The following is a 126,711-nucleotide window of genomic DNA, read 5'->3' as shown; positions in this document are numbered from 1 at the left end:
TGATGTGTGAACAATGAAAGTTGTGTACCATAGTCAGTAGCTAGTTAGATATGGAAAAAGGGGAATGGTTAAAGAGCCTCCAAATTTAGGGTTAAGAGAGAATTTAGCATAATACCATGGATCTCATATAGGCTTTCTGGCCTTGGCCCGTAAATGGACCTTTATGAGCTTCTATAAGATATTTTAGACCATGACCAATGCCCTGTTGGTCTCCTATACATGTGACCGGCTATCAAGAAAAAAAATGGAATGGAAAGGGATAAATTCTGGTGTGCAATATCGGTCAGCCAAAGACCCTCACTGGATCTAATCCTACACGAAAAGTCAGAAATTCTGCTTTCCATCAATTCAAGGTTAAAAATTAGGTAGCTCCCTTGGCAAAACTGGGATTTGAAACAAAAGATTCCGAGTCAAAATATATTCATGAGGAAGTGGGATCTCTTTTGAATCTACTTCAGCGTTTAGAAATTGGTTAATCCGTAAAGTATAAAGATACATGTTCGTGAACTCGCAGAAAATAGCCAGAAATAGGTGTAGAATCAACTCGCAGAAATTCTCGGGAAAGTACGTAGTGTATTTTATAGCAGACGAGATAGGCTTGGCTTAGAGCCTACACCAATCTATCTGTTCTATCTGTAATAGTTCGATCTGTCTTCCTGAGATGAGAATTTGTTTTGAAATAGCTAGATTAGATTAGAACTGGCCGCCTTGCCTTGGCTTATTGTGTGATTTTTGAGCAGGAGCGAGCTGTCTTTGGCACAATCTGTACTGTAGCCGGGAAAGCAGGAGTCAAGCTGTTCACAAGCAGTGGTTATGAGCCGTATCTCGCATCTAAAGCCAATCCATTTACAAGTGAAATCTTGCCCAACTCCAACTACAAGGAAAGAAAGGGGTGAGGTGCTCATTCTGTATAAATTGGGTCTCTCGGAACCATGGGCGGCGAAAACTAGGAATCATAGGTAAGGGATGACATAACTGGGGAGTAGGAATGGCAGATCCGTTTCTTTCCCAACATTATGAACTCTTCAACTTGTAGTCCACCAAGAGTCCCAATCCTCTCCTGACTTACGTCCCTTGAGTGTAAGATTGGATTCTTACTGAGTGAAATTGCAGCAGTGTTATCACAATAGATTGGAATGTTTCTCTCAAGGATTTGGTAATCCTCTAGCTGATGTTTCATCCAGAGCATCTGAGTGCTACAAATAGTTGTTGAGATATATTCTGCCTCTGCAGTGGATAGTGCAATAGTAGACTGCCTCTTGCTTGCCCATGAGACTAGGTTACTTCCCAGAAATTGACAATTTTCAGAAGTACTCTTTCTTTCAGTTTTATCTCCAGCATAATCAGCGTCACAATAACCTAAAAAAGCTTATACTCTGATGTTTGCTTATACATCAAGCCGAGGTTAGTGGTACCTTTCAGATATCTGAGAATTCTCTTAACAGCAGTTAAGTGAGTTTCTCTAGGATCTGATTGGAGCACATGAATGTACACTAAACAGAATATCTGGCCTAGATGCAGTTAAGTATAGAAGTGAACCTATCATTCCACGATATAGCTTTTGACATACTTTCCCACTGGCATCTTCTTTCTCCAGAATGCAAGTAGGATGCATAGGAGTCTTAGAAATTATTGATTTTGTCATATTGAACTTCTTCAGAAGTTCCTTTGTATACTTGCTCTGATGGATGTAAGTAGCTTCTGGTTTTTGATCAACTTGTATTCCCAGAAAGTACTTGAGTTCTCCCGTCATACTCATTTCAAATTCAGCTTGCATCATCTCAGAAAATTCTTTGCAAAGAGATGGATTAGCTGATCCAAATATAATATCATCAACATAAATTTGCACAATTAAGATATCATCTTTTTAAGTTTTGCAAAAGAGAGTTGTATCTACTTTACCCCTTACAAACTCATTTTCCAGAAGGAATGAGCTGAGTCTCTCATACCATGCTCTGGGAGCTTGCTTCAGACCATAGAGTGATTTCTTCAATTTGAAAACATGGTCAGGGTTCTTCTCATCTTCAAAACCAGGAGGTTGGTGCACATATACTTCCTCTGAGATGTATCCATTCAGGAAGGCACTCTTAACATCCATCTGATGAAGGATTATGTTGTGATTCACTGAGAAGGAGATCAGCAGTCTGATTGCTTCCAATCTTGCTACTGGAGCAAATGTTTCAGTATAATCTATTCCTTCTTGCTGACTATAGCCTTGAGCAACTAGTCTTGCTTTGTTTCTGACTACATCTCCTATTTCATTCAGCTTGTTTCTTGATGTGAGCGCCTTGAGGTTTCTTGACAAGGTTCCAAACATCATTCTTGGAGAATTGATTCAGTTCTTCTTGATGTGAGCACAAAATGAATTTGTCCTGAATCACTTGATTAATCCCTCAAGCTAATCCAGTCCACCTGTTAAGGTGATTTCTTCCTTCTTAGAATGAAGGCAATCCACTAATCAGAGTTTTGTTACAACTGCACTTGCTACCTGCAAAGTGACTAACAATACACTGACTTAGCTATCACTAAGATTCACTCTCTTAGTCTTCTCTAGGATCCGATCAACCTTGATCTCCTAAAGGTAAATCAAACAACTGTTTGAATGTATTGGGTTTACAAATAAGTGCTTCTTCAAAAACTGATAGTAAACACACTTAGTTCTATTTGAAGAAAGATTACTAAGAAGATTTTGAGATATTTCTTGCGCGTGAATAAGTTTCTTAGGCAACATCTTTCAATCTTCAGCCTCTTTATATACTCCAAGGATTAGGGTTTGAACGTTGCATGGAGATGCTACCGTTGGAGGGCAGATCTGGAATTTCCAGGTTATGCTATGGCTGAATCAGTTAGGTAAGGTCGTCAGGAATGGTACAATTTCTTTTGTACTTTGGATAGCGACATGACCTTCAACCTTGTTGACTTCTGATCAGAGTGATGCTTCATCTTGGAACTTGTGAAGCTTGATGATCAGAGTCAGAGGGAAGCTTGGATCCTCTGACCTTTGTACCTTCTGCTTCTGGACTCAGAGGAGAAGTACTTGGTCTTCAGAGCCAGCTTACTCTTGGACTTCAGAGTCTTCACTGCTCAGCTTCCGATGCTTCAGAGCTTCTGATCCTTCAGAGCGTCTGATCCTTCAGAGCGTCTGATCCTTCAGAGCTTCTGATCCTACAGAGCGTCTGATCCTTCAGAACGTCTGATCCTTCAGAGCTTCTAGTGAACTGAATCCATATCAGAGCTTTGTAATCTTCAGATCTTCTGAAGCTTGATCTACTGTTCAGATTGAACATAGTACGTGTGAAAGCGTTGCAGAGGTTACTCTTTGAGCATTGTGCTTCTGATTCTTGTGAGATAGGTCCAAAGTCTTGGCCTGTCATTTGAACACTCAGAAAACAACGTTAGAGTACCATAATTGTTCATACTTAATAGTTAACTTGTAATCATCAAAACATAGAGTTGTACTACTAGATCAAAACTTGATCTTACAATATGTTCATTTTGTAGATGCAAATTGAGATTTTTTTATTTTTATCTACAAAACTAATCAAGATATAATGCCTTCTTTGAAGTTGATGTTGAAGTTGATGGTGTTTCTTTTTGCTATTTTTTGCAGTGATCTCATGGTAATTGCACAAGGGATAGAAAGATCCCAAGAGACAACTAATGTTGAATGCAAAGAAAACACGCAGGAGGTGGGTAAGACACATGAGATAAGAGATGGTAAAGGGTATCATGGTCCAGGATACCAGACTGATTGTTGCAGCTGTAGAAAATGGTGGTGGTGTCCATGCCCGCCTGGTTGTCCTGACATGTTTTGGATGTAATAATATTCTTTAGTTATATGATTAAGAAAAAATTGTTGGTTATTTTAAAATTTCATTTTACCTTTAACATTTTTATACGTATTGTCAATATGTTAGTATACTTGGTTTTCCAGCCAGAATGAGGGGATTTGGAGTCGTTTGGATCGTTGGGTGGTGTCTGATGAGGTCCTGGTAACGTTTTCTAATATTTCTCAATCTTTTTACCATAGAATGTATCTGATCATAGGGCGGTGGGTTTGTTCTTTGGGTTGTCTGACTCGGGACCTAAGCCATTTTATTATTTTAACCATTGGGTTGATGAGGAGGGTTTTAACGACTTAGTAGAGTCTTGTTGGACGTCTGCTGTGTATCAAGGGTGGTCGGGTTATGTGTTGCAACAAAAGCTAAAAGGGTTGAGGGGAAAAATTAGAGAGTGGCGTAGAAAGAAGGGGACGTGGGGTGTAGAAAAAATTGAAAATTTAGAGAAGAGATTATAGGAGGTGATGGGTGAGTTAGAAACTGAGGGGGGTTCAGAGTTCTGAATAAGGAGAGAAGGACGGTTTTAGAAGCTTTGTGGCGGGCATATCGTGAGGAGGAAAGAATATGGTTACAAAAGTCTAGGGTGAGGTGGTTGAAGGAGGGGGATAGAAACACTAAATATTTCCACCGTGTGTGTAAGGCCCGTACAGTAAAGAAAACCATCACGCAGCTAAGGTATGGTGGGCGTCTGTTAACTACCCCAGATGAGATAAAAGAAGCTATGCGAGCTCACTTTATTAATTTTTTCCACAAGGATGGGGGTCCTAGGCCGTGGTTCACAAGCATAAAATTAAACAAAGTGTCGGATGCACAAAAGCACTTTTTGGAAGCAGATTTTATAGTGGAGGAAATATGGGATGTGGTGAAAAATTTTGATGGAAATAGAGCTCCGAGACCATATAGTTTCAGCATGGATTTTTTCAAAAAATTCTGGAATTTAATTAAAGATGATTTGCTATGTTTCTTCAATGATTTTTTCCTTACAGGACGGTTGGTGAGGGGTCTAAATTCTACTTTTATAGCTCTTATTCCTAAAGGGGGTCAACAAGAGCAAATATCAGACTACAGGCCAATCAGCTTAATTGGAAGTATTTATAAATTGCTGTCAAAAGTCCTTTCTGTGCGTCTGAGTTCGATGCTGCCAGTTTTGTTGAGTCAGAATCAATTCGCTTTCACAGAAGGCTGCCAGATTGCAGATTGCTCTTTAATTGCTAATGAAATTGTCCACACCATGGCTTCAAGGCCAGAAGGAGGTCTATTATTTAAAATTGATTTTGCTAAAGCTTATGATAATGTTGAATGGGATTTTATGCTAGAGCTTCTACAGGAAATGGGTTTTGGGGAAAAATGGATTAGTTGGATGCAGGTGTGTGTTTCAACAGCTTCTTTGGCGGTCCTGGTTAATGGCTCGCCTTCTGATTTCTTCAATATTCAGAAGGGACTGCGTCAGGGTGACCCTCTCTCACCTTTACTATTTAATATTGTGGCAAACAGGATGTCTTCCATGCTTAATCAGCTACTAGAAGGGGACGCACGATGTGGAGTGGTATTGGCGTCGGGGTCCCGCATAAATCATTTACAGTTTGCAGATGATTCTTTGCTGTTTTCTGATTGTGATGAGCTTCAGTTCCAGACTTTGGCTATGGCAATTGAAGCTTACTTATACAGTTCAGGTTTGAAAGTAAATTTTAATAAATCAGCGGTGTATGGGGTGAATGTCTATCCATCTTTGGTACAACAAGCTGCATCTTGGTGGAACTTTAAAATAGGTACACTACCTTTCATTTATCTTAGGTCTCCATTGGGTGGTAATCCTAGAAGATTGTCTTTCTGGAATCCGGTGCTGGAAAATATGACTGCAAAATTGGGTTTATGGAGTTCCCGCTTTCTGACTTTAAGAGGGAGACTAGTATTGATCAAATCTGTTCTGAATGCTATTCCATTGTACTATATGGCTCTTTACAAAGCTCCAAAGGGGATAATCCAACGGATAGAGAAGATTATGCGTCGTTTCTTATGGGGAGGCCCTTCCGGTGAAAATAAAATCATGTGGGTAGCATGGGAAGACTTGTGTAAGGGTACCCGGTTTGGAGGTTTAGGAGTGGGTTTCCTTGAATGGAAAAATAAGGTGATGCTTTTGAAGTGGGTGTGGCGGTTTAGTAGGGAGAGAGATGCATTATGGAGGGAGGTGGTTTGTACGAAATATGGTTTACCACTCCAGCTGATATCTTTTAATGTTGATCCTGCTGATGTGAAAAAATTATCTAAGCCTTTAGCATATGTGTATGGTGTTTGGCGTGATAGTGGGCTAGTGGACAATGTTTTTAGGGATGGGATAGCTTGTCAGATAGGGAGGGGGAGGGGTGTTTTTTTCTGGTTGGATCTGTGGGTAGGCATTGCGCCTCTTAGTGAGGCTTTCCCTCGGATGTTTGCTTTGGCGGTGAATAAGAGGGCATTGGTGTGGGAGTGTGGCACGGTTGTAGGTCCTCATTGGGTATGGAATACTGCCTTTGTACGTGATTTACTGGGTTGGGAGAGACAATAGTATCATGAATTGCAGGCACTTCTTCAGACCTTGGTTCCCAAACAGGGGGAGAGGGCGGATACAGATTCGCTCATTTGGAAACATGATAATATGGGACTATACAGTGTTAAGTCTATGCCTGTAGTAGTGGAAGCCCGGTGGTTCACAGAGGAGGGATGGTTTGTCCCTCAATTCTTGAGGCCTGTTTTACCTTCAAAAGTTGCTTTATTTATGTGGCAGGTGCATAAAAACAGAATTGCTTCAAAGGAGAATCTAGAACAAAGGGGGGTGGTCTTAGAGAATGGTGTGTTCTGCAATTTTTGCTTGTCTACAACAGAGACAGCGGCTCATCTTTTTTTGCATTGTCCCCGGATTTGGATGCTTTAGACAGATGTGTTACAGAGGGAGGGCATTACATGGACTGTTTCAGAATCAGTTTCGACTTTGCTGGCTGAATGGAGTCTGTTACGCAAAACTACTTCAAGAATTTTGTGGGATTTGATTCCTTATGCATTATGCTGGGAAATATGCATGGCTCGAAATGATGTGATTTTCCATGATAAACTCTTTGATGCAGAAGCCATTTGGGAGTCTCACGTATTTTTGTTATTTACTTGGATAAGAGCTTGGTGGCAAGATTGTCCTTATGATGCAAATCAGTTTGAAAGGGGTTTCATAAAAATTGATTTACATGCCAAGGGTAGTGTGCGGCCTGTCATACCTTGGAAACCACCTCAAGGGACGACTTTGAAATTCAATGTGGATGGTTCTTTCCAATCAGGAACAGCAGGCATTGGAGGGATTTTGAGGAACAATGCGAGGAAGGTGATTGAGAAATTTTCAAGAAAGGTGGAGGTAAAACGAGCGGATGAGGCGGAGGTTTTGGAAATCTTGTATGCCTTATTATTTTGTCTGCAGTTCATGGTATGTACGGTTGAAATTGAGAGTGACTCAAGTCTTGCTGTGGATTGGGTGAGCGGGACAAAAAACAGACCTTGGAATTTAACTAATGAGTTGAATATGATTGATTATTTATCTCCATTGGTGGCGTGTTGCGGAGTCTCTCATATATTAAGGGAGGGGAACATGGAAGCGGATGAACTTGCAAAGGAGGGATGCTCTCGTGAGGTGCCAATTTGGCACTATGATGGGCAACAAGGATGACATAACATTTTTGGCTTTTGTTTAGTACTTTATGTTTTTTGCAGGGTCGTAAGCTATGAGAGAGTTTTTGAAAATTTCGGCCCAATTTGGAAGCTGTTTTTGTTGGTTGTTTTTTTTCTGTTTGAGCTTGCTGGATGTTGTTTTACTGGTTGCTGTTTGCTGTTTTCTGCTGGTGCAGTTTGCTGTTTTCTGGTGCTGCTGCTGCAGATTTCTGTTGTGCTGTCGTTGCTGATGCTATTGTTGCTTCTGCTGTCTGTTTTACTGAGTGTTGTTGTTGCTGTTGGTCTGGATGCTGTTTCTGGTTGCTGTTTTGTCTGGATGCTGTCTCTGCTTACTGCTTATGTGTTACAGAAAACTTAAAATGTTGTTGTTTTTACTGTAACCGAATTTCAGCTGCTGTTTGGGCTAATTATCATGCTTTCTAGTTGCAGGATGACTTTCCCAAGTTGGTGGTACTCTTTTTCCTTGTTGGGTTTTTTCCCAATGGGTTTTTCTCAGTAAGGTTTTAACGAGGCTCCTTCTTGGGAATACGTTAGTAGCCATCCTGCTGGTTGGTGGTGGGTTTGGTGCACTTTTTGCGCATAGTTTTCTCCGGAACTCTTCTGATTCAGATTGTACCTTGCTCTTGTCTTGAGTTATATTGGCTCAAGCATTTACTTAATAATATTCATTTCGTTTTCAAAAAATAAATAAATAAAACACATACGTAGTAGGGATGCCAAATTAAATCATTGGTTCATGATCATGCAATCAATCGAAATAGATATCCACTTTATCCGTCAATTTATGACTAAAAAGTAAATTAACTTGGAATGAACGAGTTTCGTGTCTTAGTGGAATGACAATTATCCATCTTATTGAGTTTATACCAATTTGACTAGCATTTAAAAAAGTTCAAACGTAAATTAACTTGGAATGAATGAGTTTCGTATCTTAGTGGAATGACAACTATCCGTCTTATTGAGTCTATACCAATTTGACTAGCATTTAAAAAAGTTCAAACGTAGCCCAACACATGAAAAATCACTTACCACCCAAATTGTGTAATTATTTATAATTTCTATCTCATTACTGAAAGCTCTATGAATATTTGTTATATAATGTGAAGATATGAATATTCATTTACTTTTAATTTAAGATCTATTATTTATTTTTTATTCACTTTTATTATTTATAAGATGCAATCACTTCGCTATAAATTATCTATTATATGAAAATTGGATGTTCGTATAAAATTATTCAAATATTTTTTGTATATTCATTTATGTTAAATACAACTTTTATTTATATATATTGTTTTTATCTTAATTTTTCTTCATTGTTCTAATGCATTCATTATTTTTTTGTGATATTCTGTATTTCATGTTTAACTCTTATTTAATTGGCTTAAACGCATTTCATGCCCCTGATGTATTAAGTTTGTGCAAAATTCGTCCCTACTCTTTTTTCGTCTACGTTTGTACCTTTCATGTTTCTAAAAAGTGAAACGAATTCCCCTCCGTCACTTTGACGTTAAAGAATGGACGGCGTCGTCGTTAAATGCCACGCCAGCGTCCTACGTGGCGTGACACGTCATTAACTAAAAATCTGAACTTGAAAAAATAGGTTGGAGGATTCGAACCCAAGACCTTTTACTAGCAAAACACACATCTTAGCCGTTGAGCTACACAATCAATTAGTAATCTTATGAAAATAGTTTTATTTAGATCATGCTTATTTATCAAAATGCAATAAACATGAACTCAGATAATTCTATCTATCTTCATCTTAATCCAAACATCACAGCAAAACCAGAGGGTGGATTCTCTATTCACCCCTTCCTTTGCTAGGCTATCAGAAAAATCATTTGCTTCTCTAAAAGTATGATGGACATCTAAGCAATTAACATACTCTCAAAGGAAGTCAATCTGGTTGAGATGGTGTAGGAGAGAAGAAGGGGACTAGGCGTAAGGGTTGAGATGTTCTCTGTTTTATATTTTAATTGAAGAAAATTATAAAATTATTTTAAAATGTTAAAATGATGTGTATAAAAGATGGAATTCAATTGGATTTTAGTGTAAAGTGGGTTTACACTGACGATGTATATCCATTAAACTCATTTTTATCATCATAATATAAGTAACAAAATAATACTAATTGGGTAGTAGCAAGTAAGAAGGAAAAAATGTCTACTTTTATGCGAGTAAGATCAATATTTTAACAAGTGATAATTTAATTAATTTTTATTTGAAAGAAAAAGAGATGATATATTATTCAAAGTCAAGAAACAAGCCCTCTCGACAACGGACGATACAACGAAAGCACGAAGAAAAAACGAAAGCAAACGAACAACGACAACGAAAAACGAAAGCAACTACCACAACCCAACAACTACCAAAACAACCAAATTATTAAAAAACGAGCCCCCACTGCGAAACCAAACCTCGCCCTGCAAAAAAAAAAAACCTACCCCCCACCATATCTCTCAGGATGAGTCTCCTTAAGATGAGCTACACAAGCCTCAATAGCCTCCTCGTCCGTGCCTGAAAAAACCAGGCCGCAAGATTTACCAATCTTCCAGACATTAACGTCAAAGTGACGGAGGGGCATTCGTTGCACTTTTTAGAAACATGAAGGGTACAAACGTAGACGAAAAAGAGTAGGGACGACTTATGCACAACCTTAATACATCAGGGGGCATGAAATGATTTTAAGCCAATTAAATAAGAGTTAAACATGAAATACAAAATATCACAAAAAAAAATGAATGTCTTAGGGTCAATGAAGAAAAAGAAAGATAAAAACAATATATATATATAAATAAAACTTGTATTTAACATAAATGAATATAAAAAAAATATATGAATAATTTTATATGAACAATCAATTTTCATATAATAAATAATTTTTAGCGAAGTTATTGCATCTTATAAATAATAAAATTGAATAAAAAATAAAGAATATATATTAAATTAAAAGTAAATGAATATCCATATCTTCACATTATATAACAAATATTCGTAGAGCTTTCAGTAATGATATAGAAATTATAAATAATTACACAATTTTGGTGGATTAGTGATTTTTCATGTGTTGGGTTACGTTTGAACTTTTTTAAATGCTAGTCAAATTGATATACACTTAATAAGATGGATAATTGTCATTCCACTAAGATACATAACTCATTCATTCCAAGTTAATTTACTTTTTAGTCATAAATTGACGGATAAAGTGGATATCTATTTCGATTGATTGTATGATGAACCAATGATTTAATTTGGCATCCCTACTACGTATGTGTTTTATTCTTATGCTAAAATATTTACAATACGTATAAAAATGTTAAAGGTAAAATGAAATTTTAAAATAACCAACAATTTTTATTTAATCATATAATTAAAGAATATTATTACACCCAAAACTTGTCAGGACAACCAGGCGGGCATGGACACCACCACCATTTTCTACAGCTGCAGCAATCAGTCTGGTATCCTGGACCATGATACCCTTTACCATCTCCTATCTCATGTGTCTTACCCACCACCTGTGGGTTTTCTTTGCGTTCAACATTAGTTGTGTCTTGGGATCTTTCTATCCCTTGTGCAGTTACCAGTAGATCACTGCACAAAATAGCAAAAAGAAACACCATCAACTTCAACATCAACTTCAAAGAAGGCATTATATCTTGATTAGTTTTGTAGATAAAAATAAAAAAATCTCAATTTGCATCTACAAAATCAACATACACCTATTTATAGGCATAATGAGAGTTTTGTACTCTTCCAAAGGATTAAAAAAGGTGGAACTAAGCAATAAGTTCAATAAGATTATATTTTAATATATAACTATATATTTAATTATATATTAATCATTGTATTACGAATATAACATTTTATAATAACAAGGTAATGTTTCAATGTATAATAATATTATAGTAATATAATACATATACATAATTGGGTAAAATTGACTTGACTTCTCTATATATAGTAAAATTAATTTTTTTAAGTATTATATATTATGCTTACAAATTAATACGTAAATATTGTAAAGTAAAAGGATAAAATACATAAAAGTAATATATTTATATATATATATATATATATATATATATAGAAATACTACTTGACCAAAAATTATTCAGAGAATTATATATGAATTTTTATAGAAAACAAATATTCATTAAATTATCAAACAGAAATATATGTTTATCAAAACTATGATGGTCAAAATTAACTTTGAAAAAATATAATCAATACTAAATATTATTAATAAAACATTTTATAATGATTTGGACTAATAATTTATAGATTTCAAAAATTTAAAATAAAATTAATAATATTGTTATGAAATTATTTAGTTATGAAATAAATTAATATTAAATTACTCCAATATATATTTTTAATAATTTGTACCAAAAAAGAAATACTTATTCACCATAATGAAATATTATAAAATTATAAAATAATAATCTGAATCATTAGGCTTTAACTGTCAATTATTTGACTATTGTATAATTATTAATTAAATCACTACTTGACCAATTGTTATACAACAATTAGAAAATCATCGATGATTTACAAAGTATTGAGCCTATCATTCTATTCCATTACTAAAATAATACCTACACGGATCACACACATTTATAAATTTCACAAGTAGAATTGATAATTAATAAAATCAATAGATTAGTGAAATTAATATTTTACATCAAAACATAAACCCTAAGCCCTAAAAAACAAACAAAACATGCATGCCCTACTCCCACTGTAATTAAATTTACATCAAGCTTTGAACAAGGCAAGTAACCGAGAGTAAAGACGAAAGCATACAACCTACAACACCTAACAAATAGAAACATATTCAACAAAGAATATATTATGCAATGACACCATCAATCCGACATACTCCCTACGATCTCCACATCGGGGAACCGCAGGAAAGCAAAGCACCGGAACCTACCCGAAACCTCAAATATAAATTCCTAAAATCATTATGCAAGCCTTAACCAATAATGGTAAGATCTCTATCCCAAGGCTCTAGCCTTACACCCGACTCTACCCTTCGAGTCTTCCACTGTTCTTCAAGTTCTCATCTCCGACTCGTAAAATGGTTAAGCTTCATCGAAGATTCTCCATCGCCTAATAGCGTTAAGCACCCAAACAACAAGTATAGCAAACAAAAATGGTTAACTCCATACGACTACTTCACATAAAAGAGAAAAACATGTTATTCGAATTCAATACATGTCTGGTAAGTAAGCTACCAATTTAATTCAAGATAGATGACAACATATATCCAACAATATCAAATCAAATCAACTATCAACAAAGTCTAATATAAATGCCCCCTATTCTATACGCTACAAGCAAGATGGGTCGATCAATGACGTCTCGCAAGACGGGACAGTCACGTGGAACGAAAACCACTAATTTGCCACTTGATAACGCCCCTGAAAGATTGGACAATCTTGGTTGGGACCATACCCACCTCATTGTCACTTCGGGTAATTCAAAACATTCCAATAGATAAGCTAACAATATAATCCAAGATAGATATCAACAAAATCAACAATATATAATTTAATCAGATGTAAACAGAATCAACAACATATAATTAAATCATATATAAACAAAATCAACAACGTAGAATTAAATCAGATATAAAAAAAATTAAGAACATAGAATTAAATCAGGTATCAACATAATCAAATGTTAGTGCCCTATAATGCAATTATATGTTGCTACCAAGATGAATCAGTCAATAACATCTCGCAAGACGTGACAGTCATGTGGAACGAAAACCACTGATTTGCCACTTAATAACGCCCCTGAAATACGGGACAGTCATGTGGAACGAAAACCACTACACTGCCACTTAAGTTTCAGCCTTATATGTCAAAGTCAGTCAACAACTTCCAATCCAATAGTCAAGTCAGAGTAACCACATGTTATTCATATTTCCAACAAGCATAAGTCAATTCAATTATGCATACTAGCTCATCAAGTAAAATCATTAAGCAATGAACAACGGCCTAAGCCTTGAGGTTTAACAATGTCCGATGCCTCAGAAAACATTTGGCAAAAGCCTCAGAAACAGTCCACATAAGCAAGTATATATCACAGTAAAACATGTCAAATTCGCAATCAAACCAAACACCTTCATCTCAAACGCAAGCAGTGCAATTAAAGCATGCAAGACTCAAAGGACTCTTCTATACTGAGTTACCCTTACCTTTTATTTCTCCATCAAAGCTCGACATCACAGTTCGATCCAAAAAACAGTTCCCGAACTCAGCAAGTTCCCTGGGGTGTCCTCCTCCGTCGTGACATCTCACAGCGTGCTCCAAAACCTCTTTCCTCAGCTCAACTCGTTCCAAACCTTCAGCAAAGTATCATTGCTTAGTCACTAAGAACAATACAACTAATAACACTAATCAAAACCGGAGAAAGCTTTCAAAGCTTCAGAGTTCAACATATAAGCATGAATGGAAGGGTTTCCCGAATGAGTGAGTTTTGACTCGATACAAGTTGTGTACAAAACACTTTGATCAACAAACTGCAAAACTGTGTAGTCACTTGGGCGAGATTTTAGACATAGGAAACCAACCCGGAAATTCTAATATTTTTACTAAATGATCAACAACAAGCCTCCTAAACTCCAGAAAAATTTCAAGTCCAAAGTTAAATTAAATAATTCAGAACAATTCATACAAGGACTGAAGGTCACACGCACGGGCAGCAAGACCTTTGTTCGCTAAAACGCACATAACTCGAGCTACAGAACTGGGAACGACACGAAACCAAAGCCAAAATTTCGACAACTTAAAGGGCTACAATAAACATCAGGCCATGCTTTCACAAAATTTATTTCATGCCCCTCTAAAAGCCCAACAAGTCTCGGCTATAGCCAAAAATAGGGCTTCCCGAACTTTTTCTTTGATCTAATTTAATTCCTAGGTAATCTCAGGTCATATCTAGGGTAAACAAACTCTCGGAAGAATTATAGGATTTGAAATGCACTTAGGGGAAATTTGGTCAAGATTTTAGGCTCAAAAACTCAAAGTTGAAATTTTCAAAAAGTAAACCGATAGAGTTGTAGACAAGGCATTTACTAACAACAAATCCTACAGGTGCTGAGCAAGATCGAGACTTTAAGCGTCACCTTTCCTTTCTAAGTTACTTAAAAGCCTATGTTGGTTTTGTAATTGTTGTTAAGCTTTCTCTTGGCTTTATGGAGATGAAAATGGTTTTGTAAAATGTTGAGATTTTGGTGTTAGTACATTTTGAAGTTGGGCTTTGAGGAAAGTGTTTTTGTATAAGTTGTAGCCTATGAAAAGAGCTTTCAAACCATGTATTTAGTTTTCAAAAAGTTTGATTCTTGGTTTTGAAGAGTTAACAAAGTTGGGGTTTTTGGAGTTTAACCTTTGATGATGTTGTTGTTGGACTCAAGAACTCTCTTAAACCATGTATTTATTGAACGATAGTAAATTCCAGATGGCAACTACATAGAACGATGTGACAGTGAACGATTTCCATAAATTTCTTGTTGATAGAAATGCTGAACGATGCATAATTTCCATTGATCGTTTGACTTAGAGAACGATATCTGCAAAATAGAGAAACTACATTTTCGTACCTTCAATATGCAGATTGTATATTAATTAATCTTCTTCTCAAATCAGCAAATCTGCTTTCCAATAATGGCCTTGTGAGAATATCAACAAGTTGATCTTCAGTGTGCACATGAGATATGTCAATATGTCCTTTTGCCACAAGATCTCTAATGAAGTGATGCTTGATTTCAATATGCTTTGTTCTTGAATGTTGAACAAGATTCTTAGCTATGTTGATGGCACTTGTGTTGTCACAGAGTAGAGGTATACTACTTTCATGGATATTATAATCTTCAAGTTGATGCTTTATCCATAGAAGTTGTGTACAGCACGAGCTAGCTGCTACGTATTCAGCTTCAGCAGCAGATAAGGATATTGTGCTTTGCCTTTTGCTTGACCAAGAGACTAAACAGTTTCCTAGAAAATGACATCCTCCATTGGTGCTCCTTCGTTCAACTCTATCTCCAGCATAGTCAGCGTCTCAAAATCCTTTTTACCTGAAATCACTACCTTTCTCGTACAAAAGACCAAGATTAGCAGTGCCTATTAAATATGTAAATATTCGCTTAACAACCCTAAGGTGTGATTGTTGGGGATTTACCTGGAATCTTGCACATAAGAAAACACTGAACATTATGTTTGGTATGCTGGATGTTAGATACAAAAGTGATCCTATCATTCCTCTGTACGATGTTGGATCAACTGGTGAACTTTCATCATTCTTGTCCAGAACAGTGTTTGGATACATTGGTGTGCTCATATCATTTGATTTGTGCATATTGTACTTCTTGAGCATATCTTTGATGTATTTGGTCTGATGAATATAGATCTTGTCTTTTTCTTGCTTGATTTGTAGACCGAGAAAGAATTTCAGTTCTCCCATCATACTCATCTCAAATTCACTTTGCATGAGTGTAGAGAAATATTTGCACAGTTTGTCACTTGTCGCACTAAAGATGATGTCATCAACGTATAGTTGCACAAGGATGTAATCATCTTTGAGATGTTTCCTGAAAAATGAGTTGTCGATCTTTCCTCTTGAAAAACCGTTCTTCATAAGAAAGCTGCTTAGACGATCGTACCATGCTCTTGGAGCTTGTTTTAAACTGTAGAGAGCTTTTCTGAGTTTGAATACATGTTCCGAGGCAGACGATTCTTCGAATCATGGAGGTTGCTTCACATAAACCTCTTTTTCAATTACTCCATTCAGAAATGCACTTTTGATGTCCATCTGATACAGTTTGATGGAGTGTTGGCATGCAAATGCTAGAAGAATGCGAATGGCTTCAATTCTTGCTACGGGAGCAAATGTTTCTGTGTAGTCAATTCCTTCTTGTTGATTGTACCCTTGAGCTACTAGTCTTTCCTTGTTTCTTGTAACTTTTCCATTTTCGTCCATCTTGTTTCTGAATACCCATTTAGTACCAATGATTGATTTTCCTTTGGGTTTTGGTACAAGTGTCCAGATTTTACTTCTTTCAAACTGATTTAGTTCTTCTTACAAGGCTAGAATCCATCCTTCATCTTGTAGAGCTTCGTCCACAGATTTAGGTTCAATTTCTGAAATGAATGCGTTGTTGGGTTCTTCTCTAAATGCTGATCTAGTTCTTACTTTTTCTGATACACTTCCAATGATCTGCTCCGGTGGATTATCCGACTTGTATTTCCACTCCTTGGGAAGAGAGATACCACTTGATGTTATTACTTGATCAGATTGTTCTGGAGTAGCTGGTTGAGATGAAGTGGACAGTTCTTCAGGTGTGATCTGAGATGGTTGAACTTCCTTAGAGATCTCGTCTTCTTCTCGATCAGATAGATCAAGATTTAAAAAGTCTTTTTCTAGACGATCTGTAGATTCAGTTGAGTGATCATCAAACTTGACGTTGATGAATTCCTCGACTGCTTTAGTCCTAGAGTTGAAAACTCTATAAGCTTTGGAATGAGTGGAGTATCCAAGAAGAATGCCTTGATCAGATTTGTTATCGAATTTCCCAACGTTATCCTTTGTGTTGAGGATGAAACATTTACAACCAAAGGGATGGAAGTACGAAACGGTTGGACGTCTTCCTCGCCATAGTTCATAAGGAGTCTTCTTTAGCATGGGTCTCATGAATATTCTGTTTTGAATGTAGCATGCAGTTTCAATAGCTTCAGCCCAAAAGTACTTTGGGAGTGAAGTTTCACTTAATTAGCATCGTTCTTGCCATTTCTTGAAGTGACATATTCTTCCGTTCAGCAACACCTTTTTGCTGAGCAGTTTTAGGAGCAGAGAACTGATGAGTAATGCCTTCTTGTTCATAGAATTTCTCGAATTCTTCATTCACAAATTCTCCTCCTCTGTCACTGCGGATGGTTGTGATGCAGTAGCCTTTCTCGTTCTGAACTTTCTTGCTGAACACTTTGAAAGCTTGGAAGGTTTCGTCTTTGCTTGTTATGAAGTGAACCCAACAAAATCTCGTGTAGTCATCGATTATGACAAAACAATATCTTCTTCTAGAGATACTAGCTACTCTAGTAGGTCCAAACAAATCCATATGTAAAAGGTCTAGAGGTTTGCTAGTGCTAACAAAGTTTTTAGCACGACAGGAGGTATGATGTTGTTTGATTTGATCACAAGCAGAACATGTAACATCAGATTTGATAGTTAGTTTTGGCAGACCACGTACTAAGTCATTACTTATGATTTTAGTGATGGTCCTTAAGGAGGCATGCCCTAGCTTTCTATGCCAAAGCCTAGTATTGTCCTCTGATGATACTAGACAAGTTACATTTTGATTTGCCATGTTTTCCAAGTTCGTCTTATATAGATTTCCTTGTCTCTAAGCTTCAAAGATGATTTTTCATCGGTATCAGTGACACTCCACTTCACTTTTTTAAAGGAAACCGTGAACCCACTATCACATAATTGACTTATGCTAAGTAGATTGTGTTTTAGTCCTTTAACTAGCAAGACATTATTAATCACAGGAAGCGGTTCCTTACCTACATTACCTTCTCCAACAATAAGTCCTTTTTGGTTCCCTCCAAAGGTAACTGATCCACCATCCTTTTTAGTTTGGATCTTTGGGAACATAGACTTTTCTCCCGTCATGTGTCGCGAGCATCCACTGTCCAGGTACCATTGTTGGCGTTTCCTTCGTTCTGTTAAATAAGTCTGCAACAGAGATGATTAACTTTTTAGGTACCCAGGTTTTCTTGGGTCCTGAAGGGTTAGTCGCATACTTAGGAGGAACCTTCTTTTCATAAGTGGTTTTCCTTTCATCTCGCTCAATTATACAGTTCACAACAAACTTGGTTTGACTAGAATCAGTTGATGTAAAAGATATGTCAGACATGGTTTCACTAGACGAGGTTGATTCACTATCAAAACCTAACCCACTTTTATCATACAGTTCGCGACTGTTACCACATAACTTTAACTCTTTTCTTTAAAGCAACTACTTCCTTAGTAGAATCTTGTTTCTTCAAAACATTATTTTCTTGAACGATATTGTCCTTTTCTGTTAAAACCTTTTCATGTTCTAGTTGTAGCTTAGCAAACTGTTTCTTTAAGGCTTTGTATTTTTCAGATAAAGCATAAGAATGTTCAAGCAATTCATTGAATTCTTCTTTAAGGTTTTCAGGTTATACCTCATCGTCCTCATCATCGTCTTAACTGTTCACAGATGCCATGAGTGCAAAGTGTGCAACTTCATCATCGTCTTCATCATCTTCTTCTGAACCGTCCTCAGAGTCATCCCATCCAGCTGCTAAGGCTTTCTTTTTCTTGTAGTATGACTTCTTGGTAGACTTTTTGGCTAGTCTTGGACAGTCCGGCTTGATGTGGCCTGGCTTCTTGCATTCAAAGTAGGTAATGTTGCTTTTGTCTGCACTAGAGCCGCTTTCTCCTTTGTGTATGAAGGGTTTCTTTTTCAGACTTGATTCTCGTTTGTGGTCTTTCTTTAATGAGTCTTTTCCTCTTTATTGTTTGATCCACATCCTCTTGAACTTTCTGTTGAAGAGAGCTTGTTCATCCTCTGATAGTTCTTCTGAGAATTCTTCTTCTTCAGATTGTTCTTTCACTTGAACAGCTTTAGAACTATTAGCTTTGAACGCAATGTTCTTCTGCTTCTTTAGTCCTTCATCATGGGCAAGTTCTATTTCATGCTTTCATAGATCCGAGGAGATCTTCAAGTTTCAATGTGCTAAGATCCTTAGCTTCTTGAATAGCAGTAACTTTGGGTCTCCATCGCCTAGGAAGGAATCTTAGAATCTTTGTGATTTGATCAACGTTCTCATATTTGCGATCAAGATTCCTAAGACCATTAACAACGGTTTGGAATCTTCCAAATATTTCTTCAATGCTTTCATTCTCTTTCATCTTTAAGGTCTCATATTCAGCCACAAGTAAACTCACTTTGACTTGTCTGACAATCGATGTACCTTCATAGGCCAGTCCTAGAGCTTCCCATAATTATTTGGCTATTGCTAGCCCATCAACTTTGTCCAGCTGAGATTTACTCAGTGCACATAGAAGGAACAACTTTGCTTTTGCGTTAAGTTGATAGTCTTTGCGTTGTGCTTCTGTCAGTTGATCTTTCTTGATAGGTTCTCCAACGTCATCTTTGTGAAGGATGTTGCCATTTTCAATGATGTCCCACAGCTTGTAGTTTGAGGACTCAATGAATAGCTGCATGTGAGTCTTCCAGTAGGGATATTCAGTTCCATCAAAGAATGGAGGCTTGTTGGTGGATGAGCCTGTAGCTATAGCTAGATCTTTTGCCATGGATCTTTACTCTACACCTGTTTAAGATGTTAGTTCTAGAGACTAAACTCTGATGCCAATTGAGATGCAAATAAGTAACACAAGAAATGGGGGTTTGAATTGTGTACTTGAAATTTACTTATTAAAACTTTGATTTATGAAAAGAATATTAGTTCTTTTAAGAAAATGTTAAGTATGACTTTTCGTAAACGGTTTAGTGCAGCGGAAATATAAGTTAGCAAGGCAGAACGATCAACACACAGAGATTTATACTGGTTCACCCTAAACGATTGGGTTACGTCCAGTACTTGGCCACCACCAAGATTTTCACTAGCAAGTAGCAAGGACTTCTCCAATACAAGTATTCAACAGGACTTCTCCCACAAGTATTTTCACGGACTTCTCCAACAAGTATTATCACGGACTTCTCCAAGTATTCTACAGGACTCCTCCTACAAGTATTGTTCAGGACTTCTCCAACAATCTTAAAAAGATTATGTCACTCTACAGAATTTCTCTTCGTTCAAGAGTAGTGGTAGAAAATTTATGGCACTGGAACTCTAAGTGTTTGGGTTCAGATCTGACTTTGGATCACTTAAGATTTCTAAAACAAGGTGAGAAGAGAATAAAGAGATTTGACTCTTTTAAGGTATAAGGTTCTCTCTTTCACTTGCAGAAGTAAAGGCTTGTGTTTGACTCTTAGAAACTTTCTGCTTGAGCTTTGAATGCTTTTTAGAAGATTGTAATGAATGCTTGAGTTCTTGTTCTTTCAAAATTAATGCTCCTCTTCTTCAATCTTCAAGTGTGCCTTATATACTTGCTTGCTAGTGTTGTAGCCGTTGTGAGCTTTAATCTGACTGTTACTTTTAGCCGTTGTGAGATGAGATCAAACCGTTGATTCAAATGACCTTGGTTGGTAGCTTCATTGAATGCGAGCTCAAAGGCAAGTCTATCCTTTAGCCGAAAAGATGATGTTTGTAAGCTAGTAGGTGGTGATAGACTTGGGCTACTTTTCAGACATGAGACAATTGGGAAATATGATGTTGACGGCTTGTACTTTTCCCTTGTTGGTCAGCGTGCCTTTAGCTGAAGTAAACTAGTCTTCACGTGATTTGATTTGAATATAAGTCAATTGGTTGCCTTTTGATTAGAATGTTGGGCAACTGGTTGCAATCAAACTTTAACTTTGGCGCTCAAAATTTTTCTTCAATAAATCTGACTGATGATGTGGCATTAGACGGGTAGAGAGTTGGATCTTGAGTGAGAGTCAGTTTGCTTCCCAAACTATTTTGTTGCTTCTGAAGCTTTTCTTTTTGTGATGATAGAACATTGAAGCATATACCATTTACTTGAGTTTCTCCTGAAATTCAAATGATATGGTGAGTTTAATTTTCAATGAAACTTCTATAAAATTGTTATAATCAAAATAAGATTTTAAAAACGTTATGATGCGTTTGAACTTAACAGGTTCCTTCCTTATTTCCTTATTCCTTCTCCAAGCTGCTATAGCACCACCATGCCATCACCTCCTCTTTCATGAACCAGCGACCATGGCATCACCCAAAGCCAGCCACCGCCGGCCACACCACCACCATGGCCCCTTTGTTCCATCGACTAGAGCCGCGAGCAAGCCATCACTATCGCGAACTTGTTTCCGACGAGCAAATGGAGTGGAAGGCAGAGAGATGGAGCCCCCATGAAAACCTAAAACCGCCACCTTCTCGTCCCGATTTCGGCGCCGTCCGACCTCCAATTACAAAACCAACACCACGGTTAGACTCCCCTCGAAGCCAGCTTCAAAACCCCTCAACCAATTTGACGATCGGCCACCGTTGACTCCAGCGACCACCGCCACCACTGTCGTAGTCCCCGGTGAGTTCCGTTATGAAAAAGGAAAGCAGATTCTCGAAGCTCTCGACCTCCTCTTCTCGAATCCAAAGCCGAATCATTGTTATAAGGTGATTTCCCTTGTCAATTTTGGATTTCCCTTTTGAAACCCTAACCCTCTCAACTTGAGTTATGTGTTTTGAGTTGTAATCTCTTGTTTTCCAGCCACCATGAAGGTCCTGCCAGCAACGAGAACGCACGGATGATGTTTGTATTCTTCTATTTCATGGATAATGTGAAATTTAATAAACTGCGTTTTGTTGATTTGTCAAATTCGTATTCTTCGTGTTTGTTTTTTCCACTGTCCTCTGAAGGTATGAAAAACGGTAGAAAGGGGGGGTTTGAATAACGTTTTCAGTATAAAACTTCCACCTTAAAGATTTTGACAAATCTTTCGAGAACTTAAGTGCTAAAGATAAGAGATAGAAAAGCACACAAGGATTTTATCCTTGTTCACTTGATAAATCACTCAAGCTACTCCAGTCCACCCGTTAAGGTGATTTCTTCCTTCTTAGAATGAAGGCAATCCACTAATCAGGTAAGAGTTACAACTGCACTTGAAACCTACAAGTGACTAACAATTACACTGACTTAGCTCACACTAAGATTCACTCTCTTAGTCTTCTCTAGGATCCGATCAACCTTGATCTCCTAAAGGAACTAAACAAACTGTTTATCAAAGAATTGTTTACAAGAGATTTGCTTCTAAAAAGCTAATAGTAAACTCAATGAATTTCAGATGAAAGAAAGCTTAGAAGAATTTAAGTTTGTCTTGCGCGTATGTGAATGCTTCTAGCCGTTTCTTTCAGTCTTCAGCCTCTTTATATACTCCAAGGATTAGGGTTGAGCGTTGCATGGGAAATGCTACCGTTGGAGGGCAGTTCTGGAAAATCCAGCTTCTGCTGTGTCTGAGACTGTTAGGTAGGTCGTCAGGAAGGTACAGTTGCTTTTGTACTTGGATAGCGACTTGACCTTTAAACCTAGGAGACTTCTGATCAGGGGAATACTTCATATTGGAACTTGTGAAGCCGGTTGATCAGAGTCAGAGGGAAAGCCCAGATCCTCTGACCATTGTTTCTTCTGATTCTGAACTCAGAGGGAAGAACATGGTCTTCAGAGTATCTTGCTTCTGGACAACAGAATTTCACTAATCAGCTTCTGGATCTTCAGAGTCTTCTACACCATCAGAATATCTGAGCCTTCAGTGTTTCTTCGTTATCAGACTTTCTGGATCTTCAGAGCTTCTAGTGACTGAGTCCACATCAGAGTTTGTATAACTTCAGAACTTCTGAAGCTTTTCCACTGTTCATACTGAACATGGTGAATGCGAAAGCGTTGCTTGGGTGGCTCTTTATACACAGTGCTTCTGATTTGTGTGAGATTGAGTTGAGGTCAGAGCCTGTAAATAGCACACTCAGAAAAACACGTTAGAGTACCACAATTGTTCATATCAAAGGTTAACTTGTAATCATCAAAACATAGAGTTGTACTACTAGATCAAAACTTGATCTTACAATCTCCCCCTTTTTGATGATGACAAAACTAAGATTTTTGATGAACAATTCTTAAACATTAAACTGAATTCACTCATAGTTTTAGGGATATAGAATAAGACTTATCCTGATGTGAATAGTTTATCTTGCTCATTCTGAATTCAAGTCATTGCTTGATTCTGAGCTTAGCTCCCCCTGAATCTAATACTTGATGAAAACGTTAGTAAAGTCTAGATTCTGAGCTAAATGATATAAGAGTTCAGAGTGAAAAACTTATGACATAGATGAAAATCGAGTAATCAGAGCGCATAAGTAATCAGAGTCACGGACAAGGTATCAGAGTCTTGGGTATCAGAGTCAACTTGGAATCACTTCAGAAGAAGTGAAATGTATTCCTTGTATTTGCCCAGTGACACATCTATGGTCATGAAGGTGGAACTCTTAAATTCTCCAAAAAAAATAAATCACACTAACACATCTTACACATCAAAAACTGGGTTTACTCCCCCTTTTTGTCATAAGCAAAAAGCTTGGGGTGTGAAAAACTTAGCTTGAAGTACAAGGTACTCCCCCTTAGAGAAGGTCTAAGTTTAAAGAAAATGAAAACGATGCAAGAATCAGAGTTAGGCGAAATGAATAGAAGAGTTAATGCAAGAGAAGAACGTTTACCACCGGTCAAGGGAGTAAAGAGAAGGGTCAGTTACCAAGAACTTAACCTCGAGAAACTGTAGGAGCATTAACTTTCAGAGAGAAAGTGAAGCCTATATAAAGAGTGGGAGAGAGAGGTAAGCTTCACAACTCGAACAATTTGCAGTAAGGAAAAAATGGCATCATACATCGTAGCACTAGAAGAGCTGAGGAAGAAGGCCTTCGAGGAGGACTTGTTCCTGAACATCAGACATCTAGAGGGTACAACGACCATCTCGGAGCTGACACGGACACTGCTGGAGGAGGACCTGCGTCCAGAGTTGAAGAGAGACTTGAGGGAATTTCTTGCCTTCGTGGAGGAGGTGCAAGAACTCAGCCGGCTTGAACTCAAGCTGCTGGAAGAAAAAGAGAGTTTGGAAGAGAAGCTCAAGACTGCAGAAGAGATTCTGGAGAGGGATGAGCTAAAGGACAGGCTCAACAACATCCAGCATGCACTGGAGCGTCTGGAGAAGGATATGTCAGAGCAGCGCCAGGAGTGCAGAAGAATGAGGAGGGATCCTCCATTCTAGACTTTAGGGAAAGAATGTATGATGTAAACATAAAGAGATTATGAATAAAAAGATTTTTGCAAACACATGTGACAAAAATATATATAGATATGCATAGATAATCACAAACGCAAAGTAGAATAATTAAATAAAAAGAAACAGAAGTTAACAAAAATAAAACAACGTTAAAGAAAAAGAAAAGCGAAGAGATCCTAAAACTAGGGTTTATCAGTTCGACGCAGAAGTTCCATCATCATGTGCTTCATTTCAATTAGCATGGATTCATGAGTGTCAAGACGCTGTTCCATGATGTCGAGTCTGGACGAGCTTGACTGAGTAGAACCGGAAGGAACATTCTGAGCAGATTGAGGAGCTGGAATGGAAGCAGAAGCAGCAGAAGTAAACACTACTGGTGCACGTGCTTGGCATCTAAGAGCTTCAGCCTCAGCTTCAATTCGTTCTGCCTCTAATCTGGCTTGATCAGCTTGAGCTGCTGCTTGACGTGCAGCTTCTTCTGCTTGAGCTTTCTTTCTCTTAGCTTCTTCAATAGCTTCAAGAAGCTTATGTCTCTGTTCTTGTTCATGAAGAGCCACCCTTCGAGCAAACCTTTGCTTTGCAGCCTCGATCCTCTGATTTCCTTCTGCATGCAGGAGCTGCATCATAATTGGAACTTGAGCCACTAGCCAAGTGCCCAGATTGTTCCACTCATCAGCCACACGTTCAGCATTTTCACTTAGGTCAGTCTGACCGTGCACATTGCGTAGCATCAAAGAGGCTTCATGATAGAAAATATTGATGCACTCAGAGAGAGATGTGGGTCGGAGGTGAGTGTAAGGAATTATGGAGAGGTTGGTTTCAGGAGAGGCTGGGTGATTGCTGCTGTGAGCTTCAGAGGCACCTTGTGGAGAGCCAATGTTAAACATTTGAGCATTGGGTTCAGAGGTTCCAAGGTGAGGTTCTGAAGTTTCAACCAGAGGATGGGGTGATCTAACCGAGGATTGGTTAGACACAGATTGTTCTGGTTCAGGTTCTGGTTGAATAGGCTCTTGTTGGTCTGGGGCAGGGTGAGCTTGTTGAGCCAAAGGGTCTGCCTCATGTAAAGGATTGGCCAAGATAGGTTCATCTGGGTCAACTAGACGTTCAGGTCTAGGGCCAGGATATCTCCTAGGGCTTGGACAAGTGAGATAATACTCTTCTAAGGTAGACACTTTTTCTTTTCTGACCTCCATGAATTTTCTAATGGATTCAGAGTTATTGGAGGGAGAAGAGTCAGCAACATTGGTTGGGAAGGATACAGGTGTAAGGGTTGTGGAAGAGTCTGTATCCGTGGGTCTGAGAGCCAGACGTTCTGATGCTCTTGGGACAGAGTGATCAGAGGTTCTGGGTCCAGGTTCTGTGTGGGTAGGCTCTGGTTGTTCATGAATGATGGGTTCAGAAGTTAATGGGTTGTACGGAATGGTAATGGGAGAGGTTGGTTCTTCTGACCTAGAGGGTTGGTTCTGGAGCAAATTCCAGAGAGGTGCTTCAGTAGGGGAAGGTTGAAAGAACGAAGACCTTGGGGAATGTGGTGGAGAGGTGGTTTGTGCAGCTGGTTGGGATTCAGGAATAGGAGTGAGGGGATTTGAAGAGTGTTTGAGCATGGCAGATATGGGGAGTGCATCAAATAAATTCAAATCATCATCAGAAGCAATTGCAGACTTACTTGAATGTGCTGATGATCTTGTCACTCTGGCAGGAGTTTCAATCCGTCTGATCACTTCAGCAGCTGGTTCCACCCGAGTAGGCTTCACCACAATTCTGACCTGCTTCTTCTTCTTCTTAGGAGGACCATCCTCATTATCACCATCATCACCATCATCACCATCATCAGGCTTGCTGGTTTCATCTTGCTTTCTCTTGGATTGACCAGCCTTCTTCTTTTTGATCAGAGGGACATCTGATTCCTCAGAAGATTCTTCTAGGATCATCTTCCTCTGAACTTTCTTCTTGGGAGGAGAAGGAAACTCAGGAGCTGGCGGCAGTCTGCTGAAGAAGTCATCGAGATCAATTTCGAATCCTTGAGCCCTTAGGTCTTCAACATAGCACCTAATGGCGTCAGGATTGTCTGCCTGTGTCCACAGAGGGTAGTCATTCAGAGGCATCCTTCTACTTCTGATCTCAGAAGATGTGTCTTCATGGGCAGGAGCAATCTTCTTCTTGATTAGGCCCATCTTCTTTAGAGAATTTGCCGTGAAGACATCACTGACAATGGTGGTCAGATCCTCTGTGCATCCAGCATTTATCAGATCTTGAATGAGGCCACTCTCAATGAAGAGATCAGACAAAAGTCTCCCGAAGGGAATATACTTGATCGCTGACTTGATGGAGGCAGTGGTACGAGACTTCCGGATACATTCCTTCAAGTAGGAGAACAGGAAGTAGGGAAGGCAGATCTTCTTCTGGTCTTGGATGAAGAACAACATCGCCTTCTGGTTGAAGTTGATGTAGTCTGGGGAACTGCCCTTTGGTCTCTGGTTTATGCAGTGGAGCAAGATCTTGTGCCAGATCCTGAGCTTGGGATGAAGGTCCATTACCTTGTAATTCGTCTTGCCCGGTTTGTAATTGGTGTACAGGGCCTTGTTGATCTCATCCTTCGTCTTGGGTTTCAGCTTCGATTCCGTGAATTGGAAACGATACCCAAAAGCAGTTTCTGCACCCAGCAAGTTCACGAAGGACTTCTCTGTGATGATGATCTTTCTTCCAAGAATGTGAGATACCACCTGAGTATCATCGCAGTCGGCGTGCTTCCAGAATTCCTTGATCAGTTTATCATACACCGGTCCTCGAAGCCTGTTGAAGTAATTTCCCCAACCTTGAACTTGGACTTCAGGACGAAGATTATACCCATTTGTAGCAAGGTTGTCGAGGTCGAATCTCCATTCTGCCAGTACTTGAAGTTCCTCAGGAGCATAAACGTAATGAACGGCACAGCCCCGTTCTGCAATTGGAATAATCTGCTCTTGAGCTTGACCTTGATCTTAAGTCGGATTCTCAGGGCCCCTTTGACCCGTTGCTAGACCAACTACCATGTGAGGGAACTGGGTTGCATCTGCAGTAGCTCTTCTGGTTTGACTCACCATTTTTGAAGCGGTTGAAGGTTTGAGGTAGAAGATGAAGGTTGAAAGATGAAGAGAGATCGAGAGAGAAAACGAGGATAAGCGGTTTTGAAATAGCAGAGAGAGAGAGAGTAAAAACCGGAAGTGAAAGAGATCGTGTGTGTATAGTGGGTTTTGACAAATAACCGTTGTTGATTCAAAAAGCAATTTAAAATCAACGGTTGAAAATTAAAGATAGATAGTAACAGTAAATACACACATCACACATAGGAGAGAAGCACATCTACACGCAATCATAACAGACTGTCACACGGGCACAAGGAACTATGCATCAGAAATACTGACACACGTGTTGCTGTCTCAGCTTCAGAGTTAGTACCAATGGGTACACACACTCTGATTGAGTTACCTTCTGGACTAGACATCTTCTGATCAAGAAGTATCATAGTCAGAGGTTCTGATCCATCATCACTCTGGACAAAAATCCATGTTCAGATTTTTCAGAATAAAATTAAATCTATCCTCTGCTAAGGGCTTTGTAAAGATATCTGCCCATTGATGGTCAGTATCAACAAACTTCAGAAGAAGTACGCCCTTCTGTACATAATCTCTAATAAAGTGATACCTTACCTCAATGTGCTTTGCCCTTGAATGCAAGATAGGATTCTTACTCAATGAGATTGCAGCAGTGTTATCACAATAGATTGGGATATTGCTCTCAAGGATCTGATAATCCTCCAGCTGATGTTTCATCCAGAGCATCTGAGTGCTGCATATTGCTGCTGAGATATATTCTGCCTCTGCAGTTGATAGTGCAATGGTTGATTGCCTCTTGCTTGCCCATGAGACTAGATTGCTTCCCAGAAATTGACAATTTCCAGAAGTACTTTTTCTCTCTGTTCTATCTCCAGCATAATCAGCATCACAATAACCTGAAAGCTTATACTCTGATGTTTTCTTATACATCAAGCCAAGGTTAGTGGTGCCTTTCAAATACCTTAGGATCCTCTTAACAGCCGTTAAGTGGGTTTCCCTTGGATCTGATTGGAACCGAGCACATAAATGAACACTAAATAATATGTCTGGCCTAGATGCAGTTAAGTATAGAAGTGAACCTATCATGCCACGATAGAGCTTCTGACATACTTTACCACTTTTATCTTCTTTCTCCATAATGCATGTAGGATGCATTGGAGTCTTGGCCACTGTAGATTCCAGCATATTGAACTTCTTCAGAAGTTCTTTAGTGTACTTGCTCTGATGGATATATGTTCCTTCTGGTGTCTGATCAACTTGTATTCCCAGAAAGTACTTTAATTCTCCCATCATACTCATCTCAAATTCAGCCTGCATCATCTCAGAAAATTCTTTGCATAGAGATTGATTAGCAGAACCAAATATAATATCATCAACATAAATTTGCACAATTAAGATATCATCTTTATAAGTCTTGCAGAAAAGAGTTGTATCTACTTTACCCCTTACAAACTCATTCTCCAGAAGGAATGAGCTGAGTCTCTCATACCACGCTCTGGGAGCTTGCTTCAGACCATAGAGTGATTTCTTCAATTTGAACACATGGTCTGGTTTCTTCTCATCTTCAAAACCTGGGGGTTGATGAACATAGACTTCCTCTGAGATATAACCATTTAGGAAGGCACTCTTCACGTCCATCTGATGTAGAACTATGTTGTGATTTACTGAGAAAGAGATCAACAGTCTGATTGCCTCCAGTCTTGCTACTGGAGCAAATGTTTCAGTGTAGTCTATTCCTTCCTGCTGACTATAGCCTTGAGCAACTAGCCTTGCCTTGTTTCGGACTACATCTCCTTTCTCATTCAGCTTGTTTCTGAATACCCATTTTGTTCCAATTACATGGACACTCTCAGGCTTCTTCACTAAGCTCCAAACATCGTTCTTGGAGAATTGATTCAGTTCTTCTTCCATAGCCAGAATCCAATCCTTGTCCTGAAGAGCTTCATCTATGGACTTGGGTTCAATTAAGGACACCAATCCTTTCAGACTGAGCAGGGTCTCTTCAGAGGGTCTGAAGGCAGATCTGGTTCTGACTGGTTCGTCTTTGTTGCCCAAAATCAATTCCTTAGGGTGAGCTGCAGTGATTCTGCTCTTCTTCAGAGTTTGTGAGTTAGAGGGACCAGCTTCTTCCTCTGGTTCATCTTCCTCTGGCTCAACTTCCTCTGGAGCTTTGCCTTTGTCAGAAACATTAATGCTTAAATCTGCAAGCTTTTCAACTAGCTTTGACTGGTCAGAGTCAAGCTTATCGTCAAATCTAACATGAATAGATTCTTCAATAGTCTTAGCATCAGTATTATAAAATCTAAAACCTTTAGATCTCTCAGAGTAACCGAGTAATAGACACTTAGAAGACTTAGCATCAAATTTATGCAATCTATCCTTAGTATTGAGAACATAACAAACACAGCCAAAAGGATGAAAATAAGAAATGTTGGGTTTTATGTTCTTCCACAATACATAAGGAGTCTTATTCAGAATTGGTCTCACAGAGATTCTGTTCTGAATGTAACATGCTGTATTTACTGCCTCTGCCCAAAAGTGCTTAGCCATGCCAGTTTCTTGGAGCATGGTTCTAGCCATCTCCTGAAGAGTTCTGTTCTTCCTCTCAACAACACCATTTTGTTGAGGAGTTCTGGGACAAGAGAAATCATGTGCAATTCCATAGGAATCAAACAGACTCTCAAATTTGTCATTCTCAAACTCTCCACCATGGTCACTTCTGACACGCACAATCCTACAAGCCTTCTCGTTTTGCACTTGAGCAATGAAGGTAGAGAGAACACAGCATGAGACTCATCCTTGCGGGTTAGAAACTTTACCCATGTCCAGCGGCTATAGTCATCAACGATAACCATCCCATATCTCTTGCCACCTATAGACTCAGTTTTCACTGGTCCAAAAAGGTCGATATGCAGAAGTTCTAACGGCCTTGAGGTTGAGACAACATTCTTTGCCTTGAAAGGGACTTTTGTGAATTTGCCTTTCTGACATGCTTCACAAAGAGCGTGTGAAGCGAACTTCAGATTGGGTAAGCCCCTGACAATGTTTAGCTTGCTCAGCTGAGAAATCTTTCTCATACTGGCATGCCCTAACCGTCTATGCCATACCCACTGCTCTTCATTAACAGACAGAAGGCACTTCACATTCTGAGCCTCCAACTCAGATAATCTGATCTTATAAATGTTGTTCTTCCTCTTGCTGTTAAACAGAACAGAGCCATCGATTTGACTTACAGCCCGGCAGGACTTTTGATTGAATATAACATCATAACCCTTGTCAGCTAATTGACTTATAGACAATAAGTTATGTGTTAAGCCGTCTACCAATAACACATTATCAATGCATGGACTACTATCTACACAAATAGTACCAGTACCAACAATTTTACCCTTTTCATTTCCTCCAAAGCCAACTTCGCCTCCAGGCTTAAGTTTCAGCTCTCGGAACATACACCTTTCTCCCGTCATGTGACGCGAGCATCCACTGTCCAGATACCATGATTGGTGTTTCAGTGGAGCTATCAAGGATATCTGCAACATAGATAATCTTGTCCTTAGGTACCCACTTTCTGGGTCCTCTCTTGTTAGTTACCCCAGAGGTTCTGATCACCTTGGGTGTCTCAACATGATATTTTAAAGGAATATTTGCATGATATTTAGTCATAGAGAAGGATCCCTTTTTAAGAGGGTTTTTAGCAACTTTAGCAGGTACAGGATCAGGCAATATGGTACCAGAGGGAACAAAGCATTCATACAAGGATTTAGCTTTAGACACAGAGGGCTCATTTCTAATTGGTTTAGAATAGCCAATGCCATGCATTCCATTTCTGCTTACGCCATAGATCATTGAAGCCATTAAGCTTCTATCCACGCTTTTAGCTAGAAATCTTTGAAAAGACTTTTCATACTTAGATTCATTTCTACAATCAGAGGCATCACAGGCAACAATTTCTTCTAACTTAGCAATCTGGTTTTTAAGCACAGAGTTAGAATTGATCAAGGCATGATTATCATTTTTCAAATCAGAAATAATTTTCTCATGTTCAGAAGGAGTCTTGGAAACAGCAGATAAGTTCTTTTTCAGCTTCTTATGCTTAGACAATAAGGAGTTATACTTATCCATAATATCAGACAATGCATGTTTCAGTTCAGAGGTAGAGAAAGAAGCGAATACCTCATTTTCATCGTCTGAGTTAGGATTTCCTTCTGATTCTGAGTCAGAGTCAACAGCTCCCTTTGACTCTGCTTCCTTGTCTTTGACAATAGCCATGAGTCCTTGGACTTCACCATCAGAGTCAACATCCTCTGACTCTGATTCATCAAATGTCACCATCAGACTCTTCTTTGTCTTGAAGTGCTTCTTTGGCTTCTTGTCCTTCTTCAATTTTGGACAGTCACTTTTGTAGTGCCCTGATTCTTTGCACTCAAAGCATGTGACTTCCTTAAGTGAGGACTTCTTCTGACCTGAGGATTCAGACTTTCCTTTTGCCTTTCCAGAGCCTTTGTATTTGCTCTGCCTGTGCTTCCAGATGCGATTGAGTCTCTTGGAGATCAGAGTCAGCTCATCTTCATCAGAATCTTCTGATGCTTCTTCAGATTCCTCTTCTTCAGCTTGAAGAGCTTTTGACTTCTCAACCTTAGCCTTTTCAGATTTAGATTTCAAGGCTATGGACTTTTTCCTCAGATCTTGCATCTCTGAGCGCTTCAGCTCATGGCATTTCAAAATGCTGATGAGTTCTTCTAAACTCATATTCTCAACGTCTCTCGTGAGCTCTATTGAAGTCACTAAAGGCATCCAACTTTCAGGAAGACACCTGATGACCATTATGACATGATCTTTTGTTGTGTAGCTTGTTGAGAGGTCGTATGCCAGCTACAAGCAACTGAAATCTGGAGAACATTTCTTCAATGGACTCATTTGGCTCCATGATGAAGGATTCATACTTTTGGATCAAAGACAATGCCTTTGATTCTTTGACTTTCTTGTTTCCTTCATGAGACATCTTCAGAGATTCGAAAATGCCTTTCGCAAACTCACGATCTGTAATCTTCTGGTACTCTTCATAGGAAATAGCACTTAGAAGAATTGCTCTTGCTTTGTGATGTTGTGAGTACAGCTTCTTTTGATCTGCAGTCATCTCTGACCTTGGGATCTTCTTGCCATCTGCATCAACTGGACGCTCGTAGCCATCCACAATAATATCCCAGAGATCTGCATCGAAACCCAGAAAGAAACTTTCCAGTCTATCTTTCTAATATTCGAACCTTTGACCGTCGAACATAGGAGGCTTTGCATTGTAACCATCTCTTTGAGTTTCACTGGTGGTGGCAGCCATTGTTTTTCACACCGGCCCGGATCACTGAACACTGTTAGGTGTGGTAATCAGAACTTGCACTCTGATACCAATTGAAGGTATGAAAAACGGTAGAAAGGGGGGGTTTGAATAACGTTTTCAGTATAAAACTTCCACCTTAAAGATTTTGACAAATCTTTCGAGAACTTTAGTGCTAAAGATAAGAGATAGAAAAGCACACAAGGATTTTATCCTGGTTCACTTGATAAATCACTCAAGCTACTCCAGTCCACCCGTTAAGGTGATTTCTTCCTTCTTAGAATGAAGGCAATCCACTAATCAGGTAAGAGTTACAACTGCACTTGAAACCTACAAGTGACTAACAATTACACTGACTTAGCTCACACTAAGATTCACTCTCTTAGTCTTCTCTAGGATCCGATCAACCTTGATCTCCTAAAGGAACTAAACAAACTGTTTATCAAAGAATTGTTTACAAGAGATTTGCTTCTAAAAAGCTAATAGTAAACTCAATGAATTTCAGATGAAAGAAAGCTTAGAAGAATTTAAGTTTGTCTTGCGCGTATGTGAATGCTTCTAGCCGTTTCTTTCAGTCTTCAGCCTCTTTATATACTCCAAGGATTAGGGTTGAGCGTTGCATGGGAAATGCTACCGTTGGAGGGCAGTTCTGGAAAATCCAGCTTCTGCTGTGTCTGAGACTGTTAGGTAGGTCGTCAGGAAGGTACAGTTGCTTTTGTACTTGGATAGCGACTTGACCTTTAAACCTAGGAGACTTCTGATCAGGGGAATACTTCATATTGGAACTTGTGAAGCCGGTTGATCAGAGTCAGAGGGAAAGCCCAGATCCTCTGACCATTGTTTCTTCTAATTCTGAACTCAGAGGGAAGAACATGGTCTTCAGAGTATCTTGCTTCTGGACAACAGAATTTCACTAATCAGCTTCTGGATCTTCAGAGTCTTCTACACCATCAGAATATCTGAGCCTTCAGTGTTTCTTGGTTATCAGACTTTCTGGATCTTCAGAGCTTCTAGTGACTGAGTCCACATCAGAGTTTGTATAACTTCAGAACTTCTGAAGCTTTTCCACTGTTCATACTGAACATGGTGAATGCGAAAGCGTTGCTTGGGTTGCTCTTTATACACAGTGCTTCTGATTTGTGTGAGATTGAGTTGAGGTCAGAGCCTGTAAATAGCACACTCAGAAAAACACGTTAGAGTACCACAATTGTTCATATCAAAGGTTAACTTGTAATCATCAAAACATAGAGTTGTACTACTAGATCAAAACTTGATCTTACATCCTCTTCATATGAATTGTAGCCCTTTTTGTTAGAAAACTTTTGTCGCTGGTTTCATGTCGTTCCGACGTCTGTAGCAAGTTATACGCTTTTCAGTGAGCATGGGTTAAGTTGTCCCGTTTCTCACGAACTACTGTAAGTATTTTATTTTTCCTGACTTTTGTACTTCGAATTTAGACTTGAAAATTCATAGGGATTTTTACAAAACCTGTAGAAGAAACCATGATAAAAATATTAGATTTTTTGAGTGCATTTGACGTATTTAAAAATTCGCCAAAGTTGTTGTACAGTTTATGATCGTTTTGACAAAATTCCAATTTGAGTACAAAGGTTGTTTTTTTAGCAAAAGATGAGAAAACCTCTAATTTTAAAATGACATTTTAATGCTTTGGAGTAGAAAAACCTCTTTTGAACTTTACTTACTTATGTTGTTTATTCGTTTATGAAAATGAAGAACGTTTGAGTTTTACGCACTTTTATTCATTAAAAAGCGATTGCGAAAGGTTTTGAAAACTCTAAAAAGTTTTTGGAGTGTTAGGGAATAAGAGCTTTGATATTATCTCTTTAGTTGATGGATGTTTTATGGATAACATAATTGGTTAGAGATAAAGAAGTTAGGTTTAGATTCTCGAGTGAGGAATTAGACTTTGAAATGGATTAGTTGGAATTGATTAAGTCGTGATGACAATCTTGACGTTGGAGATGTGACTTAGGATTGAACGTTGAATTTTAAGAAGTTATGAGTTTCACTATAAATATTTGATTTTAGAAGGTTAAGGTTTGAATCTTTAGAAGTTCGATGACTCATATGATTAAGTGATTAATCGAGGACTAATGGTTCATTCGTAAAGGTTTATGGTTTCCGTGATAAGTGTTAGTGAGCTTGATCTATGAGACGTAAGGTTTGTGGTATTAGGTTGAGTAGTTGTACCACTTGATTAAAGGTTGTGGTCGAGGATAAGTGTATAAGATTGGATAGTGATATAATGTGTGACTTGAGGATTAGATTGTGAGAGTGGCGTTGAGGCATTAAGTTGTGGTGAGTGATTTAATAAGTAAGCACAGGGGATAAAGAGAATTAGGGAATTGAAAGAGGAAAGAGATTACTTAAGGATGATGATAAGAGGATGTTATTTTGAGACGTTATGTGTTAATTGTTTTAATGAAGAGTTTGGTGTGCGTAGTATTGCGAAAAATACCTCAATAAGTACCCTAATAGAGGCGAGGAACTCTAAGGAATACGAGAGGAGTAAGTGTTCTTTATTTTCTCTTTCTATTTTAACTAAGATGTGAGTATTTGGTTTTAAAATCGTTTCAGTGAGTCAAAAACTTTTGAAGCATCGTTACTTGTTGTTATTGTTTGTTGTCATTATGACGACTTGTCTCGACTTCCTAGTCCGATCCTAATGATTTATGACCATTACGGAGATTAAGTTTAACTTTTGTTTTCTTCGAGTCAATTGCCTGAGGTCGTAGCCTTAGACTTGTAAAGTAGGTAGCTCAAGTAGTAATTACGTTATGTGTACTTATGAAGGGTACGAATAACGAGAGCGCTTTGTGACAAAGCCAAAGAATAAAAGGAAGCGAGCCGACAGAGGAAAGCAACAATGTGATTGGGTTGGAGTTGCATCTTAGGAAGGAAAACACCTAAGGTAAGGGTAACTCGGTTTAGAGTGTGTTTGAGTCTTGCATGCTTTAATCGCACTGCTTGCGTTTGAGATGAAGGTGTTTAATTTGATTGGCGTTTGATTGAAAATTGGTATGCTTGCAATGTTGTATACTTGCTTATGTTGAATGTTTTATGAGGCTTGTGCCAAATTTTTTTCTGAGGCTTCGGCCATTGTTAAACAATAGAGACGTGCGTCTCTGTTTTTTTGGGCTTCAGCCATTGGTTATTGTTGATACTCTAACTGTTGTTATGTTGAAATATTGAACTGAGTTAGTATGCATTGAGTTGACTTATACTTGTTGAAATTATGAATACCATGTGGTTACTTTGGCTTGATTATTGGACTTGAAATTGTTGATTGAGTGATTACTGAGGTTGAGGATTGTTGTTGATTAACTTGGCATATAGGGTTGGAACTTAAGTGGCGATGAGGTGGTTGTGTCCCTCGTGATCATCCCATCTTTTGAGATGTTCCTAAGGGGCAATGAGGTGGTTGTGTCCCACATGATTGTCCCGTCTTTAAGGCGTTATAAAGTGGCGATGAGGTGGTTGTGTCCCACAGGATCGTCCCATATTTCGAGATGTCCTAAAGAAGCAATGAGGTGGTAGTTTCCCGCACGATTGTCTCGTCCGTTGTGGTGTTAAGTGGCATTGAGGTGGTTATGTCCGACGTGATTGTCCCGTCTTGTGAGACGTGATCGATCGATCCATTTTGGTAGGATCATATAGTCGCATTATAGGGCACTACCATTTGATTATATTGATATCTAGTTTAAATATATTGTTGAATTGTTGATGTCTGATTTAATTCCATGTTGTCGATTATGTTGATATCTGATTTGATTCTATGTGTTGATATCTATCTTGGATTGTATTGTTAGCTTATCTATTTGAATGTTGTGAATTACCTGAAGTGGCAATGAGGTGGTTGTGTCCCACGTGATTGTCCCGTCTTTCGAGGCGTTATAAAGTGGCGATGAGGTGGTTGTGTCCCACGTGATCGTCCCATCTTCTGAGAGGTCCTAAAGTGGAAATGAGGTGGTTGTGTCTCACGCAATTGTCCTGTCTTACGAGACGTTATTGATTGACTCATATTGTTGGTTTTATTGATATCTGAGTCGATCTATATTGTTGAGGTTATTGTCATATGATTTGATTCTATGTTGTGAAGTTGTTGATATCTGAGTTAAATCTATATCATTGATCTTGCTGATATATGATTTGATTTCATGTTGTGGGTTATATGTTGTCATTTATCTTGAATTAAGTTGCTAGCTCATGTGCCATGTTATGCACTTAAATTTGAATAGCATGCTTTATCATTTTATATGTGGTAATTGTATGGAGTTAACCCTTTCTGTTTGCTACTTGTTGTTTGAGCGCTTAACGCTATTAGGTGATGGAGAATCCTCGATGGAGTTTAACCTTTGTGCGAGTTGGAGATAAGGACTTGAAGAACTGTGGAAGACTCGAAGAATAGAGTCGGGTGTAGGGCTAGAGCCTTGGGATAGAGAGCTTACAATTATTGGTCAAAGCTTGCATAATGTTTTTAGGAAGTTATATTTGAGGTCTTCGGGTAGGTTCCGGTGCTTTCCTTTCATGCGGTTCCCCGATGCGGAGATCGTAGGGAGTATGTCGGATTTATGGTGTCATTGCACAATAGATTCTTTGCTGAATCTGTTTCTACTTGTTAGGTTCTGTAGGTTGTGTGCTTTCGTCTTTACCCTCGAGTACTTGCCTTGTTCAAGGCTTGATGTAAATCTATTTGTAGTTGGGAGTATGCATTACATGTTTTGGAGATACTTTGAAAAGACGAAAAAAAATATACTCGTGTTTATAAATCCTTTTGAAAATCATTGCATATTTCTTTATCAAGTTACTATGGTGACCCCTAAAAGTCGGGACGTTACATATGAGACTATTGATTGAATGTGTGATTGTTGTGAAGGTGAAGAACACCTTGTTGATTTCGTTACGAGGAGGTAAAGCTTGGAAGGAAAGCGATCGAGGTAAGGGCACTTCGGGTCTTGGACTTTAGCGTGCAAAATTGTTTGCTAGAATTGTATGAAACTTGTATGATGAATGATGAGCATGCTAATGCCATGAGAAACTAATGTAGATGGATTTAGTATGATTTATGAACCTTATAATCATGTAAAGGGACTAAAATGTTAAGACTTGGGCTAAAATTCAAGTTAATAGTGAGAAAAAGTATGAAAAGGGACAGAACTACGACGTATGTGCGTGGGTGAGTGGTGCACATGCGTGGAAGACTTGCCCCTCTGGCGCATGTGCATGAGGAAGGTGGCACACATGCGTGGATGTGCTGCCCCTTCAGCACCAAGTGACGTTTTTGCTACTTTTGAGCTGTTTTGTAGGCACCCCATGGTTAAGGGTTGTATCATTGAATGTTACACATGATATGCATGAAGTTTATGAGTTAAGAATGCATGATTAACATGAGAAATTGATTATGAACATGATGAGTTAAGAGTTGCTTAGATGCCTTGATGTTTGAGAACATGAATACTTGTTGAGAACATGATTAATTGTTGAATATAAAATGATGAACTCTTATGCTATCCATGATGAATATATGTCGTTTATTATGTTCATATGATGCATGATGAAGTATGCTTGATATTTACCGAAATGAATGCGACGATGTATGATTAGAGTATATGCCTTGAAGCTATGGATAACATGATACTTGATGAAGTGCGGCATGCTTAAGTCTTATGATACGTTTGGTTGATTGTTTACTCTTGCGACATGGATCACATAATGAATGTCGAGCGAGAAGTGTTATTTATTGAATGAACATGATGCACCCTTAAGTTGTATGTTGTGGAATATATCTATTGACCGCGATCGACGTACGAGGCCGAAATGATGATGAGCTGTCATTGCCACGAGTAGATGTTGATGTGTATGAGTTGGCGATCCCGACCACTCATGAGGTGAAGGTGCGGTGAAGTCGTCATCGAACGACATGGTGATTATAACTTCGTTGTTTGACTAATTCATGGAGCATATCATTGTATGGTGAAAAATCCAGGATTGGTCGTGATGGATCGGCCCGGCTCCCTGGTGGATCGAGGATCCTTCGGGTTCCCATTATTCAATCCCTAATGAATCATACGGGGTTCATTTGAAGTGGCAATTGACCGAATCAGGTCTTGTCCCGCCTACCTATTATTGGTGCTGGCGTATGTTGAGTGGCAATCGACTGGATGTGGTCTTGTCCTTGGCGTATGATATCCGGATCATGGTGTGCATTGATCATTTTGCATATGCTAACAATATAGAGACACATAGGTCCCCTTGAATGTCGCCGACGTTAGAGTATTGGTTGTTGACTTGTGACTTGTGATTGACAAAATAACTACCCTATAAGGTACGACGAGTGATATATGGGCCTTGTTTGATGGAGTGCTGCCCTATCCTAGAAACCCTCATGAACGTAGGAGAATGTTATGTTGTGAGAATCTTTCTAGGTGCTTATATATGTGAATATGCATGCTTTCACCTGATTGTATGTGTGCATGTCCTAATTATGGCATTGTGGTATAAGAAGTTGACCCTTGCACTTTTTCTCTCTTATAAATGTTCGACGACGCAGCTCTAAAGGATGAGCAAGAGACCGATAGATGCATGAGAGGAGACGTTGCCGAGAGATGGTGTGACGACGAGCTATTAATTCAGAGATTAGTCAGGTGGAGATTGCGAGGAGCTCGAGCGGCATAGGAGACACTCTTATATTTCTTTTGGAGTCTATGTTGCGATTATATTCATTGATGTAAGGATATTTATTATTGGGTAATTATTATGCATTGTTAAAGCATGATTTAGAAAGTATTAAAATGTATTATGTTTTCAATAGAAAAATATATATACGTGTATCTTTATGATTTCGAAAGTTCATTAGCATGTTTAATTTACTTTTGAATCACTAAGTAACTCTTGAAAATCGGGGCGTTACATTGTTCCTGAGTCCGGAGATTTTTTGTTTCATTGCTTCGCTATCAAAAAAAATAATTCACATCCATGATTTTGGGCAATTGACAATATTGCCCACAGAGGAGAAACACTCATCATCAATCACGGCCACGGGCTTTTCTATACTCTTTTGAAATAAGCTTTTCTATACTCGTTAATTATAGTTTGTACTTAACAGCTCGAAGGGCAATACAGTCTTTGACCTCTCCCGTGAAAATCAGCTACTATTTGAGAGTCGACGAAAGCGATAGAACCTTGGCGGCTTTCGAAGGTGAAAACAACAGGAATGAATACCCACGGCCACATATTCTTTTCCCTTCTTCTCTCCCTCCTTTTCATAAATAGTTCATTCAAAACAGAATGATTTTTACATATTGAAAACGGACGAATCTTCAAGTTAGTGGTCCCATCCCATGTATATAATGCACGTCTTCACAACTTTGTTCACAAAATACTAAAACTAAATAAAATACACCTCTATTATTCAATTGTTGAATTGGGTTCTTCTCTTCTGATTCTAGTTCTCTTGAATCTCCGCATGAGCATCTCTATTTCAGATCCGAGAAAGGTGAGTCATCGGTCTGTAAATGTCAGAGTTCACGTGATTGTTTCCGTTGTTTGTTGTATTTGTATTAGTAAATTGCTTCTCTTACTCTTAGTGTTTCTTCACAAAGATTTTAGAATTTCAAGCTTTGTAATGCTATATGATTCTGATTTGTGCCAATGAGTTATGGTCATTGCAGGCAATAATTACTTTATTGCTGACATTTCAGGTTTTGTGATGTCAAGACATCTTGGTGAACTAGAAAAGCTTGGTTTGTAGTGTTGGGGTTTGCTATGGCAAGAGACCTGTTAGAATTATTCTCCATGAAAAATTGGAGATGCTCATGGTCTCTTGCCGCGACAATTGCGTCTGTTGTGGCATTGGCTTCTGTAGTGCATCTGTTCTTGTTCCCTTTGACACCTTCTTTCAATTATTTCAAATTAGCTCAGGACTCCTGCATCGCGGCTAATGGGTCAGCTGGGTTACTAAACAACTACGAGGAACCGACGATAGATCTGAAGCATCGGTTCCCAGCTGACTTGCACGGGGGAGTTGCTTATCGCGGTGCACCGTGGAAGGCTGAGATTGGCCAATGGCTTGCAGGCTGCAATTCTGTTACACAGGAAGTCAACATTTCTGAGGTGCAAGTCTCTTAGCTTGTATTGCCTTCATTTGGAATTTGTGTGGTTGTTATTGGCATTGACTTGATCTCTGCTTATAGAATTAATTTTGGCTTCTTAATATGGTTGGTTAACAGATAATAGGCGGCAATAACTGCAAAAATGACTGCAGTGGCCTGGGTGTTTGTAATCGAGAATTGGGACAGTGTCGATGTTTTCATGGTTATGCTGGTTAGTTCAGTTTCCTCCTTTTTTCATTTAATGGGCCTGATACATGATTCTTAATGAGAAGCAGAAAATACTAGAAGATAACTCATTTTGACCAATTCGAGCATTCTCAGTCACATCATTTATCAACTCTCTTAATATAGTGGTGATCCAAATTGTAGAGTTTATTGGGACAATAATATTCATAAACATTTTTCCATGACTGGTAAGTATGATAGGATTACTGTATCAGAGACCTACTGAGTATTTTAAACCTAGTGCACCTCAAGTCATTGTTCTTATATACAAGAGAACAGAGATAATTTTATTTCTCTTCTAATCACTTGGAATGATGCATGTACATATTTATTACAGAAGTGGTCTAGAATAGCAAACCAATCTGCTTCAAATAAGGACAGAAAATGAACATAATCAATCAACATCAACCAGCCTATTTTCTATAATCTGATTCTAAATCAGATTTTTTTACAATCTAATCTTTATTCAGATTTTATAACAATATCCCCAAAACATCAAAACAACATTAATTATACTACTCTTGACACCGCCGTCAAGTTGGTGTATTAATACCTCTCACGCCCATCTAACTTGCATGAAATTCAAAGTTAGATCAGAATAGGCCCCTGGTCAGAATATCTACTATTTGTTGTGAATTTGGAACAAGTACCTTGCAAATAGTTTAATTGTCTAACTTCTTCTTAATGAAATGTTTGTCAATTTCCCCATGTTTAGTCCTATCATTTTGTACTGGATTCTGGGCAATACCATTCTAGCCTTGTCATGATATAAGCTCATTGGTCGATTGGTAAGCATTCCCAAATTTTCAAGAACCCCTTTTAACCATATCATCTCACAAATTCCTTGTGCCATAGCTCTAAATTCTGCTTCGACACTACTCCTTGCAAGTTGCAACCACAATTTTTTTTCTGCTTTGTCATATAACTAGGTTATCCCATATGAAGGAATCCTGAGGTAGATATCTTGTCTGTGACAAGCCTGCCCTATCAGCATCCCCGTAAGCGTCAATGGACTGGTACATAGTATTTTTGAAAAATGGCCGTAGGTCCTGTAGGTTGCCTTAAGATGTTCTTCGGAAGGTGAGTGCATAAATGACTTACAAGGCTTACTGAAAATGCAATATTAGGCCTTATTTGAGACAAATAAATCATCTTCCGTACTAGTCTCTGGAAGGGGGAAGTTTCGACAGGATCGTCTTTCTCGCAATCTTTTAAGTTTTTTATTCTGTTATGTGGGAGTGTGTCATTCGGTCAACCACTCATGCTAGTTACCTTGAGAAGATCAAGATGTATTTTCTTTGAGAGAGAACAATTCCTTCTCTTGACCTAGCAACCTCGGTCCTAAGGAAGTATCTTAAGGACCCCAAATCTTTTATCCCAAATTCTGGAGTTCTTCAATCAATTCATTTGTTATTGTATAATCTCTGGTAAGAATGATGCCATCTATATAAACAATTCATATAGCAACCTTTCCTTCTGCGGAATGCTTCACAAACATGGTGTGATCTGTTTCTCCTTGAGTATATTTCATGTTAGTAATTGTTAAAAGTATACTATAAAACCATTCATGTGTCTTCATGCAACAGCTTAAGCTTTTGGTTAGTTGGTTCATGACAGAGCTTCTATGACCAACTGGTTAAGAGTTCGACCCTTGATGACCCCAATTATTCTAATAAAAAGTTAAATTTCAGCACAAGGTAGGTGGGCTTGTGCGTTGTCCACGCTTCAAGCTCAATGGGATCTTGCGTGAGGGGGCGTGTTAGAAGTATAATCTAAAACAACTCATGTGTCTTCACCCAACAACTTAAGCTTTTGGGATAATTGGCTCATGACAGTAATAAACTGAGTAAATCTCTCAAACCAATCTCTTGGTGACTACTTTAGTCCACAAATAGATTTCTTCAACTTGCATACTTTCGGGTAATACGCGTGCCTAAAACTAGATGATGCATCCATATATACTTCTTCAAACTTCCACTAAGGATGTTACTCATAAACAGAGTAAATCTCTCAAATCAATCTTTTGGTGACTACTTTAGTCCATGAAGAGATTTCTTCAACTTGCATACTTTCAGGTAATACGTGTGTCTAAAACTAGATGATGCTTCCATATATACTTCTACAAATTTCCATTGAGGATGTTAGTAATAAACTGAGGAAATCTCTCAAACCAATCTCTTGGTGTCTACTGACTACTTTAGTGCATGAAGATATTTTTTCAACTTGCATACTTTCGGTAGATGATGCATCCATCCAAATTTCCATTGAGGAATGCATTCTTCATATCTAGTTGCTATAGGGCCAATCACGATTTGCAAAAAGGGATATAAGGACTTTGATAGTGTTGAGCTTTGCTACTAGTACAGATGTCTGAGTAGTCAGTGGCTCAGTGCCATAAGTTTGAGTGTGACTTTTGGCAACTAATCGAGCTTTGTATCTTTGAAGTGTGCCATTTGAGTTGTATTTGATTGTAAACACCCATTCTTGCCCCATTATTGTCTTGTCTTGGCAGTTTTACTTTGACCACTTCCCATGTCCGATTCTACCTTGTCCTCAAGGTCAGAGATAGGGGATGCTTCTTGAATGTTTTTGGTAGGGTGCCCTGAAGTGTGCTGCCAGTTTGGTAATTGCTTCTATTAAATCAGCTACCCTAAACCTAAGTCCATCACACTTCTGATGGCTGTACTTGAAATTCAGGTTCTGCTGATAATGGGGGAACCGCCTGTGATAGCTGAGAACAAAATGCCACCCACATCCCACTGTTTGAAACATGATGTCTATGATCTTAATGAAAAACAGTGATGTCCATCCCCAGTATCCCATTATAAGAAATCAGTCAATGACCCTTAGTATTTTTTTTAACGCTTTAAGCCTTGACTGAACATCTTCCACAGAAACAATTCTAGCCTTCCATTAAACTTGTAACCAGGGATGCTCCAGCACTTCTAAGACAGTTAATGGAAACTTAGGAACTGATTCTATTGATGCACCAACAAGACTAGTAACATCTTTAAAAACATTGGGCTGAAGCTGACCTATAGAAACCATCATCCTTTGAAGAAGGGCCCATTCAACTCCCTCTTAAACCTGTAAGTTTGGAGTATGATAAAGTTGGGCAACAGCTTATGTTACCATATGTCCATACCCATTCCAGAGTCCCAACGTAGCTGGAATGGTAGCCTGTCAGTAGTTTCAGAAGAAGTAGAAACTGATTTTATTCAAGAATAGAAATGAGACTACGTGGCTACTAGTATTTGAGAGACCAGCTCTCTCCTGAAATGACCTTGCTTACAATCCAAATTCCCTACCTATTCCCCCTCCCTCATATTTATAGCTCTCCTGTCTCATTATCTAACCCACTCTATTCAACTATCTATTATACTAAACTAACTAACCATAACAACTATCCAGTCGTTCGTTAGAATAACAGCCTCTCCTTAGAAGATCTATTCCTATCAAGGTATTTATGAATGTGCCTTAGAGTTCAGCATTTTTTGTTAAGATATATCTCTTTCATCATTTGTTCTACCTGCTAATGGGTGACGTCTTACCTTTTGTTTGGGGCATATACCATTATTTTTGTGCTCTATATTGAAACCCTGACACGTTAAGATGTAAGATTTCTTTATTATTAAATAAGTGGGAATGCTTTCTAAGTTTGGCTCTGTATATCCATAGCAAAATTCTACAAAAGAATGAATGAACAAGAGATGTTTACTTTGGAAATGAAATGCTCTTAACTTATTTTAGTATATTAGACGTTTCTGTTTTGATCCTTTTGAATTCTCTGAATTTTTTAAATGTGGATAACATTTTCTTTACACAAACATTCTTCACCAAGGGTAAATGAAGCTATTCATGGGGAGGGAGGGGGAAGAGTTGATTCATTTGTGGTATAACTACTGGGATTATGGCATACCTGGGTGCATTCGAAAGTGTGATACATGCTAACTTTTTTGGGAGAAGTGATATCAAATTTATTTCCATAGTTCGTCATTTCTTATGGAGATTGTAATTGGGTTCCAGTTGATTACTATATTTGTCATCATGTGCGAGTTGTTGGCTTCTCATTTAGCACCTGAAAGAAAAATCAATTTTGCACAGCATCACTTTCTTAAAAATCTAATCTTTTCCTCTCCAGACCTACTCCCTTAGTTCTTCCCTGCATGTTTCTAACGTTTCATAATAAGTTGGGCTGTAGCTCTTTCTAGTTACTTATATGTTCTAACTAGTATTTCTTTTTTATATTTATTATATTAAGTGCAATATTTTGTACTAACATTCTCCGGTTAGCTTAAAAAAGGACAGAGATGGAAACTCTAATTATATAACTCATTACTATCATTTTCTTTATATGTTTGATTATTGCACAAATACATATTTAATTCATTATTAGATCTTAAAAATCACACTATTTTCTGATGTGACAGGAGATGGATGCACTGACAGATTGGAATTGGAATGCAACTTCCCAGGATCACCTGATCAGCCATTTGGGCGATGGGTTGTTTCAATTTGCGCAGCCAACTGTGACAAAACAAGAGCAATGTGCTTCTGTGGTGAAGGAACAAAATATCCAGATCGACCACTAGCAGAGACATGTGGGTTTCAATTTAAGTATGTAAAATCAAATTCCTGGTATTGAGTTTCATTGGCTAGTTTTTCTCAATGTACCATTCAAGTCACGCACATTACATCTGTTTCAGTCCACCTTCTGAACCTGGTGGTTTCAAAACAGTGAATTGGTCTAAAGTTGATCAAGATGTGTTCAAAACTAATGGTAGCATACCAGGTTGGTGTAATGTAGACCCAGCTGAAGCATATGCTGGCAAGATGAAAATAAAAGAGGACTGTGATTGCAAATATGATGGTCTCTGGGGCCGGTTATGTGAAGTTCCAGTTCAATCTGTTTGCATTAATCAGTGCTCTGAACATGGCCACTGTCGTGGTGGATTTTGTCAGGTGACTCTTTTGTTTAATAAAGCGGCACCTATCTTTTGTGTTTTACTTGTTTACTAGAATAAAAACTTTGTCAATCATATCTTGTTTTCCTTATCAGCCATGGGGATAGGCTGGTGGTAAATCAGTCACCACTAAAACTTGTTAGATGATGAAATTTTAAAAAGAACATTTAGTTCAGTATAAAAAAGGTCTTATCCCTTGAAAAGATGCTGCTGACTACAAATCTGTATTTAGCAATCAAATAACTTGAAGCTGGAGCAGAATAAACCTGGACTAAAGTTTCTGAAAAAAATTAGCACAGGCATATAACTAAGGAAACCTTCTTTAGAAATGCTGTTTTAATATTTGCGAATGAATGCTTTTTGTTGTCAGTTGACAGTGTTGAGAGTCTGTAGAACTAAGAAGCCTGTAATGTGAAGCTAATTGATGTTGCATAGCAATTACAAAAGGGAAATATCTTTAAAATACCAAATGCCAATTACTACCTATCCAAAATAATGTCTAGTTCATTCTTTTAAATCACACTGATAAGTTTATCACGGATAACATCAGTAAAATAAAATGATACTCTCTCACAGTCTAACATTTTGCCTTATCAAAAGACAAAAAATAAAAAGAACGAAGAGTTAAACTGAAACCACTCACATTTTTTGCTATATATATTCTATTAATTTCCATTCAAAGTCTTTGGAATTTGGATAACCTGGATGTTTATTTTTAGTGTGAAAATGCTCGTTTCCATTGAATGTCAATTGATAAACTGAATATAGTGTATGTTCAGTGTGAAAATGGCTGGTATGGAGCAGATTGCAGCACTCCCTCTGTGATATCTTCTATAAGAGACTGGCCTAGTTGGCTTCGTCCTGCTAGGGTTGATGTTCCTGACAATATTCATGTCAGTGAAAAATTTATCAATCTTAATGCTGTGGTGCCAAAGAAAAGGCCTCTTATATATGTTTATGATTTGCCCGCCGACTTCAACAGCCTGTTATTGGAGGTACGGATAATCTGAGTGTCACTCTTGTTTACATCCTAACCGGATGTTTTGATGTATTTCTATTTTAATATTACTTTTCCTTTTGGTTATTGTAGGGACGCCATTTTAAGTTAGAGTGTGTGAACAGAATTTATGATGGCAGTAATGCAACTATATGGACAGAACACTTATATGGTGCCCAGGTATTGCCTGAATGTTAGATAGGAGCATCTCCGTTGGTCAAATTTAAAATTTGTTGCAATATATGTATCATGTGCTGGTGCTTGTCTGCAGATGGCACTTTATGAGAGTTTGTTAGCTAGCTCTCATCGAACTCTAAATGGTGAAGAGGCAGATTTTTTCTTTGTTCCTGTTCTTGATTCATGCATCATAACTCGTGCAGATGATGCTCCTCACTTGAGTATGGAGGTATGTTTTTATTAACTGCTATTCTTACTGGAATGTATCTGTAGATTTATATTACCGCATGTAGCATGTGTATAAGATAGACTGCGTCAGTCATTTTGAGTTTTATGCCTGTGCATGTTATTTCAGAACTTTCCAGCATATGTGATTAATTGGATGATAATCCCTGTTAAATATGAATAATCAACATTTTCTGTGTATTCCAATCATAACTTGTGTACACTATTTATATACAAAGTTGATAAAATCAATCTTTAAAGTTTATGGATTGAGATAGGATAACTAAGGAAACTAGGATAACATCAAATCTCAATAAAACCAGAATAATATCTCAACACTCCCCCAAGGGCACCAGCCTGGTTGAGAAACAATGAAAAACTGCAGCATGACACAAAAAATACTCGAATCTAGGAGCGCCCTGACAGAAGTTGGTGAAAACTCGCACGCGAGGGGTCTGCTCTGGATGAAGCTTGCACAACTGGACTCGGAGAAAAGAGGCGACTCACAGTTAGGCCAGACTGTCACACGCTGCAGAGATGCTTGCCGATAAAGAAAATCATGCCTAGAAGAAGCGGCTCGTGGTGGCACGTCTCTTAGTGGATAGGGTCGAAACTTAGGAAGAAAATAGATTGGCTCCAATGGATTCAATTTGTGGTGGTTTCGAATGGAAAGGTTGTGCTCAGTAGATAGGCAGAACTGCAAACGCTGAACTAAATGCATGGCGATATCTGACCACCAGATTACTATACACACTGAGCCATCACTAAATGCAGCTGAAACCCTAGCCAGAATTAAAAAAAAGAGGACTGGCTACCAGAAAGCTCTGGTACCATGTTAAATATGAATAAGCAACATTTTCTGTGTATTTCAATCATAACTTGTATACACTGCTAATATACAAAGTTGATACAATCAATCCCTAAGTTTAGGGATTGAGATCTGCTAATTAAGGAAGCTAGGTTAAAATCAAATATCAATAAAATCAGAGTAATATTTCAAGACTACTGACATTGATGTTGAGATGTACATTGGTTTGCTTTTGGTTGATGTACCTGAGGAGTATTTTCAAAATAGAAACAGCGGTTGCATCTTCCTTTCCCCTTTTAGGATGGAATTATAGAAATACCTTCAGTTATTTTGTCACTTGTTTGTTCTTCCTATCATCAAAGCTAAGATTATGATACTCTTGGATTGTAGCTCTGTGTTAGCTATCGATTTCATGTTTCACACTATTATTTCTCTCTTTTTCCTAAATTATCTTGTATAAGTTCAGGAGCATAAGGGGTTGAGGAGCTCTCTCACTTTGGAATATTATAAAAATGCATACCATCACATTGTTGAGCAGTATCCTTATTGGAATCGTTTATCAGGAAGAGACCACATCTGGGTATGTGCAAGGGGAATTGTTTTTCCTGTGTTGGACATTTAGGAATGAAGTAATGTTTACCGTATTTGCTTGTAAGAAGTCAGTGCTAATAGTTTCACTTTTGTTTCTGAAGGCAGTTTTTTTCATGGGATGAAGGTGCTTGCTATGCCCCTAAGGAAATATGGAACAGTATGATGTTAGTTCACTGGGGAAATACTAATGCAAAACATAACCATTCAACCACAGCCTATTGGGCTGATAACTGGGATAACATTTCTTCTGATAGAAGAGGCATTCATCCATGCTTTGACCCTGAAAAAGATCTCGTCCTTCCTGCATGGAAAGTTCCTGATGCTAATGTGTTGACTTCAAAGTTTTGGACATGGTATCAGAGGATTTAATTGTTACCTCCGTACTTGCTTTGTTTTTCCTGGTCATGCTCAAATGTTGTTTTCTATTTATCTATGTTCTTGAAATCAAATAATGCACAACCATGATATGATTTGTTTACAGGCCCCATGAAAAGCGAAAGACTCTGTTCTACTTCAATGGGAATTTAGGACCAGCTTACCCTCATGGAAGACCGGAAGATTCGTAAGTTTACTAGAAATTTGTTTTTCTGTTTTCAGAGGGAAGCTGTAGTGTGGCGCACATTGTGTTTCAAAGCTTGTTAGTAACCTTGACATCCTGTTTTCTTATGGACAAACATTATTGGATATATTATTGGCCACCTGAGGCTGCTTCAAGTTAGGATATATATTAATGTTGTAGAAGATCCGGTTTCAAGTTTTCAGAAATGATTCAGGTATAGTATGGGTATCAGACAGAAGCTGGCAGAAGAGTTTGGATCAAGCCCAGACAAGGCTGGAAGACTTGGGAAACAGCATGCTGAAGATGTCATTGTGACCCCAGTGCGTTCTGAAAACTATCACGCAGATATTGCAGGCTCTGTTTTCTGCGGAGTATTTCCTGGAGATGGTTGGAGTGGACGCATGGAAGACAGTGTTTTACAAGGATGCATTCCTGTGGTCATTCAGGTAACAAGATGTGCTTTTCTCCCCTCTCATTATTCTATGTATTCCGACAAAAACATTTCAAAAATTGCTTTGCTAAGCTTGTGAATTTCAAGTTGCTAATGCAAGCTAGCATTTTGATCTTGTGAACTAGCTTTGTCACTGCTAAGGAAGTTTAAGTCACTTGGTCAGTTGATATACCTTATGCTTGGTTCCATGCATTTAAAACTCAATAAACAAGTGGATTTTAACAGAATGATGATTCATAATGTGTATATATTACTTGAATGAAATATTCTGATTGATCATACTTTGAAACATAGTACAATAATTTTTATTTTTTTGAAAGATAAAAGGTTTTATCATCAACAAAAGCTGAGGTTAACTCCTCAGGAAAGATCAAGCAACAAAACCCAAGAGGGGGGAAACCAGAACCTCCAAAAGGAAAAATCATAGTACAACATACAAGAGCAATCTTGTAAGTTACGCGATAGCAATCACCTAAAATAAGGAAAAAAATGAAAGATTCATTTGATCCTAATTAAGGTAATAAAAGATACAATTTGCAAAATATATTTACGCTCTATTTACTCTATTTACGATATATCTCAACATTATTTTCACAAGGTATATATATATTTGAAATAATTTGTGGTTCATCTTCAGAATGTTTTCATGACTTAAACTTTCCATTAGTTCTCTAGAATGATTCATGGCTATTGATCAAGTGATAAAAGTAGCCTACGGAAGCTATCTTCATGTTGATTGTCTGTTATGTCTTTGAAAATATGAAATTACTTAAATTATCAATGATTGTACCTATTATGTCTTTTGTCTTTCAAAATACCAAATGACTGAAATTATCAATGATTTTTTACCTGTATGCCTTATGTTTGCTTGTTCTGTAGGATGGAATTTTCCTACCATATGAGAATGTGCTCAATTATGACAGCTTTGCTGTTCGATTACCTGAAGACGAAATTCCGAACTTGATAAAGATTCTTCGGGTATTTATTTTTGTTTTTTATTCCATTGTGCATTACATGAAATACAATTTAAATCCAGACATTTTTGCGTAAAATTATCAACCTAGAGTCCTAGACAAGATTGTCTGAGTAGTAAGTGATCTGCTTCTTCTTGCAGGGATTCAATGAGACAGAAATCAAATTGAAGCTGGAAAATGTTCAGAAAATCTGGCAAAGATTCTTGTATCGTGATTCTATTATGCTTGAAGCTGAAAGGCAAAAAAATGCTTTTGGACGTGTTGATGATTGGGCAGTTGAAGTCTTAAAACTACTAGAGGATGATGTCCTCACCACTCTAATACAGGTATGTATCTTCCTTTGTCAAAACTTATCTAGAATAGATTGTACACTTCTTCTAGGTGTTAGCAACTAGATATCATGATACTCAAACCTCGACATGGAGAGAGAGAGAGAGAGAGAGCAAAGTTGGAAACAAACAAAAATTTCTCAGAATGTGATAGCACACCCCCTTCTCACAAGCACTGAAAAAGGAGAAACATGCTAGCTTGTTAATGTTCATTTTCATTTTTCAAGAGAGTGAGAGCTCCTTCTCCTTTGAAATACCTTGTACCACAAGAAACATTACTTTCCAGTTGGAAAAACAAAACAAACAGGTTATAAATCAAAATTGTAATGTTGAAACAGCTATTATGACTTCAGCTAACAGAACCTTAACCAACTATGCTTTTCAATAGCTTCTCTGTGCTATGGATGAATAGATGCTGTATCATTAACATTATGTGCAAAATGGAAGACCGAATACTTTACTTAATTATGCTCTTTATTGGTATATTTGTCGGTATTTTATATTAGAGTGAATAGGAAGGTTAGGGATATGAAAATATCGCCTATGTGTACTTGTGTTTGTGCCAGCTGGAATGTCAGCTGGACACACTAGTCTTTTCTGTTATTCTGTTATGTTAGCTGTCAATTCTGTTATGCCAGCTGTCAATTCAGTTAGGAGTAGTTATAGCAGTTAGGTTGTTAGCTTAACTTGCTGAACAAGCTTCTACAATCCTATATAAGGATTCATCTTCTCTGTATCAGTTTAACCAATTCATAATAGAAGTTTTCAGATGCATTTCTTTTTCTCTCTTTCTGTTTTCTCTAACATGGTATCAAGAGCTTAAGATCCATGGCTATGGAGTCTTCACCTTCTTCTCTGCCTACTCCTTCTTCTACGAATTCTCTTTCTCAAGCATTCTCTCACAAATTGAGCATCAAGCTTGATGATTCCAACTTTTACTCATGGAAGCAACAAGTAGAAGGTGTCATCAGATCTCACAAGCTGCAGAAATTCGTTCAAGATCCTCCTCAAATTCCTGTGAAATTCTTGACTGAGGAAGATCGAATCATGGAGAATGTGAATCCTGAGTTTTCAGATTGGGAGCAACAGGATTCATTCCTCTTCACCTGGCTTCTTTCTACGCTTTCGCCTTCGATTCTTCCCAATGTGATCCAGTGTGTGCACTCTTGGCAGATCTGGGAAGAGATTCACTCGTTTTTCAATGCCAAATCGCGTGCTCAGTCAACACAATTGAGGAATGAGTTGAAGAACATCACAAAAGGTACCAAAACTGCTTCTGAATTTCTGCAAAGGATCAAAACGATTGTGAATACGCTTGATTCAATTGGAGAACCTGTGACTTTCCGTGATCATCTGGAAGCTATTTTCGATGGTCTCTCTGAAGAGTACAGTGCTTTGATGACGGTTATCTACAACCAAACAACCTACTACTCGATTTCTGAGGTGGAAGCTATGGTGATTTCGCATGAAGCACGATTTGATAGGATGCGAAAGAAACAACAAGCTGAAACCACTCCTGCAGTGTTCCTTGCACAGGCGCAAAATCCGCCTTCATCTTCTACTGCACCGGCGCCGCCGCCACAAGCTCTGTGGACTCAGCCTACTCCGGCGCCGCCATCGCCAGCGCCGCAACCTCCTGCAACCAGTGTCGCTTCTTCCCAGCCACTCGATGGTACTGTTGCTTCTGGCTATGAGAGTCGCGATGAACAAAATCGCAATTTTGGTGGCTATGGCAGAGGACGCGGGCGCGGGAGAGGACGCAATGTCCAGTGCACATACTGCAACAAATGGGGTCATGACACAGCTTCTTGCTGGTCACGCCCTTCAGGAGTTGCTCCTGGTACTAATCCTCATGGTAATTCTGGACAATCTGGAAATTCTGGTCAATTTGGGAATGTTAGTCCCAATTTAGGGTTTTCTCCAATGCAATTTGGGGGTTTTCCTTCTATGGCTAATTTTGGGATTACACCTTATGCATCCTACAATCCCATGTATCCACAGTATGGTTCTAATGCTAATTCAGGTCCTGGTATGCCTACTTGGCCTCCTTGGTGTGTTCCACCTATCTCTGGCATGCAATTTCCTCAACCAACTGGAATGCATTTTCCTCCAGCTGCTGGAATGCAATTTCCACAAGCTGCTGGTATGCAATTTGCAAGACCTTGGGCTCCTCAGCCAACCACTTTTCCAAGGTCTCCACAACATCCAGCTCCCACTGGTGTTGCTCCTCAGGCCATGTTGACTACTGCTCCTGCATCTTCTACACAATTCACTGCTGCACCTCAAGTGAATTGGTGTCCTGACTCTGGGGCCACACATCATGTGACAAACAATCCTGGCATTTTTGTGGATAATGTGCCTCTAGCAACACAAGATCAACTTCTGGTGGGCAATGGTCAAGGATTACCAATTCAGTCCATAGGTTCAGCCACTCTTCCCTCTCTTTTTAATCCTAAAGCTATTTTAATTCTTAATAAGTTGCTCCTTGTTCCTTCTATTACAAAGAATCTAGTTAGTGTTAGTCGTTTTGCTAAAGATAATAATGTTTACTTCACTTTTCATGCCAATTTTTGTGCTGTTCGTCATCAGGACACCTCTGAACTTCTTCTCACTGGAAGTGTTGGTGATGATGGTCTTTATTACTTTGATGGACCACCCTCACAAGCTGTGTCTCACTCTCCTGTTAAAGCTTCTTTGTTTCAGTCTTCTTTGCATTCTCAGCCACTGGCACAGGCTGGCTTAGCTTCTCAGCCTGTAGGAAACAAAGCATCTTCTGCTATTGATTTGCCTTCTTCATTAGTGAATTCTAGTGTTTCAAGTTCTGCACCTTGTAATAGTAGTAGTAATATTTCCATTTATGAGTTGTGGCATAATAGAATGGGTCATCCCCATCATGATGTTCTCAAGCAAACTTTGTCTTTGTGTAATGTTCCAGTTTCAAGCAATAAAAGTGTGTTTTCTTTTTGTAAAGCTTGTTGTTTGAGCAAAATACATCGCTTGCCTTCTTCTTCTTCAACCACAGTTTACACAAAACCCTTTGAATTGGTGTTTGCTGATTTGTGGGGACCATCTTCTATGGAATCCTCTTGTGGTTTCTTCTATTTTCTAACATGTGTTGATGCATTCACAAGATATACATGGATTTTTCCCTTAAAGAAGAAATCTGATACCTACACTACCTTTGTCAATTTTCACACCATGATTGAATTGCAATTTGGCCACAAGCTTAAGAGTGTCCAAACAGATGGGGGAGGGGAATTTAAACCTTTAACTGGTCATTTTCAGGCCCTAGGAGTTGTCCACAGGGTCACTTGTCCCCATACTCATCATCAAAATGGGAGTGTTGAAAGGAAACATAGGCACATAGTAGAAACAGGTTTAGCTTTGTTATCTCATGCTTCTATGCCCTTGCATTTTTGGGATCATGCTTTCCTCACAGCCACTTATCTCATAAATCGTATGTCTACTACTACTCTACAAGGTGCTAGTCCTTACTTCAAATTGTATGGTAATCATCCTGATTTTAAAAGCCTCAAAATATTTGGTTCAGCTTGTTTTCCATTTCTCAGGCCTTATAATTCCAACAAATTGTCTTTGCACTCAAAAGAGTGTGTGTTCTTGGGTTATTCTTCCAGTCATAAGGGTTACAAATGTCTTGATCAATCTGGTAGAATATATGTTTCCAAGGATGTTCTATTTCATGAACATAGATTCCCCTATACTACTCTCTTTCCTTCTGAACCTTTTTCACCACCAACCTCTTCAGCAGAGTATTTTCCTCTTTCTACTGTTCCTATCATATCTAGGAGCATGCCTCAGCCCTCTCCAGCTCCAATCTCTACTGAATTGGCTAATCCTGGGCCACTTTCTCCACAATCCGAAGCATCAGACCTGCAGTCACAACCTTCTCCAATTCCTACTGGTTCTGGTTTAGTTTCAACATCTCAGCCAGCTGAGCATGCATCCTCAGAATCAGCACATCAAGAAATGGCTACATCCTCAGGGGTACATGCTGCAAGTTCAGCTTCTACTGTTGCAGTACCTGTGAATGCTCATCCTATGCAAACTAGATCTAAATCAGGCATTATCAAACCAAGACTTAATCCTACTCTATTGTTGACACACATGGAACCAACCACTGTTAAACAAGCTATGAGGGATGACAAATGGTTACAAGCTATGAAGGAAGAGTATAATGCTCTTATGAGCAATGGTACTTGGTCTCTTGTCCCTCTCCCTTCCAACCGAAAAGCAGTGGGATGCAAGTGGATTTATAGAGTCAAGGAGAATCCTGATGGCTCCATCAACAAATACAAAGCCAGATTGGTAGCTAAGGGCTATAGTCAAGTTCAAGGCTTTGACTACTCTGAGACCTTTTCTCCAGTAGTCAAACCAATCACAGTGAGACTCATCTTGTCCCTTGCTATTTCCAGAGGATGGCCATTACAGCAAATAGATGTTAATAATGCTTTTCTAAATGGTGTCTTGGAGGAGGAAGTGTTTATGACTCAACCTCCTGGGTTTGAGCATAAGGACAAGACATTGGTGTGCAAGTTGCACAAGGCTCTCTATGGCCTCAAACAAGCCCCAAGGGCTTGGTTTCATCGGCTTAAAGAAGTGTTGCTTCAGTTTGGGTTCAAAGCTAGTAAATGTGATCCCTCACTTTTCACCTACAACTCTCCTCTTGGCTGCATCTATATGTTGATATATGTTGATGATATAATTCTTACTGGTGATTCTATGGTCCTTATTCAGCAGCTCACTGCCAAGCTTCATTCTATTTTTGCTCTAAAGCAACTAGGACAGCTTGATTATTTTTTGGGTGTTCAAGTCACACACCTGGCCAATGGCAGTCTTCTTCTCAATCAAACAAAATACATCAATGATCTTCTAACAAAGGTGAATATGGCAGATGCTGCACCTATCTCTACACCTATGCAGTTTGGGGCAAAGCTTACCAAGCATGGAGGGACTAGCTTGCATGATCCCACTGAATATAGAAGTGTAGTTGGGGCTCTTCAATATGCAACAATAACTAGACCTGAAATATCTTATGCAGTGAACAAGGTCTGTCAATTTTTGTCTGATCCTCATGAGGAGCATTGGAAGGCAGTAAAGCAAATTTTGAGGTATCTCAAAGGTACTATCACTCATGGAGTGCTCTTGCAGCCTTGTTCAATGACACAGCCTCTTCCTTTGTTGGCTTTTTGTGATGCTGACTGGGGATCAGATCCAGATGATAGAAGGTCTACATCTGGGTCTTGTGTCTTTTTGGGGCCAAATCTTATTTCTTGGACTGCAAAGAAGCAAACACTAGTGGCCAGGTCTAGCACAGAGGCTGAGTATAGAAGCCTTGCTAACACAACAGCAGAATTACTATGGGTGGAATCACTTCTCACAGAGTTGAAGATTGCTTTTACTGTTCCTACTGTCTTATGTGATAATATGAGTACTGTTTTGTTAACTCATAATCCAATTTTACACACAAGGACAAAGCACATGGAAATGGATCTATTTTTTGTCAAGGAAAAAGTGCAAGCCAAGAGCCTAGTTGTTCAGCATGTGCCCTCAGAACATCAAAGAGCTGACATCTTCACAAAGGCCCTATCTCCAACCAGATTTCTACTTATGAGAGACAAACTGAATGTAGTTGACAAACATCTTATGTTGTCACCTACTTCAGTTTGAGGGGGTGTATTAGAGTGAATAGGAAGGTTAGGGATATGAAAATATCGCCTATGTGTACTTGTGTTTGTGCCAGCTGGAATGTCAGCTGGACACACTAGTCTTTTCTGTTATTCTGTTATGTTAGCTGTCAATTCTGTTATGCCAGCTGTCAATTCAGTTAGGAGTAGTTATAGCAGTTAAGTTGTTAGCTTAACTTGCTGAACAAGCTTCTACAATCCTATATAAGGATTCATCTTCTCTGTATCAGTTTAACCAATTCATAATAGAAGTTTTCAGATGCATTTCTTTTTCTCTCTTTCTGTTTTCTCTAACATTTTACCTTTTGACCCATAATTTTTGTGTTAAATAAGGTTTTGCATTACAAGTTACATCATGACCCTTGGAGGAAACAAGTTCGCCTCCAGAAGAAGTTTGGATTACCTAACCGGTGTCTGGGAAGCACAAATTGAGGAGCTTGGTTAATGTGAAGGTTGTTTAGAAGAGTACTTGGCCAAGATACTTCAGAGGAGCAGGCAAATGGATCACCATTTTGCTACATATGAGGGGAGATTGCATTTTGCATCTCTTTGAAATTTGCACACCACAACCTTTTTTTATTCCAAAGAGATGATTGTGGGATGTGCAAAGAGTAAAAATGGTGTGTAGAAAGTAATTCCCCATCTCACAAGTGATGATGTGGAAAACAAGGCGTTCCAGTTCGTAATAGATGTTACAATCTTCATTGCAGTAAATGATTCAACCAGGGTCGACCTACATGATTCTTTTCCCCTCTTACATAAAATGTGTGCATGTCAAGTACATTTATGGTAATTTTTTCAGAGCTTTCGTCTCAGGCATCCATGCCATGGAATTGTAAAATAACTAGTGTGTTTCTTGTTCATTGCATGAATTTTATTTTAATTTATTTTATACTATAAAAAATTATCTAAAGAAAAGTTAGCTTCGAAAGAATATTTATTCTTTTGAAGTTGTTTAATTGAAAATGTGATCCTTTTAGATAGAATAATGTGAAATCACATAAAACGATGGAGTCTTAAAATAAGTAATATTGTAAGTTTGTAACATATAACACAACGTAATTTTACTTGACAAAAAAGTATATACGGTTCATATGATACTATGCATGTCAACACTTAATCCATAATCCATAATATATAGAAATAGGAATTGTTCAGGGTCCCACTATTCCAAGTGGCATTTCAATAGCTATTATTCCCCCTAATCCACGTGGCAGATCTTCAACATTTCTTCTTTCAATCTCTCATTCACTTAAACTACGTCGTTTCTACTCTCAACTACTTTCCCTTTCTATGCGTTACTCACTCTGTATTCTCTCTCCCTAAACCCTCACACCGTTCAACTCCTTTCTTCCCTCACCGATGTCGTTCTTGCGTTCCGCGATCGACCTCCTCTCAGGCTGTGCCGCGACCTCACCGACGTCGTTCCGCTGTTTCTTCCCTACTCGAAGCCGTTTTCCATCTTTCTCAGGCAAGGTAACATCAACAACCTAATCTATTGTGTATTCCGTTTGGTTTATTGTCCTTCAAAGGAGTTGATGACTTGATTTTTCACCTTTTTCATTCCTTTACTTTGCTGAGTTTGGTTGGTTAGTTTGGGTTTTGTAAGGGTTCCGTTTCAAGGGCAGAGAGGAAAAGATGAAATAATAAGGTATTATACAGCTGGAAAATGTTTGTTTTTCTCTACATTGTCCTCTTTAAGAGAATAGAGACCCTGGGAGTAGAGAGAGATTAGATTTCAAGTTTAGAACAAAAAATTCATCAAATGGTTATATCCTTTTATATGTTTACTTGTATTTAACAACACAATATGCCATCTTCTTCATCAACAATTACTCTGATTCTCTTTTAAAAAAATAATTACTCTTATTCTTAACAATTTCATGAATCCAAACCACTCAACGCTCATGACTCAACCATTCCTCATTCCCCACAAGTACGAATTCTGCAAGAGTTCAGTAGCGTTTGGTGACGGAACGGAACAGGACAGAACAGTACTGAACGGGACAGACCAGGATGGAACAGGACAATAATGTTCTGTGTGTTGTGTTTGGTAACTCCAAGTCAATAGAACAGAACCATGATTTTAATTACATATATAACCCTGCATGTTTAATATTTTATTGCTTACTTCATGAAATAATCACTTATTTCTTTAAAATAATTACTTATATATTGTTTAAGTTGTTTCAGTATGCTATTGAAAAAAGCATAAACCTAATTATCTATTTAAGTTATTTTAAGTGGGTTTGTTTAGGTTAAACAATATTGATTTTTAACAATAATTTTTTTTTATTTGAAGAGATTTTGAGAAAAGTATAACTTATTTTTTTATCTCCTCTTATCTATCATCATATATTTTCATTATAAGCTAAAGTAACTGTTTCAAATAATCTAGGAAATTTCATTACTTGATTGGCGGACCAAGGGAACCTAGGCGACCAACTAAAGCCTGCAGCCCAGATACGTGGTGCGAGTATCATCGGGCGACAGGCCATGTTACAGAGGAATGCAACGCCCTGAAGCGTGAGATTGGAAAGGTGGTGGCGGCAAGGCATCCAGTGAGGAGGACCACAAATACGCAGGGCGGCAGGAATTTTACGTCTAACGAAGTTGGCACGATAGCTGGAGCCTGGAGGCTTCGGAGGAGGTGGTGTCACGAATGCGGCGAGGAAACGACATGCCAGGGCGGTAAACGCGGTCACAGAGGTCCCATTTGGTTTTCACCACCCTGACATCATAATTTCATCTGCTGACTTTTTTGGAATTAAGCCTCATCTTGATGACCCGATTTTCCTGCTCCGTGTTAACCAACTCAATGTACAACACGTGCTTCTAGATCGGGGAAGCTCGGAAGATATCATTTACGGCGATGCGTTTGATCAGCTTGGTTTTGACGATGGGGACTTAACTCCCTACTCAGGATCTCTTGTGGGGTTTACGGGCGAGTAAGTGTGGGTGAGGGGCGTCCTTGACCTTGACACCACATTTGGCGAGCGCGAGAGCGCTAAGGTGTTGAAAGTGAGATATTTAGTTCGGCAGGCGGTGGGGTCTTACAACATGATAATCGGCCGTAACACCTTGAATCGGTTATGTGCCGTGATTTTGACAGCACATTTGGCGGTCAAATACCCGCTGCCAATGTTACAGCGATCGATCGGTACGGGCGAAAGAATACCCCGATAGGACACCGATGCAATGAGGTTGATGTGCCAGAGGAGAACCTTGATCCAAGAGGCGAAGGGCGCATGAATAGGCCCACACCGATTGAGGAAACCAAGGAACTGAAATTTGGAGACAGAATCTTGAAAATCGGGACTAGGCTGACTAAGGGCCAGGAACAGAGGTTGGCAAAGGTATTGGGCGAGAATTTGGATCTTTTCGCATGGAGTCACAAGGACATGCTGGGAATAGACCCAAACTTCATTTGCCATAGGCTGGCTTTGAACCCCGGAATCAAGCCAGTAACTCAGACGCGCCGGCGCATGGGCAACGAAAAGGAGAAGGCAATTCAACAAGAGGTAAACAAATCACTGGCAGCAGAATTTATTCGTGAGATCAAGTATCCCACATGGCTGGCGAATGTGGCGACATATCAACGGCTGATGGATAGGGTCTTCACTGACCAGGTGGGGAGAAACATGAAAGTTTACGTAGACGACATGATCGTAAAGTCCACTTTAGGAGCGAACCACCATGAAGATTTGTCGGAAGCCTTTGGCAGACTCCGGAAGCACAACATGAGACTCAATCCAGAAAAGTGTTCTTTCGGGATACAGGGAGGAAAGTTTTTAGGTTTCATGATAACATCGAGAGGGATTGAGATAAACCCGGACAAGTGCAAAGCGATATAGGAGATAAGAGTCCAAGCAATGTAAAAGAAGTGCAACGTTTGACGGGGCAGATCGCGGCCCTTTCGAGATTCCTCCCTCACTAGGGTGACAAGTCAGCTCCGTTCTTCAAATGCCTCAAGAAAAACGCGGCTTTCCAGTGGAGTTCAGAGTGGGAGGAAGCTTTCAGTCGCCTTAAGGAACTGCTATCCGCACCGTCCGTCCTATCGAAACCTGTCCAAGGCCTTCCCTTGCATTTGTATTTCTCTGTCGGCGACCACGTGATCAGCTCGGTAATTCTCCAAGAGGTGGATGGTGAGCAAAAATTAGTCTACTTTGTAAGCCATACACTTCAGGGGGCGGAGACCAGGTATCAAAAGATAGAAAAGGCAGCGCTCGCCGTACTCATAACCGCCAGACGCCTAAGGCCGTACTTCTAGAGTTTTCAGGTAAAGGTAAGAACTGATTTACCTTTGAGGCAGGTGTTGTGTGACACCCCCTTCCTGTTAAGTTCAAACGTGTTACAACGTGTTTCAATCTTATTTTGATCCTAACAATTTTTATAAATACCTTTCTATACTAAAATCTAATTCCAGATGTTAATGACATTTTTCAGGAAATATATATTATAAGGTCGCATGCTTCAACGAATATGTCTAAGCCTTATAAGGAAAAAGAAGTTTACGCAAGATATGACGCATCGTCCAGTAAACAAGGAAGACACTTATTCTGTATCGTTTTATGCCACGTCATACCTCAGAATTTCAGAAGAAGTCTTTGAGCGGGAAAGTCAAAATTGTATCTCAACTATTTGCCCCATGCTTTAGTCAGAAGGAAACTAATCTGGTCACGTGCAAACTGATTTATCTTTGAAGAGAGAAGTCTCGATGACCAATGAAGAGGAAAAAGGACAACACGTCAACATCACTTTTCCAAAATGTCTCTCTTCTGCAAAGTAGCCCAAAGCTATCACCACCTACTAGCTGACAAAGTACACCTTTTTGGCTAAAGGATAGTTTTGAACAGTAGCATGCATTTAATGAAGCTACCAACCGGAGATTTGAATCAATGGTTAGATGACACTCACAACGGCTACAAACAACGGCCAGATTTTGTGTCTCAATGGCTACACAACTAGCAAGATCATATATAAAGGACATATCTGAAGATTGAAGGATAAGAAGAGAAAAATTTATTGCAAGAAAAGAAAGAACTCAGAGCAATTAATCAAAACATTCTTCAAAGCATTAAAAGCTCACAGCAGATTTCCTAAGAGTCAAATCCGATCTCATACCTCTGCTAAATCAAGAGAGAATACCAAACCTTAAAAGAGTCAAACCTCTTCTCTTACTTCTCTCTTAGATTCTGAACTCTTGTGTGTTCCAACGTCCTTTCAGAACCCAAAACACTTGAGAGTTCCAGTGCCATAAATTGTCTACACCAACTCTTTTGAGAAGAGATTTCTTGTAGAGCTAAACAATCTTGTTGATTGTAGGAGGAGTCCTGTACAATACTTGGAGAAGTCCGTGATAATACTAGGAGGAGTCCTGTACAATACTTGGAGAAGTCCGTGATAATACTTGGAGAAGTCCTGTCTAATACTTGTATTGGAGAAGTCCTTGATACTTGCTAGTGAAAATCTTGGTGGTGGCCAAGTACTGGACGTAGCCCAATCGTTTAGGGTGAACCAGTATAAATTCCTGTGTGCTGATCGTTCTGCTTTATTTACTTACTTCCGCTGCACTAAACAGTTTTTGAAAAGTCACCAGAACAATTTTCTTAAGAACTTATCTTTTTTTCATAAACTAAAGTTTTAACAAGTAATTTTTAAGAACACAATTCAAACCCCCCCTTTCTTGTGTTACTTATTTACATATCAATTGGCATCAGAGCTTAGGCTCTAGAACTAACATCTTAACAGGTGTAGAGTAAAGATCCATGGCAGAAGATCAAGCTATCGCTACGGGCTCATCCACCAACAAGCCTCCTTTCTTTGATGGAACCGAATATCCCTACTGGAAGACGCACATGCAACTTTTCATAGAATCCTCAAACTACAAGTTGTGGGATATCATTGAAAATGGCAACATCGTCTATAAAGATGACGCTGGTGAACCCATCAAGAAAGATCAGCTGACAGAAGCTCAACGCAAAGACTATCAACTCAATTCAAAGGCAAAACTATTTCTCTTATGTGCCTTAAGCAAAGCTCAGTTGGACAAAGTTGATGGACTCGCAACTGCCAAAGAAGTATGGGAAGCTCTAGGGCTTGCCTATGAAGGTACAGCAAATGTACGTCAAGCCAAAGTAAGTTTACTAGTGGCTGAATATGAAACCTTCAAAATGAAGGAAAATGAAACCATTGATGAAATGTTCGCAAGATTTCAAACCATTATCAATGGTCTTCGAAATCTCGATCGCACATACGCACACATTGATCAAATCACAAAAATACTGAGGTGCCTTCCTAAAAGATGGAGACCCAAAGTTACTGCTATCCAAGAAGCAAGAGATCTTAGCACACTAAAACTTGAAGATCTCCTGGGATCTCTGAAGGTTCATGAGATTGAACTTTCTCAAGATGAAAGCCTAAAGAAGCAGAAAAGCATCGCCTTCAAAGCTAACATCTCCAAAAACAGTCAGACGAAAGAAATGTCTGATGAAGAAGATTCCTCAGAAGAACTGTCCGATGATGAGCAAGCACTGTTCAACAGAAAGTTCAAAAAGATGTGGATCAAACAACAAAGAGGAAAAGGCCTGAAGAAGGACAACAAAAGAGAATCAAGTCAGAAAAAGAAATCCTTTCCACACAAAGGTGAAAGCACCTCAACTGCAGACAAAAGCAACATTACATGTTTCGAATGCAAAAAGCCAGGTCACATCAAACCAGACTGTCCTAGACTAGCTAAAAAGCCTGTCAGGAAACCATTCTACAAGAAGAAGAAAGCTCTAGTAACTGGCTGGGATGATTCTGAAAACAACTCTGAAGATGACGAGGAAGAAGAAGATAAAGAATCTCTATTCGCTCTCATGGCTTCAGTAGATGGATCAGATGATGATGAAGATGATGAGGTAAGATCTGAAAATCTTGAAGAAGAGTTTAATGAACTGCTTGAACATTCTTACACTTTATCTGAAAAATACAAGAACCTAAAGAAACAGTTTTCCAAGTTGCAAAAAGAACATGAGAAAGTTTTAAAAGAAAAAGATTCCATTATTCATGAAAATGAGTTTTTAAAGAAACAAGACTCCACAATGGAAGTATCTGCTTTAAAGAAAAGAATCAAAGTTTTGATTGATGATTTATCTACTTTCACAATAGGGCATGACAACTTAGTTAAACTATGTGGAAACAGTAAAGACCTATATGATAAAAGTGGTCTGGGTTTTGACAGCAGTGAACCGTCTAATGAAACTATGTCTGATATATCGTTTACTTCTTCTATTGATAGTGAATCTAAATTTGTTGTGAACTGTTCAATAGAAAGGGAAGGAAAGAAAATCTTCTATGAGAAGAAGATTCCTCCCAAGCGTGCAACTAACCCTATAGGACCCAAGAAAATCTGGGTACCTAAGAAATCAATAATTCCTGTTGCAGATTTACTTAACAGAACGAAGGAAACGCCAACAATGGTACCTGGACAGTGGATGCTCGCGTCATATGACGGGAGAAAAGTCTATGTTCCCCAAGATTCAAGTTAGATCTGATGGTGGATTTGTAACCTTTGGTGGAAATCAAAAAGGATTCATTGTTGGAGAAGGTACTGTTGGTAAGGAACCTCTTCCAGTAATTAATAATGTCTTATTAGTTGAAGGGTTAAAACATAATCTACTTAGCATAAGTCAATTATGTGATAGTGGATTCACTGTTTCCTTTAATAAAGTGAAGTGTAGTGTTACTGATTCCGATGACAAAATCATCTTTGAAGCTCAGAGACAAGGGAATCTATATAAGACGAACTTGGAAAACCTAGCAAATCAAAATGTAACTTGTCTAGTATCATCAGAGGATAATACATGGCTTTGGCATAGGAAGCTAGGGCATGCATCCTTAAGGACCATTACTAAAATCATAAGTAATGACTTAGTACGTGGTTTGCCAAAACTATCTATTAAATCTGATGCTACATGTTCTGCATGTACTCAAAGCAAACAGCATCGTACCTCCTGTCGTGCTAAAAACTTTGTCAGTACTAGCAAACCTCTGGACCTTTTACATATGGATTTGTTTGGTCCCACTAGGGTAGCTAGTGTTTCTGGAAAAAGATTTTGTTTTGTCATTATCGATGACTACACAAGATTCTGTTGGGTCTACTTCCTAAGAAGCAAGGATGAAACATTCCAAGCATTCAAGATCTTCAGCAAAAGAGTTCAAAATGAAAAGGGCTACTGCATCACAGCCATTCGCAGTGACAGAGGAGGAGAGTTTGTGAATGAAGATTTTGAAAAATTATGTGCACAAGAAGGTATCAGCCATCAGTTCTCAGCTCCAAGGACACCACAGCAAAACGGTGTAGCTGAACGGAAGAACAGATCACTTCAAGAAATGGCAAGGACAATGCTCAGTGAAACTTCCCTACCAAAGTATTTCTGGGCTGAAGCTATTGAAACTGCATGCTACATCAGAATAGAATATCTATGCGACCCATGTTGAAAAAGACTCCATATGAACTATGGAAAGATAGAAAGCCAACTGTATCGTACTTTCATCCATTTGGATGCAAGTGTTACATTCTCAACACCAAGGACAACATCGGAAAATTTGACAATAAGTCTGATCAAGGAATTCTCCTTGGATATTCTTCTCACTCCAAAGCCTATAGAGTTTACAACTCAAGAACAAAAGTTGTTGAAGAATCTATCAATGTCAAGTTCGATGATAGTTCAATCAAGGCCGTTGATCGTTTAGAAAGAGATTTTCTCAATCTAGACCTATCAGATCATGATGAAGCAGATGACGACACAACGAGAGCTCAACCATCAGAATCAGTTCATGAAGATCAATCTCCGTCACCTCCTGGTACTATTCCTGAACAGTCTGACCAAGTCATGACTTCAAGCGGAATCTCACTTCCAAAGGAGTGGAAGTACAAAAGTGATCATCCACCAGAGCAAATCATTGGAAGTGTATCAGAAAGAGTAAAGACCAGATCAGCATTCAGAGAAGAATCAAACAGTGCATTCATCTCAGAGATTGAACCAAAGAACGTTGAAGAGGCTCTACAAGATGAAGGATGAATTCTGGCTATGCAAGAAGAACTAAATCAATTTGAAAGAAGTCAAGTATGGACCCTAGTTCCAAGACCAACTGGAAAATCTATCATTGGTACTAAATGGGTCTTCAGAAACAAGATGGATGAAAATGGGAAAGTCACTAGAAACAAAGCGAGACTAGTAGCACAAGGTTACAACCAACAAGAAGGAATTGACTACACTGAAACGTTCGCACCAGTTGCAAGAATTGAAGCAATAAGGATACTCCTAGCTTTTGCATGTCAACATTCCATCAAGCTATATCAAATGGATGTCAAAAGCGCCTTTCTGAACGGAGTAATTGAAGAGGAAGTCTATGTGAAGCAACCTCCAGGCTTTGAAGAACCATCCACTCCAGACTACGTGTACAGGTTGAAGAAAGCTCTGTACGGTTTAAAACAAGCCCCAAGGGCTTGGTATGATCGTCTAAGCAACTTTCTCATGAAGAATGGTTTTTCAAGAGGAAAGATTGACAACACCCTCTTCAGGAAGCAATTGAAGGACAACTACATCCTTGTACAATTGTATGTTGATGATATCATCTTCGGTGCAACTAGCGATAAACTGTGTAAAGAATTTTCTACTCTCATGCAAAGTGAATTTGAAATGAGTATGATGGGAGAACTGAAATTCTTTCTGGGACTTCAAATCAAGCAAGAGAAAGACAAGATCTTCATACATCAGTCCAAGTACATAAAGGATATGCTCAAGAAATACAACATGCACAAGTCAAATGAGATGAGTACTCCTATGTATCCCAACACTGTTCTGGACAAAAGTGATGAAAGCTCACCAGTTGATCCAACATCGTACAGAGGGATGATTGGTTCACTTCTTTATTTAACGTCCAGCAGACCAGACATAATGTTTAGTGTTTGTCTATGTGCAAGGTTTCAGGTAAACCCACAGCAATCTCATCTTAGTGCTGTTAAGCGAATCTTTAGATATTTAATTGGTACTGCTAATCTTGGTCTATTATATGAGAAAGGTGAAGATTTCAGGTTGAAAGGATTTTGTGATGCGGATTATGCTGGTGATCGAGTTAAACGGAAAAGCACTAGTGGAGGATGTCGCTTTCTGGGAAACTGTTTAGTATCCTGGACAAGTAAACGTCAAAGCACTATTTCCTTATCCACTGCTGAAGCTGAATATGTGGCAGCAAGTTCTTGTTGTACACAACTCCTATGGATAAAGCATCAACTTGAGGATTACAACATTCATGAAAACAAGATACCTCTTTTATGTGATAACACAAGTGCCATCAATATTGCCAAGAATCCAGTTCAGCATTCAAGAACAAAGCACATTGAGATCAAACATCATTTCATTAGAGACCTTGTGGCAAAGGGAAACATTGATATATCTCATATACACACAGAAGATCAACTTGCTGACATACTCACGAAACCTCTTTTAGAAGGCAGATTCTCAGATCTAAGAACAAGGATAAATATGCTCTCTGCTCAATAAAAGGTATGGAAACAAAGGTTTCTATTTTGCAGGTTTCGTTCTTCGAAGAACATCCGCACTGTTCTGTCTCCTCACTGTTCAACCAGTAGATCAAATCGTTCAACAACTCTCCGTTCAATGAAGTTGCTCTCAGGAAATCTATATCGTTTGGTTAACAGCTGGCAAAGACATTGTTTAGTTCAATGCATCATTACTCTTGCACGTGCTACAACAGTGAACTTTGAAAGGTCCCATCACATTAAATGCGAAGCAGTTATCTCTCTTACTTTTAACGCGCGTGGTCTCAACTGCTCAATTGTTTAATAGTTTCTCTCTCATGAAAAGAAAACCGCCATCTGCACACCACCCAAAACTGCCATTCCTTATTCCAAATCAAATATATCCAAAAGATTTCCTTCTCTCTCTTTCACCTCTCTTCATTTGACACTTACTCTCTCTCTCTTCCAAGTAAAGAAACCCTAAGCCTTCTCTGAAACTTCCTCTCATTCCCAAATGGCCGGAGTTCTTGCTACCTCTTCCAAAGCCCCTTCCAAATCTAAGGCCCAATCCAAGAAAGGTGGTAAAACACCTTACTCTGCTGAAGAAATGGAGATCATCCAGAGGAGATCAGAGAGGATCAACCGCCAACGCTCTGTTCAACTCAAGGAGGTTGGAGCCGTGAAAACTGAGAAACTGGGTGACAACTCTCTTGTGTCCCCAAGGTACTTTGATCTGAAGGTGTTTGCCTTCGTGAAGATGGCTGGGCTTGCAGACTTACTTCATCAGGACTGGGAGACCGTGTACACCATGGCTCAGCGCGAAGTGTATGTGCCTTTGGTAAAGGAATTTTATGACTGTGCCGTTGTGATAAATCACAGACAAGTCATTAAGTCCAAAGTAAATGACAAGATCATCTTAGTGACTCTCAACGACATGGCTGAAGCACTGAATGTGAAGTTGGAAGTTGGTGAAAAATATTCCCCAAATTGGTTTGCGAAAGTTGATGACTGGAAGTGCATTTGGAAGAACCAAGAGGAACCACTGACTGTGGAAGTGGGCAATCTCATTGATGATGTCAAGTTCAACAATGCTGTGATTAGCAAGGTTGTCTTACCAAAGGATGGTGCAAGAAATTATGTAAATGCGCATGCAAGGTACGCATTGTACAAGATCTTGAAAAGAGTGAAAATTAACCCTGCACACTTGATGTGGAACTACTTGATCAACTATCTGGAGAAAAGTCAAGGATACCTTCCTTTTGGCTCGCTGCTGACCGTTATTCTCGAAAAGAAAAGTGCTATCAAAGAGTTTCTGGAATCAGAGGATCGCTTGAATGAAGATGTGATCTTTCCTTCACCGATCAGACTGGGAGATGTGAGCAAAATGCACATTCCCTTTGATGCCTCTGATGTTCCTGAAGAATACTTGCCCAGAACAAGGAAAAACACCAGAGGAAAAGAAAAGGTATCTGATGAACAGACTGTCCAGACAAGGAAGAAAAATCTGACAGAACTGTCCGATGTGTCAAAGAAGGAACCGTCCAAGAGAACTGTTCCTGCAGCTCTCCGCATTGCACCGTTCCCTGAGGTCGAGGAAGAACAGTCTGTTCGAATCAAGATTGTGAAGAGTGGTGAACCATTGCAGTCTCAATCCAACCCCATCGCTTCGAGAACCAGATCAGGAAAAGGTTCTCCGACTGTCAAGAATGCTGAACCCAAAAAGCTAAAGAGATTGAGGAAGCAATTTGAAGAATCTCATGTTACTGTTGAACCACAACCTGCATATCAGAAAAGGAAGATTCTCTCTGCTGAACCTGAGGAGCCCTTCCTTGATGAGGACTTTGTCCTTCACACAAGGTTAGCAAACTCTCTCTTACCTTATCAAGAAATTCCTTCTGAAATGTCCAACAAAGAATTTCTGGATTCACTGTTTGTTGACAATACTCAAACACCACACTCCTCTCCAACACACTCACAACACCACACTGAACCATTGCCAAAACTCCCACCAAACACAAACCTCAATGAACCCTTGACTGAAACAACAAATGAACCACTCACATCTCAACCAAACCCTACCATGAACACTGCTTTCATCACTGACCAAACTGTCGTTGCACAAGAGAATGCCTCTGCATTCCAACTTGTTCAATCTTTACCTAAGTCATTGATTGCCGATGAGCATATGACTTCTACTCTCAAACCGTTCACGAAAGCAAGCACTAAGAAGGCAAGCAGATCCGGTACTGTTCACTATTTTTCTCAAGCAAGAAAGAGGCGTCTTCAGACGCTAGTGTCCTCTGCTATCCAACGCAGACGCACCTTGAGGACTACCAAGGGATCGTTCAAAAGCTACCTGAACCTTCTGGCAAGAAAGATTGACAAGTCTTCAAGCAATCAGCTCACCGCTACATGGAAACGACAAGAGGGTGACAACTACTTGTTCCAACTTCACGCTTGCAAAGTTCCTGATCCAGAGTTCTGGAAATTGAGTGTCTCTGAGGGATATGTTGGTACTCTGCCATATTCTCTCATGAATCGGACCTCCGCGCTCTCACTGAAATTTGGAACTTGGGTGTTTGTACTCCTACCCACTCACATTCCTGAAGTTGTTTCTCATTCTGAGAAAGCCAACACTGACAAAGGAAAGGGGAAGATGCTTGAAGAGGCAGATGATACAGAGTCACAACTGAACAGTTCTGCTGATGGAAAAGAAGAAGATGAATCTGAGGGACTTCAAGCTGATTTCAAGACTGAAGGTGGAAGCTCAAGTGCTCAAGTCTTGGCGACTCAATTTGTCACCAGAGAAGACTTTGAAGACCACCGTGACCACATCAACCAGCAGTTCATGACTCTTGCTCAGAAAATCGATCAGCTGCTGACACGCTTTGGCTAATGGCCAACTCTCTATCCTGAACAATTCGCTTTTACTTTTATGTTTTCAGACAATTGTTCACTGATTATGCATATTTTATCGTTCCATCATGCTTATCGTTTTATAACTAACGTTTGCCATGTTTACTATGCATATTATACCTTTCTACTAAATTCTTTTCCCTTTCTTTTTAATAATGCCAAAGGGGGAGAAAATAGGAATTAGGAATTATAGAAAAGTTTAAGATCAAGTTCAAGGTTGTTTCCTTAACCTAACACCAAAGTTTTATACAACTCAGGGGGAGTAATATGATTTGAATAAGTTTTTTTTAAAACTTTTATTTTACCCAATTTAGGGGGAGCATAAATTCTTTTTACTCTTGATCATTATCCTTTTCAATAAAAATTGTCATTATCAAAAAGGGGGAGATTGTTAAGTTCAAACGTGTTACAACGTGTTTCAATCTTATTTTGATCCTAACAATTTTTATAAATACCTTTCTATACTAAAATCTAATTCCAGATGTTAATGACATTTTTCAGGAAATATATATTATAAGGTCGCATGCTTCAACGAATATGTCTAAGCCTTATAAGGAAAAAGAAGTTTACGCAAGATATGACCGCATCGTCCAGTAAACAAGGAAGACACTTATTCTGTATCGTTTTATGCCACGTCATACCTCAGAATTTCAGAAGAAGTCTTTGAGCGGGAAAGTCAAAATTGTATCTCAACTATTTGCCCCATGCTTTAGTCAGAAGGAAACTAATCTGGTCACGTGCAAACTGATTTATCTTTGAAGAGAGAAGTCTCGATGACCAATGAAGAGGAAAAAGGACAACACGTCAACATCACTTTTCCAAAATGTCTCTCTTTTGCAAAGTAGCCCAAAGCTATCACCACCTACTAGCTGACAAAGTACACCTTTTTGGCTAAAGGATAGTTTTGAACAACAGCATGCATTTAATGAAGCTACCAACCGGAGATTTGAATCAATGGTTAGATGACACTCACAACGGCTACAAACAACGGCCAGATTTTGTGTCTCAACGGCTACACAACTAGCAAGATCATATATAAAGGACATATCTGAAGATTGAAGGATAAGAAGAGAAAAATTTATTGCAAGAAAAGAAAGAACTCAGAGCAATTAATCAAAACATTCTTCAAAGCATTAAAAGCTCACAGCAGATTTCCTAAGAGTCAAATCCGATCTCATACCTCTGCTAAATCAAGAGAGAATACCAAACCTTAAAAGAGTCAAACCTCTTCTCTTACTTCTCTCTTAGATTCTGAACTCTTGTGTGTTCCAACGTCCTTTCAGAACCCAAAACACTTGAGAGTTCCAGTGCCATAAATTGTCTACACCAACTCTTTTGAGAAGAGATTTCTTGTAGAGCCAAACAATCTTGTTGATTGTAGGAGGAGTCCTGTACAATACTTGGAGAAGTCCGTGATAATACTAGGAGGAGTCCTGTACAATACTTGGAGAAGTCCGTGATAATACTTGGAGAAGTCCTGTCTAATACTTGTATTGGAGAAGTCCTTGATACTTGCTAGTGAAAATCTTGGTGGTGGCCAAGTACTGGACGTAGCCCAATCGTTTAGGGTGAACCAGTATAAATTCCTGTGTGCTGATCGTTCTGCTTTATTTACTTACTTCCGCTGCACTAAACAGTTTTTGAAAAGTCACCAGAACAATTTTCTTAAGAACTTATCTTCTTTTCATAAACTAAAGTTTTAACAAGTAATTTTTAAGAACACAATTCAAACCCCCCCTTTCTTGTGTTACTTATTTACATATCACTTCCCCCTTCTTGAGTGACGTCAACTCAAAGAGTGGAAAGAAGACGATACAGTTTTTTGATTTCCAAGCAAGTAATTTAGTGGACATGTTTCCATTATATGATTAGGAATTGTTCAGGGTCCCACTATTCCAAGTGGCATTTCAATAGCTATTATTCCCCCTAATCCACGTGGCAGATCTTCAACATTTCTTCTTTCAATCTCTCATTCACTTAAACTACGTCGTTTCTACTCTCAACTACTTTCCCTTTCTATGCGTTACTCACTATGTATTCTCTCTCCCTAAACCCTCACACCGTTCAACTCCTTTCTTCCCTCACCGATGTCGTTCCTGCGTTCCGCGATCGACCTCCTCTCAGGCTGTGCCGCGACCTCTCCGACGTCGTTCCGCTGTTTCTTCCCTACTCGAAGCCGTTTTCCATCTTTCTCAGGCAAGGTAACATCAACAACCTAATCTATTGTGTATTCCGTTTGGTTTATTGTCCTTCAAAGGAGTTGATGACTTGATTTTTCACCTTTTTCATTCCTTTACTTTGCTGAGTTTGGTTGGTTAGTTTGGGTTTTGTAAGGGTTCCGTTTCAAGGGCAGAGAGGAAAAGATGAAATAATAAGGTATTATACAGCTGGAAAATGTTTGTTTTTCTCTACATTGTCCTCTTTAAGAGAATAGAGACCCTGGGAGTAGAGAGAGATTAGATTTCAAGTTTAGAACAAAAAATTCATCAAATGGATTTCCAAGCAAGTAATTTAGTGGACATGTTTCCATTATATGATTTGATGATTTGTGACTGAACATTTCCTTTCTTGCTGGTACTGATAAATTGTATGTGAGAGGTTTTAACCAAACACTTCAACTTGTGCAGGTACTGATAAATTGTAGAAATAACAACAAGCTTTTTCACCGTGGTTTGATTTCTTCTCTCTTCTCTCACTGCTTCGATGCTTTTTTTTTCTCTCTCTATGATCACTCTAAACCCCCTTTTGTTATATTTTGATTTTTCAGATGCTTGCTTCAATTTTAGTCTTCACACCAATGCACTGCTGGATTCAAGTGTCACTTTTTTGGACAATTTACAGCATGAACTATCAATAATGATGTTAGTGGCAAGGTAGTTATTTAACCTTTCAATTTAGAATTTTTCATAGCTTTGGATCCTTTGATTTTTCCACATCTGAATGTTTATAGGTTAGTTTTAGTTTGGATTTGCTGAAAAAATTTCTGTCTATGGATCCTTGGATTTTTCCACATCTGAATGTTTATAGGTCTGTTTTCCAATACACAATTTGGTCGAATAATGGAAGGATATGTGGAAAAATTTCTGTCTATGGATTCATCTTGGTTTTCTTATTCTGCATATCAACTTGGTTTTCCTTATTATATGGACTTTTCTCATCCAGCATATCAAATTGGTTCTTATAATGTTGAAGATGAATGTGATTATTGAAGGTTTAATCATTGATTCTTCTTTACTGAGTGGTGTGGTACAAATTTTTACCCTTTAGAGAATAGATTTAAATTGGCATTAGTCCCATACATATCAATTGCTGATTTTTATGAGTCTTCTAGGAAACTTGCAATTTTAAGTAGTTTTGCAGTTTGACTTATGTCTATACTCAGTGACCTGATCACTGTACGGAGAAGAAATTTTCTCCATTTTTGTATTTACCAAAGTCCTTGAATACAACTAATCAAGGTTTTTTCTTCTTAACTCCTATCAACGTAGGGTAAGACATAAAAATTAGTATATATTTGTCCAATTATTATCTATCAAGCTGCTTTGTATTATCAAAATATAATTGCTATCTTTCTATCTTGGTTTGTACTTCTGTCCAAATCAGTTAAATGATGGGCTGTTACTTATCTTATTTATTTGTGTGTTGATCAAATACAGATTGATTTAGCAATGCTTAATGGATAGCTTTTGTGCCAGGTATAATTAATTTGTTTATAACTGTTTTCTTTTCTTTTTTTTTTTGGTCCTTTGGACTGTTTTCTTTTCTAACATGAGGGCCAGAATACATATATAACTTTGCTTTGAATTTTCTGTAGCCAGATGCATTTCTTTGCTCTGTTAGTGACATGTAAGCCAGCAACACAGGGAGACAAAGGGGGAAAAATGTTATTGCTGGTCCTGAGGTGAGATATTTCGAATTATAGCACATGATTTCGATGTTTCTGATTTTTTCCTTATGATTCTACACAAAATCACTGTAAAATTTGTTATAACCACTTCCCTATCAAAATTTGAATTTCAAAACTCCTTCGAATTAGGAATTTCAAACCTTGCCTATTTTAACCACTTCCCTGCTCCATCTCAGCCTCAGGAATCTTATTAAATATGTTTTAGGTCCCTCTAAAATAGGGGTCCTTTGGTTAAGGCCCCTACAATTTTTTTTGGGTGGAATAAGCCCCTAATGTGAAAATAATATATAGTGATAAGCTCATGCCGTGAGGTTCTGTTTAATTTCTGATGATTCTGCAAACGGAGCAGACGTGGATTTTATTTTGAAAAAAATTATTCAATTAAAAAGGGTGTCACGTAAGTAAATTAGGGTTGAAAAAATTAAAAATAAGATATAAACCAAAGTAAAAAACCAAGTACGTTTGAGGATTTTACTTGGGTTTTTTACTTTGGGTTTTTATTTTTTTTATTTTTTGAACCCTAATTTACTTACGTGGCACCCTAATAATTTTCACAAAATATAATCCACGCCAGCGCCGTTTGTAGAATCATCAAAAATTAAAAAGGAACCTCACGACAGAGGCTTATCACTATATATTATTTTCACATTAGGGGCTTATTCCACCAAAAAAAATTTGTAGGGGCCTTAACCAAAGGACCCCTATTTTAGAGGGACCTCCAACATATTTAAGCCTTTGATAAACTATCTGAGTTAATTGTCACTTTATTATTTTGATAAAATTACGTTTGACTAAATCACTAATAATTTAAATTTCCCTCTAATTCCTACGAAAATCAAACCTTGCCTATTTTAAGTGAGAAATTTAAATTTAAATTTCGAGTTATTAGTATCAATTAGTAAATTACAGTAACTAATTGTTCATAAAATAAGTCCGGAATTTCAAACCTTGCCTATTTTAACCACTTCCCTGCTCCATCTCAAGAATCTTATTTGATAAACTATCTGAGTTGATTGTCATTTATTATTTTGATAAAATTACGTTTGACTAAATCACTAATAATTTAAATTTCCCTCTAATTCCTACGAAAATCAAACCTTGCCTATTTTAATCAAACATTTGACTACTGTACTTGATACAATAAAATTTCTTGCACTCTATACAGGTTTTATTTCATCTTCTCCTTCTTATGATTGCTGGAAATTTGGTCCACATGGTTCTCTCCTGCATTGCAATGACGTATTTAATTTACATTACAGGTGGGGCATTTAGCATGATGAAAAACAATGGACTTGGATGGCTGCAGCTTAAATTGATTGGTAACAACAAAGATCTCCATGTGCCTACTCTTCTGTCTTACAACATGTTGTGAGTTTCTTATCTTTTACTTGGGTTCTAATTATTATAACATTCTAATTTCATTGTTACTTTCTTACCACCCATGCATTTAGTGATTATTACGCAGCAAGCCATCTTATTGTTATCTAGCATTATAATTGTTCATATCAGAGCTTAGCCTAAATAGAATTCATAAATTAAATCATGATTCCAAATAGGTGATGATAGACTTCAAGCTCGCTCTAGCAATACCATAGTGGACTTATTTAAATGCATTTAGTGATTATTGAGATTAAAAGGGTCTTTTTACAAGACATTTGTGGTTCTATTTTCTTAGCAGAAAAATAAAACAAAAGAATGGTTAAGTTCTGGGATATTAACAACTCTTCAGCAATTTAATGTTTATAGAATATCCTTTATCATTGATTAAGTTCTGGGATATTCACAGCTCTTCAGCAATTGGCATATAAGATATGGCATTGCAAGCAAAAATCATACTCTTAAAATATTAATTGCCTATTCTGTTTCATCTTCATGTCATAGCGGTGTCAACTTAGTGAAGAATGAACTTTGCAAGTGCATGGCTGAGGATATCCAAGATTAATAATACACATGGAAACATGATATTTCTCATTTATCAGTCCAAGAACAAGAGTTTTAATTGGGGGGACAAAATTAACCATGTAGTCATAAATTAAAAACACAAATGATCACCTCAAGTTTGGCAAAAACATTAAACAACGAGAAGAACTAAACAAATAACACTGCATATATTATTTTAAATTAAGTGTAATGTGAGTTATTATATATTGAAAAGAAATGCAAGAGGAATTCATAATGTCCTAATTAGAACAGTCATCTTCCATCATCAGATGCGTTCTAGACAGAAGAAATGCTGATTTAAAAACTTCAATCAGATCCATTCCAATAACTTAACCAGTTTAATATGCATTTTCTGGTTTTCTAACTTACCTCAAGTATTCAGTAACCTCATCCTAAGTGAACTGATAGGTTTATGACATGTATTGTTAATTGAGCATCTTGGATCATTGTTTGTACTTCATACTCAACCTGGAATATGATCTTTTTGTAAATATAGATAAAGTCACAATGAAGTTTTGTTGTCACGAGCTGTGGTTGAGCTTGGTTGCCCCGACTCTATGACACGGGCAGGTCATCATGTTATTTTGTGATGAAATTGATGGTTCTGAAATTTTCAGGGAGAAGAAGTTGCCTGCTGTAGCTATTGACGCTAAATTATTAATCTTATACTACATAATAAAGACACAACATGGAAACTCTCTCTTACACAATCATTCTCTTATATATTTTTTCTTTATTTTCAGGGATTTCCAATCTATTATAGAGATGTGTAGCAAGGATGAACCGGCCACTGTCCAGTGATCATGTCAAACAATGTGAAATTCACAATGATGATGCTTTTGAAACATGTAGCAGAATGACCCTTTTTCTTTTAATTCATTATCCGACTATGAAAGCAAACATGGTTTTTTTCTTGCTTATAAATGTGCATTGGTTTCAATATGATGACATATTTGGAATTAAACTTTGGAACGTGACAATGTACTTAAATGGACCTATTATGGTGTCTTCTAATTTAAAGATCTTTAGATAATCCACGTGTCACATTTTATAGTATGTTTACAAAACAAGTCTTTCAAAGAGGATACTCATGTTTTAATGTACAAGAAATAGTCCATTAACCTTAACTTTTAATTTTAAAGACAAAATGTCTGATTAATACTAAAAGCTTAGATGTTGATAAGTGTATAATAACGTTTCCACTATTTCAGTTAAACTTGCATTGTTTTTTTTTTGAATAGTCATTGTTATCTACACTTAACTCCATTTACTTTATAATTTTTAAACCATATCAAAATAATACTAATATATACCAAATTTCACCCGTGAATGCACGGGTATAAAACTAGTTTTAACTGAAACGGAAATAAAATCTCTACTCAAACAAGCTCTAAGTCTTATTCAGTTTCAAAAAATCAATGAAGTGATTCATATAATGAGTAATGTGCCATCGTATTTGTTCAAATTTATTAAAGGATCATTCTTTAATTTAATCCATACGATACTCACTTGGAGACACATCACTACTGTCCATGTGAAAATAAAAATATATTTTTTAACAAACTTCCCACCAAATGTCCAAATTACATGCCTGAAATATTTTAAACAAAAGAACAAAATCAAATCATTTATTAATAGCAAGACAATGGGTTAAATGTGTTTTTGGTCCTTATAAAATTTTGATCCCTCGAAAATATTTTCTTTGAAATACATCCCTAATTTTTTAAAATACACATGTTTGAGTAATTGGAAGACCGATGCCTAAAGAAAAATAATTTTAAAGAATTATTTTCCTAATAATTTTCAGTCCTCAAAATTGTATTTTCATAATTTTGGTTTTAGTGCCTCCCACTAATTCAAACATGTGTATTTCCAAAAAATTGGGTATATTTCAAAGAACTTTTTTTAGGGATCAAGATCATTTATTCACAATTTTGTAGGGATTAAAAACATGTTTAACCCTAAGATAATTGAAGATTTTATTTTGATAGGGAGCAATTGAAGCATCCAAAATGTTTGTTTTTATTTCTTATTCAGTTGATATGCTTTTACTAGAAACAAAAATCACCCTTTCACTTAGTTTTCTATTTTATAGAATTTACAAAAGAAATAGTGGAAACAACAAATATTTTTTTCACCATTTCTTTTTTAAGTTTTTGAATAAAGGAAACAAATAAAACCAAAGTGATATTTTCTCAATTATAAAAATTAAAAAAACATATCAACCGAAAGGAAAACAAAAAAATTAAGGGTCTATCTCCTGTCTGTAATTTTTTTCCACAAACATCATTGTATTCTGCAAAATTAGGAAAAAAACTATTTTAATTAAAATTTAAAATAAATGTAATTATACCTCCTACGCAGCAGTCAGTTACTTTTTTTGATAAGCCCTACGCAGCAGTCAGTGATTAGTTGTTAGTGTAAAGAGCATTGCTAGATGGCTCAAAGAATTTTCCAAACGAAATCAACGAACCAGTTATTTGGCCTATAATTTCTATTTATTAAATACATGAGTTGGTGCCATTATTTAATCAATCAATTAATAACAGTATGGGAAGCACACGGACGAAATTCGTGTCGTACCACCGAGCATTTCCCTAGTGTAAAACTACCTCCCAATTCAATAAATGTGGACACAGGATGAACAACAACATAGCTTGTTGTATGTACACACTATTATTTGTCTGTAACTTTCAACTTTCGAGCAGTAAGATGAAAATGGGGAACAATGGCAGATTGATTTGACCAAATCTTGTGAGTCTGACTTAAGAAGAAGCCTTCTATTTCTGTTTTGAGTGAGCTTTGCACATGTTCTTCCATTTATCTTTCAGGTCTTGTGGCATACGACGCTTACCATCCTGCTCAAACACATGAGAACCGAATGCCCAAATTTTCTTCCATGGGATGTTTTGGTCATTGCAGCCAAACTTCTGCACTCCCTCCTTCACAGGCAATTATGACAACAGTTGAAAACTCATATATAACGATGAGATATTAAATAATCAAACCATATAGCTGAATGTGGAAGAGCACATCTGAGGATAAAAATCATTTAACTTTCCAATGCAGCTTACTAAAAGGTTCAAAACCAAAAAAGAAATCTATTTCTCAAGAATAATGTTAATGTTGACCCATAAGCATAATGAAGTTAGCTGTTTATATACTCATCAGTCATAACATACTCCTTCCAAGAAGTGAAGGAAAAAAAAATACCTGTATCAGCTCTTCCTCCTCAGCAGTCCATGGAATTTTCTTTCGTCTTGACTGAGGGGTTGCTTGGGATTTGCTGCTGTAAATCAAAATACACAATCAAATTAGGATGAAAGCAGTAGTTCAAGACTTCAAAATTAAATATTATTTACGGCCTAGAAGACATTCTCTATGGGCTGGACCCAAGCAAACAATTGATATCATACACATATTTGTGAGAAAATGTATACACATATACAGTAAAAAATTGACAAAAAATTATGTATACACAGTAAAAAATAAGATGCATTGTGTGGGTGTGTGCTGTTAATAAGATGATAGAACAAAATTAGGTGAAAATAAAAAATATAAATATATGTGGTGTTGTAAGACCAGAGGAATAGTGCTAAGAACTCAAAGTTAAGAAGTCATGGTTGGAGCGAAATCTACATCAGTTGCTTAGAGTTTGGGCCCACGTAGTGCTAAGAACCAAAAGTTAAGATTTTAGGGATAGAGATGCTCTTCTGGAATATTAAGAATATACAACTGTCTCAAACTAAAGGGAAGATTATGAGGAGAAGTTTATAACATTCCCATGAACTGTCAAAATCAACCAAATATAGATTTGATAGATTCCTATGAATATCATTCCTTCACACATACCATCCCCATGTCTCAGGAATGAAAAACCCACCTTGAGTCAAATACCCCTAAAGAAACTTATTCAGGCCAATAAAATCAAAATAAGTCCATCTTCTGGAATTTATTAAGAAAATAAACCAACTTCCAAAATCCAAAAGTGAACAGCATAAGAAAATAAGGAATACATCCTGAAGACAATATTGTCAGCAAAAAGCTTTTAAACACTGGAGTTTATCAGATAAAGCATAGCTCATAACAGCTCAATTAATAAGCAGTGCAGTAATCACACATGGTAGGAATAGTTTAGGAACTTACAACTGTACTTCTTGTTTATGGAAACTCGTGGAGTCTCTAGAAATGCTATGCTTCTCGCATTCACCTTCAGAAATTTCTGCTTTTCCAGTATCATGTGCACAATCTGGCTCTACCATTGCACCCATATTATGTTGTTTTGTCATATTTTTTGGAACTTGTTCTCCAGCACAGCTCTGATTACCAGGGACAATATTTGGTCGTTTACAAGAAAAACAACCACCCTCGTGTTTATCTATGTGGTCACTTGGCCCTTCTTTTCCTTCAACTTTGCCACCAGTTAAGCTCTTTGCATTTGGCATTTTGCCACCATCCTCTTCTCTTGTTACATCATCTGCTAGTCCATTATTTACATTTTCCTTTACTCTGCATGATGAGTGGACACGTGATTTAGAGGCTTGTTGCTGACTTCTTTCAAAATGAAGATTGTTAACTTCATTTGTACGCTCACCAACATGATATCCTCTATTTTCACAAGACCTTGTTAATGGATCACTTCCGTTGTTTTTGATATGAATATGCTCACACTTACGACTCTTTCTTGAAAGACTACGTTCATGCCTAGAAAATTCATGAACGCGCTCTGCAGGCTGGTTACTTATACCCCTACTTATGAAGAAAGCTAATTCTTTTCTTGCCAAAGATGCTTTTTTTTTGGCTTCAAGATATTCTGAAATAGTGTGAGAATATGCACAAAAAGGGCAGAAAACATTGCCATTTGCATCCAACTGACAAGATGCACCCAGACAGTTTTTATGCATCATCAATTGACACGTAGTTGTTTTACAAACCATTAATTTGCCACCTTCATTACACTTCATGCAAAGATTTTGTTCAGTCGACTCAGTCATTGCTGGCAAATCACGACCAAGTGTGTACCGGGAGCATAGGTATTCATACTTTTTGGCTGCACAACCATTAACAGTGCCAATTACAGTTTTATTACTGGCAACTGGCTGCTGAGAAGTATGCAAAGATTTAACACTTGGTTCCTTCTGCTCAGGTTGGGATTCATCAATCATAAGCTGAATATTATTTGCATTATTGTCAATAGTTGGAATGGGCTCAACGTGTACAGTATCATCAATTTCATCCATAGATGTATTTTGGCAAGATTCAACTCTAGATACATGCTGCGGACAAACGTTTAGTGTCGAATCAAGGCAACTTTGAGGAGCCACTGATGGGACAGTAGTTGCTTCACAAACTAGTAATTGACTGCCTTTCTTACGCTTCATATCAGAAAAATTCTCTTCATGCTTTTTCTTCATGAGATTATTCTTGTCACCTTCAGACACAAATCTATCACTTGATATCTCTATCCCACAACCATTGCTAATATCATCTTGAAATTTGTCACTAGCAACTGTCTGCTGAGAGTCATTTGAATCTGTGTCATGTTTAGACCAGGTTTGACATTCAGAAATCTTATGATACATCATACCATCTGGGAATACAACATTTTTAGGAATCGCCTCAACCGGCTGTTGCGGGGAATTTTTACCTCCAGATTCATGTAGAGGAATCACAGTAGCATTACAAGGAATGTTTGATTCATCATGAAAGACTTCATTGTGACAGTTTACCGTGCACAAGTTTGAAGCAGTGTACCGATTGTGATTATCCTCTAAGGATCTATTGCACAGAGTTTCCCTGTTATTCTTTTCTGTTTGATGACTTCTTTTCTCAGTTGAATTTTTTGACACTTCCTTTCCAAGTTGAGAAACTAACTTTTCTTTCATGGACAAGACACTTGTAGATCCATGACATTTAGTCCTCTTTGTATTTCTTAAATAGTCATCACATTCATTTCCACCAACTTGTTTTTCAGTCAAATGTTCATCAGCTGAATAAAATCTATTCCTTTTAGAGGGTAAGAAATTATTATCAACTATTTGTTCTGCAGGAGATTTATTCCCATTCTCTAAAATTAAGGGCACTGAGTTCTCTTCTGCCTCCCTGTTTTCAGCATCTGTGGGGTTCCCATCATCCCTTTCTAAATGGTCATTGCATTCGCGATCATTTTCATGCACTGTATAGCCCCTATTACTTTGGAATAATCCACTCCTTTCTTTCAAGTAATCGGTAAGTGGCAGAGTACCTTCCAAGATTGATTCTTTTAGCTATTCAGCAGGGGCAGAAGCCATAGGCCAAACAAGAGTAGTAAATGAAACTGTATAAATTTCATAAGGGAAAGGGGAAGCATATATTTTAATTTTATTTCCTTAAAAGAAAAAAGACACTTCCTTACCTGCTCTAACTGACATTTAACAGTGCTAGCTCTTTTATGCATGATAAATGGGGGAATATTCGATTTCAAAACCATTTCTCCAGCCATTTCCAGATCTGATAATTGTATCTGAATTATATTAAAAGACACCCATCATCAAACATCTCAAAAGAATTACTTTATAGTACAAATTACCAAATTTGTTCAATTAGCTTCTAACATACCAAGTAGAATTTGTTGGAAAAATCGAAGATGATTGAAAATTATAAACTGCTTAACTTTTACCTCATGAAATATTTCTCGGAGGACATCTTCACAACTACGCGAAAAATCAAATCCAGCTCTGAAATCCAAGGTAGAAGAAGCATCAAGGTGGTTAACCCCTTGAACAGAAGCAGCAGAAAGTTCCTCCAAACACCTCAATGCAACCAATTCCCTTGTACTCTCACCCAAATCATCAGGCCCTACTGGGGCTAAATCAATCAAACCTGCAACAGAGAAATGTAAGCCATAAAACTAATCATGAATTATTAATCTGAACATGAAAAGAAAGAAAAAAATGCTAAAAAAAAGAAAAAAAAAAAAAAGGGTTTGTTAAGTTTGATTTTCACTTCAAGCAAGACTTGCCTACCCTGTAAAGCAGATATACTGATTCCCTTGAAGCCTGCTAGGGCTTCAATGACCCAAAGCCATGGCAGTGATGAGGAAGATTCAGATGGGTCAGAATCACTCATGGGGACCAAAATCGTATTCAACTTCAACAAAAATCCAAATTTTCGACCTAAATGGTTATGGGTAAGAGGCGTTGTTGGAGAATTTTCAGGGATTTTTCAATGCAAGGAGAAGTGAGCGAAGGATTGAAATTCATAGGAGGGGAAACGCGATTTTGGAATCAGGAATCAGTGTTTCACAACCGCAAGCACGGAGTGAAGACAGAAACCCTCGAAAATCCTGCAACATTGATACGAAATCAGTGAGAATATTCAAATTAGAATCATAAGTGTGATAAAATAGGACTTGATTTACTATAGATAAACAGAAAAAATTAGTTTCTGAAAAAATGGAAGCAAAATAAAGATCAAAGTTATCTGAAAAGGAAAACACCCTTACAATGAAGATTTTGTTGCAACAGAAGAAGGGAATCTTCAATGAAAAAACTGGAATGCCTGGGATGCAAGGGCGTGTTGCAGAAGGTTTGAAACAATAAATATGAGGAAGAAGAAGAAAGCAGTAAATTTTTTGAAATGAAGTAAAGAAAGTGAAAGGGCAAATTTCACCGGTTTATCATTATTGCACTAATCTCTTTTATGTTTATTTCTTCATTTTTTAAGGGAAACGAGTAATTCACGCCGTTTTCCAACGTTTGTCCAAAGTAAGGCAAACGGTCTCCAAGCACACCCCTCTGAATCCCAAGTCAATAGCCAACTTCATACTCCACCTCAATCCACAAGCCTCTGCAAGCAGCGGAGAAAGCGTTGGCACCGGAAAAGAAGTTGCAGAAGCCATGACCTCGCCCCTATTGTTCCTGGCCACCATCCCCAGACCAGCCACGTTCCCGTGCCCGACCGACACATCAAAGTTGATTTTCACCACCCTATCCCGCGGCATCCGCCACACAGCTGGAAAACTCTGACCTCGCACTCCTTGCATTGGACTCGGTGGTTTGAGAAGCTCCACCGCACGGTACAGAACTCAAGCCACGACCAGCGGTTGGTTACTGAACAACGCCTTGTTCCTCGCCTCCCATATCTGATAAATAAAACTCTGTACCAGCTCAATAACCTCTAGTTCTCCCCTTGTAATACAACCACCCAGAAATCCAAGAAAGAAGGATAATTTGCCACACGAACCGTAAGAGGAGAAGCGTACCACACCGTCATAGAAGTTGGACATCTCATGAACAAATGCTCCACACGTTATTAGCAATTAAGGACAAAACATCCGCTCAATCCACACGTTATTAAGATTAGAATAGGTTAACTTAAACATGAAATTAGCATTTTTTGCCTCAGCATTAGAAAGAGGAGCCATGCAAAATAGAATTAGTTTTAAAAAGAAAAAAGTTCTCTCTGCTAGGGTTACAAACTTGCAGCGCCTTTTCTCCCCTTGGGAGCTCCTCCTCCATTAGGGAGGTTCCTTTCCTGCTTGTTAGGTGTTTTTCCCTCCCACGATAGGTGGATTTCTTCTACATTAGGTCGATCTACTACCCAAATAAGTGAGTTTCCTTTTGTTTATGGTATGGTTTCCCTCTTTTAAGGCCACCAAATCATCCGCTCTCATCACCTTCGCCTCCACCTTGGTCGTTTTCGTCGCCTCCATCAACCTTTGTGAGTTGGGTCGCAGATCTAGTGTTGAGACGATGCATCCTTTGTCTCGCCGGCATCGCTACTGTGTAAGCCCCTGCAACCCGAGTCAGAGGCCTTCTTCCTAGTCTCAAGCAAGTCCTGGGTTGAAGTAGGAGGGCTTTAGTTTTCTGATCTGTTGGTAGCCTCGTCGCGCCGCCGAGCCAGCGTCGTCGCCGTATCTTAGCCGCGATCTGCCCTGCTCCGGCCACCACCATTCCTTTTCCCTTTGCTTTGGTTGTCTCTGGGTTGATATGCAGGTTCCCCTCTTTCCTTGGTGTCAGTGCCACCGCCTTGACTCTTCTTGTTGCCGTTGAAGCCATAATGTGTGCTTCCTTGAAGTCTATAGTGATCGCAACTCCGGCTGAATCAGATGGATTGCAAAATGAAGCATTTGTTTAAAAAGGAAAGATATACTACTGCTTGGTAAGCCAAGGTGATTCACTGGTTTCTTAGATTTAGGGTGCTTGAATAGTTTTTCTTTGTTAGTTGATTACTTGTATCAACATGAGTGAGCATGTTTTGTCCTTAATTGCTTATCTGGTTATGCATTGCAGAATCATTGCTTGGAATTTTAGTCCCACTGATGTGAGTTTCACTGTTGTAAGTGTCGTTGGACGATCTTTGAATATCAATTTAAGATCTGTTGACCAGAAAAAAAAAACATGAAATAAAAAAAAAAGTGCTACCAAGAACCTACAATCTTCAACCATGGTGTAAAAGTATGATCGGAGGAGCAATGTCTATTCTAAGCCTTGGATAAAAGCAGATAATCTATTTCAAACGCTACCCTTGCGAAACCAAGATCAATACATAATCGCATAACCCATCGAAGGCATAAAGAAACATTAACATCAGCCCATCGTTGTTTTGTGGTGGAAAATCTGTGAGGCCGAAGTGTCTAGATGATGGTTGAGCCTCACCACTCGATGTAATTGAACCGAGCTTCGCGTCTCAAAGTATTGTGTCTGTATGTGTAAAGTGGAAACTTGGTGAAACCAAATACGATTTTGTGAAACCAACTCTTTTTTTGTAGGCGATTGTGGACGTCAGAAAATTCGTATGCCGAAGAAAGAAAGAAACCGCCAAGCCCGAAGGCCAGAATCGTACTCTAATTTGGCAAGCTCACAAAAACATAAGCGTAAATAGAGCCAACGGAGTACCAAAAAATAGAGTGTTTCTCGAGAGAAATGTCAAGCCTTGCAAAAAAAAAAAGGATATGGATCCTCTCAAGCAAATCTTCTCTCCAACCCCTCTCCCGCACAGATTTCAACCGTTGGATTTATCCAATGGCTTTAAAAAGCTGGGCGTTCAATTTTCTCATGCTACTCTTCCACTTTTCTCGTGCTGCAGAGTCTGTGTCAGTAGTGGGCCACAGCTGGCTTGTTTACAACATTGAAAATGTTACTTTATTTTCTAAAATACTCGTAAGACATAAAAGTATAAAACAATATAAAAGTATAAAACAGTAAGGTATTAAAATAGAAGATTTGTTCATTTTACACAGTATTTTTGTTCATCCTACCCAATTAACTATTTTCTGTGTATTCATTTTCATTTTAAAGATATTTGTGAAAATAAGAAAAGTTAAAATTTTGTAGATTTTACATTTTTTTTGAAAGTTAGATTTTACATAAATATACTTTTACCTTGTAAATGTTAATTATATTTTTTATGAAAGACAGAAAATAATTTAAAAGCTGAGATTTTTTGTCAAAATATGGAAATAACGAATGAGATTTTTTACATTCAAAGTGAAAGAAAAATAAAAATAAGTGCTTAAATATTTATAAAAGTTAGGTTATCTAAACTACCCTATGAAGTTTGGGTTAAATCACTATAGTTTTAGGTGGACAAATCGAGACAAGTGAGAGGGGTTAGTCCAATTTCATATTATTAATCCACTTGTGACCGAGGTTATTAATGTCTCATCAAATCAATGTATACACCTATCACTACTTCCTTTCTCTTTAATACTAATTTGGGCTTAGACATTTGATTGGAGTGCCTAAGAATGGACAAATAATTCTTTTCTCATCAAGATTCACATTGCAGACATCTACAGTGACTGATAGTGAAGTTCCTTAGACCCTTGTGATTCAGATGTTGCTGCAATTATACCTGCCTATGATTTAAATTGGGATCTGAGCCAGGTTTAGAAAATTCAGAAAAAAATTCATCTATGATGAGATCTATGACATTGTCTAATTGTCCAAAGAATCTTGAATTATTTCCAAATTAATATCAAAGCCATCTTTCATATAATAGTAGTGGTAAGAAGATGGCAACACCGAACTTTCACAAATCAACTAAACTCATTCATCACTAATCAGTCACTCTGCAATTAACCACATGTTATGGATTTGACCATTAAATTAAGCAATTCCAGTAATCACGCATCTGTCCCGACATGACTGACCCCAAGAAACCATCTTTGATCCCATGAAACCGCTTGAATTTGCAAACAGAGGGAAGAAAGTATGAGAACATCGAAGTGGCACGCGCAGAATTCTATTATTTTGTCATACATGCTACATGAGATGGTACTACTTGTTGGTACATGTTGTCTTGCATTTTGTCAAAACAACCGATTGTCGAGGCAGATGCCGTGACATCTGAATCTGTGTAGCTAGGGCATCAGTCCTTAACTTGAGTTTTTGTTGTGGGCCCTCTGAAGATTTACTGAAGATATGTTTTTTAGTTACTTGAGGAGCAAGTAGCTATTCCAGAAGGGTTTTAATTATGGGTTGTTATTTGTTGAAACAATCTTTGTTAAAAGATTGATTTCTATCTTTACTTGTGTAATAAGTAAACCGAATCTATCAAGATTGCGTTTTGAATTGCTGTTGCTGCAATCTGTTTCTTCAGCCCATGCTAACCCTAGAGCCCATGCTACCGCTGCTGAAGTCTATAAAAGGATGAAGACCTAAAATCTTGAAGATTACGGAAGCTAAAAGAGAGAGAGACCAAGTGTTTTAGGATTTGTGTTTGTGCTTTGTCCTTTGTTAGTTGTGAATCCTCTTTGCTCACTGATTCTATAAAGCAAAGAAGGGTTCTGTGTGAGACCCAAGTTTTTAAGCTTAGAATAAATTGGTAAAATTCATACTCACGATTAAGTTCGATGTAACGTGAAGGAAGAAAACTGAACAAGAGTTCATCAAATGGAATAAATTTATGGAGGTGATAGTTCAGGAAAAGGTTAAGGATAATATTAGAATCGATGTAACTTGTGACGCAAGAATCATTCGCTTATACCTAGGACAAGAGCATTAGTAAACGACTAATCTACCCTTAAAAGCGCGATAGAAACTAATTCCAAAAATCTTCAAAGGAATGTTAGAATTTCTCTTAATCCTTTCCATGACAAGCGTTTCGATACGAAACCCTGGGATATACGAACGTCCGATTCCAATTCTCGGAGGTTTGCCGAAACTAAATCCCTAATAGCTCAAGAACCTTAAAATAAATCGACGATGAAGAATTTTTCTATTCAGAGCTTCAAATAAAGATTTCACACGCGTACACCTATTTCTTTCGATGTTTCTAATCTTTCTTCAGAAGGAAGATTTCTCATCCGACATCAACTGCAAAAAGTAGTTTTTCGGGTTAAATAGATTTACACCGACTATGGATCGTTTTCCTTAATTCCAAGAAACCTATTATGAGTTTTGGAATTCTGTCGCAAGAACCTATCTTAGAATTCACAGAGGAAGGCACGGGAAAAATCGGAATCGCGAAATTTTCATTTTTCCGCATTTTCCATTAACTATAAATAGCTTGGAAAAAATCAAAATCTTCCAACACCACCATAGCCAAACCCGCGAGCTTGAGAGGAGAAGGGGAGGAAGAGATTTTCGCCATTTCTTGCCTGATCGCTGCACCGTTCGTTGCTACTCGAAGACCTCGAGGTATAGATGCTATTTCTTACTTCTGATCGTTAATTCTGTTGTTTTTCTCTATGTCTTTCTGGGCTCAAAGTTTTGAGCTTTTTGTAAAACTGTCCAAATAACTCGATTTCTCTGTCTAAACTTATTCCCTGCGTGCCCAAGAGCATGTTTAGAGGATTACTTTTTGCCGAATCTCGCCGAATTGCCTCCGAGTTTCAATTCTGCTCGAAAAACCCATTTTTTGCCAAAGTTTCGTCCTTTGGACTTAAAACTCTCGACTGAGCTTAGCGCCAGTAGGATTAGTTGTCATAAACGTCGTTGGTGACGTCCCCATCTAATTTGTTTTTTGAAATTCCGACTTTGAGTTTTCGGGCTAAAAACACTTACCAAAATACCCCTGTGTTAGCTTTCGACCCGATAATTTTTCTGAGAGTTTCCCTGGCCTAGATATCGCCTAAGAATACCTAGGAATTAAATTAGATCGAAGAAAAAGTTCGGGAAACCCTATTTTGATAGTGGCCGAAACTTATTTGCTATGGTACCGTGTCCAAAAATAATTTTTTGGTCTGTATGACCTGAGTTATAGTGTAGATCTCTCCGTTGTCGAAATTTTGGCTTTGGTTTCGTGTCATTCTGAGTTCTGTAGCTCGAGTTATGGACGTTTTAGCGAATAAAGTGTTTTTGTACAAAACTTGAATCGAGTCAAATCTCATCCATTCGGGGAAAGCCTTCCATTCGTGCCTAAATGTAACACCCCGATTTCGGTGGCGTCACTTTAGTAACCAAAAGAAAATACTTTAAGCGGAAAATCGTGAATTATTTTTTTTTCGACAATATAACTAAAGACAGAAAGCAATAAAACTCCCCAACAAAAGATAAAAGGAACTACTATACAACTATATATACATGCCTCGTGTCGGGTGACAGAAAAGAGTAACGCCCGAAGGCAATATGTACAGTCCAAAATAAAGATGCTGTGTCCGCAACACTAACCTACAAAAACTGAGAGCAAGTTGGCCCAGCGGCCTAAGAAAAGACCCCCCTAAATCCAACCAGCTCTCTGCGATCTCCATAGGAAACCACACAAAAGCTACCGGTAGGAAAACTACCCGATCCCCAAAAACGGAAGCATGACGGTCAGAGCATCGACACAACTCCTACACTATCCCTACCCGAGGAGCCCACACTAGCACTCGATCCTACATGCTAGCGCGGTCGTCATCCGAATCTGCATCCGGGACGACTAGGTCGACGTACTCAACACTGCCCTCTCTGTCCACCCTAATGCGCTCCCGCACTGGACTCTCGGGCTCGGGGCCCGGAACGAGATCCGCAACGACAGCAGCAGCAGTAGACGGACTAGACTCCGTCGAAGCCCCACCTACTGGCAACTCCTCAGAAGGGTCCTCATCATCTGAAGGAGATGGTGGCGGTGGAGGTACTCCCAAGCCGGGTCCACAGTGTACTCCTGGAGGCAGGTTGAAGCTCACTATGTGCCTCCTGATCACTCCCTCCGTCAAGCGTCCGAATCGATCGACACGGTCCTCCATGATCCGACCGGTGTAGGTCGCACGGTGGCCCTCGGGATCGACCACCCATGCACCTGGGTCGTCTTGGTCAAGCATCTCGTACCTGGTCCCCCCTGACGGGCTGACCATGGTAAACCAATCCCCCATACTCATCTGACAAATGGCGTAGTCCGCCCAAACACACACAGCAGACGCGAGGGTCAACTCCAAAGAATTATATAATTAATAAAACCAGATATAATTATAGGATAATAAATACTAGCCTCTCAGGCTTATAAGTTTTGGGATAGCTTCCTAGGGTTGCATGTATCACAATAAATATAAAGAGCCATAAAAACAAGTAGCATGCCTCAAAAATAGGATAAACAGTTACCAATCACACTCAGCAACTAAGTTAGCATGTATGTTGCATGAAATGCAATGCTGGGTAACAAAATGCATTCCGGAAGAAGGATGGACATCAACGAGACGGCCCTAACACCAGCCACGGTGGGTACCTTCCTGCTCGCGTGTCTCTTACACCACACAAAAGTAGTCAGATCAGCAGTGAACCCGTAGGTCTGCCATTCCGTCTGCTACTGAGGACCACCGTAGTGTCCTAAATATGGAAATCCGGGTCTTATGACCATTTTGGAATCCACCGAGGTCCGGTATCACGCCGTGTATTAACCTCAAAATGAGTGCATGAATGCAAGTGATTAGCCAAACAACGTCTCCGACCTCACCCGACACGTCGCCACGTGTTCTAGATTAACTTAAAGTCTCTAAAAGAATACCCTAAGGTAAATGTCGATTCTGCGACAAAATACAATTAATCATAAACAAAAGAGTGCAGCCACTCACGACAACTCTTCGAGTCATCAATGCTCTCACGAAGTCTCACGCTTCTGTGGAGTCTCACACATTCACAAAGTCTCACGCTTCAGTGAAGTTTTATGCTTTCACAAGGTCTCACGCCTCAGTGAATTTACACACTTGCACGAAGTCTCACGCTTCAATGAAGTTTCATGCTGTTCACGAGGTCTCACGCCTCAGTGAAGATCCATGCTTTCCACAAGGTCTCACGCCTCAGTGGAGTATCACGCATTCACAAGGTCTCACACCTCCGTGAAGCTTCTCGGCTCATCCCTTGGATGGCTAAACAAACTGCTCCCAGAGCGAATGAGTATCAACATACCCAAAACTCGAAATCTTCCCAACACTTGGATCCGACGACACTTCTCATTTTCCAAAACTAAACTTCAATCCAAAGCTTGCATCCGAGATTGTTATCTTTATTTAAAGGTTTAGAGGTTGTTTAATATCTTATGAATTTCTTTATAAAAATAGCTCTTTTTAGTCTTATCGTATTCCCTATGAGTTCAAAGTTCCCATAAACCCAAGTAATTCCCTGAGAAGGTCTCGATCCATTGGAGCATGACAAGGTCCGAACTCCGTTCGTCCTTTTTAAAACTCTCTCAAAACCTCATAAAAATTCGGCATGACCTGCCCGCAATCCTCACTTTTCAGAATCTCAGGTACAAGTGTAATAGCATCATTGAAACAGCTCAACCAAAAGACATAAACAGCATATTCCAACACATCCTAAGTTAACCATGTAGCACATAGCATGTGAATCATTTAGCACACAATATCATGGCATCAAGTACTCAACAAGTTCGGCCGAAGCCTCAGAAATCATTTCAGACATTTAGCAATTAGGTGCATAACACATAAATCAAGTCGAATTTCATCGACACCTAAAGCATTATCTAGTAATTCAGAGAGTAGCCCTCACCGGTGGGTCTTCCAGCTTCCTCCTCCAAATGTTCTTCAAGCTCTTCTCCTTGGTTTCTTGGAATCTCCTCAAACGAACCTTAAGCAAAAATCACAGAAATCAACACCAAGAGTCAGAAACTCAGCAATCAAAGAGTCCTAGGGTTACACAGTACACTACTACCTCCGTGGTACGACAATCTAACGCGTTAAGACAAGTTTTCGAAAAATCGGATTCTCCTCCCCCCTTGATATAGCTCTCGGCCACTTTCCTTAATTGGGAGGGTCGATTTTTCTTCGATCAAACTTGGTTCCTAGGTTAACATAAGCCGTAACTAAGACGGTTCTAGGCTCGGAAAAATTTTCGGATCGAAAACTGATATAGGGGTAGTTTGGTCATTATTTTTAGCCCAGAATTTCAAAATTGGATTTTTGAAAAACAAATTGGATGGGGACGTCCACAACGACGTTTATGACGACAAATCCTACTAGCACTAAGCCAAGTCGATAGGTTAGAGCGTAAAGGTTGCGACTTTGGCGAAAAATGGGTATTTAGGGTAGAAATTGATCCCGGCGGCATTTCGCCGACATTTGACAAAATCTAATCCGCAGAACACGCTCAGGAGCATGCAGGGAAGAAGTTTAGACGCTGAAATCAACTGATTTGAACAGTTTTTCAAAAACCTCAAAATTTTGAACTCAGAAAGTCGCAGGAGAAATGGACAGAAACGACGATTCGAAGGAGAGTATAGATTACCTACCTCGAGGTCTTCGATTAGTGACGAACGGTGAAGCAAACGGGCAAGAAACGACGAAGATCCGGATCTCTCTCTCTCTCTAGAAACTCGCGGCTTGGAGGGGTGGGGAAAATGGGTTTTGTGAAAAAAAAATCTAATTTTTCAACTATTTATAGGTTTTGGAAAAAACGGAAAAATGATTTTTTTGCGATTCCGATTTTTCCTGCGCGTTCCTCTGCGCATTCTAAGATAGGTTCTGGCGACAGAATTCCAGAACTCAAAATAGAATTCTTGGAATTAAACCAAAAGATCCAAAATCGGCATAGGTCGGTGTAAGTCGGTTTATCCCGAAAAACTACTTTTTGCAGTGATCGTCGGATGAGAAAACTTCCTTCTGAAGAAAGATTAGGAATGATGAGAGAAGTAGGAGAACGCGGGTGGAATCTTCATTTGAGTTTCCGGATAGAAAAAGTCTTCATCGTCTGTCGATCTTAGGTTTTTCGAACTATCAGGGATTCCGTTTCGGCAAACTTCCGAGAATTGGAATTTGACGTTCGTACTTTCCAGGATTTCGCATCGAAATGGTTGTTTAAGGACGGAAAAGAGAAGTTCTAACATTTCTCTGAGGATTTTTGGAATTAGTTTCCATCGTGTCCTAAAGCGTAAATTAACTATTCACTAATACCTTCGACCTAGGATTAAGCGTATGTTAGTCGTGCTATAACTCTTTCGGTTTTTCGATACATTCTTGGACTTTTCCTGAACCTCTTTCCTTCCCAAATTTATCTTAATCAAATAACTTATTTATTTTATTCACTTATCCAAAACGTTAAAACTTGGGCCTTACATTACTACCCTCCAAAAAGAAAGTTTCGACCTCGAAACTTAAGGGTCAGTAAAAAGTTCTGGATACTGTTCCTTGATCTTTTCCTTCAGCTCCCACGTTGCATCACCGGTGTCCTTGTTCCAAATAACCTTCACTAACTCGATCTCTTTACCCCTCAACTGCTTTACCCTTGTGTCACCAATGCTGATTGGCGGTGTCTCGAAAGACAAGTTATCCTTCAACTCAATGTCATCCAGCTCGATGACGTGCGTCGGATCAGCAATATACTTCCGCAGTTGTGACACATGGAATACATCGTGAACGTTTGATAGAAAAGGCGGTAGTGCGATCTGGTAAGCTACCGGTCCTACACGACGAGTAATCTGATAAGGTCCAATGAACTTTGGCGTCAGCTTTCTTGACTTGATTGCTCGACCAACTCCTGTAGTCTGGGTAACTCGCAGGAACACATGATCTCCTTCTTCGAATTCCAGGGTTCTGCGCCTTTGATCTGCATAGCTCTTCTGTCTACTCTGAGAAGCCTTCATCTTTTCCCTGATCTGTTTAATCTTCTCAGTTGTCTGTTGCAGAAGTTCCGGTCCTACTAACAAATTCTCTCCATCCTGATACCAACATAAAGGTGTTCTACACTTGCGGCCATACAATGCCTCATACGGTGCCATACCTATGGTCGTATGGAAACTGTTGTTATATGTGAATTCAACCAGTGGCAATAGGGTGTCCCAACTGCCCTTATTGTCTAACACGCAAGCTCGTAGCAAATCCTCCAATGTTTGGATAGTTCTCTCAGTTTGCCCATCAGTCTGTGGATGATAAGCAGAGCTTAATCTCAGCCTCGTTCCCAAAGCCTCATGAAGAGCTCCCCACAGATGTGAAGTAAACTTCGGGTCTCTATCGGAAACGATACTTGTTGGCACTCCATGAAGTCGCACAATCTCAGCTATATAAATCTCTGATAGCTTATCCACATTGTACGTAGTTCTCACCGGTATGAAATGAGCCGACTTAGTCAGTCGATCCACGATTACCCAAATCGAGTCATATCCTCTTTGAGTTCTTGGTAACGCCACGACAAAATCCATCGATATGCTATCCCATTTCCATTGAGGTACATCCAAGCTTTGTAGCATACCCGCAGATTTCTGATGTTCCACCTTCGCCTTTTGACAGGTCAAACATGCAGCTACGTATTCTGCCACTTGTCTTTTCATTCCTGGCCACCAAAAATTCACCTTCAAGTCCTGGTGCATCTTTTTCATTCCAGGGTGAATACTCAGCTTACTTTTGTGACCTTCGTCCAGTATCAACCTCCTTAGGTCAGGGTTGTTGGGTACGCAAACTCTACCCTTACACCGTAGGATATTGTCACTTCCTACCTTAAATTCCGGGTCCTTACCCTGAATTACCAAATTCCTTTTTCCGAGTAAAAATTCATCTTGTAACTGTTGGTCTCGGATTTCTTCCATCAATCCATTGGTAATCCTGATCATCCCGAACCTCAGTTCTCCCTCGGATACTCTTACGTCCAAACTCAAATCTCGGAATTGTTCCAGCAGTTGTAGCTCCGTCACCATCATTGACGAGATATGCATTTTCCTGCTCAATGCATCAGCAACAACATTAGCTTTTCCAGGATGGTACTGTAAGGTAAAATCGTAATCCTTGAGAAACTCCATCCAACGTCGTTGTCTCATGTTCAACTCCTTCTGGTCAAACAAGTACTTCAAGCTCTTGTGATCGCTAAATATGGTGAAATTGCATCCATATAAGTGATGTCTCCAGATCTTCAACGAAAACACAATGGCAGCAAGTTCCAAGTCATGAGTCGGATAGTTCTTCTCATGAGTCTTCAGTTGTCGTGAAGCATAAGCCACCACTTTCCGATGCTGCATCAGCACACATCCCAAACCTTGATGCGAAGCATCACAGTACACTTCATACGGTTCCTCTGGTTGCGGTAAGACGAGTACAGGTGACGTCGTCAAACGTTCCTTCATTGTCTGAAAGCTAGTTTCGCACGCTTCGGTCCATGCAAAAGGTTGATCCTTTCTCGTAAGTTGAGTCAAGGGTCCAACGATCTTGGCGAAATTCTCAATGAAGCGACGATAGTACCCCGCCAAACCGACAAAACTCCTGATCTCAGTCACGGTCTTTGGCCGTTCCCATGACAACACCGTCTCTACCTTTGCTGGATCCACAGCTATACCTTCTTTAGAGATCACATGGCCCAAGAATTTTACCTCTTCGAGCCAAAATTCACACTTAGAAGGGTTGGCGTACAACTTTGTCTCTCTCAACACTTGTAAAACCTGACGCAAGTGCCCTTCATGATCTTCAGCGTTCTTTGAGTAGATCAGAATGTCGTCGATAAACACCACGACGAATCGATCCAAGAACGGATGGAATGTCCTGTTCATGTAATCCATGAAGATAGCGGGTGCGTTTGTCACCCCAAATGGCATCACTAGATACTCATAGTGTCCATAACGAGTCCGGAATGCCGTCTTCTGGATATCCTCAGTCTTTACTCTAATTTGATGGTAACCCGACTTCAGGTCTATCTTTGAGAATATCGCAGCTCCTCGTAGTTGATCCATCAAATCATCAATTCTGGGTAGCGGATACCTATTCTTGACGGTTACTTTGTTCAGTTGTCGATAGTCGACACAAAGTCTAGATTTCCCATCCTTCTTCTTCACCAATAAGACGGGTGCTCCCCAAGGTGAAACGCTTGGTCGGATGAATCCTTTCGACAGAAGATCCTCAAGTTGAGACTTCAACTCCACCAATTCCGCAGGTGCCATCCGATATGGTGCAATCGAAATCGGTCCTGTTCCCGGTACGATGTCAATAGCAAACTCAATGTCGCGTACAGGCGGCAAACCAGGTACATCGACAGGAAAAACATCCGCGAAGTCCCTCACAACTGGAATATTACTCACTTCCGAATTTCCTTTACTCTCCAAGCTCAACAAAACTGAATACTCTTGAGATCCTTCATTCAGAGAGACATTAATATGATTGGCGGATAGATACTCGGAAAGGTCCGAGTCAGGAAATACCACTCTCTTTCGGCTCCAGTCCAGAAGACAATGGTAGTGAGACAACCAGTTAGTGCTCATCATAAGATAGCATCCAAAATAACTATACAATATGATTAAGCAATAACTTCAAACAATTCTAAGCGGAAAATCGCTTGGCAGACAATCAATTTTTACTCTTCGCAGAGTCACACAACCTAGCACAGAAGACCTATTCCCCAAAGACTCCCGAAAGACTCGACTAAGCTCTGATACCACAAATGTAACACCCCGATTTCGGTGGCGTCACTTTAGTAACCAAAAGAAAATACTTTAAGCGGAAAATCGTGAATTATTTTTTTTTCGACAATATAACTAAAGACAGAAAGCAATAAAACTCCCCAACAAAAGATAAAAGGAACTACTATACAACTATATATACATGCCTCGTGTCGGGTGACAGAAAAGAGTAACGCCCGAAGGCAATATGTACAGTCCAAAATAAAGATGCTGTGTCCGCAACACTAACCTACAAAAACTGAGAGCAAGTTGGCCCAGCGGCCTAAGAAAAGACCCCCCTAAATCCAACCAGCTCTCTGCGATCTCCATAGGAAACCACACAAAAACTACCGGTAGGAAAACTACCCGATCCCCAAAAACGGAAGCATGACGGTCAGAGCATCGACACAACTCCTACACTATCCCTACCCGAGGAGCCCACACTAGCACTCGATCCTACATGCTAGCGCGGTCGTCATCCGAATCTGCATCCGGGACGACTAGGTCGACGTACTCAACACTGCCCTCTCTGTCCACCCTAATGCGCTCCCGCACTGGACTCTCGGGCTCGGGGCCCGGAACGAGATCCGCAACGACAGCAGCAGCAGTAGACGGACTAGACTCCGTCGAAGCCCCACCTACTGGCAACTCCTCAGAAGGGTCCTCATCATCTGAAGGAGATGGTGGCGGTGGAGGTACTCCCAAGCCGGGTCCACAGTGTACTCCTGGAGGCAGGTTGAAGCTCACTATGTGCCTCCTGATCACTCCCTCCGTCAAGCGTCCGAATCGATCGACACGGTCCTCCATGATCCGACCGGTGTAGCTCGCACGGTGGCCCTCGGGATCGACCACCCATGCACCTGGGTCGTCTTGGTCAAGCATCTCGTACCTGGTCCCCCCTGACGGGCTGACCATGGTAAACCAATCCCCCATACTCATCTGACAAATGGCGTAGTCCGCCCAAACACACACAGCAGACGCGAGGGTCAACTCCAAAGAATTATATAATTAATAAAACCAGATATAATTATAGGATAATAAATACTAGCCTCTCAGGCTTATAAGTTTTGGGATAGCTTCCTAGGGTTGCATGTATCACAATAAATATAAAGAGCCATAAAAACAAGTAGCATGCCTCAAAAATAGGATAAACAGTTACCAATCACACTCAGCAACTAAGTTAGCATGTATGTTGCATGAAATGCAATGCTGGGTAACAAAATGCATTCCGGAAGAAGGATGGACATCAACGAGACGGCCCTAACACCAGCCACGGTGGGTACCTTCCTGCTCGCGTGTCTCTTACACCACACAAAAGTAGTCAGATCAGCAGTGAACGCGTAGGTCTGCCATTCCGTCTGCTACTGAGGACCACCGTAGTGTCCTAAATATGGAAATCCGGGTCTTATGACCATTTTGGAATCCACCGAGGTCCGGTATCACGCCGTGTATTAACCTCAAAATGAGTGCATGAATGCAAGTGATTAGCCAAACAACGTCTCCGACCTCACCCGACACGTCGCCACGTGTTCTAGATTAACTTAAAGTCTCTAAAAGAATACCCTAAGGTAAATGTCGATTCTGCGACAAAATACAATTAATCATAAACAAAAGAGTGCAGCCACTCACGACAACTCTTCGAGTCATCAATGCTCTCACGAAGTCTCACGCTTCTGTGGAGTCTCACACATTCACAAAGTCTCACGCTTCAGTGAAGTTTTATGCTTTCACAAGGTCTCACGCCTCAGTGAATTTACACACTTGCACGAAGTCTCACGCTTCAATGAAGTTTCATGCTGTTCACGAGGTCTCACGCCTCAGTGAAGATCCATGCTTTCCACAAGGTCTCACGCCTCAGTGGAGTATCACGCATTCACAAGGTCTCACACCTCCGTGAAGCTTCTCGGCTCATCCCTTGGATGGCTAAACAAACTGCTCCCAGAGCGAATGAGTATCAACATACCCAAAACTCGAAATCTTCCCAACACTTGGATCCGACGACACTTCTCATTTTCCAAAACTAAACTTCAATCCAAAGCTTGCATCCGAGATTGTTATCTTTATTTAAAGGTTTAGAGGTTGTTTAATATCTTATGAATTTCTTTATAAAAATAGCTCTTTTTAGTCTTATCGTATTCCCTATGAGTTCAAAGTTCCCATAAACCCAAGTAATTCCCTGAGAAGGTCTCGATCCATTGGAGCATGACAAGGTCCGAACTCCGTTCGTCCTTTTTAAAACTCTCTCAAAACCTCATAAAAATTCGGCATGACCTGCCCGCAATCCTCACTTTTCAGAATCTCAGGTACAAGTGTAATAGCATCATTGAAACAGCTCAACCAAAAGACATAAACAGCATATTCCAACACATCCTAAGTTAACCATGTAGCACATAGCATGTGAATCATTTAGCACACAATATCATGGCATCAAGTACTCAACAAGTTCGGCCGAAGCCTCAGAAATCATTTCAGACATTTAGCAATTAGGTGCATAACACATAAATCAAGTCGAATTTCATCGACACCTAAAGCATTATCTAGTAATTCAGAGAGTAGCCCTCACCGGTGGGTCTTCCAGCTTCCTCCTCCAAATGTTCTTCAAGCTCTTCTCCTTGGTTTCTTGGAATCTCCTCAAACGAACCTTAAGCAAAAATCACAGAAATCAACACCAAGAGTCAGAAACTCAGCAATCAAAGAGTCCTAGGGTTACACAGTACACTACTACCTCCGTGGTACGACAATCTAACGCGTTAAGACAAGTTTTCGAAAAATCGGATTCTCCTCCCCCCTTGATATAGCTCTCGGCCACTTTCCTTAATTGGGAGGGTCGATTTTTCTTCGATCAAACTTGGTTCCTAGGTTAACATAAGCCGTAACTAAGACGGTTCTAGGCTCGGAAAAATTTTCGGATCGAAAACTGATATAGGGGTAGTTTGGTCATTATTTTTAGCCCAGAATTTCAAAATTGGATTTTTGAAAAACAAATTGGATGGGGACGTCCACAACGACGTTTATGACGACAAATCCTACTAGCACTAAGCCAAGTCGATAGGTTAGAGCGTAAAGGTTGCGACTTTGGCGAAAAATGGGTATTTAGGGTAGAAATTGATCCCGGCGGCATTTCGCCGACATTTGACAAAATCTAATCCGCAGAACACGCTCAGGAGCATGCAGGGAAGAAGTTTAGACGCTGAAATCAACTGATTTGAACAGTTTTTCAAAAACCTCAAAATTTTGAACTCAGAAAGTCGCAGGAGAAATGGACAGAAACGACGATTCGAAGGAGAGTATAGATTACCTACCTCGAGGTCTTCGATTAGTGACGAACGGTGAAGCAAACGGGCAAGAAACGACGAAGATCCGGATCTCTCTCTCTCTCTAGAAACTCGCGGCTTGGAGGGGTGGGGAAAATGGGTTTTGTGAAAAAAAAATCTAATTTTTCAACTATTTATAGGTTTTGGAAAAAACGGAAAAATGATTTTTTTGCGATTCCGATTTTTCCTGCGCGTTCCTCTGCGCATTCTAAGATAGGTTCTGGCGACAGAATTCCAGAACTCAAAATAGAATTCTTGGAATTAAACCAAAAGATCCAAAATCGGCATAGGTCGGTGTAAGTCGGTTTATCCCGAAAAACTACTTTTTGCAGTGATCGTCGGATGAGAAAACTTCCTTCTGAAGAAAGATTAGGAATGATGAGAGAAGTAGGAGAACGCGGGTGGAATCTTCATTTGAGTTTCCGGATAGAAAAAGTCTTCATCGTCTGTCGATCTTAGGTTTTTCGAACTATCAGGGATTCCGTTTCGGCAAACTTCCGAGAATTGGAATTTGACGTTCGTACTTTCCAGGATTTCGCATCGAAATGGTTGTTTAAGGACGGAAAAGAGAAGTTCTAACATTTCTCTGAGGATTTTTGGAATTAGTTTCCATCGTGTCCTAAAGCGTAAATTAACTATTCACTAATACCTTCGACCTAGGATTAAGCGTATGTTAGTCGTGCTATAACTCTTTCGGTTTTTCGATACATTCTTGGACTTTTCCTGAACCTCTTTCCTTCCCAAATTTATCTTAATCAAATAACTTATTTATTTTATTCACTTATCCAAAACGTTAAAACTTGGGCCTTACACTAAATGTTGTACTCTGAAGCTTCTTGAGCTTTGTCGAACATTAGTTAGGATTGTTTCGACTGTATCGACTTGTTTTGATTCATTATTGCTTTGTTTGCTCAAAGGTTCAATTGTGGAAACTTTGGGGTTGACTGAACAACCTTGTGAGGGAGACCTGCACCGCGAGACTGGAACAACTCGAGGTGGGGGCAACTTACTTACTAGCTATTGGTATTGTAGGCGTCGATAACTTCGACTTGAATACTGCTTGATATTGAAGATTGCATTGAATGTTGTTTATCGCTTTGAACTGGAAAATGTTTTCTGGAGGCTTCAGCCGAGTGAACTTATATGAGACGTGTGTCTCCGTTTTCTGAGAGGCTTCGGCCGTTTACTGGTTTCCGTCTTATGATTTCCGCACTGAATTATTGTTATATTGATATTGTTATTGAACTGAGCTATATGCCATTATTTCTGCTGAGTTTATGATGTTTTGCATATGCTCTATTGAATTGTACTGATTTGAGATAGTACTTGATTATATGATTTCGGAGTGTGGGGAAAACGTGACATTATGCCAAGCTAATGACGAGGTTTGGGAAATGTTGGACAGGCTCTAACCTGAGGTCTAAGCCATTGCCATTTTAGGATCGAGACCTTCTCGGGAATTATTTGGGTTTATTGGGATCTTTCGACTTATAGAGTTTTGAACCAAATGAAACCAGAACTTGATTTGTAAATGAAATTCATAATACACTAATCAAAGATAGAACACTTTTAAATAATGATGATAACCTCTTGGAAAAGACTTAGGATGTGAAAATGGTTTGGAAAACGGGAAGGGTCGACAATCTAAGTGTAAGGAAAACCTTGAGTGCGATAACACCTTTTGCTTCTTTAGCGGTTTATCTAGCCATCCAAAGGATGAGCCAGGGATGATTGGAAAGTCCCCAAGTGCGAGTGCACCATCTTTGCTCATTGAGCAGCCTTTCGGCCATCGAGCTGATGAGCTTGAGTAAATTGAAAAGTCACTGAGTGCGAGCAACATTCTCCTTGTTCGTTGAACAGCCCCTTTGGCCATCGAGCTGGTGAGCCAAAATAACTTGAAAAGTCACTGAGTGCCAGATGTATTCTTTTGCTCGTTGAGCAGTTTGGTTGGCCATCGAGACGGTGAGCCAAAGTGACTAGGAAAGTTACCAAGTGCGACTAGCACTTCCTTGTTTACCTTAGGGTATTGTAGAGAAAATGTACTCTAGCTAGACACGCGTACCTTGGTGAGGACGTTTCTTTGTTTGGCTAACCATATTGCATCCATGCATACATTTCTTGGAAAGTGTGCTGCTTTCCGAAGGACGATCTCAGATCGGACTTCACAGGAGCGTGCTGCTTCATAAAAGCGAGGTGCTTTAGCGGAGCTAGATGCTTGGCTTGTCCCATCCATCGAGATGGTGACATTTTATCCGGATCATTTTTTGAGCATGACATTGCATTGGCACGCCATGCACCTAACTATATTTGTTGATGTGTTGAAGATCCAATTGTCATTTGTGATTTGATGTTGATAAACATCGTTATATATCTTGATGATTTGATGTTGATAAATATGCTATGTATATACCCTAGGGTAGGCAATACATAAGTTATATGTATATATACAACATATATATATACCCCCTTATTCTTCACATGTTGTTTGTATTATCTATTATATTCTGTGAGTTGACCCTCGCGCCTTGGCTTTGCGTGTATGTTTGTGTTTGGGCGGTCAGCCTGCTGCCAGACGCTCAACAGCTGTTTTGTGATGCTTTGTCATTCGGGGAGGACCCGGAGCGAAATGACTACTACTGAGCCTTCGACGTGGACTCGGACTGAATGCATGACCGGATGAGGGTCGATGATGGAAGTATAGGGTATGGGTGTTTAGAGCCTACTAAGGTTGGGTGTTAGTGTCATAGCTCTGATGGGCATTTCTTATTTTGGGTTAAGGTAGGTCCCCGACTATTAGCTTTTTGTGTGATTCCCTTCCATGAGGATCACAGGGAGTTGTCGGACGTAGGAAGTCTTTTGGAGGCCTTTTTGGGCTGACTTACTTTCTTGGAGGACTGTATTTATAAAACTTATGACTCTAACTATGGGTCGCACTTATTTTCCTGCGGGCATTATGTAACACCCCGATTTCGGTGGCGTCACTTTAGTAACCAAAAAGAAATTAATGCGGAAAAACGTGAATATATTTTTTTCGTCGATAATATAAACAAGACTGAAATAAATAGAACGCAAATGCGAAAGACACCAGAACTAATATACAATATAAATTACAGCCCCCGCTGTAAGTAGCAACCTCGTCACGAGTAACCTCCAGTGACGGAAAGAAGAAAAGAGTAACGCCCGTAGGCAATATGTACAGACCAACGTAAAGGTGAAGTGTCCGCAACACAAACCTAAAAAATGAGAGTAAGATGACCCATCGGCCTAAGACAAGACCTCCTAAGTCCAACCAACTCTCTGTGATTCCCGTAAAGAAACCACACAAAAAGCTATAGGCGGGAAACTACCCTGTTCCCAAAAGAAAACATAACGGTCAGAGCTAAGACTCTAACTCCTACACTAATCCCATCTCGAGGAGCTCACACCAGCACTAAAACCTACATACTAGCATGATCGTCGTCCGAATTCGAAATCCAGAACGACCTAGTCTATGTACACCATCCGTCCTCCTCTCGCGACCGCGATGCGCTCCTGTTCCAGCATCTCAACCCTAGTTCCCCTCGAAGGGTGAACCATCGTGATCCAGTCCGCCATGGACATCTGACAAAGGGCGTAGTCCGCCAAAGCACACACAGAAGACGCGAGGGTCAACTCCAAAGAATTATGTAAATAATAAATCCAATAGGTAAAGATAAGGAGTAGCCACTTAGGCTTATAGCTAGGGATAACATCCTAGGGTTGCATATTCCACAATGAATGTAACGATAGTAATAACAAATAGCATGCATCAAATAGAATTAACAATTATCAATCACACTCAGCAACCAAGTCAGTATGCATGTTGCATGAAATGCAGATGACGGTTAACCCAGTTAACCAAATGCATTCCGGAAACGGATGGACATCAACGGATCAATCCTAGCACCAGCAACGGTGGGACCATTTATGCCCGCGTGCCTCTTACACCACACAAAGGTAGCCAGATCAGCAGTGAACCCGAAGGTCTGCCATTTCGGTCTGCTACTAAGAGTCGCCTAATAGCGCTCTTACGCGGAAATCCGGGTCTTATGCCCATTTTGGAATCCACCGAGGTCCGGTATCACGCCGTGTATTAACCTCCTATGTGTGCATGAATGCAATGTGATTAGCCAAACAACGTCTCCGACCTCACTCGACACGTCGCCACGTGTTCTAGCTAACTTAATGTCTCTATAAAGAATACCCTAAGGTAAAAGTCGATTCTGCGACAAAATACAATTAATCGTAAAATGAGTGCAACCACTCACGATAACTCTTCGAGTCATCAATGCTCTCACGAAGTCTCACGCTTCAGTGGAGTCTCACACATTCACAAAGTCTCACGCTTCAGTGAAGTTTTATGCTCTCACGAGGTCTCACGCCTCAGTGAATTTACACACTTGCACGAAGTCTTACGCTTCAGTGAAGTTTCATGCTGTTCACGAGGTCTCACGCCTCAGTGAAGATCCATGCTTTCCACAAGGTCTCACGCCTTAGTGAAGTATCACGCATTCACAAGGTCTCACGCCTAAGTGAAGCTTCATGCTGTTCACGAGGTCTCACACCTCAGTGAAGATCCATGCTTTCCACAAGGTCTCACGCCTCAGGGAAGATTCTCGCTTTCACAAGGTCTCACGCCTCAGTGAAGCTTCTCGGCTCATCCCTTGGATGACTAAACAAACTGCTCAAAGAGCGAAGAGTATCACATACTCGGAAACTACCTGTTTCCCGGACTTATCCCCCGGATAGCCCAACAACTCAACTGCTCCCAGAGCACAAGAGTATCAACATACTCAGAACTTACCAATCTCCTCAACACTTGGATCCGACGACACTTCTCGCTTTCCCAAAACTAAGATTTGCATCCTAAGCTTCCTTTCGAGTTTATTATCATTATTTGAAGATTTAGAGTTTGTTTAATGTCTTATGAGTTTTCTTTACAAAATAATATCCTTTTAGTCTTATCGCAAAACTTATGAGTTTAAGGATCTCCTAATCCCAAATAACTTTCAGAGAATGTCTCGATCCACTAAAACAATAACAAGGCCCGAAACTCATTCGTCCTATCAAACTTTCCCCAAAATCTCAAAATAAAATCGGCATGACCTGCCCGCTATTCTCACTACTCAGAATCACAGATTCATTGAAAAGGCATAATTAAATCAGCACAATCAACCAACATGTCATATATCAACATATTCTAAAATAACCACGTAGCACTTAGCATATAAAGCATGCATCACACATCCTAGATTACCCACTTAGCACGTACCATGTAATTCAATCTCAAAAACATTCAGTAGATGAATCATCTACATTGTCAGCCGAAGCCTCAGAAAACATTTTTTCAATCAAACACAAACAAGTGCATAAACAGTAAATCAATGTCGAAAGCATCGACCCTAAGCATTAACTAAGGATTTCGTGAGAAGCCCTCACCTGTAGATTCTCCAGGATTCTCCTCGAATGCTCCCACACAATCATCTCCTTGATCTTCAGGAAATTCTTCAAAAGAACCTTTAGAGTAAAACCACAGAATTCCATCAAAAACTATCAGAAACTCAGTAATCAATACTCACTAAGGTTACACGAAGTAGTACATACTCCGAGGTACGATAATCTAGCGCGAAAGGACAAGTTTTTGAAAAAAGAATTTTCCTCCTCCTCCTCTATAGCTCTCGGCCACTGTAGGTAATTAGGTGGCTCGATTTTTCTTCGATCAAACTTGGTTCCTATGCTATCATTAGTCCTAACTAAGGGTATTCTAAACTCGGAAAAATTATCGGATCAAAAACTGTCGCAGGGGTATTTTGGTCATTATTTTAGCTCAGAATTTCAAAACTGAAATTTTGAAAAGCAAATTGGATGGGGACGTCACCAACGACGTTTATGACAACTAATCCTACTAGCACTAAGCTAAGGCGATAGTTTTCAGCCCAAAGGACGAAGCTTTACCCCAAAATGGGTATTTTAAGCAGAATTGAAACTCGACGGTAGTTTTTCGAGAATCGGCGCAGTATTATTAGATAAACATGCTCTTGGGCACATAAGGAAGATGTTTAGAATCAAAAATGAAGTATTCAGGATAGTTTTGCAAAAACCTCAAAACTATGAGCACAGAAAGACATAGAGAAAAGCTATGGAAAAGACGATCAGAGGTAAGGATTAGCGACTATACCTCGAAACCTTCAAGTAGCAACTGTTGGATCAACGATCAAGCAAGAAATGAAGAAAAACTCTTCCTCCTTCCTCTTTGGTGAAGCTCGCGGGTTTGGAGAGAAAATGGGGAAGTTTTTGCCATTTTTTCTCCTTTCTTGGCTATATATAGAGGTTGGAAAAACGCGGGAAAATGAAGTTTCGCGAATCTGATTTTTCCGGCTTCATTCTCCGTGAATTCTAAGATAGGTTTTGGCAACATAAATCCAAAACTCAAAAGAGGTTTCCTGGTATTTTAGGTGACTAATGCAAAGTCGGTGTAAAACTATTTTACCCGATAAGTTACTTTTTGCATCGAATGTCGGAATAGAAGACTTCCTTCTGAAGAAAGATTGAAATCATCAAGAGAAATGGGTGTGCGCGTGTGGAATCTTCATTTGAAGCTCTGAATAGAAAAAGTCTTCATTGTCGGTTGATTCTAGGGTTTTGAACTATCAGGGTTTTAGTTTCGGCAAACTTCCGAGGATTGGAATCGGACGTTCGTATATTCTAGAGTTTCGCCTCGAAACGATTGTCGTATAAGGAATAAGAGAAGTTCTAATATTTCTCTGAAGATTTTTGGAATAAATTCCTACAGTGTTCCAAGGGTGGAACTTAGTCTTTTCCTAAGGTTCTTGTCCTAGGCTTAAGCGAATCGATCGTGCTATACCTTTTATCGATGTCGATGAAATCCTTAGACTTTTCCTGAACTTTCTCCTTCATAAATTTATTTCATTTGGTAAACTCTAGTTCAGGTTTCCCTTCACGATACATCAACCTTAATCGTGAATAGGATTCTATTTACTTGGCATAAGTTTAAAAACTTGGGTCTTACACATTACTTTCAGTTACTTGGTGTTACTTTCCGTCACTTGAGGACACTCGTGACGATGTTTTTAGTTACAACGAGGACTGTACTTATATCGTATATTAGTCGTTGTTAATCGCGATTGGATTGAGTCTTTATTTCGACAAGTCATTTTATTTATTTTTTTTATTTAAGCAAATCAAAAAGAAAAAAAAAATATTCACGTTTTTCCGCTTTATTTTCTTTTTGGTTACTAAAGTGACGCCACCGAAATCGGGGTGTTACATTGTGGTATCAGAGCTTGCCAAGTCTTTCGGGAGTCTTTGGGGAATAGGTCTTCTGTGCTAGGTTGTGTGACTCTGCAAAGAGTGAAAATTGATTGTCTGCAAGCAATTTTTCGCTTAGAATTGATTGAAGTTATTGCTTAATCATATTGTATAGTTATGCCAGATACTATCTTGTGATGAGTACTAACTGTTTGTTTGACTTAACAGAACATGGTAAATTCTAACCAACTAGCTGAGATGATGGCCACTATGGCCCAAGCTGTGACTGCACATGCTAATGATAATGCTATGAGACGTGCGGCTGAGGAAGCACGTGACCAACATCAGCGTCAGAGAGAAGTAACTCTGGACCAGAACAAGGGACTGAATGACTTTAGGAGACATGATCCTCCTAAGTTCACTGGTGGAACTGACCCTGATAAAGCAGACCTTTGGATCCAAGAGATTGAGAAGATTTTCGGTGTACTGCAGATTGCTGAAGGTGCCAAGGTTGGCATGGAAACTTATCTGCTACTTGGTGATGCTGAGTACTGGTGGAGAGGCACTAGGGGAATTATGGAAGCCAATAATGAGGAGATCAACTGGAACTCTTTTCGAACCGCATTTCTGGAAAAGTATTTTCCAACTAGTACTCGGGATGAGCGGGAGGCACAGTTTCTGACACTCTGTCAGGGGAGTATGTCTGTACCTGAATTTGCTTCTAAGTTGGAGTCTCTGGAGAAACACTTTCAATTCTTCAATGATCATGTTGATGAGCTCTACATGTGTAAGTGTTCGTCAATGGACTGAGGCCAGATATCGAGGACTCTGTGAGACCATTGGGAATTATGCGTTTCCAATCATTGGTTGAGAAGGCCATAGAGATTGAGCTGATGAAGAACAAGAGGTTGAATCGTGCTGGAACTGGAGGACCAGTAAGGTCAGGTCCTCAGAACTACCAAGGAAGAGGTAAATTCCAATAGAGGAGGCCGTATCAGCATCCGGAGGGGAGAAGTTTTACCCCAAGATCTTATAAGCCTTCGACTACTGCCACTCCAGGGGCAGGAAGCCAATCAGCACACCCAGAGGTGACATGTTTCAGGTGTGGAAAGAATGGACACTATGCTAATGCATGTCTGAACCAAGGGCCTCGATTTTTCAATTGCAACCAGCCAGGGCATTTGGCCGTCGATTGTAGACCACCCAAGGTGGAGCCAACTATTAATGCTGTGAAAGGAAAGCATTCAGCTACAAGGGGGAGAGTTTACATCATGAACGGTGAAGGAGCTGAGGGGTTAGCTGGGGGTGAGCGCAAGAACGATGGTAACCTTCTAAATATTCCTTTTGATTTCTAGTATAGTATACCCTTCATTACTCTAGTAGTGTGTGCAACACACCTAACTTGCTCTTACTGTCGAACTTTGACCTTATAGTTATTACACCTACTAAGAATTTATTTGATTGTTGCTCGTGTTTTAACTATAAAAGTTACACGAGGTTTAGAATAACACACTAAGCCTAGAAAGTAGTATTGCACCGATGCGATTATAAGGAAGCCAGAAGCTGAAGAAGGAATCTTAGAGAGATTCCTGTTGGGTAGTATACGTATTATGTCGAGGGTGTGTGGTTCCGTATCAGAATCGTTGAGGATGTAATATCAGGATATTTGTGACTACTGGATGATAGGAACTCATTGACTGTTCCAGTGGGTTTTTCTAAATTTCCACCTTGGATGTATTAGGCCTGATCAACTTAATATTGAGGGGGTGATATTCGGAATCATAGTTGGCTTTGGACTTTGATAGAGGATTGGTAAGATTAACCTGATTGGACCGAGGATTAGTCGAGTTGGAAGGAAAAGATCGCGTTAAGTATTAGTTTTCTTGCGAAGGAGTTATAGTTTTAAGAAATGGATATTCATTTAAGAAGTATTGAAGAACTAAAGGACATTAGAGGTCCAAACATGGTGAAAGTTTAGGTTTTAAGTCTATAAATTCTTGTCTTAAGTGTGTAGGACTCAAAGTTTGTCAGGTTTTGAACGAGAGACTAAGTATTGGATTGAACGGAGGATGATCTAGTTACAGAAATAAAGTGTTAGTATTAAGATGAATACTTGAGGTTGTTATATGTGGAAAAATTTCTTAGAGTTTAAGAGTGAATGAACCTTTAATATGAATTTCGGTAAAACGTGCTAAGGTTAGCAAGTGAATTTTACTAAGATGAATGAGAATCCTAGGGTTAAGATTGACCTTGTGCGTTAAAAATCAGGTACGAATAAGAGATTTAGTGGTGTTACCGGTTACGATAGCAGTTAAATCTCAGAAGGTTAAAGGATCGGATGATAAAATGACTAGTTAAGTCCTTTGAGGTATAGTTATGATTTGACCTTCTAGGGGATGAGTCCTGATTTGTGCGAAGTGTTAAGGATTTCAGTAAGTGTAAATTGGTTTGAGTAAGGAAAGTTTTAAGGAAGGAAATGACAATGAAGGATTGTTAGATAATAAGATGATGATTAGCTTATCAGTTGTTTGTGAATTGATGTTAAGGGGAATAAGTCTAGCGATAAACAAGGTGTTAAGACTCAAGTCAAGTTTTAATTTGAATGGTGATTAAGTAGAAGATTGATTTCAGGGTACGAATGAGGATAGTTACGAAGTTCGAAGTGACGTTTAACGATTAGTAGATTCCAAGGAAATAGTTCGTTTAGGAGTTATCAAGCGATCGAGTTGAGTTTTGGATCATGAGTGAACATCACGAGGACAAGTTGAGCATTCACTCCGGAACATAGAGATGTACCGAGTTTCTAAGCAGAATTTTGGACGAACAAAAGCAAAGGAGCAAGTGGTTAAGGTTGTGCGATTGCACGGAATGACAACAAATATTATTTCCAACGTAGACTAAATGCAAGTGGTCAAGCTGGACAACATAGAGCTGAAAGATGATCTGTCTTTCGAGACGCTGCCAATTAGCATTGGTGACACAAGGATAAAACAGTTGAGGGAAAAAGAGATTGTGTTGGTGCAAGTCATTTGGAGCAAGGATACGGGTGATGCTACAAGGGAACTTAAGGAAAAGATCAAGGAACAATATCCGGAGCTTTTTACCGAACCGTAAGTTTCGAGGTCGAAACTTTCTTTTTGGAGGGTAGTAATGTGAGACCCAAGTTTTTAAGCTTAGAATAAATTGGTAAAATTCCTACTCACGATTAAGTTCGATGTAACGTGAAGGAAGAAAACTGAACAAGAGTTCATCAAATGGAATAAATTTATGAAGGTGATAGTTCAAGAAAAGGTTAAGGATAATATTAGAATCGATGTAACTTGTGACGCAAGAATCATTCGCTTATACCTAGGACAAGAGCATTAGTAAACGACTAATCTACCCTTAAAAGCGCGATAGAAACTAATTCCAAAAATCTTCAGAGGAATGTTAGAATTTATCTTAATCCTTTCCATGACAAGCGTTTCGATACGAAACCCTGGGATATACGAACGTCCGATTCCAATTCTCGGAGGTTTGCCGAAACTAAATCCCTGATAGCTCAAGAACCTTAAAATAAACCGACGATGAAGACTTTTTCTATTCGGAGCTTCAAATATGTTGGAACATGTTGCCATGCATTTTGTTAAAACAACCGATTGACAAAGCAGATGTCGTGGCATCTGTCCTCGTGAAGCTAGGGCATCAGTCCTCAGCTTGTGTTTCTGTTGTGGGCCCTCTGAAGATTTACTGAAGATATGTTTTTGAGTTACTTGAGGAGCAAGTAGCTATTCCAGAAAAGTTTATTTGTTGGGTTGTTATTTGTAGAAACAATCTTTGTTAAAAGATTGGTTTCTATCTTTACTTGTGCAATAAGAAACCGAATCTATCAAGATTGCGTTTTTGAATTGCTGTTACTGCAATCTGTTTCTTCAGCCCGTGCCAACCCTAAAGCCCATGCTACCGCTGCTGAAGTCTATAAAAGGATGAAGACCTAAAACATGAAGATGACGGAAGCTAATAGAGAGAGATCAAGTGTTTTAGGATTTGTGTTTGTGCTTTGTCCTTTGTTAATTGTGAATCTGTCTTTGCTCACTGATTCTATAAAGCAAAGAGAGATTATGTGTGTTTTATTGCGTTCAAACTCTACTTGTTCATTGTGTTCACCAATCACTGTGGCAGTGATTGAGAGAAAGTGAGAGGGGCTCTCATACTTAGGTTGAGATTCTAAGTAGAAATACACTGGGTAGATTAGGAAGTGAACTATGAACTGAGTTGTTCATGAGTGTCTGTAATTCCTGAATCTTGAGATAGTGGATTTCCTTTCTTTGGGTGCAAACCCTCCAGACGTAGGTGAAAGTTTTCACTGAACTGGGTTAACAATTACTGTGTGTTATTGTTTCTGTTGTTAAGTTCTGTTTTATTGTTAAGCGGTTGTCGAACCTCTCGTCCCAGCATCGTGCAGGACAATCTTATCAGAGGGAACCTGAATTACAATTGGCATCAGAGCAGGCACCCTGTTCTGGTTGGGTGAGCTCCAGGGAGTTTTATTCAAGTTCTCATGGATAACAAGGAGGGAGGATCAGTCAATAGGCCACCCATTCTGGATGGTACTAACTATGACTACTAGAAGGTTCGCATGACAGCCTTTCTCAAATCAATTGACAACAAGACTTGGAAAGCTATTGTCAAGGGTTGGAAGCACCCCACTAAGGCTGAGGTTGAAGGCACCTCTACTACTGTTGTGGAAAAACCTGAAGAAGAATGGACCAGTGTTGAAGATGAAGCTGCTCTTGGAAATTCAAAGGCTCTAAATGCTATCTTTAATGGAGTTGACAAGAACATGTTTAGGCTGATTAATACGTGTACTGTGGCAAAGGATGCTTGGGAAATTCTGAAAACTGCACATGAAGGAACTACTCGAGTAAGGATGTCAAGGCTTCAGATGCTGAAACTGAGTGGAAAATCTGAGAAGAAGAATAAGAGTATTGCTTTTGTGTCAAACACTGATGAAGGTGATGATGAAGATTGTGAGGGTGAAAATCTTTCTGAGGCTCTGGCCATGCTAGCAAGAAAATTCAACAGAGCATTGAGAAAGATTGACAAAAGAACCAGGCCTAATGTCCAGGACATGAAGTTCGATAACAAACCCAAGTTTTCTAATTCGCAGAGGAAGACCAAAGAAGAAGAAAGATCTGGTAAGAATAAAGGAGCATGAATGTGAAGGATATGGCCATATCAGGTCTGAATGCGCCACCTATCTAAAGAAGCAGAAGAAAGGACTTCAAGAGGAAGTGGCAACTCTGACAAGAAAACTTGAAGCCACTCACAAATCTGTTAGAATGTTGAATAGTGGTTCTGATATGCTTGATGAAATTCTGAAAGAAACTAGCAAGCAAGGAGGGAGTTTGAAGGGAATTGGCTTTGACTATAGAACAACAAACAAAGAAAATCAGAAAGGTTCAAAGAAATTTGTGTCTGCTGCAAAACAAACTGAATTCAAGAAGCCCAGAAATTATCAGTTGTCAGATTCATTGCCTCGACATGTACCTCTGCATGTGAAACCCCAGCTTAAGCTTGACAAAACTGTACCTTGGAAGTGTCACTACTGTGGTAAGAATGGTCATATAAAGCCCTACTGTTACAGGTTATATGGTTATCCTCAGATGCACGATAAAAAGCCAGTTCAGATGAGGAAGCAATGGAAGCCCAAGGGTGAAGTCAGATGTCAGGTAGCCTACACGTCTTTCAGAGCATCATCAAAGGAAGATTGGTATTTTGACAGTGGCTGCTCAAAGCACATGACAGGAAACAAGAGCTTCTTGCAAGACATCAGAAGTCACTCCACCAACTATGTTACTTTTGGAGATGGAGCTAAAGGAAAGATCAAGGGAGTAGGAAAACTTGTTAGCACAGAATCTCCTAACTTGAACAATGTGTTACTTGTAAATGGTTTAACAGCCAACCTAATCAGCATAAGTCAACTGTGTGATCAAGGATATGATGTGAAGTTCAATAAGATAGAATGTGTTGTGACCACTGATGATGAGAGAGTTGTGATGAGAGGAGTCAGATCAAAAGACAACTGTTATATGTGGACATCTGAAGAAAAAGCTCATGTTTGTAGATGTTTGTTAACCAAAGAAGATGAGGTGAATGTATGGCATCAAAGACTAGGACATCTCAACTACAGGAGCATGCAAAAGGTTATTGCTGATGAAGCAATAAGAGGATTGCTCAGTTTGAGCTTGGGAGAAGGAAAGCTATGTGGAGAATGTCAGATTGGTAAGCAAACGAAAGTGCCACACAAGATGCTCCAGCATCAGACCACGACAAAGGTTCTGGAATTGCTTCACATGGATCTCATGGGTCCTATGCAGGTTGAAAGCTTGGGAGGAAAAATGTATGTGTTTGTCTGTGTAGATGACTTTTCAAGGTATACATGGGTTGAATTTATGAGAGAAAAATCAGAGACTTTTGAAATATTCAAGAACCTATGTTTGAGACTTCAGAATGAGAAGGACTGTGTGATTGTGAGAATCAGAAGTGATCATGGAAGAGAGTTTGAGAATTCAAAATTCTTGGAGTTCTGTGGAACAGAAGGTATTAGCCATGAGTTTTCTGCCCCCATCACTCCACATCAGAATAGAATTGTTGAAAGAAAAAATAGAACTCTCCAGGAATCAACTAGAGTAATGTTACATGCTAAGAAGATTCCACACCAGTTCTGGGCTGAAGCTATGAGTACTTCCTGTTACATACATAATAGAGTCACCATCAGGGCAGGGACATCCTCCACACAGTATGAGCTATGGAAAGGTAGAAAACCGTTTGTAAAATACTTTCACATATTTGGAAATAAATGTTATATCCTTGTAGATCGTGATCCTAAGAGGAAGCTTGATCCTAGAAGTGATGAAGGAATTTTCATGGGATATTCTATGAACAGCAAAGCTTATAGAGTTTTTAACTCTCGCACAAGGACCATGATGGAATCTGTGAATGTGACTGTGGATGATGAACCAAGCAAGAAGGAAGAAGCAGTTTTGAATGAAGATGATGATGGTGCTGATGTTCCAGCCGATGCTCCAGCAACCGCCCTCGATAATGAGTCAGAAACAAGTGCTGATGAAAAGGAAGACAAAGATATCACATCAAACAAAGCTCCATCAATCAGGGTTCAGAAGAATCATCCTCAAGAAAACATTATTGGTAATCTTCAAGAAGGGGTGACTACCAGATCCAGAAGTATGATTGCTCACAGCTGTTTCATCTCTAAGATAGAACCCAAGAATGTCAATGAAGCTCTCACTGATGAATACTGGATAAATGTTATGCAAGAGGAGCTAGAGCAGTTCAGAAGAAATGAAGTGTGGGAGTTAGTGCCTAGACCTGAAGAAGTGAACATCATTGGCACTAAGTGGATCTTCAAGAACAAATCAGATGAAACTGGAACAGCCACAAGGAATAAAGCAAGGCTAGTTGCTCAAGGATATACTCAGATAGAAGGAGTTGATTTTGATGAAACCTTTGCTCCTGTTGCTAGACTGGAATCTATAAGACTCTTGTTAGGTGTTGCTTGTCTCTTGAAGTTTAGACTTTATCAGATGGATGTGAAGAGTGCTTTTCTGAATGGCTATTTGAATGAAGAAGTCTATGTTGAACAACCTAAAGGATTTACAGATCCGCATCACCCAGATCATGTGTACAAGTTGAGGAAGGCCTTGTATGGTTTGAAGCAAGCACCTAGGGCTTGGTATGAAAGGTTAACTGAATTTCTTGTAAGCAATGGTTACAGCAAGGGTGGAATTGATAAAACTCTGTTTGTGAAGAATGACAAAGGTAAGCTCATGATAGCACAGATTTATGTGGATGACATTGTCTTTGGAGGAATGTCGAACTCAATGGTGGAGCATTTCGTCCGACAAATGAAATCTGAATTTGAGATGAGCCTAGTTGGTGAATTGAATTATTTTCTAGGACTACAAGTCAAACAAATGGAGGATTCTATGTTCATATCACAGAGTAAGTATGCTAAAGGGTTAGTCAAGAAGTTTGGCCTTGAAAAGGCTGGTCATAAGAGAACTCCTGCTGCTACACACATCAAACTTTCCAAGGATGAGCAGGGGGAAGATGTTGATCAAAGTCTCTATAGAAGCATGATTGGAAGCTTGTTGTATCTCACTGCTAGCAGACCAGACATCACATTTGCTGTCGGAGTTTGTGCTAGATATCAGGCAGCTCCTAAAGCCAGTCATCTGCTACAAGTCAAGAGAATTATCAAGTACATCAATGGCACAAGTGACTATGGTATTCTCTATACTCTTGATACAAATTCCTCTTTAGTTGGATTCTGTGATGCAGATTGGGCAGGTAGTGCAGATGATCGAAAGAGCACATCTGGTGGATGTTTCTTCCTAGGGAATAATTTGATTTCATGGTTTAGCAAGAAGCAGAATTGTGTCTCATTGTCTACAGCTGAAGCAGAATATATTGCAGCAGGAAGTAGTTGTACACAACTCATGTGGATGAAGCAAATGCTGAAGGAGTATGATGTTGAACAGGATGTCATGACATTGTACTGCGACAATCTCAGTGCAATTAATATTTCTAAGAATCTCATACAGCATAGCAGGACCAAGCATATTGACATTAGACATCATTTTATTAGAGACTTGGTGGAGGATAAAATTGTTAATTTGGATCATGTTACAACTGACAAGCAATTGGCTTATATTTTCACAAAACCCCTTGATGCAATCACTTTTGAAAAATTAAGAGGAAGTCTAGGGATTTGTCTTTCTGATGCATAGCAATTAGCGTGCCCCAGTGTGTTAACGGCTAGTTTATTCTTGGTCATCATTAACTGCCGTTGTGACATCAGCAGAGAGAAAGTTACTTCATGGTTCACTTATCCTATAACTACCTCCAACGGGCAAATTGTGTTCTCTCAACCGCTTATGCATCTATCTTCTTCAAGACTTATCATCTCTCTTTTGCACTTCTGTTTCGTTGGTCTGTACTCTGTTTGTATTTACTCTCAATTCATCATGTCTCAAAGTTCAGGAAAGAAGGAATCTGTCAAGGCCAAGATTGAAAGGACTGCTAAAGGAGTCAAGTGTATGGGTTTGAAGAGTGATTCTTCTCAACCATCTTCTGTGTCCAAGAAAGCTCCCAAGAAGATGAGATCACGAAACCCAACGTGCAAGGTCTACAAATCACAGGTCAAGAACAACAAAACCCCAAATGTTCCTATCCTTGAGGATGTTCCTGACGAAGAGGAAGTCAATGATGAAGATTCTCCTGTGAAATCGCCCCCTGATGTTGAGACATCTGGGTCTAAGGAAAGTTCTGCTCAAGAAAAACCTGGAAAGGATTCCACTTCTCATGAAGCTTCAGGTGATGCTACCCAGCCTGATATCTCTGTTTCATCCTCTTCAAAGGATGCTGATCCAAAGAATGGTAACTCTGAGGGTATCAATTCTGAAGAGCCAATCCAGGCTCCAGCCTCTGTTCAGGACATCTCTGATGATGCTTCTGATGATGTTCCTCTGACTGAGACCTTTGCTGATAGTGTTGCTGCGAGGATGAAGAAGAAAAGAAGGGTTTCTTCTCCTGAAGTCACTCCTACTCTATCAAAGAAATCCAAGTCTTCACCTATAAACTACAAGTCACGACAGGCCAGTTTGAAGAGTAAGGGGAAGCAAAAAGAAGACAAGACTCCCACTGAGAAGAAGAAGAGGAAGATTCCAGTTGAAGACTCTGAGTCAGATGTTGAAGTCGGTGTCCAGGACATTCGATCTTCTGAGAAAAAGAAGTTTTCTGGTAAGCGTATTCCTCAGAATGTTCCTGTTGTTCCTATGGATAGAGTGTCTTTCCACTTAGAAGAGAATGTTCAGCAGTGGAAGTTTGTTTGCAAGAGGAGAATGGCCAAGGAAAGGGAAGTTGGTTCTGATGTTCTTGAATGCAGAGATGTAATTGCACTAATTGAGAAAGCAGGTCTGATGAAGACTATTCATAATGTTGGAAGGTGCTATGAGAAGCTTGTGAGAGAGTTCTTGGTGAATCTCTCTGTTGATGTGGGACTTCCTGATAGTGCAGAATTCAGGAAAGTCTATGTGCGGGCTGAATGTGTGATGTTCTCACCTGTTGTGGTCAATCAAGCACTTGGAAGAAGTGCTATTGAATTTGTTGATGAAGAAGTGTCCATGGATGATGTTGCCAAGGAGCTTACTGCAGGTCATGAGAAGAAGTGGCCGAGCAAGAAGTTGTTGTCTACTGGAAATCTCAGTGTGAAGTATGCTATTCTTAACAGGATTGTTGTTGTGAATTCGGTTCCTACTCAACATACCTCTGGTGTTTCTGCAACTCTTGCCAAATTGATCTATAGGATTGGCAAGTCTATTGCTTTTGATTTTGGAACTTTTGTGTTTGAGCAGACATTGAAGCATGCTGATACTTGTGCTGTGAAGCTGCCTGTTTCATTTCCTTCCCTTCTCTCTGAGATCATTCTTAAGCAGCATCCTCAGATTCTCAGGGCTGATGATGTGGCTATGTCTCGTGGTGTTCCAATCACTTTGGATCAACGTTTGTTTATGGAGCCACATGTTCTAGACATTGCCTTACCAACCAGCAGGACATCTGCTCCTCCTGTGACTGAATCTGGCACTCAGGCCATAATTGCTGAATTACAGGAAGTTTCCAAGGCTTTGCAGGAGACAATCAGGGTGAGCACTGCCAGGAAGCTCAAAGTTGATGTGTTGCTACACAAGCTTCTAGAAGAAGAACGTCAAGGTGGTGAACACAGTGCTGCTGCTACAGCTGCTCAGAAAGCGAGTAATGAAGAGGAGAAAGGATCTGAAGAAAGTGCAGAAGGGTATGGGGAGGAGTCAAGTTCTGAAGACTAGTTTGCTCTGATCTTGTGCTATTTTCTTTTGTTTTTGGATGCACCCTTTGCAAATTTGTGCTAAAAAGGGGGAGTAGTTTGAGTTTGCGTTGAGATTGAAGGTTCTATCTGCTATGTGGTCTGTAATATTTTGTGGTACTGCTGTGAAGACCTATGTTTCTACTGTGAAGTTGCTTCTGCTATGTGTGTTCTGATAGCAGTATTTCCAAGACAATGGCTATGTTTGTTTCAAGAGGCATTTTTTCTGATAGTAGTATTTCTGAAACGTTGCCTCTGATTAGCAGTATTTCTGAAACGTTGCCTCTAATTAGCAGTATTTCTGATAGCTTATGCGTTGCTAACTTCTGATGGCAGTATTTCTGAAACGTTGATGTTTTAAGCTGATCTATTTTGGTGTCATCATATGCTAAGGCCTGATTGTACTTCCGGTTGTGTGTTTGTGCTGCTAAGTGTTTTGTTCCAACTATGTCTTTTGAAGAATGGTAGTTGGTTGTGTAGTTGCATCAGTTGAGGGGGAGCTCTGACTAAGGGAGAGAATTGTTTCTCTAGTATTTATCCTCTCTGGCTGTAAGTTGTTTTAGACAAAATTTGACAAAGGGGGAGATTGTTGGAACATGTTGCCATGCATTTTGTTAAAACAACCGATTGTCGAAGCAGATGTCGTGGCATCTGTCCTCGTGAAGCTAGGGCATCAGTCCTCAGCTTGTGTTTCTGTTGTGGGCCCTCTGAGGATTTACTGAAGATATGTTTTTGAGTTACTTGAGGAGCAAGTAGCTATTCCAGAAGGGTTTATTTGTTGGGTTGTTATTTGTAGAAACAATCTTTGTTAAAAGATTGGTTTCTATCTTTACTTGTGCAATAAGAAACCGAATCTATCAAGATTGCGTTTTTGAATTGCTGTTACTGCAATCTGTTTCTTCAGCCCGTGCCAACCCTAAAGCCCATGCTACCGCTGCTGAAGTCTATAAAAGGATGAAGACCTAAAACATGAAGATGACGGAAGCTAATAGAGAGAGATCAAGTGTTTTAGGATTTGTGTTTGTGCTTTGTCCTTTGTTAATTGTGAATCTGTCTTTGCTCACTGATTCTATAAAGCAAAGAGAGATTCTGTGTGTTTGATTGCGTTCAAACTCTACTTGTTCATTGTGTTCACCAATCACTGTGGCAGTGATTGAGAGAAAGTGAGAGGGGCTCTCATACTTAGGTTGAGATTCTAAGTAGAAATACACTGGGTATATTAGGAAGTGAACTATGAACTGAGTTGTTCATGAGTGTCTGTAATTCCTGAATCTTGAGATAGTGGATTTCCTTTCTTTGGGTGCAAACCCTCCAGACGTAGGTGAAAGTTTTCACTGAACTGGGTTAACAATTACTGTGTGTTATTGTTTCTGTTGTTAAGTTCTGTTTTATTGTTAAGCGGTTGTCGAACCTCTCGTCCCAGCATCGTGCAGGACGATCTTATCAGAGGGAACCTGAATTACAAAATAAAGATTTCACACGCGCACACCTATTTCTTTCGATGTTTCTAATCTTTCTTCAGAAGGAAGATTTCTCATCCGACATCAACTGCAAAAAGTAGTTTTTCGGGTTAAATAGATTTACACCGATTATGGATCGTTTGCCTTAATTCCAAGAAACCTATTCTGAGTTTTGGAATTATGTCGCCAGAACCTATCTTAGAATTCACAGAGGAAGGCACAGGAAAAATCGGAATCGCGAAATTTTCATTTTTCCGCATTTTCCAATAACTATAAATAGCTTGAAAAAAATCAAAATCTTCCAACACCACCATAGCCAAACCCGCGAGCTTGAGAGGAGAAGGGGAGGAAGATATTTTCGCCGTTTCTTGCCTGATCGCTGCACCGTTCGTTGCTACTCGAAGACCTCGAGGTATAGCTGCTATTTCTTAATTCTGATCGTCAATTCTGTCGTTTTTCTCTATGTCTTTATGTGCTCAAAGTTTTGAGCTTTTTGTAAAACTGTCAAAATAACTCGATTTCTCTGTCTAAACTTATTCCCTGCGTGCCCAAGAGCATGTTTAGCGGATTACATTTTGCCGAATTTAGCCGAGTTTCAATTCTGCTCGAAAAACCCATTTTTGGCCAAAGCTTCGTCCTTTGGACTTAAAACTCTCGACTGAGCTTAGCGCTAGTAGGATTAGTTGTCATAAACGTCGTTGGTGACGTCCCCATCTAATTTGTTTTTCGAAATTCCGACTTTGAGTTTTCGGGCTAAAAACACTGGCCAAAATACCCCTGTGTTAGTTTTCGACCCGATAATTTTTCTGTGAGTTTCCCTGGCCTAGATATCGCCTAAGAATACCTAGGAATTAAATTAGATCGAAGAAAAAGTTCGGGAAACCCTATTTTGATAGTGGCCGAAACTTATTTGCTATGGTACTGTGTCCAAAAATATTTTTTGGGTCTGTATGACCTGAGTTATAGTGTAGCTCTCTCCGTTGTCGAAATTTTGGCTTTGGTTTCGTGTCATTCTAAGTTCTGTAGCTCGAGTTATGGACGTTTTAGCGAATAAAGTGTTTTTGTACAAAACTTGAATCGAGTCAAAACTCATCCATTCGGGGAAAGCCTTCCATTCGTGCCGAAATGTTGTACTCTGAAGCTTCTTGAGCTTTGTCGAACATTAGTTAGGATTGTTTCGACTGTATCAACTTGTTTTGATTCATTATTGCTTTGTTTGCTCAAAGGTTCAATTGTGGAAACTTTGGGGTTGACTGAACAAGCTTGTGAGGGAGACCTGCACCGCGAGACTGGAACAACTCGAGGTGAGGGCAACTTACTTACTAGCTATTGGTATTGTAGGCGTCGATAACTTCGACTTGAATACTGCTTGATATTGAAGATTGCATTGAATGTTGTTTATCGCTTTGAACTGGAAAATGTTTTCTGGAGGCTTCAGCCGAGTGAACTTATATGAGACGTGTGTCTCCGTTTTCTGAGAGGCTTCGGCCGTTTACTGGTTTCCGTCTTATGATTTCCGCACTGAATTATTGTTATATTGATATTGTTATTGAACTGAGCTATATGCCTTTATTTCTGCTGAGTTTATGATGTTTTGCATATGCTCTATTGAATTGTACTGATTTGAGATAGTACTTGATTATATGATTTCGGAGTGTGGGGAAAACGTGACGTTATGCCAAGCTAATGACGAGGTTTGGGAAATGTTGGACAGGCTCTAACCTGAGGTCTAAGCCATTGCCATTTTAGGATCGAGACCTTGTCGGGAATTATTTGGGTTTATTGGGATCTTTCGACTTATAGAGTTTTGAACCAAACGAAACCAGAACTTGATTTGTAAATGAAATTCATAATACACTAATCAAAGATAGAACACTTTTAAATAATGATGATAACCTCTTGGAAAAGACTTAGGATGTGAAAATGGTTTGGAAAACGGGAAGGGTCGACAATCTAAGTGTGAGGAAAACCTTGAGTGCGATAAAACCTTTTGCTTCTTTAGCGGTTTATCTAGCCATCCAAAGGATGAGCCAGGGATGATTGGAAAGTCCCCAAGTGCGAGTGCACCATCTTTGCTCATTGAGCAGCCTTTCGGCCATCGAGCTGATGAGCTTGAGTAAATTGAAAAGTCACTGAGTGCGAGCAGCATTCTCCTTGTTCGTTGAACAGCCCCTTTGGCCATCGAGCTGGTGAGCCAAAATAACTTGAAAAGTCACTGAGTGCCAGATGCATTCTTTTGCTCGTTGAGCAGTTTGGTTGGCCATCGAGACGGTGAGCCAAAGTGACTTGGAAAGTTACCAAGTGCGACTAGCACTTCCTTGTTTACCTTAGGGTATTGTAGAGACAATGTACTCTAGCTAGACACGCGTACCTTGGTGAGGACGTTTCTTTGTTTGGCTAACCATATTGCATCCATGCATACATTCCTTGGAGAGTGTGCTGCTTTCCGCAGGACGATCTCAGATCGGACTTCACAGGAGCGTGCTGCTTCACAGGAGCGTGCTGCTTCATAAAAGCGAGGTGCTTTAGCGGAGCTAGATGCTTGGCTTGTCCCATCCATCGAGATGGTGACATTTTATCCGGATCATTTTTTGAGCATGACATTGCATTGGCACGCCATGCACCTAACTATATTTGTTGATGTGTTGAAGATCCAATTGTCATTTGTGATTTGATGTTGATAAACATCGTTATATATCTTGATGATTTGATGTTGATAAATATGCTATGTATATACCCTAGGGTAGGCAATACATAAGTTATATGTATATATACAACATATATATATACCCCCTTATTCTTCACATGTTGTTTGTATTATCTATTATATTCTGTGACTTGACCCTCGCGCCTTGGCTTTGCGTGTATGTTTGTGTTTGGGCGGTCGGCCTGCTGCCAGACGCTCAACAGCTGTTTCGTGATGCTTCGTCATTCGGGGAGGACCCGAAGCGAAATGACTACTACTGAGCCTTCGACGTGGACTCGGACTGAATGCATGACCGGATGAGAGTCGATGATGGAAGTATAGGGTATGGGTGTTTAGAGCCTACTAAGGTTGGGTGTTAGTGTCATAGCTCTGATGGGCATTTCTTATTTTGGGTTAGGGTAGGTCCTCGACTATTAGCTTTTTGTGTGATTCCCTTCCATGAGGATCACAAGGAGTTGTCAGACGTAGGAAGTCTTTTGGAGGCCTTTTTGGGCTGACTTACTTTCTTGGAGGACTGTATTTATAAAACTTATGACTCTAACTATGGGTCGCACTTATTTGCCTGCGAGCATTACTTTAAGTTACTTGGTGTTACTTTCCGTCACTTGAGGACACTGGTGACGATGTTTTTAGTTACAACGAGGACTGTACTTATATCGTATATTAGTCGTTGTTAATCGCGATTGGATTGAGTCTTTATTTCGACAAGTCATTTTTTTTTATTTAAGCAAATCGAGAAAAAAAAATATTCACGTTTTTCCGCTTTATTTTCTTTTTGGTTACTAAAGTGACGCCACCGAAATCGGGGTGTTACATTCTGTGTGTTTGATTACATTCAAACTCTGATTGTTCGTTGTATTCACCAATACTGTGGCAGTGATTGAGAGAAAGTGAGAGGGGCTCTCATACTTAGGTTGAGATTCTAAGTAGAAATACACTGGGTAGATTAGGAAGTGAACTATGACCTGTTGTGTTCATGAGTGTCTGTAATTCCTGAATCTTGAGATAGTGGATTTCCTTTCTTTGGGTGCAAACCCTCCAAGCGTAGGTGAAAGTTTTTCACTGAACTGGGTTAACAATTCTTGTGTTTTGTTGTTTCTGGTTTAAGTTCTGTTTTTACTGTTAAGCGTTTGTTGAACCTATTGTCCTAGCATCGTGCAGGACATTCGTACTACAGGGAACCTGAATTACACTACTCCTTTTATTGAAGAGTAATTCATAACCAATACATAACACCTCAATCTAAAACACTACTATTTTCCTTATTAACCGTCCATCTAGAGAGAATTTTTTTTTTGTCTTTATAATTCTACATTTAGAATTCCAAAATGACCTTATGAGAAGATTAAATTAGGAGAAATAAAGTTACACTAAAACCTTCCTAAGAAAAGCCCAGTGGAAAATATTCTAGAGAAGGAAAAAGAGTATTCATTCCCAAACAATCACCATATGTTAAGAATAAAAACACCCCACCAAATGCCACTAAACAAATGACCCACTAAAAAACACTAAAAAAACCCAAATAGACAATGTCTCTCAAAATGACAAATGCTTGACCCCTGTTGATCACGCAGTAGCAAGCCGTCCAACCTTTCTAAATTCTAATATATACACATGACAATGTTTTAATCACCATTGACCAATGAATGCACTTTGTCGAACCTATTGTCCTAGCATCGTGCAGGATATTCGTACTACAGGGAACCTGAATTATAATTGGTATCAGAGCAGGCACCCTGTTCTGGTTGGGTGAGCTCTAGGGAGTTTTATTCAAGTTCTCATGGATAACAAGGAGGGATGATCAGTCAATAGGCCAGCCATTCTGGATGGTACTAACTATGACTACTGGAAGGTTCGCATTACAGCCTTTCTCAAGTCAATTGACAACAAGACTTGGAAAACTATTGTCAAGGGTTGGAAGCACCCCACTAAGGCTGAGGTTGAAGGCACCTCTACTACTGTTGTGGAGAAACTTGAAGAGGAATGGACCAGTGTTGAAGATGAAGCTGCTCTTGGAAACTCAAAGGCTCTAAATGCTATCTTTAATGGAGTTGACAAGAATATGTTTAGGCTGATCAATACGTGTACTGTGGCAAAGAATGCTTGGGAAATTCTGAAGACTGCACATGAAGGAACTACTCGAGTAAGAATGTCAAGACTTCAGATGCTCACTACTCAATTTGAAAATTTGATTATGACTGAAGAAGAGACTATCTCAGAATTCCACATGCATGTCCGTGACTTGTCTAATGCTTCATTTGCTTTGGGAGAACCTATGTCAGATGAGAAGCTTGTAAGGAAGATCTTGAGATCACTTCCTCAGAAATTTGCTATGAATGTCACTGCGATTGAGGAGGTTCAAGACATTGAGAACATGAAGGTTGATGAACTTATTGGCTCTTTGCAGACATTTGAGTTGAGACTAAGTGAGAAGTCTGAGAAGAACAATAAGAGTATTGTTTTTGTGTCAAACACTGATGAAGGTGATGATGAAGACTGTGAGGGTGAAAATCTTTCTGAGGCTCTGGCTATGCTAGCAAAAAAATTCAACAGAGCATTGAGAAAGATTGACAAAAGAACCAGGCCTAATGTCTAGGACATGAAGTTCGACAACAAACACAAGTTTTCTAATTCACAGAGGAAGACCAAAGAAGAAGAAAGATCTAGTCAGAATAAAGGAGTGCAGTGTAATGAATGTGAAGGATATGGCCATATCAGGTCTGAATGTGCCACCTATCTAAAGAAACAGAAGAAAGGTATGATGGTAACTTGGTCAGATGAAGACACTGAAGATGAGGAGGAGATATCTGTAAACAAAGTCAATGCTTTGTTTGGAACCATCTATGAGTCTGATACAAGTGATGAGAACATTACAGATGAGGAACTGGCTGAGACTTACAAGCTGCTACATATCAAGTGGGAAGAAGCATGTAAACTTGTGAGACAAAAGCAAAGTGAGATAGAACAACTTGTCTCTCAGAATGAAAGGCTGAAAGAGCTCAGCACAAAGCTGAAGGAAGATTTGGAGGAATGGCAAAGTAAGTTTAATAATGTTGATGTTATGGAAAAGACTAATCTAATGTTGATTAATGCAGGACTTCAAGAGGAAGTGGCAACTCTAACAAGAAAGCTTGAAGCTACTCACAAATCTGTCAGAATGCTGAACAGTGGTTCTGATATGCTTGATGAAATACTGAAAGAAACCAGCAAGCAACGAGGGAGTTTGAAGGGAATTGGCTTTGACTACAGGACATCTAACAAAGAAGATCAGAAAGGATCAAAGAAATTTGTCTCTGGTATAAAACAAATTGAATTCAAGAAGCCCATGAATTATCAGTTGTCAGACCCATTGTCTCGACATGTGCCTCAGCATGTGAACCCTCAGCTTAAGTTTGGCAAAACTGTGCGTTGGAAGTGTCACTACTATGGTAGGAATGGTCATATAAAGCCCTACTGCTTCAAGTTATATGGCTATCCTCAGATGCATAATAATATCAAGTCTACAAAGCCTATTCAGATGAGGCAGCAATGGAAGCCCAAGGGTTAAATCAAATGTTAGGTAGCCTACACATCTTTCAGAGCATCATCAAAGGAAGACTGATATTTTGATAGTGGCTGCTCAAAGCACATGACAGGGAACAAGAGTTTTTTACAAGACATCAGAAGTCACTCAACCAACTATGTTACCTTTGGAGATGGAGCTAAAGGAAAGATCAAGGGAGTAGGAAAGCTTGTTAGCACAGAATCTCCTAACTTGAATAATGTGTTACTTGTCAATGGTTTAACTGCAAATCTGATCAGCATAAGCCAACTGTGTGACCAAGGGTATGATGTGAAGTTCAATAAAATAGAACGTGTTGTGACCACTGATGAGGACAAAATTGTGATGAGAGGAATCAGATCATAAGACAACTGTTATATGTGGACATCTGAAG

General features: G+C 39.2%; 3 protein-coding genes and 2 long non-coding RNA genes across 7 annotated transcripts in view; 4 read left to right on the top strand and 1 right to left on the bottom strand.

Annotated features, from left to right (window-relative positions):
• Positions 1-7,887, top strand: part of LOC130719519 (uncharacterized) — an 8,416-nt gene extending 529 nt beyond the window's left edge. Inside the window, exons 2-8 of the mRNA XM_057570141.1 lie at positions 741-892; positions 3,611-3,717; positions 4,826-6,333; positions 6,430-6,603; positions 6,751-7,514; positions 7,706-7,778; positions 7,879-7,887. Coding sequence (XP_057426124.1) covers positions 741-892; positions 3,611-3,717; positions 4,826-6,333; positions 6,430-6,603; positions 6,751-7,514; positions 7,706-7,778; positions 7,879-7,887 — 2,787 coding nt within the window. The remainder of the gene's footprint in view (positions 1-740; positions 893-3,610; positions 3,718-4,825; positions 6,334-6,429; positions 6,604-6,750; positions 7,515-7,705; positions 7,779-7,878) is intronic.
• Positions 7,888-40,129: 32,242 nt separating this feature from the next.
• LOC130716747 (uncharacterized) lies at positions 40,130-58,007 on the top strand. Its single transcript, XM_057566757.1, has 15 exons — positions 40,130-40,420; positions 40,626-41,037; positions 41,154-41,247; positions 45,692-45,878; positions 45,968-46,223; positions 47,005-47,220; positions 47,316-47,402; positions 47,494-47,628; positions 48,899-49,012; positions 49,129-49,376; positions 49,505-49,585; positions 49,797-50,028; positions 50,913-51,011; positions 51,148-51,333; positions 57,375-58,007. The coding sequence occupies exons 2-15, from the start codon at positions 40,690-40,692 to the stop codon at positions 57,471-57,473; spliced, it is 2,382 nt and encodes a 793-aa protein (XP_057422740.1). The 5' UTR covers positions 40,130-40,420; positions 40,626-40,689; the 3' UTR covers positions 57,474-58,007.
• A 14,230-nt stretch (positions 58,008-72,237) lies between these two features.
• LOC130716703 (uncharacterized) lies at positions 72,238-73,327 on the top strand. Its single transcript, XR_009012127.1, has 3 exons — positions 72,238-72,689; positions 73,116-73,158; positions 73,256-73,327. It is a non-coding gene; the product is annotated as an uncharacterized LOC130716703 (long non-coding RNA).
• A 793-nt stretch (positions 73,328-74,120) lies between these two features.
• LOC130720742 (uncharacterized) lies at positions 74,121-77,321 on the top strand. The gene is made up of 3 exons (XR_009013233.1): positions 74,121-74,389; positions 75,655-75,763; positions 77,080-77,321. It is a non-coding gene; the product is annotated as an uncharacterized LOC130720742 (long non-coding RNA).
• Positions 77,322-78,786: 1,465 nt separating this feature from the next.
• LOC130718359 (uncharacterized) lies at positions 78,787-83,948 on the bottom strand. Of its 3 annotated transcripts, none has more exons than XM_057568944.1 (7): positions 83,820-83,948; positions 83,341-83,660; positions 82,995-83,197; positions 82,731-82,838; positions 80,483-82,602; positions 79,550-79,625; positions 78,787-79,278 (listed from the first exon to the last, which is right to left on the bottom strand). In XM_057568944.1, the coding sequence occupies exons 2-7, from the start codon at positions 83,441-83,443 to the stop codon at positions 79,117-79,119; spliced, it is 2,772 nt and encodes a 923-aa protein (XP_057424927.1). In that variant the 5' UTR covers positions 83,444-83,660; positions 83,820-83,948; the 3' UTR covers positions 78,787-79,116. The 3 variants fall into 3 exon arrangements, with proteins under 3 accessions (XP_057424927.1, XP_057424928.1, XP_057424929.1); XM_057568945.1 differs by having other exon boundaries at positions 79,550-79,622; XM_057568946.1 differs by lacking the exons at positions 83,341-83,660; positions 83,820-83,948 and having other exon boundaries at positions 80,483-82,580; positions 82,995-83,134.
• Between the last annotated feature and the right edge of the window lie 42,763 nt (positions 83,949-126,711).

This window comes from Lotus japonicus, chromosome 5 (assembly GCF_012489685.1).
Source record: "Lotus japonicus ecotype B-129 chromosome 5, LjGifu_v1.2".
Classification (NCBI taxonomy): domain Eukaryota; kingdom Viridiplantae; phylum Streptophyta; class Magnoliopsida; order Fabales; family Fabaceae; genus Lotus; species Lotus japonicus.
This window is presented reverse-complemented; position numbering and strand designations above follow the sequence as displayed.

Coding starts and splice junctions, on each gene's coding strand:
- LOC130718359 (XM_057568944.1), bottom strand. CDS start 83,443: ATGAGTGATTCTGACCCATCTGAATCTTCCTCATCACTGCCATGGCTT. Junction 82,839..82,994: donor TCCGAGAAATATTTCATGAG/GTAAAAGTTAAG, acceptor AATATAATTCAG/ATACAATTATCAGATCTGGA. Junction 82,603..82,730: donor TTAAATGTCAGTTAGAGCAG/GTAAGGAAGTGT, acceptor CCTGCTGAATAG/CTAAAAGAATCAATCTTGGA.
- LOC130716747 (XM_057566757.1), top strand. CDS start 40,690: ATGGCAAGAGACCTGTTAGAATTATTCTCCATGAAAAATTGGAGATGC. Junction 46,224..47,004: donor GTCGTGGTGGATTTTGTCAG/GTGACTCTTTTG, acceptor GTGTATGTTCAG/TGTGAAAATGGCTGGTATGG. Junction 51,334..57,374: donor TCCTCACCACTCTAATACAG/GTATGTATCTTC, acceptor GTGTTAAATAAG/GTTTTGCATTACAAGTTACA.